This window comes from Anomalospiza imberbis, chromosome 29, assembly GCF_031753505.1.
Source record: "Anomalospiza imberbis isolate Cuckoo-Finch-1a 21T00152 chromosome 29, ASM3175350v1, whole genome shotgun sequence".
NCBI lineage: Eukaryota > Metazoa > Chordata > Aves > Passeriformes > Viduidae > Anomalospiza > Anomalospiza imberbis.
Window position 1 is genome coordinate 2,063,360 of NC_089709.1, and position 138,868 is coordinate 2,202,227.

General features: G+C 55.2%; 1 protein-coding gene and 2 long non-coding RNA genes across 17 annotated transcripts; all 3 read left to right on the plus strand.

The window, feature by feature from the left end:
• The first annotated feature begins 5,406 nt into the window (after positions 1–5,406).
• On the plus strand, positions 5,407–82,926 carry MEF2D (myocyte enhancer factor 2D). Of its 15 annotated transcripts, none has more exons than XM_068175065.1 (13): positions 5,407–5,495; positions 30,506–30,574; positions 47,616–47,919; positions 53,828–54,031; positions 60,763–60,900; positions 64,452–64,662; positions 67,350–67,406; positions 69,148–69,222; positions 70,777–70,967; positions 72,665–72,685; positions 75,827–75,956; positions 80,480–80,705; positions 82,530–82,922. In XM_068175065.1, the coding sequence occupies exons 3-13, from the start codon at positions 47,866–47,868 to the stop codon at positions 82,858–82,860; spliced, it is 1,638 nt and encodes a 545-aa protein (XP_068031166.1). In that variant the 5' UTR covers positions 5,407–5,495; positions 30,506–30,574; positions 47,616–47,865; the 3' UTR covers positions 82,861–82,922. The 15 variants fall into 15 exon arrangements, with proteins under 15 accessions (XP_068031166.1, XP_068031173.1, XP_068031174.1 ...); XM_068175073.1 differs by lacking the exons at positions 5,407–5,495; positions 60,763–60,900 and adding exons at positions 5,753–5,999; positions 61,034–61,168 and having other exon boundaries at positions 82,530–82,926; XM_068175063.1 differs by lacking the exon at positions 5,407–5,495 and adding an exon at positions 5,766–5,999.
• Positions 82,927–108,812: 25,886 nt separating this feature from the next.
• Positions 108,813–123,691, plus strand: LOC137463803 (uncharacterized). Its single transcript, XR_010993976.1, has 3 exons — positions 108,813–109,004; positions 118,307–118,352; positions 123,622–123,691. It is a non-coding gene; the product is annotated as an uncharacterized lncRNA (long non-coding RNA).
• Positions 123,692–123,720: 29 nt separating this feature from the next.
• On the plus strand, positions 123,721–132,450 carry LOC137463550 (uncharacterized). Its single transcript, XR_010993938.1, has 2 exons — positions 123,721–124,444; positions 132,068–132,450. It is a non-coding gene; the product is annotated as an uncharacterized lncRNA (long non-coding RNA).
• Positions 132,451–138,868: the final 6,418 nt, after the last annotated feature.

Genomic DNA, 138,868 nt, shown 5'->3' on the forward strand with positions numbered 1-138,868 from the left:
GTGCCGGCGCTGCTGGAGGCGCTGGGCGGGGGCTGGGGATGCTCCAGGGGAGGAGATTCAGGGCTGCTCCATGGGGAGCTGAAGGGCAGTGTGTTTGCTCTCAGCTTTGCATCAAAACCAGGGTCAGAGCCAGGAATCTCTGTCCCCCAAGAGCCTTGCAGTGCCAGCGCCCATGGCATGCTGCCCAGGCTTCCCGGCCTTGGGTCCAGGATCAGGGCGAATCCCGTTTTAAGGCAAAAGGTTATGGGCGGGAAGGAAGCAATCACAAAGCAAACACCACAGCCTTCTTCCACCGCACACGGCTCTGGCACAATAAATAGAAGGAAAGGGACAAAAATAGCCCCCCGTGTTGCAGCGTGGACTCAGCGAGGAAGCAGGGCTGTGCTCCGGGGTGGCGGGGTGTTCTCCCACCCACTCCGACACCCGCAGTCACGGCCAAGGGGACGTCCTGCAGTCCTGCGGCTGCCAGGCAATATCCTGGAGCAGAAGCGATGAGTGGGCTTCAGGGAAGGTACCTGAGCCCTTGTAAAAGTCACTGCAGCCCGCACCTGAGCCCTTGCAAAACTCGCTGCATCCCACGCCCTGGCAGAGCTCTGGCACTTCCCCTGCGTGCAAACCCTGTTCCCAGCCCCCAGGAGCCAGCTGAGCTGCACCGTAATTCGGGCAGAGGCAAAGCCCAGATGTGAAGGCACAAGGACTGGCTGGGGGCCCGGCAGCCGGGAAAAAAACATGCGAGTCTGGCTCTGGCTTTGGGAGCGGGCTCGGGGAGCTTGCACGGCGAATGCAAGCTGCCTTCCCTGGCCAACAGAGCTCCCGGTCCCCACATTTGGGGTGGGCTTGGAGCACGGCGGGGAGGAGGGGAGGATGCAGGCATGGACCTGGAAACAAAATGTTCACGGTCCCGTGCAAGCCTTGTGACGGGAGAGAAAAAGCCTCATCTTCCCCCAGCCCGCGCTGATTCCCGGTGGGGCGAGCCAGGAAACGCCTCCCGGCGGCACCGGGCCACCGGGCCACCGGGAGCCGGGTCCCGTTCGGGTGGAGGGTTCAGGGGGCGGCCCCTGCCCAGCCGGCCCCGCTGCTGGGGGTGCGCAGCTGGAGCCCTCCCAGGGCCCTGCCGCTTTAACCTGCCTCTCCCACGTGCTGTCTGGTTGTGCTGGAGACGGTGACGCAGGCAGGACGTCAATGGACGCTGTGGGAGAATTTAGACTTGGAGAGGAAGGGGGGGCAGGGAGGAAGGCAGCGTTTGCAGGGGCGGGGGCCGGTGGGGGTGCACGGCCGGGGCAGGAGGGACCCCGCACGCAGCCTGGCAGGGTCGCCCGGGAGCATCGCTGCCGGCTTCGTCCCCGCAACATTGCCCCCCGTCCCCGGCGTGTGGTGTTGGGACCTCGGCCAGCTGCGAGGGCAAATAATCCTCCTCCCTTGCCCAAGCCGGGGTGGGCGGCGGGGCCACGTGAAGGCGACGCTTCCTCCCTGCCCGCTGCCCCCCCCGCATTGTCACCACACGTGTGCCACTCTTGTCCCCGCGGGTCGGGCACGCAGCGACCGTGCCGTGCCGTGCCCTGGGCGAGTCAGCCCAGCGCAGGCGGGAGGTCACGGCTGCTGGAGACCCTGGTGGTCACCGGGGTCGTCCCCGGGCTGGGGAGCTGGGGATGACCCCGTGAGTGCCCCTCGGTGCACGGCTCTGCTCTTCTCCCCGTCCCGAGGTGGGCTGTGCCACTGCCAAGGGCATCACCCCCACCCCGGGCCAGGGTCCAGCCGATGTGGCATGGCAGGACCCCCATCCCCCTCCCTCTTCCAAGAGCTTTCAGCTCTGCATACCAAGGGCACCGGCACTGCCAGGGACAAGCTGGAGCAGCACTTCCACTCCAGTGAGGGATGAGATGAGCCATGAACTGTGATTCCTCCCTGCATCCAACCCGTCTTTAAGAGCTAAACTGGTCTCCCCAAAACTCGCATGGAACTCTGCTCCCACTTGGTTTGGAGGGAGGAACACTGGCAGAGAGACACAAAAAGTCGTGGCAAGGAGGTTGGAGATGCTGCTCTGCAGTACAGGATTCTGCTCTCGGCCTCTTGGCTTTGCCCCCAGCCCTCACCCCCCTCCCTTCCCAGAGCTCTGTGCAGGAGAGGGACAAACTTATTTCCCACTTTAGATTTTTGGGTGCCTTTGTTTTGTTTTTTTTTTTTTTTTAGTAGCCTGAGGGTGTAGGTGGCTGCATATCTTGGAGGACCCAGGAGTCTTGCCTCCTTCCTGCTGGCATAGGGCAAGGGAAAGCAGTTTCCACTGTCAAGAGGCTGCACACCAGCTGTACAAAGCAGCAGCCTGGTGTGGGAAGGGAGTTACTCAGCACTTGGTTCCCAAGAGACAAAAAAAAAAAAAAGAAAAAAAAAAAGAAAAGAAAAAAAAAAAAGGCAGCTCAAACTGACTTTCCAAAATACTTTGAGGTTCATAGTAATGTTCTCGTCTTTGTCTCATAAATATCCTGGGTTGGATCCTTCCCTCGTTTTCATCTTGTAACTCGGAGAGCGGCACCAGAGCGCGGCTGTTGCATGTTATTCTGACTATTTTTATTTTTTATATCTTTGGATACATGATCTCAGTTGATTGGAAAACAAACCCCAGAGAATCCTTGAGGAGAGACTGCAAACAGCTCTTGGTGAGATGACTAATCCCATCTCTATCTAAACCAACAGCGTCCTAAAAATAGCCTTATTTCTAACAATAAATATAATAAAATAACTAACTGACAACAAACAGCCCCAAAAAGCCAAACACACTGAAAAGTCCACTAGAAATACATATTGGGATGGGGGAAGGAGCCAGCAGGAAACTGTGTCACTGAGTCAGAGGGGTGGCCATGCCACCAGTGATGCTCGGTCAGATCTGGCCTCTCTGTCGAGACCATCGTTGCCTCTCGCCCTTGTGCTTTTGCTTTCTTTGCCCCAGATCAGTGTGAGGGAGGTCCACGGGCACCACACCCGGGGGAAGCTGATCCCAGAGTCACCATGCCGACTTCCAGCACCCGCTGAAAGCCCTGGAGTGGGATCCCTTACCCCAGCTCAGGGTGCAGGTCCATCACCCCCAGGGCTGCTCCGTGCCCACCAGCCTCCTGGGGCCCTGAGCTCACCACACACCTTGGATAATTTGGATAATTTGCCACCTACTTTCCACACACCAGGAGCCTCCCACACCCAGCGTGTTGCAAAACAACCCCCTCAGCTGAGTCACCGGCATCGGGGAACTTCTCCCTGCCCTCCTGGCCTGGGATGAGGCTCGGGGCAGAGCCGGCCATGACGAACAGCTGTGATGGGAGCACACCCCAGCCCCATCCCAGGTCACCCCAGGCCTTTGGGGAGGAGATTGGGTGTTTTGGGCTTGTGCAGTGCCCCGTGTTGTGGAGGCCAGTGCACGGGGACCACGTGCTGCTGCATTAATGGCTATGGGCATCATCTGGGTGAAAACACGGCTCTGCCCCCATGCCTGGCAGCTCCCCTGTGCTGGTTTTGTGCCCCAGTGACACTGGGAGCACTCATATTCTCAGTGACCCAACAGGGCTGGGACATCCCTGTCACTGCCCCCTAGCCCCTCTTGAGCTGGGACAGTGGCTTTGTATGGGACAGAGCCATCACTCAGTATTTTTGTGGAGCACTGGAGTTGCACCAGACTCGTGTCACCAGTATGGAAGGTGAGCTGCATTCTGCCAGTCAGGGGAACCCATGAAACATCTCCCGTGGAGCCTCTGACCCCTGGCACCAGTCTTTTTCTGCCAGAAGCAGTCCCACACCAGCCTGATTTTTATTTTTACTGCTTTGTGTGGCACGTGGGAGCCTGCCCAGGCCTGCCATGCCACATGTGTCCCTGGGAAAGGACAGCCTGCTCCGCGCCGACCCCCAGCCCTGCCGTATGGCACTCCTCCAGCATTCCCAGCGGTGGGAGAGCTCATCCAGTGGGATCACCAGCTCCCACCAGTGCAGCCTGGGGTGTAGGTGGGTGGTCTGCATCCCCCCAGCCCCAAGGATCCACAACCAACACTGCTCTGAGGCTGTGGATAAGCAGCACTGGACATGGTGGTGAGACAGGAACAGACCTACTTACCCAACCCCCTAAAAACCAGATTCCTGCCCAAATTCACAGCCCTAAACTGTCCTGGCACAGAGAGGGGAGTCTCTGTTTGACCTGCTGGGTTTCTTGCAGTTAGCACAGAGCGATTTATCCGGGTTGCAGCTACTTGAGGCGGGAGTGGAAAGGAAAATCCACGAGGCCCATCCAGAGGTCTGCGACCTTTAGGAGCTGGGAATGTCGAGGGCTGGGCACAGGGAGTGGAAAAGAAAATCCACGAGGCCCATCCAGAGGTCTGCGACCTTTAGGAGCTGGGAATGTCGAGGGCTGGGCACAGGGAGTGGAAAAGAAAATCCACGAGGCCCATCCAGAGGTCTGCGACCTTTAGGAGCTGGGAATGTCGAGGGCTGGGCACAGGGAGTGGAAAAGAAAATCCACGAGGCCCATCCAGAGGTCTGCGACCTTTAGGAGCTGGGAATGTCGAGGGCTGGGCACAGGGAGTGGAAAAGAAAATCCACGAGGCCCATCCAGAGGTCTGCGACCTTTAGGAGCTGGGAATGTCGAGGGCTGGGCACAGGGAGTGGAAAAGAAAATCCACGAGGCCCATCCAGAGGTCTGCGACCTTTAGGAGCTGGGAATGTCGAGGGCTGGGCACAGGCTCTGGGTGCTGTGGCCCTGCTGCCGGGGAGCACAGGCAGCCCAGTGCCGGTGCCAAGTGCTGGGCCGAGGATGCGGCGCTGTGAGAAGGGCCGGGAGCCCCGGGAGCCCCGGGAGCCCGGTGCAGTGGGGCAGGAGCAGCCCCTGGGCCGTGTCCGGGCACACCGGACAGCCTCGTACCCACGAGGGCTCCGTGCCGCTGCCGGACGCACGACTGGGACCTTCATTCTGCGTCTGACAGCTGTATCCAGCATCCTGGCAGCACAACCGGCACCTTCACGGGCAGCCGATGTCACCTGCGTGGCTTTGGGGACACCTGGACCCCACTGACCCGCTGTCCTGAGCCCGGCCCCCCGTGGAAGCTGCGGCAGAACCCGCCATGCCCCCATCCCCCCGCGGGGCCGGGCCGGACACTCCTGCCCACCCTGGGGAACCGAGTGGGGCCAGCCCAGACCCTGAGGGTGGCACAGGGGAGCTCCCGGCCCAGCACACCCCGCCGCCGGCTACCATTGCCCCTCCCCGGCTCAGCGCACCGTCGCGCCTGCCTCGGCCCCGGCCCCGGCCCCGGCCCGGCCGCGCTAGGCCTCGGTTCCCCCCCGGCTCAGCCCCCCTTGGCCCCGGTCCCACCCCGTCCCCCCCGGCCCCGCTCGCTCCCCCCCGCCGCGGCCATTGGCCGCCCGCGCCGCCGCCGCCGCCCCTGACGCTGGGCCGGGCCCGGCCATGGTCGCTCCCCGCCGGCTCCGCCGCAGCCCCGGCAGCGGCCGGTCCGCGCCCCGCTCAGGTGGGTCCCTCCCGCTCTCGCGCTTCTTCGCCGTCGGGTTTTCTTTTTTCTCTCTTTTTTTTTTTTTTTTTCCCCATCTCTTTCTAATTGTTATTTTTAATTATTTTTGATTTCTTTTAACGTTTCGCGATTCTGGCGCTTACTTCCGAGAACGACACCCCCCCCCCCCCCCCCCCAATCTCCTTCCCCGGGAGGCCTTGGCGGGGCGCGGAGCCCCGCTCCGCCCGGCGGTGTTTGGGGTTGGGGGGAGCGGAGGGACCCTCCCCACCGACCCCCGCGCCGCACGGAGCCGCCCCGAGGCGCGGGGATGGGCGGGGGCGGGAGCAGCGGCGGCGGCGGCGGCGGCGGCGGCGGCGGCAGCGGCACATCCTTCCCCCGCGCCCCCCTTCTCCCTCCTCCCCCCTCGGCTTCAAAACAAACCGTCACCAAAATGGTGCAGAGGTGAAGGAGGGAGCGGGAGGAAGGGGAAGAGGTGGCGGCTCGGCCTGGGCGCTGCGGGGACAGGTGAGGGCGGCGCGGGACGCGGAGGGACGCGGGACACCGGGGGGATGCGGGTGCCGGGTGCGGCACACGGGGATGGTCCCGCGGGGTGCTGCCGGTGGGGTGGGGGCAGCACTGGGGGTGTCCACCCCGCTCCGGGGCAGTGGGCAGTGTCCCCGTGAGACCCCCGTGGTGACAGACCACGAGCCCACCCGCGACACTGCGTCCACCCCGGAATGGGACCCGCTGCGGCCTGGCGGCACGCAGGGAGGAGAAGGGCCCGGTGGATTTCGGGGGTTGGGGGCTGCCCTCCATGGTATGACATAGGGTGATGACATGGGGACTGTGGGGGACCCGCCGGCGAGGCTCCGGGTGCCGATGGGGGCTGCGGTTTGATTGGCAAGAGCAGATTTTGGGAGAGCCGGCGGTAAATCGAGTCCTGGAGCGTCCATGCCTTGGCCGTGCGCCGGCTCCGGAGCCGACAGCTGGGATTGTTTGTCCGGGGGGGCTCAGCGCCTCAGCTCCATCCGGCAGCGGCCGGAGCCCGGTATCGTGGTGGGGCCAAACCGCGTCACCGCGGCCACGGCCTCCCCGGGGTGCCGAGCGCTTCCTTGGCCGGAGGGACCGGCGATGCTGAGCGGGGATGCGGTGACAGGGCGTCCGGCATCTGCGGCTGTTCGGCATCTGTGACGCCCGTTCGACCGCAGCTTATCCCTTCCCTGCAGCTCCCAAGCCCCGTTGGCTTTGTCGTTGGTTTTTATTCTTTTATTTATTTTCCTTTTCTCCCCTCACGCACAAGAGCAGCACACGGTCAGTTGTGCCACACACGCTGGTTCTTACCCCTGCACCCGTGGAGCCCCATGGTACCCCCAGCTCTGCACGGCCACCAGCTGGGCTGTCCCCTCCTCCTAATCCTCCACAAGTGTCAGAGCTGCCACGCGGTTTTGGCTAGTGACTCCTCCTTGCTGTGGCCAGGGGTCTGGGCAGGGACAGGGACACCTGTGCTGCTGCAAATTCCCCCGGCACTTCAGATCAGCGCTTCTGCCTGCCCCCACCCTGGGAAGGCCCGATCCTGTCCCTCCAAAGCCCCTTCTCCTGCAGTGCGTGGCCGTGTATGGATTTTTGGGCTGGCATTGCTTCGCCGAGATGGATGTTCTCAAACCACTGTCCCAGGACAGCCAGCCTGAAATCCTGCTGCTGACGAGGAAGGGGCTGTGCTGGCCTCAGTGAGACGGGGACGCTCATCAGGCCAGGGGTGCAGATTTTGGGTGTAGGTAAGGGTTATTCTTGTTATGTTCTTTCCTTCCCTGAGCTGATTTGGTGCTGGTGGCCCTGATGTGGGAGCGCTGAGCTGCCCCTGTCTCTTTGGAGCTCCAAAGCAAGCTGCTCTCCCTGCCCTCAGGATCACCGCCATGGGCTCCTGAAGGTCACAGACCTGTGGATGGGCCTCATGGATTCTCCTTTCCACTCCCACCACCTTGCCCTTCAGCCCCTGCAGTTGTCGCGGCTTTGCCGAGCTGAGGCATCTGCACTTGTGCCGGCTCCGAGCAGGTGGCCGATGTCCCCGCAGCGGCGGTGGGGGCCACTGCTCGGGTTTCGCTGGTGCCTCTGCCACAGCAGGGATTTAACGTGCTCATGTTGAAGGGGCATTAGCTCCCGTGTCAGGTGGCTCAGGGCTTCCACTCCTGCCCAGGCTCTCCCCCAGCACAAACCAGCTTGGGGGCTCCTCATGCTGAGTGGTCACGTCCCTGTGTGTGCTCAGTCCTGCTGGGGGGCTCTTGGGACCTTGAGAAGTGCTGGCTTTGTCAATAGGTGACCTTGGGCATGTCCCTTTGCTTCCCCATGCTTTGGTGGTGTTCTCGGAACGGGGGAGGTGGTTAATGTGTTTAATTCCCCCCTCCTCACTGGTATGGGGCTCCTGGCTCCTCTTGGGAAGTGCAACTGCAGAGCTGGAAAGGGCTGTTGCTATTTTGTGCTGTCCCCAAGCGGGCAGGGTGGAGGCATGGACGGTGCTGGAGTCACCCGGGGTGGATTTTTCCCAGGCTGCCAAGTGAAACAAGTGGGGTCTGAGTCTCATTTAATGCTGCAGCCCTTTACTGTGACTCTGGCAACATAAAGGAGCCTAAATATGGTCATAAACTGCATCCACTTCAAGGTCCCTTCGTGCTGCCAGGGCAGCCTCACGGCGGCTTTGTGAGAGGGAGAACAAAGCCGAAAGTGTCGGACGAAAAGTATGGGAGCGGGACCCAGCTGCCGCGGTGCCGGCGTGTGCCGGGAGCTGGTGGCGGCAGCTGCCCGGCAGGGAGGTGTCAATGCTGGTGCAGGCCCTGGCTCGCGAAGGAAGGATGGACGTGAGGGTGGGGGGAGATGCTGCTTGGCACATCCCGGAGGAGCAGGAGGGCTTCGGTTAGGTGCGGAGGGCTCAGCTACAAGCTATGCGTCTAACACCCTGGGCGAGTCATTTGAACCTAAAAAAGCGTCTGTGGTGAGGGGCAGAAATTGCTTTTCCCTCTTTTTTTCCAAGCCAGAGTGCTTGCCAGGGTCAGGTTGGCATCGCCTGGAGCGTGCTGGGAGGAACCCGCCATGGGATGCTGCGTGGCATCTCTCCTCTGTGATGGATTGCAGGGACGCGGTCTTTTTGGGAGCGAAGGGGAAAGAGGGAGCAGGCTGTGGGTTGCTGACATTGATTCCGCTCCCCTGGAGCACTGCTGCCCCACTGGGTGCCCCCGGCAGTGGTGGTGAGCTGCCATGTGGAGCTGTGACGGTGTGAGCTGCCCTGGAAGGTGGTGCCTGAGGCTCAGGAAGTGAGCAGGCAGCATCCCATTAAATCCTGTTAATACCCGGGAGTGCACATGGAGGTGACCCAAGCCACGGTGAGCTGCACAGGCGGCGGCGATGGGGCTGCCGTGTCGATGCTGTGCCGGACTTCCCCATCTGCAGCCAGAGCTAAAAATATCCCCCTGCCTCACCCCGCCGCCATCCCATCTGTTTGGAGGGTGAACTCCTCAGGCCAGGGGCTCTTTCTTATTTTTATCGCTATTTTGGCAGTTCCTGGAGGCTGAGCTGTCCCGGGTTCAGAGGTGACTCTATTGTAGATGACAGTCCTGCTCCCGGGAAGGTTTGGCTCTGCTGCTGAGCCCTCCGTGGTGAGCAGAGAGCAAGTGAGGAGGAGGAAGGGGGAGGAGGAGGAAGGCTGGGGAGGGATGGAAATGCGTGGCCGTGTTGGTGCCATGGGGTGAGCCCTGGCTGTGCTTGCCCTCTCCTTGGGCCAGCAGGACTGTGGGGTGCATCACCCCCTCACCTCCCCCCAACACTGGGACTTCCCCACTCGATGTGACTCTCAGGGGTTTGGTTTTGTTTTTTCCTTTCCTTTTTTCCTCTAATTAGTTAAGCTTTAAATAAAAAGCTGAGATTTGTTAATCACTTTGTTTGATCAGAGCTCAGGCAGTGCTGAAGACCTCTAGGTTTTTCCCTCTGCCTGTGTGAGCAGCAGTTTGCTTTTGCTTTCAAGATGGATCTCGCCGTCTGCCTGCCAGCAGCTCTGCCTCCCCGGATCTGTCGGTTTGCATCTTGCACTCCACTTAGCTATGCTTGTGGTTCTTCTTTAATTTTTCCTTTCCCCTCACTCTTGGTGTCTCCCTGCTGTAGCTCCCCACTGCTTGCAAAACAGACAAGAGCCTGCATCCTTTAAAAATCCTAAAAAAAGTGCCCATGTGGAGAGCAGAGGTTTGATAAATACTCCAATTTGGAGTGATTTATTTTGGGGGGGTGGGGTCTAGGTTTGCTTTCTCTTAAATGGGGGCGCAAAAGTTGGGGGACTTGCGCCTCTGAGCTGCATGGGAACAGTTTTTTGGGGAAACTTGGCCCGTTTTTGTGTGGGTCACAACAAGGCTGGAGGGACACAGCAGCTGCTCCATGATTCCCAGGGTGCTTCTTAGCTATGGGTGAGCACCTTCCCCTATATAAAAGCGAACAATGAGGTGCATGCAATGGTGATGGGTCCTTGCTGCCACCATCTGTGTCCCCCGGAGGGCTCTGGTCATGGTGAGATGTCCTGGTTGTGGCTGACTGCTGGAATGCTGGAACAGCTGCTGGGGCCTGTTCCCAGCGCTGGGTACTTCCATGTTGCCCAGTGGGACTTTAAATAGCTCCGTGCTCCAGTCCCCAGCAGAGCAGGCGTGGGTGCTGCTCTTGCGCTGCCACACGCGAAGCCCGAGCAGCCGGAGCGGTGCCGGCCCGGTGTCCCGGTGCACGTGGTGAGGACAAGCTAGAAGGGCAGGATGGTGCCTGTGCTGGGATGTGTCAGGCTCCAGCCACCACCCAGGAGCTGCCGTGGTGTCCCATGCCGGGCTGGACCGTGCCGGGGCTGAGCGGGACGCGTAGGATTTCCCAGATTGCGATCAGCCCTCGGTTTTCCCGGAGGCAGCGCGCGGCCCTGCCCGCGGCTGCGCGTGGAGGGGGTCGGCAGCACCCATGGCCCGACCCTCCTTGCTGTGGGTGACCAGCGCGAGTTGGAATGCAGAGGTGGGCAGCTGAGGCCCTGCCATCTGTGCCGGCTGTGCCCGGTCAGCCCGGTGCTGCTGGCACAATGGCTCAAGGTCAAAGCCGCGCACAGTGGCTTTGGGCTGCTGCTGGCGCAGGGTGGAAGCACTCCCACCTCCTGTCCTGAGTCACTGGTGGTTGGGGTTGGAAAGGGGGTAATTAAATGACCTATTTCTGGGCAGGGAGGAAGAGGAGGAGGAGGAGGAGGAGGAATCGTTTCTCTTTCCAGAGCTTCAGACAGCTTTCTGCAAGCGTCCGGCACAAACCCCAAACCGCTTCCAGGAGGAGGTGCCTGCAGCCCCGTGGCTGGGATGTTTGGGGCACGGGCTGGGAGCTGGGGGCTGTGGGGAAGGGTGACCTCCCACTGCAGCACTGCTGTTGCATCAGCCTTTTTCTCTTTGGAAGGAGGCAGGACAAATCCATGGCTCCTGAATTATTTTTTTTCCTTTTTTTTCCATCTCCAAAAAGTAGTAACGAGATTTGGGAAACGGCACCTGGGGCCAGGTCCTTGACCCAAGCCCACCCCAGGGCTGCCAAGGGATCAATTTAGGATTTCCAGTGGCATTCCTCCTTCTCCTCTCCTTCTGCCATAGGGGGATTATCAGCACCTACGTGTGTGATGGATCCTGCAGCTCATGGCCCCGAGGGTGCTGAGGCTGTGGGCCTGGAGGTACCTGCTCCAGAGGATGTGGTGGAGCTTCAGGTGCAAGGTTTTATTGATGGGTATAATCAGTGGTTATAAATATCCCTGCTTGGAAGTTTTCATCTTCTTTTCTAAATGGAAGTGCCTTTTGGAACAAAGTGACTTTCCTCCATCCTTTTCGAAAGTATCTTTTTTCTCTTGTTATTTTGAAGATGAAATTTTTCTTTTTACTCTTAAATTTTTTCCTTTCCGATTTTTGGAAGACTTCAGGGAAAAATCGCTAGGCGCCATACCCAGGAACACATCCCATGTCGTGCAGGTGGGGAAAATATGTGGGGTCAGATTCATCTGGTTTGGTTTTCCTTAAAAAGGAAATTGAGAATTGGAAATGTTCATGGCATCAGTGAGAATTTTCTATCAAAGCAGACAAAATCTGAGGGGCGGGAGTTTGCTTAAACCTGCTGCATCAAGTGTAAAAAAAAAAATATAAGTTAAATAAATTAATTGGATAAAGAACTTCTGTTCAGTAAAAGACTGGCAACATTTCTGGGTTTCTGTCTGGAATTTTTCAGTTGTAAAACCTGAAATCCTCCCCCACCCCTAGCAGTAACCTTGAGACATGGTGCGGGAGCAGGAGTTTCCACTGGCAGGGAAGAAAAAAATTACAATAAAGAATGTGGACAAATTATTTTGACTGACCAGCCTTTTTTCATTTTGCACGGGCAGTCACCAAGACTGTCCTGCCCCGCAGCTGCTGTGCTCAGTGCTGGGAGCAGGAGATAAACTACTGTGGTGAGAGGCTGGGGCGGGGAATGGCAGGGATCGGGCTCCAGGCGTGGGTGCTCTTGGTCCACAGTGGCATCCACGGGGAAGGACCTTCTGCAAGCTTGGGACTGCCAAGAAAGGAGTGTTTTTCACCCATTTTGGGCATCCAGAGGCAGAGAGTGGCTGTGTGTTTGTGTAACTATAGGTGAGGGCTGAGCTGTCGTGCTTTGTCTAAGTATCGTGATGAATGTCCCTGTGGAGCTGGTACCTGCAGGTTTCTTGCTGGCATCTGAGCTGCCAGCCCTGGGAGGGACAGCCACTTTGTCCGAATGCCAGTGGCTGGGAATGGTGTCCATCCCTGGGGTGCAGTGTCCTGTGGCACCCGTGACACCTCCTCTGGGTGGGGACCCTGCTGCTGCTCGGCTCAGTGTTGGGTGGCAGGTTGGGGTGGCTGAAGACCCCACAGTTTGTTAAAATCTCGGTGTTGCTGCAGCCTGGCTCTGCCACAAGCCCCCTCCTCCTGCTGGGAATTCCTGCAGGGAGCTCTGGCTTCGGCTCTGTTGGACACGGAGCCTGACAAGTGGTGCTTGGACTGGTTCAGAACTTGCTGGAAGAACCATGGGGGAAAGGAAGGGGTTTGTGCGTCACCAAGCGTCTCTGGTGCTGGCACCACTGGGGAGGCCATGGAGGTGAGGAGGTGCCTCTGGGCACAGTTATCACAGACTTGTGGAATGGTATAGGCGGGAAGGGATCTTAAAAATCATCTCATTCCAACCCTTGGGTTTATCCCAGGGGATAAACCACATGTTCCCTGGAGACATGTCTCTGCCCCTAGGAAAACCCTGCTGTAGCAGCAAATTTGTTTCAATAACTGGAACAGGGTTGGGTGAAGGCAGGGCTTACCTGGACGTGGGCTTGGGGCAGTTTTCCATTGAGTATTCTGGTGAGGAGCAGCATTTGGGATCACATGGACAGCGTGTGCATGCCAGCTCTCCTCTGAGAGCATGCACCAGTGTGGGGGCTCTGGGAAGGGCTCAGGGGGTTGGGATGCAGCCAAAGTCAGGCCTTATCTCCAGCCTCATCCCTTGGGTGATGCTTTCCCAGAGAGCTCCATGTGCCGCTGGACGTCTCGCTTTGCATGACTGAGGAGGATTTGACGCCCAATCTCCAGGGTTTTAAGCAAAGGGATCAATCACGTATCCATCCTCAACCTTCCCTGACTCGGCACGGCCGTCCTTCCCACGCGCCGGCAACGAGCCGCCGGGAAAACTAGCACCTCTCGGCTCGCTCGATCAAAAATATCCCCAGTCCTGCATGGATGCCGTGCCAAGATGGGGAGTGGAGCCTGCGCTGCCTCTTAGCAGAAATCTGTCGCCTTGCTCGGCGGTGGGGAGGCTGGGAGGGAGGCTGGGATCTGCGGAGTGCTGAGCCCCAGCGCTTTCGAAAATAGAAGCAGAACAAATGGTTGGAGCAAGATCTGGTGGTGAAGGCAGCCAAGGCCTCTTCCCGCGGCAGCTGGTGGCTGCTTCTTGCTCCTCCATCAATCCTCTCCCCAGAGCTGGCATTTCCTTGCGGGGGGGGAGAGGTGAACATCTGGCTCTTGGAGCAGCCTGGGACACAGCAATGCTTTATTGGGTTCGGTGTGGCGCCCTGAGGTTTTGGTAGAGTTGAGCTTTGAGTGAGCTGTGAGGATGGCAGGGCAGGAGGGGATTCAGTCAGCATGAGATAAGGAGGAGATGGTCGGGTGGCGCCAGTTCCTGAAGGGACTTTGTCCCAGAACAATGGGACAGGTGCTGGCTTGAGCTGCGAGCACGCCGGCACGGCGTGGCAGCAGGTGCTGACCTGGTGTCCGACAGCTGAGCACGGAGCTGCTGTTCCTGCTCCCACGGGACGGGTGGAGGTCCCGCTGGGCTGAGTTCCTGGTGGCTCCCGGGGGCCCCAGGGGTCGTGGGAGCTGCATTGGGGTGCTGCTGGGGAAAGGCCAAGGGCTGGGTACCTCGCCTCCTGCTTCCCCGGGGGCTCCTGAGGGGACAAAGCCGCCTGTCCTCACACCGGCCACTGGCACCCAGGAGAGAAAAATGGTGAGCCCAGCTCTCAACACAGATTGAGAGACTTTGGAAAAGTCCTGGTGGTTGCCCTCAGGTCTTTCAGCTGTAGGACCAGATGTGAGTGTGTGCTTTAGCGAGCAGGATATCACACCTGCCTTTGTGCTGGAGAGACCTGCTCCGACTGGACGAGGTGGAAGAGGGAAGGTTGGGAAGATGCTTTCCTTATGGGAAGATGTTCTTGCCTTGTCCTTTCCAGTGGAGAGGACCAGCCACGGTGAGCTCAGCATCTGCCTGGGTGACCTTCAGCGCCTTTGCTTGGAGAGAGAGGCTGCTTTGCATGTCCTCTGCCCTGCCAGCAGCACTTGCACCGAGCATCGGGGTCTTTTTGTTATGCAAATGAAGCTTTGGTTTTTGCTTCTCAGAGATAAATACCTTTGAGGCTAAATTTGGAGCTTGGGGCGCTGCTGAAAGTGCTCTGATGGCCCAAGGCCTGACAGGTCAGATGCTGAAGGTGGTGGTTCGGGTGTTTGGCTCCACGGAAACAGAGCAGTCACGATATTTTTTCCACCGGGGTTATACAAGATTTTTTGCAGCGAGTATCAAGCGCGTTGAGTCCTGGTGGGGGGTCCTTGGCACCTGCTGCCACCCTGCACCTGGAGGTCCCACTTTTGCAGCGATGTGCTGTGGTTTCATTTAGGCTTTTAGAGCTCAGGAGACCCTTTTGTCCCAGCATCACGCCGCCCCTCGAGGATCCCCACTGAGCTGTGCCCAGGCACCGGGGCTCCAGTGCAGGACTGAGACAGGGATGTCTCAGTGCCCCTGACACTGGGCACTTGGGTTTTGTGCTCAGGATCTCTCTCCCACCCCTCAGAGAGGCTGAGGGGTGCAGGCTGTATGGCCGGAGGGTGTGGTGCCAAGTGCCATGCACCAGACCAGAGCTTTTTCTCACCTCCCCACTTGTGCGTGGTGTGGACCTGGCATCCCCAGGGGCAGCCTGGCTTCCTTTGGGGCCCCGTGAGTCCCTGGCAGCCCGTCTCTCTTGTGATGGGGTCATGGGCCGTTGGTCTGGGTTTTTGGGCAGAGGTGTTTGTGTATGATCTTATTTTTATTTGTGCGTCTTTCGGAAATTTTTCGTCACAGCAGGTGCCGGTTCAGTGCCCGGCAGTGGGGCGGGAAGGGGTGCGAGCGGGGTGGAAACGTGCCTAAAACTGTTTGGCTTCTGCTCGTACAGTTTTGCTATTTCTGTGCCACAGGAGAGCTTGAACTCCCTAGGGTCTGTGGGGGGGCTGAAGCCATCAGGTTCCTGGTTCATCCTTCCTGACCTGTGGGGTCACAGGTCACCTACCAGCCCGAAAACTCACAGACATCAGCCCAGGGGCTCTCTAGGGCTGAACCAAGGTGGTGGGACGTTAAGAACACCCAGAGGTATCTCATGCCCTTGCAAAAACACAGGCAGTGGTGGGTTTTATTCCAACAGGGTCTCCCACATCCTGCTAGCAATGGGATACCTTGGGGACCTGCAGGTGGAAAGGAAAGGTGCTGGGAAACAGAGGTAAAAAGGGGAGGGCAGCTCTTTGAGAGCTGCTTCTTTGTAAAGTTTTGGCATTGTCTGGGTGCTGAGCCGTGGAGGGCTGGGCTAAGGCCACCCCAAAATAGGGTATTCCTGCTCGGGTTCCACAAGGTTTTCTGGAGGATGGGTTTAGGACTTGTCGCTGTGTCCTGGCAGAGTGGCAGCCTGCATCCCCCAAAGCCCTGCGGGGTCTGGAGTACCTAAGCCCAGGGAAGCTGCTGCGCCAACGATGCCCCAGAGTGGATACTCTGGCCAAGGCACAGGAGCAGGTCCCCATTCCAGGGAAGAGAAGGCTCTAGGTAAACCTTTGAGCTCTTTCCAGTGCCTAAAGGGTTCCAAGAGAGCTGGAATTGACTTTGGACAAGGGCCTGGAGTGACAGGATGAGGGGAGAACAGCTTCACACTGACAGAAGGCATGGTTAGGTGGGATATGGGGAAGAAGTTTCTCCCTCTGAGGATGGTAAGGCCCTAGCAGAGGTTGCCTAGGTTGCCCCATTACTGGAAGTTCCAAAGGCCAGGTTGGACAGGGCTTGGAGCGACCTGGTCTAGTGGAAGGTGTTCCTGCCCATGGCAGGGGATGGAACGAGACCATCTTCATGGTCCTTTCCAACCCAAACCATTCCACGATTCCATGATCCCCTGCATCCCTTCAGCTGTGACATGGCCCTGCTCCTCCAGCCTCTGCTGCCCCAGCAAAGGTGCTGCCTTGGTTCTTTCTTTTTTATTTTTTTTTTTCATTCTTTTTGTCCCTAAAAATGCATTACCAGTGCAGCTCATCCATATTTCCACCACCTTCTCCCTCCTGTTCTCGCGCTGAAGTCTATAATGCTGAAATTATAGCATCCCCCTCGTCACCATGGCAACGCTCAGGGATGTATTTAAAAAAAAAAAAAAGACCAGAAGCCCTCCAAGGATTATGACTTCAGTGAGGGATCAGGCTGGAGGGGAATCTGGGTCACGGCTGGAGCAGGCTTTTCTTCCAGCCTGTCTTCAGTAATTCCCCTTCCAGCGCCCGGGGCCGCGTCAGGGCAGGGCAGAGCAGAGCTGCTGGCACCCATGGGTGCCCTCGAGGGGGTCCCGCTGCTCTGGGAGGTGCTGCCTCCCTCTATACGAGACTGCTTATTGCCCATGCACACTCTGGGAAAGAGCATCCTCTGCAAGCTCAGTATGCCCACCCAAAATTGAGGTGTTTTAACCAAGCCTTTTTGATTCCCAAACGTGTGGTGCCTGCAGGAGTGCCAGAGCCTCGCTCCCCCTCCACCCCGCTTTGTGCAGTGCAAGCTTTCTCTCTCATCCCCCAAAATAAACAGGACTTTTAAAATATATTTTTTTACTCCTCTTCTTCTTTTTATTTTTTTTCCTCCCTTTTTCCACACCCCCAGAGCCGCTGTTGCTGGTGGCAGGGAGCCCAGACTCTGTAGGAACTCAGAAATGCTGCGAATCCAAGCCCTGGCTGCCCTCTCAGTTTCGCAATCCTTTGGAAGGGGGGAGAGAGAAGAAATAAAATGGGAGGGGATTTTTTTTTTCTTTATTAGAGATTTATAGACTTTCCCACCAGTAGGGACAAGGAGCTGGAGCCGAGCGGCCAATTTCCTACAGTAAGTTTCCAACACTGCTCCTCTCTGGCCACTGCAAAACCCTCTGCAGCCTCTCCTATGGTGGGTTGGGTTGGTTACATTTTTGGAAAACCATCGGAAATGCCGGCATTTCCAGTGAGTTGGGGGGGTTGGCAGGGTGAGGGGCTGCTGATGTGGGGGGTGGTGGTGCAGCTCAGTGGGCCGGCACCTCCCACGGGCTAGGTGATGCTAAGAGCCAGGAAGAATCAGCTCAGGTGGTGTTTTCTGAGCAATTAAAGCCCTTTTTCTACCTGTTTTTTGGTTGCATGTGAACCCTTTGGCTTGGGCTTCGTGGCGGTGCCTGACAGCCGCTCATGGCTGCTGGTCCCTCCAGCCAGGCTCGGTGCTGCTGGGGCACGTTCCCTGCTGTCCTCATCCCCCTCAGCCATTTGGCCTCTCGAGGTTTGTGGTCCATTTATTTTTAGGTAATTGCAGTGTCCGTGTGCTGGAGAGGCCGGTGGGTACCACGCAGCCGGACAAGGGAGGGGTTTGTTGGCCAGTGTATTTTAAGCAGTTGGTTTCTTACAGGCAAGAGCTTGTGCAGCTCCTTGCACTGGTGTGGAGGGGCCCAGCCAATGCCACGGTGGCTCCTGTCCCCACAGATGCCACTTTACCCGTGCCTGGTGCTGGACATGGGGCAGGGCGTGAGGGTTCGGCTCCTGGCCCTTCTCTGCACCCTCGGGCAGGATCTGACCCTCTGCCAGTGCTCCTGCTGGAGGAAAAAATCCTCCCTTAAGCTGTGCCTGGATGAGATCTGAGTGCTGGCAGCTCTGCTCCCAGTATCCAGTGATTAATGGGATTAAATTGGTGCCCTTAGTGAGGTTTTTTTATTTTACATCTGGTTTTCTCAAGACTTTTTAAGCAGGGGGAGGCCGGTGCCATGTCGCACTGAGATCTGATTAGATAAGGGAGAGCTGCCTGTGAACAAAATTCCTACCGGATAATTATTTATACCTCCATGTGCGTCACTAATAAACATCTGGATCTGCTCCAAACATCTTCATTTGATTTGTTTTGTAGTCTCTCAACAGGGATGTTTCTCAGCTCCCCACCTCCCTCTTGTCGCGTGGCTTTTGAGGACTTGGCTGAAATGAGGGGTGGGTTTGAGCAGTCGCCCCACTGCTCTTGGGACGAGCCCATCCCCCAGCACCAGCCTTGCTTGCCCGTTTCTCCCCGGGCATTCGCACTCTTGGGGCTGGTTTAGCAAATTCCCACTCCTGGGTTCCCGTGATGGGGCGACAGTCACGTTGCCCTTTCTCAGGAGGAGAAAATTTGTGGTGTTGGTGGTTGAAGAAAAAAAATATCAGTGGTCAAAACAAGCCAAAAAGCAACCCCAGATGTGTTGCCTTCTATTTTAAACATCCTCGTTTGATTTGGGGGCGAACCAGACTCCTGACCTTTCGGAGCACGTGGGGCTGGCAGTCACGCCAAGCTCTCCCAGGCCAGGGCTGACTTCTTGCTCTGTGTAGAGCCAAGAAATTACTATTAATAACTTTCCCTGAATGAGAGTTGAGTACCTGCTTCCCTGGGGCTCCTTGGAAGGCTCCGGCTTGGGCGGATAACATCAACAGTCATTATGAACGGGACTGAGAGCATCGGGCACAGCTGGGATGCAGATGGGAAGGGACTGATGTGGGAGGGGAGAGATGAAGGAAGCCTCTGGCTGGCTGTGAAGCGCCTTGGGCAGGGCTTGCAGGCGCCACGAGCCATTTTTTGTGTGTTCCTCCATCCTTTTTACAGCCCTGGCCCCTCTTTGCACGAATGCAATGCGAAAACCATCCCGAGTCGTTGGAGCCAGCGGCGAATGCCAGCTCCATCCATGTTGGCTCTAATCTGTGTCTCACCTCTGCTGGGCTCTCAGGAGAAAAAAAAAAAAATAAATAAAAAAGTTTCAGTGCTGCACCCAGCCTTAATCTCTTTAAACTGTATTTCGCTAATCCTTCATTTGGATCTCATTGTGAGCTTGTTATCCCGTTAGGGCTGAGCCGTGCGTGGCGGCGCCCGCGGAGCTGGGTGGGAAGGGGCTGTGTTGGCCCTGCCGAGGCCGCGTGCTCCACCAGGATGTGCCAGCAGTGCCAGCGAGGTGGGCTCGGCTCTGTGGGGATGGCTGTCTGTGCTCCGTCCTGCTGCTGGGGTGGGGTGGGTGCTGGGGGGTGCTGGCGGTACCGGGCTCTTTGGTGTGAACTGTGGGGAAGTTGTTTCTGTTTGCCTTCCCGTCCGTTCCTTGACGTGCCCATTGGGAGTGTTGGAGCTGGGGAGGGGGGGTGTCGTGTACAAAGTGCTGGTTGTGGTTTGTGCCAAGGCTGGTTCAGTCTTTGCGGCGTTTCTGGGAGCACCTGCAGCACCGGGGCCGGGCACCAAGGGCAGGGTTTTAGCTGGGGTTGTTATCCAGGAAGCTGGCAGGAGGTGATCCCAAGGGTCTCACCAGGAGCAGGGCAAACCTGGTGTGCACCGATCCCCCTTCCTGCTGCCACAGGACCATTAGAAAAGGCCATCAGCTGGACCCATGGGCAGGCAGATTCGTTCCTTTAGTGAGAGGTGCTCTCCTGCTGGCAGGCTGTGCTGGTGCCCTGCTTGGTGCTGCCAGGCCCCGTCCCGGGGGGCACAGCCGTGCCAGCACCTTGCGGCGCCCGGCCTTGGCCCCCTCCCCTCCGCGTAGGGACCTTCTCGGAGTGACTGGCAATGGCAACAGCTCTGCAGCACCCAGAGGGCTGGGATACCTGCAAGCCTCGTTTCTGGAGGTTCTTGAGGAGGAGAGCGGTCCCGCACGAGGCTGCAGCTGGAGAAGTGGGAAGTCCACCCTGCTGGATAATGGAGCTGGGCTGAGCCTTGCCGGCTGCGATGGGCGAGAGCAGGAGATGGTCTGCAGAGCCGGTGCAGAAAGCAAAACAAAACCCACACACCCACACATTCCCACATGCGCAGGCACACACGGCAGCGAGCAGGCAGGGAGGGGATCTGCCGGCAGCCAGAGTCGAGACTCGAGTTAATTTGGTGGAAAATGAAAACCATTGTGGCAAGCGAGAAGGTTCCTGGCTTTTGTCTTTTTCCTTCCTCAAAGAAAACATTAGGTGGGATTTTTACCTTCCCCAGGTTTTGTTTCGTGCAGAAATGTGGCTCTGAAGAGGAGCCTGGTGGTTAAAAGAGTTGCTGCCTGTTTTGTACTTTCCTGCCCGGCCTCCTCCCTGCTGGAAGGTCTCGTGGGCACATGTGTCACCATGTCCTTGTCCACTTCTGCAGTGGGTCGAGGGAGGGAGGTGGCTCCTGTGACATTGCTCAGCAAGTGACAACGAACTTGGCTCTAAGCCTGCACGTGGCTTTGCCCGAGAGCCTTGGCTGGCGTTTAAATTAATGCACCTTTATTTGCCTCCAGACTGGGGAGCATCTCTGCGGGTCGTGCTTTTGGGCAGTGCTGGGGCACAAGGGCACGGTGAGGGGCTTGTGGCATCATTCACCTTCCGGAGATGGGGTCTCTGCAGGGGGAGCCGCTCAGATTCCGGGTCTGGTTCTGGCTGGGGCTGGGGTGGTGCTGTACCTGTGCCGGGGCAATGGGGGTCTCGCTGCCCCCAGGGGGCTTCCCCTCTCCACCAGAGCACTTTGGAATTGTGAAGTATTGTGTGATGAGGTTTATGCTGGCTTTCATCTTTCCATCATCTTTCCTCATCTTTCTAGAAAATGAGGATAGTGAAGTCCAGGAGGGCTGGATCCCTGGGATTTGCTCTCCTTCCCTGGGTTTTGCAGCCCTTTGGGGTGCTCCGGTCAGGGGCTTGGCTGTGGCCATGCTACCCCGCTCCCTGTGGCTGGGAAGGTAGAGCTTTTCCAAATGCCTCTCTCCCCTTTTCCTGTGCCTATAATTAGCCCTGGCTCCCCGCCACCGTATACTGTACGATCCTGGAAAGAGGTCATGGCTTTGCTGAAATTCTTGGGAACAGAGCTGCCTTTGCAGCTGGGAAAGCAGCACAATTTCCAAGCAGATAAGAAATAGGGCAAATGCAACTCTGTTCCCTGCTGTAATTTATGGGCTCTGGGGATGGCATCCAACGGCCTCCTCCCTCCTCTGGCTCTCCACGTGCTTGGGAGAGTCTGGATGGGTGAAGAGGTTCCAACTGGTTCCCAGCTCCGGTGTGCTGTCTGGTGGTGGCGCATGGGGAGGGTCCTGTCCTTTCCTGGACTGCTGGGTCTGGTTTTCCCCTTCTGCTGGATCCTGTTGAGGTCTTGCCCAGGACTGGAGAAGGAAACAAACACATTTTTGGGTGTGTGTGGTCCTTTTCAGTTCTAAAACGTCTCATTTTTATGAACTTCCCCAGAATGGAACTTCCTTTGCAGCAGGAAAAGGATCATCTTCTTGACCTTAAAGGTCTTTTCCAACTGAAATGATTTTGTAATTCTGTGATTACACGATCTCTGGGCAGGTGAGGAACAGGACTTGGCTTTTCTCCCAAGGAGGGCAAAGCCCACAGAAGCAGAAGGGTCTGCAGTGGCTGGGGAGGGTTTTCCCACCACCAAATCCTCCTGTGCAAACTGGTGAAAAACTCAAAGTGAAAAGAGTTTTTTGTAAAGAGAAAACTCCCCTCTTCAGAAAAGAGAGACAGAAATGCAGCAAAATCCCCTGTTCAGAAGTTTCCCAAAGTTTCTCTGCTCCGTACACTCGTTCTGAGAAAAAAACAGGATAAATCCACCCCAAAAGGACAGGATTGGAAAGCAAGGACATGAGTTTCCATTTCAGCTGGGACTCCACACGTGCTGTATCCCCCTGGCAGCATCCTGCTGTTGAGCCGATCGTCCCTTTCCAAAGGCGAGATTAGCTAAAAAAATCATGAGATTAAAAAGCAAAACACTTTCCATTTGTTGGAATTGGCTTCTGGGCCAATGAGCCCCTTCCCTTCCCTTCCCTTCCCTTCCCTTCCCTTCCCTTCCCTTCCCTTCCCTTCCCTTCCCTTCCCTTCCCTTCCCTTCCCTTCCCTTCCCTTCCCTTCCCTTCCCTTCCCTTCCCTTCCCTTCCCTTCCCTTCCCTTCCCTTCCCTTCCCTTCCCTTCCCTTCCCTTCCCTTCCCTTCCCTTCCCTTCCCTTCCCTTCCCTTCCCTTCCCTTCCCTTCCCTTCCCTTCCCTTCCCTTCCCTTCCCTTCCCTTCCCTTCCCTTCCCTTCCCTTCCCTTCCCTTCCCTTCCCTTCCCTTCCCTTCCCTTCCCTTCCCTTCCCTTCCCTTCCCTTCCCTTCCCTTCCCTTCCCTTCCCTTCCCTTCCCTTCCCTTCCCTTCCCTTCCCTTCCCTTCCCTTCCCTTCCCTTCCCTTCCCTCTGAATTTTCCTTTAGTGACTGAAGGGTTTTCAGGGGAAGAAGCACCGAGGATACAGAGGTCCATGGGCTTCTGCTGAGTCTCCTTTGACAGCACCACGAGTTTTTCTGTTGATTCCAAGACTTGATAACCCCCCCTTTCTTTTTTTATTTTTTTTTAATTTTTTATTTTGCATTTGCTGTTGCCACTGTGTTCAAACTGGGAGCAGCATTTGGGATTTGGAAGTTTCCAAGGATCGCTGCCGTGGTTCTGTTAGAGGGAGGTGATGCTAGTACTGGCCACGGAGGTTTTGTTGCCCCACGGGGGACTGTGTTGTTTGGGGAGCACAGGACAGTCTCCTATGGATCCATGCTCTTTGGTTGGCTGATTGACCAAATTACGCAGAAATCTTATTTTTTCTCTGTAGGTGCCTGTGAACCCCCTTCTGCTCCCCCCTCCCCTTGCAATGGTGTACGTGGGGGGTGGTGTAGGAGTTGCTGACGATGGCACCGAATGTGTGCTTCTCTGCACCTCGCTGGGGAGAAATATTTTAATCTTTTTTTTTGTTGTTTTTGGTTTTTTTTTTTTTAATAGTGGATCTGAAGTTTGGGGAGTAGGCACCTTCCCCACAGAGATTTGCCAAGGATGTAAAGAGAGCTGGGGCTTGAACTGGGAGATTTGGGTAACCCCAAGGATGATTTTGCCTCTGGCTCAGGGTTTTTCCCTGCTGGGTGGCAAAGCCTTGCTCCATCAGGATGTGACACCTGCTTTTCTGGATGCAACCCTGCCTTTGCAGCCACTGAAGAGCCGTGCTCAGCCACGGCACTCCGAGTGTGTGTGAGGGGTCAGGGTTTGCACACTGGCTGTGGGGTGAACACCCTTTTTGCCTCCCAAGGCCGAGCAGCCCTGGCTCTGGCTCAGATCGTGTCTGTGCCAGGTGATTTTCCAGCTGCTTGCGGGGGTTTCTCTGGTGGTGCTGCTGTCCGTGGCTGGCACTGCTGGGCTGGGTGCTGGACAGGGGCAGGAGGGGCTGCTGGAGGTGCTGGAGGCCATGGCTGGCTCCACTCTGGACACAGCAGAGGGGCTGTAGCACAACCCAGAATGAAGTGTGAGCCTCCCAGTGCTGGTGTTTGACAGCAGCCCCTCTGCTCCCCACAAGGAGCTCTCTTTAGTGGTTTGCAAGTTGCCCTTACAAACAGGTTTAAAAAAAGCTCTCAGCTTCCAGCAAGGGCTGCAGGGCTGGGCCAGGATGGGGACAGCAGCAAGGGGCAGGTGGAGGTTTGCCTGGTCCCTCTACCTCACATGTGCCCACCTCCTCCTCCTGCCTTTGCAGTGGTGTTGGAAGGGATTTTGGGGGGATCAAAGCCCTCTGCCAGCCCAGCATGTCACCCAGTTGCAGCTGAGAGGTGTCTTAGGACCTGCTCCCACCTGTCAGAGCGGGGAGGTGGATGGGGGGGAAGTTTTGGACACGGGTGATCATGTTTGTTTGGTTCCCATGGGGAGGGGCCAGGCCAAGTGACCGATGGTGCCCCGAGCCGCCTGCCGAGGCTGTGGCAATGAAGAAGGTCCCCATGGTTGGTGGCTCCTGACTCAGGTGATGACAGAGCAAGGCCGTGAGGGGCCTGGGCTTTGCTCTTAGTGATGGCATTGTCCCCCCCACCTGGCTCGGCACACACTGCTCGGCCACACCTCACCCCGTGGCCCTGGAGTTTGGACCTGGCAGAGCCAGAGCTGAGGCTGGGGCTGAGCTGGCCTCGACACCAGCGAGGGTGGAGACACCCAGGCTCTGGGAGGGAGAGGTGCTGTGTCTGCCTGGGGTAGCTCCCATGGGGTCCTTGGAGACCTGCCCACTGCAGGATCCTTCCCAAAGCAGGAGGTGAGAGGAGCTGGTGCCCGCTTGCCCGGGCTCCGTGTGCTTTGCCCGTGCTGGGCATGCACACAGCAGCTCCTGGTGCCTCCCGTGAGCCGCTCACGTGGATCCACAGCAGGGCTGCAAACCTGTGAGCCCTGCCTGTGACGAGGCCATTGCTGCTGGCCAGGTGCATGTACAGGTGTGCTGGGATGAGATTGTGGGTGGGGTCCCTTCCAACATCACCCACCTGCTCCTTGTGCCAAGAGCTGTGCCTCCCAGACCTGCTGCCCTCTGGGGACAGTGGCTCTCGATGTCTGTGTTGAGGAACCACACTCTGTGTTGATTTTCCTCCAGTTCTGATCGTGTAACCCAGGGGTGGCTGCGTTAGTCAGTGGCCACAGGGTGTCCAGGATGAATTGCTGGTGGATGTCAGCATGCGTGCAGGTGGGATTTCCACTCCCCCGTGCCTCGTGTGGGGTTTGTGTGGGTGAGAGGTTTGGATGGCTGGATGCATGGATGGCTGCAGAGCAGTGGCAGAGGATCCACCCCACCATGTGACAGAGGGAGAGTATGGCCTGAGAGGTGGGAATTGGATCTGTGGCCTCTGGGGAGAGGCAGCATCAGACAGGAGAGGTTGTTGGGGCATCAGGAAGGTTTGTGGGGAGTCTGGAGGGCAAAACAGTTCATGGTGCTATCTCTGCTTTGCCTCTGCCTTGGAAATGCCAGCAGGAGCTGGAACTGCAGATCTGGAGCAGCTCTCACTGCTGCTGTGAGATCTCCTGCACCCCTGGAGCAGCACTTTCACATGGGGCTCCAGAGAGTAGGGGAGTGTGAGCAGGGTGAGGGTACCCACAGCCCCTCGTGGCACCTCTAGGATGGGTTTGGGTTCCACATGCACTGTCCCAGGTTGCCATGAAGTTGGATAAAATCAATTCAGGAAAGTGAGGAGTGGCTGCTCCAGTTGGATATGGCAGTGGCCCGTTGTACCCGAACCTGGGCGTGGACCCAGACCTGATACCCAGCACAGAGCCACTTGCTGTCCCCATCAAGGAAGGTGCCAGCACTCTTGGCCCCCAGGGGTGGTGCCAGCAGGTGGCAATGTGGCCTGAAGTATTGTCGCTGTCACCGGGGTGAGGGCCAGCGCTGGGTGCTTGGGGTACGGGGCACCCACATCTTGGTATCCCTGTGCTCTCACAGGAGCCCCCATGATGTTCTTGGGGGTTCTGGGGCTCAGTTTTGGAGTCTTCCTTGTGCTGCTATGTCAGCAGGTTGGGACAAGGAGATGAATGGCTTGCTCAGGGGGAGGAAATTGGGGTTTGGGGGATGCTTGTGTGTCCAGCTCTGTGGTTCACATCCCTTCTCTGTGCCTCAGTTTCCCTGCATTAGGAGGTGCTGCTGGTGCTGGGACTACTCCATGCAGGCAGTCATGCTCCTGCTGACCAGCACTTGCCCAATGGACTGGGATTGCACTGTCCTTCAGCAGTGTCAACCCCTGGACAGGCTCGTGGAGTGGGGACATGCCAGCTGGAGCCTGCCCAGGTGTGGGTACCTGCATTTCTGCTCCCACCAGATGTGCCGAGCACGAGGAGCTGGGTGCAACAGCTGTGCAGAGAGGGCAGGAGCAAGATGGGCGCTGTGAGCCAGAGGAAACCCCTGTCTGCCTCTGCTCTTACGCTTCCCCTGGTCCCCCGGCAGCCTTTGGTCACTGGTGTGGTGGTGCGTGGCTTTGCTCCGAAAGCCGTGCCGGTCCCCAGACCTCCCGCGCCTCCGGCCGCCCCCACGTCCATACAGCTGGAGGTTTCAGTTCTGCATCTCTGCTGCCCAAGGGGAACTCAGCCAGCGAGAGTGAAACTCGGTGGCTCCAACGGTTGCACTTGTGCCACCCCCCCCAACGCCCCCTCATGTCCCCTAGGTCCTTGCAGGGCCGGCAGCCGCTGTTGCAACACTTGCAGCGACAGCTGTGCCACTCGGCTGCTCTGACCTTCCCCGGAGAGTGGCTTCCAGCTCCCCTGCCCAAATCCAGGGGCTGGGTTTGGTGCCATGCTGGGACCCTTGTGAGGCAGCGCCTCTGCAGGGTGACCTGGTGGAGCAGGGTTGTGAGCCCCGACAATTCCTACCCTGCCTTGATCTGGGGTGCCTTCACGCCGTCCTTCGGTGGGGTTTGGAGGAGCTCCGGTGGAGGTGGTCACGCTCTGCATGTTGCCCCAGCACAGCTGGATTGTGCCATTGTTCTTGGTCACTGCTCACCTCTGCACTGGGCAGCCGAGCCTCCCGTGCCACTGGAGGTGGATTTCCTCCCCCTGTCCCCCTTTCCACAGCCCCTGGTGCTGTGCTGCTGGGACTCTGGCACCACTGGATGGTTGGGAGCTGGGGCTCCTCGCTGTGTTTAACTGCCAGCCCATCCTGCCTGATGCTCCAGCTTGGAGTGAGATCTCTCCCAGTTCTTCCCACCTCTTGGTGTCAAGCCAGAGGAAACCCAACTGGAAAAGGCTCAACAGGTCTAATTAAACTTTGGGGATATTCCCAGTGGCTGGTGCAAACTGAAAGCTGGGCCATGGCTGAGATGCTTTAGTTTTGTGGACTGGGGAAATGGAAATAAATTGAGAAAAACCTTTTTTTTCCCTTTTTCTGTTTTTCTTTATCTTTCTTTAAAATTTTGTCTGCTCCTTGCTGTTTTGGGACTCCCTGAGACTGACATGGCACAGCTCTGGGAAATGGGGTCTAGGGTCTCCCTAGTTTGGGGTGGGAGTCCACGAGCACCTGGCAGAGGAGCGGCGGGCTGGTTTGGGAGCCCGAGGTGGGGAAGTTCGGGTTTGGCATCCAAATGTTTGCAGCCCCGAGCCCGTTGCTAGAGGAAACATGAAAAAAGAGGAAGGAGAGATTGCGGTCACGGCTCTTCCCCTCCGCAATCTGCGCCTCCCTCTTGGCCCCTCCAGCCCCAAAGCTGGGTATTCTGCCCATCCATCTCCCCTTGGATTTCCAGCTGTGTGCTTGGAAGATTATTTATTTCGGGGTATTATATGTATATACGATGTAGGCAGGGGTTGTATGTATTTGGGGTTTATATACATGGGAATAAATATGTATTTGGGGGTTTATCTGTACATGTGGGAATATATATATATATATATATATTTGGTGGGGTATATATATGGGAATATGTGTATTTTGAGAGGGTTATGTGTATGGGAATATATATATATTTTGGGGAGTTATATATGTGGGAATATATAAGTGTTTGAGGGTGTAAACAAAGACTGGCTGTGGCACAGGGGCTGCTGAGCATCAGCTGAGCAGATATCCAGGGAAGTCACCAAAAGCCATTCCTGCACATCCTCCCGGATCCTTACGGGCAGGTTGGAGCAGCTCCCTGCTGCCTTTTCATGGCAGGTTGTGCCAGCCTAACTGCATCAGTTAAAAATGGGGATCCCAGGAGGTTCCCCTAGTTCTCCTGCCCTCAGGAATTTTGGTGTGTTACTTGGTGAAGCCAAAGCTTTGGTTTTCAAATAGGAAGAGTGTTAGCACCTGCTCAGTATTTCTGCCCCAAAGCTGGACATAAAGATTGTCTTGTCTTTACCCCTTTTTCTCTCCTTCTTTTTTCACTCAGAAAGGGGAATTCACTTGCCTTTGCCACCTCCATCCCTCCCCTATGTGTTTTTACCCCTCAGCTTATGAAATAGCATTTTGAAAACACGGTACTTTTCCCCCTCCCTGGGCAGCATTTCTCTGCTTGTAACAAGAAGGCTTGGAAGGTACATGTGTGGTGGGGTGAGAGCTGGGAACTGCCCAGGAGCCCTGGGAGTGGCCAGTGGCCTGACCCAGCCCCAGCCCCTCAGCAGGGCCTGCTCTCACTGTGCAGGTCGAATGGTCACCTTTTGAAATCCTCCAGAGTTTCTGGGAGCAGTGCCAGGATACCCGCTTGGTGGGGCAAAGGACGTGCATGGACAGACAAGGGAGCTGGCAATGCCAGTGAGTGGGGGCTTTGCTCCTTTGTACCAGCTCAAAATGTTGCAAAATGGGGACTTGGGGGTTCACTGGGGTTTGCTGGTGCTGGAAGTACCACCAGGTCCAAAGGGCAGCAGCTTCTGCAGCTTGGGCGGGGCGTGAAGCAGCCCTGGAGCTGTCGGGCTGGAGAGCGTCGGGGTCTCAGGACTGTCACCCCACGTGTGCTGTTCATCCCTGTCTCAGGTGACACTGGGCTGCAACCCTGTGATGTCAGAACTGCCTGCAGGCTGAACACCCCAAAACCAATCCTGCTCCCCCTGGAGTTCCCCACCTTGGCCCTACAAGGGGCAGCTCGTCTGCCAGATTGGGTTGGCAAAGGCACTGCTGTTAGTTGTCACCATCTGGGGATTGTGGCCTGGCCAAGGGCTGTGTGGGGTCAGCTGTTGTCCAGAAGTCATCGTCCTGGTGGTCTGCTGGGCTGTGGGAGCCAGGGATGTGGCTGCTGCCGACCACCGGCCACGGGCAGTTCTGTCAGTGCAGGAGTCTGTGAGTGGTGACTGTGTGGCTGTCCCGGCTGTCCCGTGGCACCATGGGCATCCTGGACATCCCTGGTGTGTCTAGCGGCACCTCCCACTGAGAGGAAACAACTCTGTACAGACATCTGAGGACTTGCCTGGCCACATGTCCCCCATTGCATCCGGGTGGGCTGTAGAGCTGACCCCAAGCCCCCCCAAAGCAAAGCCAGCCTGGGCACAGACCTCGGCCACATCCTCCACTCAGCCTAGCCTGTGGTCCCCGGTCCTCACGTGGCTCTACCACCAGCCCTGCAAGGCACGGCAGGGCTGAGACCAGTGAGAGCTGCTCGGACACCGAGGGGAGGCTCAGGAACCCTCTGAGAGACCCTTGGCCACTTCCCTCGTCCTGGCTGGGAGCATGGCACTTGCAAGGTGGTGCTTCTTCTGTGGCTGTCCCTGTCCCCAGATGGTCAGTCAGTCTGCAGGACACTGTTTTATTCAGGGAAATAAAGGAGTGGTCCTGGGGGGGGTTGGTCTGGGTTTAATTGGGTGCGAGAGTGGCAGTAGCTGGAGCCCCCCATCCTTGTCCCCACCGCTCCCACGTTGTGGAAGAGAGACTCGTCTGTCTGTCCTGGTGAGGGGATCCCTGTGGCTGCTCCATTTGCAGGACTCCAGCCCAAGTGCTGTGAGGTTTGAGGCTGGAAAGCCGCTTGCACCTCGGCTGTTTAGGGGTGTCCCCTCCTCTTGGCTCCCGCGGAGCGAGAGGAAGGTGCAGCCCCGGACGGAGCCACGCGCTCCTCGCTCCAGCTTTGTTCAGGGTGAATTTTGTAATGTCAGGAAATGAGCTGGCTGTGGGAGGGGAGGCAGCCGGGGGAGGAAGGCTGGTTTTGTGGTTGGAGCGGAGGATGAGGACGCCGGAAAGCTGAGCACAATTCCTCGCTCTGTTGCAGGTGCTGGGGGTGAGGCTGCAGCTTGGGAGCTGGTGGGTGCTGGCCTCTGTGCCTCAGTTTCCCTTTTGTTCAGCACCGTTCCCCTCACAGGGAACGTTCCCCGTGAGGGAACTGCCTCACAGGAGTGTGCTGTGGCGATGGGCTCTGCACAAGTGCCGGATGGTTGTGACCACCAGTAGATGACTGGTGCCCCATGGGTCTCCTCCCATCTCCCAGTGGTGAGTGGGATGAGTTTAGGAGCTGTGTTTCCTTCTGGGCCATGGCAGATTCTCCTCGGGCCAAGCACACATGCTGCATGCATTCCCTGGGACAGTGTCTGAGCAAGCGGGTCAGTGCTTTTTCTTGTGGGATGTGCATGAGAATCTTCCCAGAAAACACAAAATTCACCTAAACTTCGAGCAACTCTCTGCTGGCCACGCTGTCGGCTTGGGCCACATCCCTCGTTAATGTTAACTTTTGGTTTATGATTTGTTTCATTCCTGAACTCTTCTTAATTTCTTTCCCTCCGGTCTCACCGAGATGCTTTGCACATTGCATAGTCCCAGGGCTCCTGGTTCCCTGGATCCCTGCAGGTGCCTGGCCAGGTCTCACCCAGCCTGCATGGCCCTTGCAGCACTGCTAAGGATCAGGGCAGTGCAGGAGGGGACCCTGCAGCCCCTGTCCCATCAGCCAGGTGTGCAGGGGATACTGGGCTCCCCTCGCTCTTCTCCCCATCTGGCTGCGCTTGGATGGGACATGTGGGGAGTCCTGTCCTTGCCTCTGTCCCCGCCTCTGTCCCCTCAGACTGACAACTGCTTGCTTTGTCTTTGCAGTTGGGTTGAGGAGCGGTGGCTGCAGCTCATCCCTGGCAGGAGCAGAAGATGCAGGAGGCTGCGTAGCAGGTATGGGGGAAATCCCAAACTCTGGGTTCCCTTTGGGTTTGCTTGGCCGTGTGTGTCTCCCCTGCTGCAGGCTGGCAGCAAGCAGAGGGTCCCACAGAGGATGCAGCTGCATGCAGCTCAAGGATCTCAGGCTCCCACAGTGGTGCTGACCAGACCCTGCAGCCCTGCTCCAGTGAGGTCTGGTGCAGGAAGGGCACAGGGAACACCCTGCTGCACTGTGCACCCCTCGCCTGCTCTGCACACGGGGGTCCTGGTGTGTGGGGTGGGGCAGCAGAGCCCCCAGAGCAGGGCAGGGAGGTGGTGCCCAGCAGTGGGTGCCGCTGCTGTTCTCCAGTGCCCATCTTCCCCTTCACTTCCCCATCTGGCAGAGCTCTGATGGCTCCCAGCCGTAGCCACAGCACTGATTTGGGGCTCTTTGGGTGTTTTGCAACACAGCCCTGTGTATCAGTGCAAAGGAGGGTTTTCCTGCCCTGTTTTGTCCCGATGTGGGCAAGACTTGTGGCCAAACCTGCTGTTATTTTGTCCCTTGCATTCCTCTGAAATAAGTTGCTGCTGGGAAAGGGCCTCATGTCCAGGTTTTCTACCTTTTCAACCTTCTTGGCCTGTTTATTGCTCTTCCAGTAAATGTTTGTGTCTCCTGTGTCTGCAGTGAGGTTGTGGTACAGACACCACTGTGGGCTGGTTTATGAGGGCTCTATGGTTTCATGAAATGCATCTTCTGTACCTGAGAGTGAAATCAATAAAAGGAAAGATTTTTAAAAATAATATGCCCCTAGCTCCTGAACGGAGGGGGCTCTGTCACAACTGCTTAGTGAGCAGTTTTATGGGGTTGTGATGACTTTTAGTGCTGGAGAGGGGGCAGGTAATTTATTTGGAGGCCTGGTGATGGGAGATGGGGGCAGCATCACTGTGTCCTCTGCAAGGTCAACACCGAGAGCTTCATCTGCTGATAGAAATCGAGAGCAACTCCCCAGGCTGGGTCAGGGGGAGTGTGGCAGAAGGGCCCTGCTGTGTCTCAGTGGTGCTTGGTGTGTGCCAGCGATGGGCCATGGTGTGCCCAGGGGCCAGCAGGGTTTGAGGGCTTGGCCGGGTCTGTCCCGCTGTGGCTGAGCTGAGTGCTCCAGGAGAGTTTTGGGGGGCTGGTGTGGCACCAGCTCTGATCCACTCCTCTGGGCACAAACGAGTACTAGCTATGGGGCACGTGTTTCGGTGTGGCCAGTGATTACTTGGGAGTGTTGGGGCGGTGGGTCTGTCTGCTGTGGGGTGTGCCTGGAGGGCAGGACCCTCCCTGGCTCCCAAACACCGCGGTCCCGATGGACCGTGCACATTCCGCGCCGCAGCCTGGATGCTGCTGGGCGGTGGCAGGATCTCTCGGTCACTGCGTTCTCCCCCACATCACTGCTTGCTGCTGGAGACGCGGTGCCCAACTCCGCCAGCTCCGTCCTGACCGGTGACAACAGCTCCTTGTTTTCTAGTTTCACACAAATTCTTGCGTTTTGGGTTGGCGGTGTCCTCCCGCAAAGCCCTCGTGCTACCACTGGTTCCAGCAGAGAGTTTGAGCGAGGAGGAGCAGTTTAGTGATTTCTGCACAACTGCTTGCTCCAAGGAGCAGCTCAGCAAGTGGTGCGCTCGGGGAGGAGGATTTGGAAAAGCATCTCTGGGGACTGCTTTAAGACTTGTCCCCTTCGCTGTGCGAGTGGCAGGAGCTGAGCAATTAGAGGAGCAATATCGACCCAGCCTAGGAAGCGTGTGACGGCCGGCACCGGGCGATTTAATCCCAGTGAAGCCACGTCCTCGCGTCCTGGACGTGCAGCATCGCTGCCTGCGATCAATAGGCATTTTGTCTGAGGCCAACCCCATCTGAGGCGAACCAGGCAAACCTTCTTCTGTGACAGAAGACTCTTCTAGGGCCTGTGACCTTAACTGAATCGACTCTTTCGTGTCCTGAAGACGGTCGCATCGTCTTGCAGCCACGCTCGGTAAATCACGTGTCCATCCCTGCATGCAGGGATGTGCCACCCTGCTCCTCTCCCAGTGAGATTTTGCATCCTGAGGCTGCTTTCCAGCTGCTTGGGAAGAGCCCTTGGGTCACCAGGTCTGTTCCTCTGCTGAGGCCTTGCCTGTCTTCTCTTGAAGGTTCATTGGCAGGTGGAGTTTGCAACTTCCAGGCTCCCACTGTCCTTGAGGTGTGAGTGTGCCACCTCACCTGGCACCTGGCTCTTTGCGTCTGGCAAGATCCTCCCAATCTCCAGGGAGACCTTGTAAAATCCAGCCAGCGGGCGCGCAGAAACCAAACCTCCACTCTTGACCCTTTTGGATACGGAATACTGAATTTGGTAAAGCAGTGGGTTCCTGCTGTGTTTGCTGCAGCTGAAATGTGGCTGAGCTGTTGGAGGTCACCTTTCCAGTCCCCGTGGAGCCGGGTGGCCTTCTCTGGTCATGGCACTGCCCTGCGCTTTGGGTTCTGAGCTCATCCGCTATTTTGCCACTGGCGGCGGGGGGTGGGGGGGAACCGCGTCTTCAAAGCCCTTTTCCCTTGGGGAAAAGCCAGCTCGGTCAGAAACGTCCGCGCAGAAATGTCATCTGACCCAGCAGCTGGCTCACGCCTCCCCGGGGGTCCTGCGGCGTCCGCTCCCCACGGGCCGGCCCCGGCTTTGGGCTGCCGAAGGAAGCGAGCCCGGCCGCTGCTTTTGGCAGGCTCCGGCCGCTCCCTTCCCCCCGCAGGCTTCACCACCCCCTCCTGCCTCCTCCGCATCTGCCTCTGCCCTTCAGCCGGGGTGCCGGGGCTCGGGGCCGGCCGGTGGCCTGGGCGGCGGCGGCGCTCGGGGATGGCGGCTCCGTCCTGCGCTTCCTCCCGGCCGCCAGCGCGCAGCAGCCGTGGAGAAGGACGCAGCCACCCCGGCTCCTGTAAGTACCTCTCACTCTTTCCACTGGAGAGTTAAAATTAGCAACTTCTTTTTTTAAGGCAGGCGTCGCTTTAAACCTCGCCAGCCCAACTGGGTTTCCTTTTATTACCCCCCCCCCCCCCCTCCCCCGGCTCCTTTTCTCTTGATTTTTTTTTTTTTGGTAATTATTGTGTTGTTATTGTTCAACGTGTGCATGCACTTTTCTCCCTTTTTATTTCTTTATTTCTTTTTTATTTCCCCCCCCCCCTTCTTTTCGTTCTTTCCTATTTTAAACACGGGTGACGCTGCAGTGTCGGTGCGGAGTTTGGAGCCAAATAAACAGCTCGGCACTCCCCCACCCCGATCGCCTTACAGAGCCCGGGGCCGGAGCCCAGTGCCGAATTTAGACCCTTATCTATTGTCAGCCTCCACGCTCGGCGCTGCTCTGCCAGGGGGGGTTGCCCCGGACCCCCTTGTTGCTCCTGACACAGATCCTCGCTGTGAGTTGTTGCTTTTCCCTCTCCTTTGTGTTCGTGGTGAAGCACAGAAGTGCCCTTAAGTCAGGACCCGTTGCTTTTTTTCTTTTTTTTTTTTTTCTTTTTCTTGTTTTTTTTTTTCCCTAGGGCTGGGTCAGGAAGGAGGGGGGGGGGGTTCTGAATGATGTGGGGCTCCCATGCTGGAGAGGCAGGGAAACTGAGGCACACAGTGGGGCACGGCTCCCTGTTGGGGAGTGGGTGAGCTGGGATTTCCTCTTTTAGGAATCAAAACAAACATAGACCAGGAAGGAAGAGGCAGCAGGAACGGGCTCAGATGCAGGATCAGTGCGTGTCCGGGCGATAAATCCCTTTGGGAAGCTCGTGCCCACGGTGCCCTGTGGCAGGGTTGATTCGGGGGGCCTGAGGTGCGGGTGGAGGGTGCCACTGCCGGCCCGGTGCCACTGCCGGCCCGGTGCCGCGGCCGGAGCTCCGCTGCGCCAGGACGGGATGGGGCCAGCAGCTGGAAGTGGACGTCCCAGGCCGGATCTGCGAAAGCAAACAGGAAGGCGAATGGGGAGCAGCCGCTGTGTTTACTCAGAGGTTATTTATTGTGGCTCCTCAGAGGTTGCTACTGGGGACTTTTAACACCTTCCTGCTTGGTGCTGGATCCTTTTGGCCTGGGTTGGATGCCCGGCAGGAGCTTGCGGCCACATCGGAGGTGAGCCAGGTACCAGGCACTGGGTGTCAGGCCATGTGTCACACTGGGGCTCTCTGTCCAGTTCCTTCTCCTCCCTTGACTGTTTCCTAAATGTTTGTTTTGCTCTAGAGCCCAGCCTGGCCGGGGGGGATGTGGTGGGCATGTATATGGTGGGGCTGGGACCAGTGCTGAGCTTGGCACGTCCTAGAAAAAATCTTGTTCCATTTGATTTTTTCAGGGGTTTTATGCTGTTGCTGGTTTGGGGTAACAGTTAATAATGCTGATAATCTTTCATGTCTGTGAAAATGAAGGTGCAGAGCCTGTAGGAAGGGGACCTTTCAGAAGTGATTTTAGTGTTTCCCTCCCAAGAGGGAGGGAGGGAGGGAGAAATGTTTCCCTTCCCAGGCATGTGCTGCTCCAGCTCTGATGCTCACGGATCGGGCTGGAGGATAAACTTTGAGTGTGCTTTGGGTTAAACCCTGTCCTTTATGCATTGCTGAGGGGGGGTGAGGTGGGTTCTCCCCTGTGCTTGGCTTGGAGGGACGTGTCACATGGTGGTCTCCTTTGTTGTGGGAACACTACAGGGTCCCAAGGTTTCTGCTTTTGGAACTGAGTGGCTGCCCTCAGTACAGCCCTAGGCAACAACAGCTGCAGAGCCCTTTCCTTCTCCTCCTTTTGGGCAAACAATCCATTTGGGCAACTCTTCATTGGTCCGTTTTTACATCCGCACTCTTCAGCAAAAATCGTGATCGAAATATTTTCATTTCTTTCTACAAACTCATGCCTTACTTTTTTTCTCATCCCACCTTTGCATGGGGAGTATTAACAAAAAACTGGTATTTGATTTCTTTCCCCAATATTTTCCCTTTTCCAAGAGGAATTGTGACTGGTGTTTATCCGTGACATTCCTGAACTCACAATGGCTCTTACCTGCCCTCGGGGTCCATCTCCTCTGTGCTGCAGGAGCATCCCAGTGGCTTTTCTGCCATCCCTCTGGTAATGTGGCTGGGAGCCATGACAAGCCCTTGGCCTGGGCTATGGCCCTGTGCCAGTGATTCTCCAGCACGGGAATTTGGAGTGTGCCAGAGCCAGGATGTGATAGTGCTTCTGGAAAGTGCCAAATGTTGGCATTTCCCATTGCTCTCCTGAGCGTCACCTCCATGCTTTGCTGGGATGTCCTTGTGGGCAACATCCTCATCCCCAGGGCTGGCCAAAATCATCGTCCCTCTGGCATGTGGCTTTAGGTGCAGCCACAGAGAAGGGCTCAGCTGGTTGGGGACCTTCCCCCACCACCTAAATCCCCCTTGCTGAAACACAGAGTTTGGCCTGAAAAAATCCCCTTTGAAGACAGGATGCTGTTCCTGGAGGATGTGTGCCGGGATGGGCTCTGGACGAATCTGTCTCAGAGGGAGCCATCATCCAGGTCTGTCAGGGGCTGCCACGGGGTCAGCAGGCGTCATGGCCTCACTGCAGTGGCCCAGGCGGTGCCGGGGAGCAGGAGGACAGGATTTGTGTGCCTGGGACAAGGAATGTGTGTCCTGTGAGTGAGCAGCAACAGCTGAGAACCAGCTGTCCTGGTGGATTTGAGCTGTCTGATGAGCTGGGGCCGGATTCTCACCCCTCTGGCTCATTGGCATGTGGCTCAGGATGCATGTGGGTACAAGCTGTGGCTGAGCTGGGGAGCGGGGTCAGGTCCCAGACGATGGCAAAGCCTTTGTGGCACAGGGGGGCGTCCCCTGGTCCCAGCAGCCCTGAGTCATGCTGGGGATGAGGGACTTGGAGCTGGTTTGTGTCTCTCTGCCAGCCTGGCTTTGGCTGCAGCAGCTCTGGGCAGCCTGGGATGCTCCAGTGGTGCCCTGCTTGGGCTCTGGATAGCGGAGTGCTGGTGGTGGCTGATGTTATTGATGTGCTGGGTTGCAGACACTGTGTTTTCAAGGCAGCACAGGGGAAGAGGAAGTTAAACCCGTCTTTGCCATGTGGCATCTTGTCCCAGTTCCTCCTGTTTGCTTAGAGTGAGTTGGGTTGGGGTTCAGTGGCAGGCAGACCATGGTCTGTGCCTCCTGGTGGGCTTTGGTGGCTCTTCCTCAACTGTAGATCCTGGGGCCAAGGGGCAGGTTCTCATGCCCAGTGCCTTGATCTCTGCTTTTGGTGCTTTTACAGCCCCAATGTTAGGTTTGCCTTTGTTTCCTTTATTAAATGAAATAATGGTGTCTGGTGGTGAGCTTCCAGCTGTAGTATGGCAGTGTGCTCCGAGCATGAGCCTGTGGCTATGGACCAAAGTGGGTTTTGGGGAATGTGTAAAGATGGGTGGGCTTGTCCACCTCTGAGAAAGGCAGATGGCCAGGATGACAATTTTTGTGGCTTTGTTTCCAGCTGGAAGTGCCACGGGCAGGTTGGAGCTGTGATGGTGGAGTGTGAGCACTGGGATGGAGGCAGGAGCGTGGTCCTGCCTGGTCCTGCTGGTGTTAGCCAGATTTTTTCCATCTGTGTCTCCAAGGGACTCTTCTAGTGAGCTCTGCTATGGCATCACCCTCACAGTAATTAGCACTGCCATATCAGTGACAAATTAAGATCTTTTGCTTCTTGTCCTTTGACTGCTCAAGTGCAGCTGGTGACCACCATCGCCTTCCCAGCAGCGGGGGGCTCCTGACCTCACCAGCTCCTCTGCACCCCAGATGAGTGCTGGACCCTGCAGCTCCTGGGGAGCCTTCTGCTTCCTTCCCAGGAGCTCAAGACTTGTAAATCCTGATGGAGAGTGTGGCACGGGATGATGCAGGAGCAACATCTGCCTCTACATTGCCTGACTTGGACCCAGCAGAAGTGATGGTTGCCTTGGGCATGGATGCAGTCAGCAGTCAGTTTATGCAAATCAAATCCGCAGCCTTGTGACTTTGGGCACCATGGCTGTTACTCACCAGTGCTTGGGGGTGCAAAACCAACAAAGAAATGATTGTGGGAGGTGGGTTTGAAAGATCTTGGTGGCCCTTGGGAAAGGGCTGAGCCTTTGGGAGTGGCTGCTGAGGTCGTGCTCTGGGAGGGAGGATTGTGCTCAGGGGCTGAGTTCTGGGGTGCCACTGGGGATCTCCGGCCTCTAGGCAGCCCTGGCTCCCAGGCTGAGCCCACACTGGGCTTTGGAGGCTGGAGGGTCTGCAAAGCTGCTCTGGGGTGTCCCTTCCTGAGTGGGGATGGGGCACAAAGTTGCTGAACATGTGTCTGGGCTGGGGGTGGAGATGTGCTGGAGATGAGGCTGGGAGAGCTGGGGCTGTTGGGATGGCTCCAGGGAGACCTTAGAGCCCCTTCTAGTGCCTAAAGGGGCTTCAAGAGAGCTGGAGAGCGGCTTTGGACCTGGATGGGGAGGGACAAGGGCCTGGAACGACAGGACAAGGGGGAATGGCTTCCCACTGCCAGCAGGTACGTTTAGATGGGATATTGAGTGGAAATTCTTCCCTGTGAGGGTGCTGAGCCCTGGCACAGGCTGCCCAGAGAAGTTATGGCTGCCCCATCCCTGGAAGTGTCCAAGGCCAGGTTGGATGGAGCAACCTGGGACAGAGGTTGGAATGAGTTTAAAGTTTCCTTCCAATCCAAACCATTCTAGGATTTCATGATTTGTGCCACAGGGCACTTGGGCGAAGAGCAGTAGGATACTACTCTTGAAAGATCTTGGTGGCCCAATACCCCCAATATGAGGAGTACCCAGTATGAGAACATACCCCAGTCCCCATCCCACTGACACAGGAGGGAAGAGCAGAGTTTCCCCTGGGACAGTTTCACTCTCAGCCATGTCCTGTGGGGCTGTTGTGGGTTTTCATTGCTCTCACAGATGGCCTGGAGCAGCACTTGTGTCTGATGGAATTTCCCCTGGGTAAAACCCACCAGGAGAAGAGAGAGTTGTCCCCTCTGCTACTGGAGGAAATCCCGTCCCCTCCATGGAGAGCCCCTAAATTCCCAGCAGGGAGGGCTTTGCCCTGGTGCTGCTGAGCTGTCCCTGGGAGCCCTGTTGGGTCCCAGTGCTGAGATCCTGCCCCCTGTGCTGGAGCTGAAGGCAGTGATTGTCCCCTTGGGCGTGTTGTGTTTTGGGGCACACAAGCCATCAATGTCCTTGGCGAGCACGGTGGCGATGGTGCAGGGCTGCACCTTCAGGATGGGGGTGCCTAGGAGAGTGGAGGCAATGTTGGGGTGCTGCTGTACGGTTCATTGAGAGAGAAAAGCCCTCAGAGTGAAACATTGGCCGTTGGGCACTGAGGCTTCTCCCGGGCTCAGATCCCCCCACCCCAGAGCAGGAGGCAGCTCCGTGGGGAGCAGGACTGGATGGCCCCAAAAACTGCAGCCATATCCACCCCCTTCATGCCTCCCCTTTCCTCCCTGTGGCCTCAGCACCAGCAAAAGTCCCCAGTGTGGGGCTGGTTTGGGGTGGAGAGCTGCTCCTGCTCCCCAGCAGTGCGGGGTCGGCTGTGACAGCCTCCTGATTTGCCGAGTGCAGGATCCGACCCCGAATTCAGCTCCCTCTCCTTCTCGCTCCTTTTTTTAATGAGTCAACCTCTCATCTGTCATATTAAACCTCCTCATTACCAGGTATCTAAATTTTGCTCTGACAATAGTGACAGGGGAAGCTGAGATCTCATTGCCACGGCGCGGGGCTCCGGGGAGCTGGCAGGTGGTTATTTCATGCCCTGCAGGGAGCCGTGGGGGTGGGCAACGGAGCTGGATAATGGGCTCTTGCTTCCCATCATTTAGAAAACCCTACTTAGTGCAGAGGGAAAAATTACCCCCAGTCTCTGACTCTGGAGCTGGTGATAGATAGAGAACATGGGGGAAGGGGAGCAGCTTTGGGGGTCTGGCTGCTCCTCCCTGGGCATGGAGGGTGGATTGGGATGAGAGTGGTTGGGGATGGAGGGTAAATGGGGATGAAGGGTGGGTGGGGATGAAAGGTGGAAGGAGATGAGGGTAGCTGGGGCTGGAGGATGGATGGGGGTGGATGGAGATGGTGCAGGGCTGCCCTGTGCAAGCAGTTGGTACCACTGGGGAAGGGGATGCTGTGTGCACACTGGGGAGCCCCTGGGGCATGCAGGGTTCCCAGCCTGGATATGCACATCTGAGGAAGCTGCTGAGTCACCTGGGAGACCACAAGCAGTTTCAGGGTGGTGGATGACCTCTGCACCAAGGTCACTGCTCGAGGTCATGAGGCTTAATCTGGCAGCTACATCAGCCTTTGGTTGCTGTTCTCAGGGTGCTCTGAAGGTCACTTTAGCAGGGGACTGTCCAAGCCCTCCCATTGAAACCCTGCCTCGTCCCTGCTGGTCCCTCCCTGTAGCATCTCCAGGAGAGAGGACCAGCTGCCTCTCGTGGTGTGAGGGGCTGCAAGTCCCTGCTTGTCCTGGTCCCACAGGCTTTTCCTTCCTGAAACTCTATCCTTACCTTGGGTGAAGGTTCTCTGGTTGGCTTCTGGACAGCACCAAGCAGGGCTGTGGTTTTGCCAGTGGCTGCCTGGAGCTCCTGCCCAGCCTCCTTTCCCTGTGTCCCCTCAGCCTCTGCTGCCTTTGGCCGTGCTGGCAGTGCAGAGAAGGTCACTGGCTGTACCTGCTGTCACCCTGCCTCTGCAGAACACGTCCCCAGTCTGGGATGTGCTGGATGTTCAGTGGTGCCGGATGTGCTGGCATCCCTGGCTGCATGTGGTGTGGGATGAAACTGTGATCTGGGGACCAGGGTTCCTGTTTTGGGTGCTGCCTCCAGTTCTTGTGCTGATGTTGGGACTGTCATCCTTTCTTGAGGGTGTTGTCTGACTCCACACTGGCACACAAAATGCGGGGGAAGAGAAGATTAACCCCAGTTTAATAATTTCCCCTAAATTCTTTCTTTCACCCACCCTTGCTAAGCAAACACCAGTTCTCCAGCGTTGTGTCAGGGCTGTGCTTTCCCTCAGCCTCTGCCGGGCTTGGCACGATGAGAGGTTTTGTTACAGCTCAGCAGAGCTGGTTGCACGGTTGGCATCTGCTTTTCTTCAGAGTGCCTGAATCTGGGTCAGGAATATATGTGTCTCTTTCAAATTCCTTGGGGGCCTGACTTGAATCCAGCCTCACTCCTGCTCCCCTGAGCTACCTGCAGCTGGCGGGATTGATTCCCTCCTGCAGGCAGGAGGAACTGAGGGCTGGTTTGGCTGCCCATCCCGGGGAAACCGGGGCCCTGACATGGGTGTCAGGTGTGCAGGAGGGATGGCAGCTCAGATCTGGGTTGGCAGCTGCCTGGCGAGTGGGATTTGGCCCCGGGCAGGGTCAGGCAGCTGCGTTTCTGAGCAGGAGGTTTGCTCTGGAGCCATGTTTCGGCCGCCTTCCTCTCCCCTCCCCCTGCCTGCATCTGGAGGTTCGACACAGGAACCCAGATAGCATCATCCTGAAACCAGAATAGAAGCTTTGGAGGAGACTCGAGCATGTTTGTGTGGTTTTTATCTCGGTTTGGAGATAAAGAGGTGCTAAACAATGCTAAGCTGGCGAGTTGGAGTCCCTCATGGTGCCGTGCAGTGGGGCTGGGGACTGCCCTTGCTGCCCGCTGTCCTGCCAGGGATGTCCCCTGGGTGCTGCATCCCTCCTGGGTGCCACGTTCCCCTGCCAGCACTGCCCCCCACGCCACAGCAAAGCAGGGCTGGTAGCCAGCACCATGCCAGTGGCTTTGCCAGAGAGGAAGAGCAACGTTAACATGAATACTGGCTGTGTGTTTTAGGGAAGGGGGCTTTGCAAAAGAGAAGGAAGTCAGTCCTGCTGATCCAGAAACCACACAGAAGGAAACTAAAAGTCCTTGGTGTCAGCATGGAGGATATGTTAAAAAAACAACAATTAACTCACAAAAGGCAGCAAGAAAGGAAACAGGAAGGCAAGAACTGCAGTTAGACAGGCGGGTTCAAGAGGTGACTTGAGCTAAATCCATGTCCTTAAGGGATGGGATCCAGCCCTGCTCATGGGCGGGGAAGCGACTCGTTCTTTGTCCGTGCAGGACTTGGTATCCTCAAGGTGAGGCTCGGGGACCTCGGCTGCAGTTGCTCTTTATTTGCAGTTGCTTTTGTAGCTGTTTGCAGCAGGTGCAGGGTCACAGCTGGGCTGGGGGCTGCTGGGGCAGAGTGGCCACCTCACCTCTCCACGCAGCTGCTTCTCGTGGTAAAAGCTGCAGCTTTGTGGCAGGAGCGATGCAACAGAGCGAGGGGCTGCTCTTGCCACCTCCAAGGCATCTCTGCCACCTCGAGAGCATCATTGCTTCCTCCCTCCCTTGGCCTGTTCCCACCCAGCAGGGGCAGTGAAGGGCTCGGCGTGGTGGGTGTAACGTAAATTGCAGGGGCTGGTTTGCAGCACAGCAGCATTTCCTCACCAGGGCTCTCCTGTCCTGAGTGGACAGACAGGATGAGTTGTTGGTGGACAAGGAGACGGACGTGACCCAGCTCTCAGTGCTGGCAGCCTGGAGAGCCAGTGCTGTGCCCAGCTGATCCCATGGCATGGGCAGCATGTGAGGGGCCAGGACTGTGCCCCTCTGCCCCACTCTGGTGAGACACCCCTGAGGTGATGCCTCCAGCTCTGGGCTTCCCAGAGTAGGAAGAATACAAGTCTCCTGAAGTGAGTCCAGAGGAGACCATGGAGATGCTCTGAGGGCTGGATCCCCTCTGCTTTGGAGACGGGCTGGGAGAGCTGGGGCTGTTCTGCCTGTAGGGGAGTCTGGGGAGACCTTGGAGCTCCTTCCAGTGCGTAAAGGGGCTCCAGAAGAGCTGGAGAGGGACTTTGGACAAGGACCTGGAGTGATGGAGCAAGGCTTCCCACTGCCAGAGGGCAGGGTTGGATGAGGTACCGGGCAGAAATGTTTCCCTGTGAGTGAGTGAGAGAGAGGAGGGATGAGATGAGCTTTAAGAATCTGTCCAGTCCAGACCATTCTACAGTTCTGTAACACCTTGTACCCCACATGCCCGCTGCTTGTGTGCTGAAGCTCCCTTGCAATGACCTTTTTCTCACAGAGAAGCTGCAAGGCTGGGACATATTATTGCTGTCATTTCTGTATGTAGATAAACCTGACACCCTGCAAAGTGTGTTGGGGCTTGGGTGCATGAATTCAGTCATGTCAAGAGCCCTGTTCCTTGGGGGTGGATAGTGACAGGGAATTCCCTCCCTTTATTCCCAGCCAGGCCCTTGACTTGATGGAGCCTGTTAAGGAAAAGCACGTCTTGGGGACGTGCACATTCTGTAAATCTGGGCTAAAAGATGGGTTGGTCCCACAGCGAGAGCTTTGGGTGCCTGTGGGGAGCAGTTGCTGGGTTGGGCTGTGGTCTGCCATGCCTGTCACCTGCATTTCTCCCTTCAAATTGGGACTTTCTGTGCCTCCATTAGATGAGCCGTATCTTCGCAGGGCAACATTTTTCTTCTTTTCCCAACCTCCAGGTGTCCTTTGAAGCTCCTTTTGCAGGTTTCCTTGCAGCCAAGGATGTCCCCATTGCACCGGACCTGTTTTGGGGGTGGAGATCAGGAAAACGTCCCTTGAACTGGTGCCTTTTGAAACCCATCCCAATTTTGCCCTCGCTCGTGTCACTGGCTCTGCTGTGTGTTCCTGCACAGGCACGAGTGGACTGGGGAGCACGGTGCCACATGCTGGGAAAAGCAAAGAGCTCCAAAGGAAAATACATTTTTGGAAAGGATGCATTTATTTGCCTTTATTTATCTTCCTAAAGCTTTCAGATTAATCTTTTTGATCTTCCCTCTGCAGCTGCGTGGCCAAGGTTTGGTTTCTTTCAGCTGACATTGTGCTGAGAGCCCACGGCGTTGCAAGGGGGGTGTTAAGGAAGGGCAGCTGAATTCCTTTGCTCTGGAGAGGGGCTGTGTGTCGAGCTAACTTTAGTAAGGAGCGACTAAAAAGGGATGCAATAAAAGTATATTAAAAATAGCAAATGGCTGTAGAAAGTGGATGTGAGACTCCCAGTGTCCCTGCTTGTGCCGAGAGAAACGTGGGGCTGTTCAGTAGGAATGGAAAAGTGACAAGTTATGGAGCAGAGCAGAGCACCCCGCTGCTTGTGCAAAGCAAAGGTGAAACCACTTAGAAGTAGGTGAAAGAGATCAGAAGTTTGTACAGTAGATAAAAAAAATCCAGAAATAAAGACTTGAAAGAGATAACAGCTCCTCTGTGTCCTCAGCTCTCAGAGCTGGGGATTCAGCCCCCCAGATTCTTTGTTTTGTAAAAACATCTCCCAGCTGAGATTCCTCTGCGCTTTTTCTTTCTTCCCCCATTTGCAAAATGCTAACTCTGCTCTCTCGCCTGTCTCTCCAATTTGGAGCAATTTACTGGGAGCCGGGGATGAATTACTCAGCACAGAGTTAACCAGCACCTGCTCGGAGTTAATTGGCATGTGTGCTAATTGCCGTGATAGTCACACTTGTGCGAGCGGAGCGCGGGAGGGGGAAGCGGGCGCTGGCGGCTGCCTCCATCCCAGCGCTCCTCGCTGCCTCCCCGGGCGATGCTGAACTCCCTGATCCTGCTTGAGATTCCTGGGAGTGGAAGAGGGTCAGGGTGGTTTTTTTTCAGTGCTCCCCCAGCAGGTTTGCAGGTCCCTTTCCATGCCCTTGGACCCTCCTTGTCAGGGTGTAGTAGCTGGGATGCTTGGCGGTTTCCTTGGAAAGCGAGGCTCAGGAGAAAGAAAGAAGCTGCTGTCTGAGAAGGAGGAGGTGATGATTTAATGAGTGGGGTTATTGTATATAAAATCATTTGAGACCCTGAAAGTTAGAAGTTATTTAGGAGCTCAGCTCCTTGTAGCAGTCCTGTGCTCTGGGTGCTTGGCTGTGCACGGTTCAGGTGCTTAAATTCCACCTGAGCACGGAGGAGGGTCCTGGGTGATCTTGGAGGCTGGGCAATCAGGGAGCCAAAGCAATTTGGTGGTGAAGGAGAGGGAGCTCCAGGGGCAGAGGGGATCCTCCTGGCTTGGGGCTGAGCCACAGCAGCAGTGCCAGCCGGAGGGACGGGAGAGATGAGGGCGGCTCTCCAGGTTTCTTGCTCTTCCAGCTGCTGTTCAGAAACTCGAGCCAGTGGTCGGACTTTGTGAAACAGCCACCTGGGCAGGAAACGTGAAAATACCTGGGTTTAAAAATACGGTGGGGAAAAAACCCAACCTAAAAACAAATAAACTCACCCCAAAACCCCAATTCCATGAAGAAAAAAGGGAGGGGGTTGAAATCCCCTGTCAGGTGCATTTGGAGGGCAGCAAACATGCTGTGCTCTTCTCCATCCCTCCTCTTCACCCCATGCAAGGGCTGCCCTCCCCATGGAGTGTTTTCCTTCTCATGCAGGGTAGAGGGGTCAAGGGCATCACATGGCAGCTCCTTTTCTCCCCATGATGACGAGCAAAAACCTGTTAAGTCACCTTTTTCCTGTGGAAAACTTTATCCAGCAGCACGAGCAAACCCTGAGGCTTGAGACCGTGGTCCCCATCCAACCGAGGTGCTGAGGATGCAGAGTTGGGATTCAGAGCAGCAGGAGGAGGAACCTGGTTTGGTGGTTGAAAAAAGGGGATTTGGTTTGAAACACTTGGGGTGTATTTGTGGCCTGGGGAGAGGAACGTGGTTTGAATCCCACTGCTCCCATGCAAGAAACACCAGCTCGTGTGGAGCTGAGGGCAGGGATGAGCAGCACTGGGGTTTTTTCCTCATCCCTACAAACATCCCATCCCTTGGAGCACTGTGCAGCTTTTGGCTGCCATAGCATCCTGTGAACAAGTCCCGCAACGAAATCGTGTTAAAATATGTTTCCTTTCATTCAGTTTAAATTTACTGCCCGTTGTTCTCCAGTGTTTATTGTTGCTTCTGGAGAGTTCCTCTCTGGTTTGGACAGTAAATCCGCTGTCTTTCAGTGGGTTTCTCTGTCCAAGAGCTGCAGCACACGGAAAGAATTAGCATCTTGCCCTGTGTCTGGTTGAGGAGCTGTTGCTACTTTGTGCTGCTGCTGGTGGTTTTGAAGATGCTGAAGGTGAATATTTTTCAGCCAGTTTAGAGAAGTGGCAACTCTGAAGGGAAAAGCTGCAAAGCAAACCCGACTGAAAGTTCCTCCTCTTCCAGAGTTTCTTTGTGTGTGCAAAATCCTCGCTTTGGTTCCGAGCCTTTGGGCTGTGGGTTCTCTCCTGGGTGGGCTCACAGTGAGAGAAATACTGAGAGGACACTCCAGGTGGATGAAATAAAAATCCTCATTTTCCTTTTGGCTCTTCGTGTATCACCGACCTTCGAGGGATACTCACACGGTGCAAGCTGGAGCAGTGATGCTCTGAAGCTGCTGATGCTGTGCAACTGCTGATGCCCCAGAACTGATAATGCTCTGAAACTGGTGATGCTCTGGGACCTGTCTTTTTGGAGCTTCTCACAGTGGGATGGGGGGGCAGCAGCCAGAGGATATGCCTCTGGCACTGGCTCAGTGTTCCCCATGGTAACAGTGCTCCTCACAGCTGGATGGTTGCTCCTCTTAGCTGCTGGGAAGGAAACATGCACCTATTTTGGTAAATAATGTCTCAGGAATGAAATGCCATCCCTGTATGATCTGTCCTTGCAAAGAATTTTACTGGTGGTATTTATGTGTAAAAAACCCAGGTTTTGCTGCCCTTTGTCTCTCTGGTCTTCTTCCTGGCCTCTCCGTACCTCATCCTCCCTGGAGGGCAAATTGTGGATGGGGAAAAGATGCCCCATTCTCCTCGGGGCTCCTTCAACTTGCACTGAAACCACAGAACATGATGCACGATGAATAACTTTACCCCCAGAAAAAGCAGAGAAAAATATTTAAGTGACTCACATGACTCAGTGAACCCCAAAAAGGAGTGTGGGAGTGAGACCATTTAGGGCTTGTTTGTTGGAACATGGTCTGATGAGGAGGTGAAGGATGGGACCATGGTCTTAAGCAGGGTCTGGGGGTGCTCTGGGGTGGGAGAGGAGCAGGAGGAGCTTGGTCAGGTTGGCTGTGGCTGCTGCTTTGGTATAGGGATATAGGTTTGGGAGAAAAAGCTTTTGGGTTTTTTTAATGCTTTTTTGTGACAAGACCGAGGGCTGGGGACTGCCAAGTTGAGGCAGATAGGAAGCTATTTTGGGACTGTTTTTTTCTTTTGCCTGGGTCTTGGCACAGGGCACCTTGCCTTAAATGCAGTGTTATCACTGCTGTTACCCAGCTGCTCACAGAGAGAGCAGGGAGAAAGACATAGCTGTGGAAAATGAACCGGCTGAAGTTCCCTCTGTGTCCCCTCGCTGCAGTGCAGCACATGCTGGGAAACAGCGTGAGATGGGCTGGGGGGCTGTGCCAGGAGGTGCCCTGGAACATCTGGATGCAGCTTCTGGTGCTGAGGGATGCAGATTGTCGTGGGGAGGCTGCGAGAAGGAGCAGCACTTGTCCCTTAGGGGAGAGTTTTGGGCACACGATAACCCCTAGATCTGCAGAAGCGCGCGGTGTCCAGCTGTGGCTGAGCCCAGTGGAAGGCCAGGCTGTCTCAGCTGCCTTCAGAGTCCTCCTTCCCCATAAGAATTAGGTTTCTGTGCCTGGTTATAAGGTTTCTTTCAAGTAATCAAATAAAGACATTTTAAAATTCCAAACTGGAGATTAGTGCAGAAACTGGAGACGGATTTAAATTGCCCGAGCTAATCACCAGCCACTCGACTGCTTATGACTTTATTAAGAGAAAAAAAAAAAAAGTCTGGAGTGTCACAGAGGAATAGTGATTCACGAGCTCGCTGCTGCCTTCTCCTCCTCCTCGCCCAGCGTGGCAGTGCCCGGCCCACACGTGTCCTGTGGCACGGGTGTCCCTGGCCTCCATCCTTGGGCTTCTTTGAGACCAGTTTGGATAAACCCCTCTGCGGCTCTCCTGGCCCCAGAGCTGGGTGGGAGAAGGAACCAGAGCCCACCCTGGCCTCGGGGGTGGGATCTGGCTGGTGGTCAGAGGATGCTGGGTCCTGGATGGGGTTTGGGAACAGAGTCTCACTCCTGTCTCTCTCTCTGTGCAGGTTTCTGAGCAGCTGCTGACATCTCAGCCCCACTGGATCTGGCCGTGCATGACGGTACCATGAACTGAGCACGGAGCCACGCAAAACTCTTTTTTTTTTTTTTTTTTTTTTTTGCCTTTTTTTTGGCTTTGTTTTCCGTCCGAGAAAAAAGCCCCGCCACGCTCTTTAATGAAAGCATTTTAAAGCGGGGTTACTTCTCCCCTCCCCTGAGCCGAAGTCGTCCCGGGTGCGGTGAGGATTTCCGGAGAAGATGGGGAGAAAAAAGATCCAGATCCAGCGGATCACGGACGAGCGCAACCGGCAGGTCAGTGCTGTCTCACCCTTCTTCCCTTGGGGGTTTTACGTGTCATGCTTCAAAATGACCCATTTCCATCCCATTTTGGGCCACCAGTGCCGTGTTTTTCCCAATCCATAAAATGAGCAGAAGTTTAGACCGGCTCCAGGCGGATCCAGGACCAGGCAAACGTTGTGCTGCCCCCATCCAGGCGTTGCTCCTCGCCTTGGAGCTCCTTGAGCTCTTTCCATCTAAGTGCTTTTCCAGAAGAAAGTATCTTCTCCACTCAGTTAGTTCCCCCCTTTTTTTATTTTTTATTTTTGTCTTGCAGAAAATATATTTCAGTTGACGTTTTCCATGTGGTTTTTCCAATAAAAAACAGCCACAACAAGTATCCATTTTGCTGAACGCAAACAACTCAAATTATTCCTTTTTTTTTTTTCCTCAATTGTAGGCTTAAATGACTCCAGGGCTTTTTTCCTTGGGCTCTCTTGAAGCCAAGCCCAAGACATGCATGTGCATGTGTGTCGGAATGCGTTCATGTATCTCAGAGGAAAAACAAAAACCAACGGATTTTTCCCAAATTTCCATGTTCCTTAAACTGGAGTGGTGGAGCAGCAGCACTTTGCCAGCCCAGGTTTGCTCTGGGATGGCTCTGTCGATGTATTTCCCATTACCACAAGACTTCCAGGCAGGTCCCTTTGCTTTCTGTGCTCCTGGAGTTTGGCTCAGCAGATCCAAGTCTCTGCCTTTAGTCCAGCCACTACTGCACCCCAGCATGACCTGCCACACTTCTTTCCTGCCACTTTCTCTCCAGAAAAACGGATAAAAAACAGTAAAAAAGCACGTGGATATATTCCTAATCCTTAAAGAGAGTCAAAGAACAGAACTGGATGAACCACTTTATGCTCCACAGCAAAACAATAAGAAATTGCAGATTTTCCTCATTATAGCTTCACTTGGTGGTGGGGGCTGGGAATTAAATAGTTTCTGCTGATGTCCCAGTTGCTCCTGGGGCTGTTTATATCCATCATGAGGAGGAAGCAGGGCCGTAGGGGTTATTGAAGGCTCTGGAGTGTATTTTATGGGGCAGTGGTGCAGGGGGGAGTGAGGGATCTGCGGTGACTGGAGCCTTGCTGGAAATTCAGACAGATGGAAAATAATGGGTAATGCTGGAGGGGGATGGCTGGATAGGCCTTCAGGAAAGGAAAGAGGCACTTCTCTGCAGAGGCAGCAGCTGAGTGATGGCACTGTTTCTGAGGGATGAGCTGCTCTTCAGCCCTGGCTGGAGATAAAGACCCTTGCTGAGGTCTCACAGCGTTGGGTGGGATTTGGCAGCAGGAGTTGCTTTGCATGGCTGGGTGTCATGGATTTAGTGCATCTCTGATGTCAGCTGTCCCCAAAACCCAGTTCCCTGGGCTGGGGGACGCTGGTTTTTCCCGGCTGGGCTGGTTCTTCCCAAACCCAGCACGGGAGCATCGCTCTCCAACCCAGTGCAGCACATCTTGCTTTGCTTCCAGGAAACCAGCCCGATCAAATCGGGTGTCAGCAAAGCAGCAGCTGTTTAATTGGTCACCAGCACAGCTTTGCAATCAGTTTTCAGTGCTCCCTTTCTTTGGGAATAAAGGACATACCAGGAAGATGGGACATTTCATGAAAAAGGACTGCTCACGGTGGTGGGATCTGCTCTATGCACTGTGACAGGAGCTGTAAAGAGGGTGAGAACCCTCTTGCTCCACTCTCCTGGTCCATGCTGTAGCTGTGCAATGCCAGCATCCAAGCATCCACTCCCCAGAGTCAGAAGTGTCCCATATTGTTTTATCTCATAGAATCGTGGAATTATTTGGGTTGGAAGGGATCTTAAAAGTCCATCTCGTCTCCCCCACCCCCGGCATGGGCAGGGACACCTTCCACTGTCCCAGGTTACTCCCAGCCCTGTCCAACCTGGCCTTGGACACTGCCAGGGATGGGGCAGCCACAGCTTCTCTGGGCAACTTGTGCCAGGGCCTCAGCACCCTCACAGGAAAAATTTCCTTCTAATATCCCATCTAAATCTCCCCCTTTTCAGTTTGAAACTGTGCCCCTTGTGCCATCGCTATCTGCCCATGTAAAAAATCCCTCTCTCTGTTTGATGAGCCTCTTTAAGTGCTGGAAGGCTGCAGTGAGGTCTCCCCAGAGCCACCTCTGGCTTCTCTCTCTCCTTCCCTCCCTCTCCTGCTGTTGCTGTGGGTCAAGTGATGAGGAGCTGATGCGTGCCTGCCTGCTGTGGCTGCAGGCTGTCGGCTAAACTGGCTTAAACCCAGCCTGGGAGCATCCTCAGCCCACCCCTGCCCCCACAGCAGCCCTCTCCCTGCTCCAGCTGGGGGCAGGGGGCACGGTCAGCTCTCCTGAGCTGCTGGAATGTGAGGCTGGCTGTGCAGGGCACCATCCTTGGCATGCCTGGGTGGCTCCTTGGCGTGCCCAGGTGGCTCCTTGGCGTGCCCAGGTGGCTCTGATGGCAGCTGTGCCTGCCAGGAGAGGAGTGGGAGCAGTGCAGGCATGCGCTGGAGAATGAGGGATTCACCAGTGGTGGTGCAAGGAGGTGGAGGCAGAGCTGCTTTCGACACCTGCGTTTCCACTCGTGCTGCCAAGTTCATCCCCAGCAGGGGCTTGGGGCTGCTGAGGCTCAACAGGGGCTCTTCCAGAGCCTTTGGTGCGAGGTGAAGCTCTTCCCCTGCATCTCACACTGAGCCTGCAGCATCATCTGACCCTGCTCGTGTCCCAGGTTTAGCCTTCCATGGGGACATGAACCACGAGCCCACATGAGGCTCCAGCAGGATGTGGAGCTGCTGGAGTGGGTCCAGAGGAGGCCACGGAGATGCTCTGAGGGCTGGAGCACCTCTGCTTGGGAGTCAGGCTGGCAGAGCTGGGGGTGTTCAGCCTGGAGAAGGCTCCATGGACCTCTAAAGGGGCTCCAGGACCTGGGCAAGGACCTGGACAAGGACCTGGAGTGACGGGACAAAGGGGGAATGGTTTGAAACTGAAAAGAGGGAGATTCAGATTGCATATTAGGAGAAAATTCTTCCCTGTGAGGGTGGGGAGGCCCTGGCACAGGGTGCCCAGAGCAGCTGTGGCTGCCCCATCCCTGGCAGTGTCCAAGGCCAGGTTGGACAGGGCTTGGAGCAACCTGGGATAGTGGAAGGTGTCTCTGCCCATGGCAGGGGGTGGGACACGATCTTTTAGATCCCTTCCAACCCAAACCAGTGTGTGATTCTGTGAATTACAGCAGCAGCCAAAACCAGGGGAGGAGAACAAGTAAGAGTCACTAATGTCATTAGAGGAATTACTGGAGAGGATTTGCCACAACAGATCAGGCCATCAGTCCTTCAGGGCCAGGCTGCTGACTCTGGCAACTGCCAATATGCTTTACATCAGGGGAAAGGCAAAAAATCCCCTGCTAGTGTGGGGCAGTAATTCCTTCCTGACCCCTTTGGTGATCGGCTTATGCCCTGAAGCATGAGATTTGATTACCTTCTTAGACTTACAAGGTTAATTCTTCTAGATGAGGCTCATGCCCAGCGTCAGGGAAGGTTTGAGGTTTCTGTCCCAGGTCATGAGTGGATGCACAAAGCCCTGTTAGGTGATGCTTTTGAGTGATGTGGTGGCTAAATGGCAAATCCTTGCTTTTCTCTGCAAGGTGCAGGCATGCCAATAGAGAGGGATGCTCTTGGGCCCTGTCTGCAGAAGGAATATCCCCTCATCTCTAGAGGGATAACTCGGTGTTTCGCGTTCTGCTGAGCTCTGCCCAGGTTGCTGGTTGATCTGGGGAACATGACCCCACACTCTTCACTACTCAAGAGCAGAACCCAAACCATGCTTGTCCCTGGCCTTCAAGGCCAAGAGCTGCCCCACAGTTTGGACCCCACATCTCGGCCTCACCCCCTTTCCTCCAGTCTTGGTGGCTGAGCCCGTCGTGGTGCCTGGCAAGGTGTGTTTTGGCCAAGTGTCCCCGGCACTGGTGGCTGCAGGAACAACCCTGGGCTGCTTGTTTAGGCGGAGACACCGTGTGTCTTCCTCCCAAGGGCCAGTCAGAGCCTGGAGGCCACCCTGGCAGGGACAGCGAGACAGGTCCTGCTGGGGAAGGGGGCAGAGAGGCAGGTTTTGGTTTTAGAGCCTCTCCTGCCACGGCTGCAGGAGCAGAACTGCAGCTGGGTCCCACCTGGAGTCAGTGCGGCCGCGGCTGGGCTGTGGCACTGCCTGGGCTTGGGAGCTGCCCACCAGCAGAGGTTTTGGGTGGCTGAGAAGTCCAGAATGCTGCTGGGGAGGGGGAGTTGTTGGTGACACGGGGGCTGGCCCTCAAGTGATTGAATCTGCAGCAGAGCGCGCCGGGGCCGGGGCGGCGCTGGCAATGTGAGCGGCCAAAGCGGGCGCACGTGGCGGCCACAGCAGCACAGGGCACCAGCCCTGCACTTTCCAGGGGATGAGGCGATTAGAGCTGAATCTCATTACTGCTTAATTATCTCTGGGAGATGGCGGGGAGGGGCAGCAGCTCCCCTCGCCAAGTGTGCCCAGAGCTGCCCCTGCTCTGCCCTCCCGCCACGCGCGGGGACGCGGTTTTGTCTCGAGGGGCGCAGGACCCTGAGGGTGCATTCTGGGTGCTGCTGCTAGCTCCATGTTGAGCTCTTCAGACCGTGGCTGTGATGCCACTGACAGGCTGAGCAAAGGCAGCAGCCTCATTGACTCTCCTCGCTCCGCTCTGCGAATTAAAGCTGTCCGTTGCAAAATTGATGCTGTGGTGGAGGCCCAAAGTGGAGTTGAGCCTTCCCATGTGGACAGGGAGCAGGTCTTGGCACCCAAGGGCATCTCAGCTCATCTCCAGCCCTTCCCCTGGAGGCTGCTCTGCCTCCAGAGCAATGCTTAGCACAAAGCCGTGACCTCCTGCCTCTTGTTTTCCTTTTCTGCTTTTTATTTGCTGAGAGGGCACTGGCCAAGCGTCGCGCCTTCCCCGTCAGTGTGCCGCGTCTTCTGGGGGTGGGGGACCCTCAGCAGCTGTCTGCACTGCAGCCGGGACAGGGAGCCCCAAACCAGCTCCCTCTCCAGCAGCTGGGTCCTGTTAGCAGCGCGGTGGTGAGAGCTGAGCGTGGGCTGGGAATCGCAGCCCGACGTCTGCCCGGCAGCTGGAGCTGGTGTTGGAGCCAGCACCCAGCCCCAGTCCTGGCCCCAGCCCCCAGCCAGCTCTCCAGGATCAGTCCTGCAGGAGCTGCCTCGTCAGCTCTGGTTACAGCTCAAGGCAGGGTGGGTCGGGGAGGCAGGGGATCCCATTTGGGCAGGCAAGGAAGAAAAACACCCCAGGGAGGTTACACAAAGGGACAGCAAGATGAGAGCGGCAGCTGGGCAGGCCCCTGGCACAGAGGGGTTTGTGGTGCCCTTGGGGAAGCATAGCCTAGTGGGATAAGTGGGGGCTGGTGAGCAGGAGAGTGGGTCAGGGGTGGGATGGGCACCCCTGGGTGGTTTTGGGATGCTGAGCCCCAGCTCTGTGGTCTCCAGGGTTGGGTACTCGCAGTGCAGCTGCAGCAAGCGAGGACAAGATCTCCATCGCTTGAATATTCCACTTAAAAACCCGCAGCCCCCGGACAGATGGCAGCTCTGCTGGGGATTTTGCTGAAATTTATTTTCTCTTGATTTGGCAATATGTGATTTCCAACGCTGATAATCATCTTTGTGAAGTGTCTGCCTTTGGAGGATCCCAAAATAGGCAGCAATATGAACCGTTTGGAAGAGGGAGGCGAGAGAGGAGAGCGTGGGGTTGGGTCCAGTTGGGGAAACTGAGACAGAATATTCCTTCTGCACTCCCCTTCCTTTTGCTCTTCCTCCAGTGGTCGTTCCATTTTCCTCTGGGAGCTGTTGGGTCTGTGGCAGCAGGGACGCAGCTTCTCACCGTGGCTGTCCTTGCTTTCAGGTGACCTTCACCAAGCGCAAGTTCGGCTTGATGAAGAAAGCCTACGAGCTGAGTGTCCTGTGCGACTGCGAGATCGCCCTCATCATCTTCAACCACTCCAACAAGCTGTTCCAGTATGCCAGCACCGACATGGACAAGGTGCTGCTCAAGTACACCGAGTACAACGAGCCCCACGAGAGCCGGACCAACGCGGACATCATCGAGGTGAGGCTCCCCAGCTTTGCCACCGTGGTAGAGCCAGGGCTGAGTCTCTGGGAATTAGGGTGCAGGAGGTTGTTGCACGGTGGGGATGGAGCAAGCAGATCTCCCACACTCAGTGCCGGGTGGATTTTGCGTGGTTTTGGTTCGGCCTACAGAAATACTCTGCTCTGGGTACTAGAGTTGAAGCTGTCTCCAGTTGTGTGTTGACCTACTGCTTTGAGACTTGAGGTGCAGGTTTGCTCTGTGGGACCCAGGCAAGCCACGAGGTGGATTTGGAGGCAGCTCCTGGGGCTGCTGCTGGAGTGCCTGGTGCAGCTGGTGGCATTGTTCTGAAGTGCCTGGTACAGTGGTCACATTGCCCCCACCTGATATTCCGACGGGCACAGTGGGGTTGTGGGAGGGCTCCAGTGGCCAAATTGCAGGGGAATTCAGGTGAGATGGAGCAGGTGGGATGGTCCAGTGCCTGCTCAAAGCATGGCCAAGCTCATGGGTTGGTGGGTTTGCTCCAGGCTTGTCTGGCTGTGTTTTGTGGGTTTCCAGGGATGGCCCAACCACGCTCAGTCTGACCCATCCCCAGCACTGGCACCGTGCCCAAACTGTGCTCACTTCAAGGCTGCTCTCCTCCAGCCTGCTGGCATTGCAGGAGATGCTCAGCTGCCTTGTGCTGATGGTGCCCCCACACTGACCCTCTCCACAGCTTTGTCCTTGTCCCTGGTGCTGGCAGAGCACTGCTGGGCCGGAGCATGGGGCACATTTGGCTCGCAGGACGGTGCCAGCAGTGCCTTGGTCATTGGTCACATCCTCTCAGCAGTGGCTGTGCAGATGGAGCTGCAGGATCCTCAGCATGGGGGCAGCTGCCATTAAACCTGGGCAGACAGGCAAATGAAGGGCTTGGCTTTGTAATTAGTGGCGTTATGGGCATCAGTTAATGCCCTCAGAGCCACTGGTGGCAGAGAGGAGCAGCACGGCCTGCACTGCTGGAGGAATTGAGCTTCTGCTTCTGCCTTTGAATTCCTTTGGTGCCCCTTGGCCAGTCTGCCCAGGCTTTGATTTCATGAAGGAGAAGGAAAAAAACCCAGCCTGCCTCTGCCCCCCCCAAAATCTTGCTTTCTTTTTCTTTTTTATGCTCTGTAAAATGTGTCTTTTTGAGAGATTTGGACTTGAGGATTTCACCCCATGGCTGAGCCAAGCATCTCGCAGCATCTGCCTTCCTTTGCTGGGGTTTGGAGACTCTTCTGCCACAGCACAGTTTTGCAGGGGCCTTGAAAATAGTTCCAAAATGTCTTTTTTGGCCAGTTTGAGCCAGGTCATGCCCCTTTGCTGTGCAGATGCCGGCGGTTCCCTGCCGCAGCCTCTCCGGGATGCTCAGCCTGCGCTCGCAGCATCGAACAGATTTGTCTTGGCCTAAAAATACCATAAACATTTTGGGCAGCGTTCTCTGTTCCCTTATGGTCCAAGATGCAAACACTCCCAAGCCGACAAGTTACACACAGTCCTTGGCACCCAAAGAAACACTGTGTTTGCACCACATGAAAAGCTGGATCTGCATCCAAAGCCAAGGAGAGGAACATCGGGAGCGGAAGGATATTGGTGGATGGCAAGAAAAAGAGCCCAAACACGCCGGGCTCGGCATGGCTTGCTGGCAGAGCTGTCGTGGAGCAAAACCTGCTGGGGTGCAGGCAGGTTTGGAGGCTGCTCAAGCATCCCTCCTCATCCTTGTCTTGTCTGGGAGCAGGGTTGTGGCTGCTCTGAGATTTTTACTGTTTCCTGAATCCGTGCCCCCAGGAGACCTTTCCTGCTCTTGGTGCTGATTTCTGTTTCCCCTCGCCCAGGTCAGGTTCCAACAGCTCAACTGTGTCCCCACTGCACACAAATCCAATTTATCTCCTGTTTCTTGGTGGCTCCCAGTTGAACTTGACTCACAAAAAGTATCTTCTCATTCTGGAAGCTTCCCTACATTGAGCATTTGGAGACTGTGAAAACCCAGGCTGGGAATTTGCCACCAAATGTGATTTTAAGTGGATTTCAAGGGGCTGCTGCATCAACCCACCTTCCCTATGATTGTCTGCCTGCCTTTTCTGCTGAGGGATTTGGCCCTGAGTGGCTCTGGCAGCATCTCAGGAAGGATGAGGAGCAGCCAGGACCTGGAGGAATTGAGGCAGAAGCCTCTTGATTTTGTTTTTCTGGTGGAAGGGGGAGCAAGCAGCAGCTCTGGAGGGCTAAGCCAAGCACTGCCAGGCTGGGGGCTCCTGGGGCCAACAGCACTGGTACCACAGCTCAAGGCAGGATGAGTTGCTCTGTCCAAATGACATTTTAAAATGACAGTAAACATGAGATCTCCTGGTTTTTGGTCCTGGAGAGGTGGATCTGAGGGTGGGACTGGGGGCACCCCATCCCTTGCTGCACAGGAATGTCCTTGAGGGGTTTATCCCCTGGATATTTAGTGAGAGGCAGAGCTGCTCCATGCTGAGCATACACAGCCCTAGCTCAGGAGGGCTTCCACACCCCAGCTGCCTTTTGGGGACCATTCCCTGTGGGGACCCCCCTGTGTTTCAGCTGTGCCAGGGCTCAGCAGTGGCTGCCAGGAGTGGGATTCAGCCACACAACCCCCGCAGCTTCTCCGTGCCCGGCAAAGTCCTGGTTATTGCAGGCTTTTAAGTCTGAGAAAATCTCTCTAATGCAGAGAGGGGGGTTTCCTTAATCAGGCGGGGGCCAGCTGAGCCCCCAGACAGGCACGCTGGGTGCCACGTGCCCGCCCGGCCTGGGATCACGCCGGCTTTGGTCCGCGCTGTCGCTTCTCGTTTCCTCCCAGCCTGGCTGACGTGCCAGCTCCTGATAAGGGACTTGGACAGAGCAGAGCTCGCCGGGCACCAGGATGCTCCACAGCCAGTTAAAGGCACACAGCCCTTTCTGCCCTTTCCTGAATGTCCTGGAGGGGCTGATTTTCCCCTAATTCGCCTTCCTGGGGTTGTCATTCCCCAGGATGTGTTCAATCAGACGTTCTGCAGGATGCTGGGGAGGTGGCAACATGCAGAGGCAGCTGCCAGTGTCAATGTCTTCATCCTCGTTCTCATCCTTATCCTCGTCCAGACTTCCCCAAAGCCCAGAGTGGTTGAGTCTCCCTCCTCTAAGGGAAGTCAACCGCATCCTGGTTGAGCATCGTTTCCTCTCACATGTTCTGCATTTCCTGCTGCTCTCTTACCCTCTTCGGGTTGGAAATCTGCTCCCCTGTGAGCTGCAATCATGGCAGTCAGAATATTGCCTGGAAAAGCAGGATGTGCCGTGGGTCCTGATAGAATGGGGGGGACCTGAGCGTGGCAGGGGATGACTGAAGTGGGCTTTGCTATGGGAAGTTCTCACCCTGGTTTTCTCTGAACATTTTCTGCTGTAAAGGAATTGCTTTTAAACCTCTTCCATATGAAAAATTGTTGTGTTCTGCTGGCTGCAGCCCAGTGACAGAAAGGTTTCCTGAAAACCTCTTTGCATCTTCTGTTTTATCCCTGGCAAAAAGAAAGAGGAGAAATGAGAAGGAAAGTTCTTTTCTAAAAGACCTTGCAGAGATCCCAAAAACAGGAATCTTTGGGTTTGATTCCCGCTCCAGCAGAATTGTTTTCCTTTTACATCATCTTGACAAAAAGCTAAAAATGTGGGATGCACTTTTTTTTTTTTTTTTTTGGTAAAAAAAAAAAAAAAAAACCCGAAAGAACCAGCAGCCAACGCCCGTATGGCTGGAAGTGGCATTTTGTTGTCCCAGAGCTCTCGTTGAGCAGCAGATTGCTGCAAGCCACGCCGCCTTGGCTCGTGTCCTGCTGCGGCTCCGGCCCGGTCACTCCCCGCCGCCGGTGCTTCCCGTCCCACTGTGCTGCAGATCAGCCCTGCCAGCTCTGGAGCTTGTCCCCATCCCCTTCCCTGCAGCTGCTCAGTGTCACAGGTCACAGTCCCAGCCCCAAGGTCACAATCCCAGTTCAGGCTCGCTGTCCCAGCTCACGGGTTACAGTCCCAGCTCACGCTGCTGCCTGTAGGAAGGATTTTTTTCCCTTCTGGGGCTGCTGGTGGGTGTCCTGCAGGAGCAGGGATGGCGACACCACAGCTGCCCCTCACAGCTCAGCTGCTGAGGACGCACCCTGCAAGGAACTGTGGGTCTCACAGACAATGAAGTTATGACTGATTTTACAAAGTTGGTGGCTGGGGAGAGCAAAGAGACCAAGGCAAAGCTGGGGCACCAAGTGTGTTAGGCCCAGAGAGAAAGACCTGGGCAAAGATGAAGGGGTGATGCTGCGAGCTGTTTCGGGGTATGGGTGAGCAGAGCCACATCCACCCCGTTCCACTGCTTTCCTTGACAGACTTGTTGAGGGAACAGCCCCCAGGATGATTTTGTTTGGACTTAGAAATGGCAAAATGCTGAGGCTGGTGGTGGCAGCCCCTTGCTCGTCCCTGTGCTTGGTTCAGGTTTCAAATACGGGCAAAGCTTAGGGGCACTGGGAGCTGCTTAAAAACCTCCCTGGTGGCAGCGTTGCTGCAGGTTTTAGAAAGGATGTTGTTTCTTGCCTGAAACCTCCTGAAAAATGCCATTGTGAGGTTCCCTCCTTTGAGGGTCCTGGGGGATGGCAGTGGCTTGTCCATCCCCGCAGCTTCTGAACCTGCCAACAGCTGTTGCTGGAGGAGAGGAGTTTTCAGGGATGTGAGGGATTACCTTCCTGATCCCCAGGCAGGGAAGGGAGGGCAGAGATGAGAGGTCCAGCTCCTGTCCCTGCAAGGGGAATCGTGTTGAGGTGGGCACAGCCCCGTGTTAGACACCAGAGAGTCTCTCCAGTGCCTGAAGGAAACCCGGCTTCATTGCTTCACTGCTCATGGAACAACTTTTTCCATTTTGCCTCCGAGAGAGAAAAAGGAAAAATCTTTTTTTTTTTTTTTTTTTTTTAGAGAGAAGCTCAACTTTCCGTCTTTTGGCTGCGTCGGCGAAACAAAAGGTTTTGGGGAAAAAAAATCCACAAAAAGCAGTTTCAAAAAAAAAAAAAAAAAGGCAAAGCTGTTCCTTCCCCACCAGCAGCACCTCTTCCTCTTTTAGGCCATTCTGAGAACAAACAAGGACATGTACAAAAACAGAAAAATAAGAGGGAAAAGTCCTCGGGAAACTGCAGAAAAAGGCCTGGGAATCTCCCGTTCACGGCAGTGATTGATTCCCAGTGCCTTGCTCTACAGACACTCAACGCAGGAATCAGGGATACCAGGAATTACTAAGTACTATTAGGTCTAATATTAATATTAGGTATAAGAATTATTTGTTATTATTATTGGATAATTAGCTAATAATTATTAGGTATCAGGAATTACTGGCGACACCCAAACAGGGCATCAGATGCCACCATGGTCAGGAGTGTGTCGGGTCCTTCTGTATGTGAACGAGGACATTTCCCCTCTGCACCTAAACCCAGTAACCAGGGTGAAAGTGGTGCCTGGGAAGGCCCAGGAAGGAGTAGTTTCAATGGAAAATATTTTGAAAAGCTTCATCTGGATGGAGAACAGGCTGGGGGTGGGTGTGGTGCCCTTTGTTTGGCCGTGGCTACCTGGCAAAAGGATCCATCGAGCCCAGCCTGTGGTGCTGAGCAAATCCTGCCAGCAGTGTTCCCAACCCTTCTGGAGACATCCTGGGTTTTATTCGCTCCAGCAGCATTTCCCCCAGAGGCTCTGTGTTTCCTGGAGCTCGCAGGTAGTTGAAGAGCCACTCCCAAATACACTTTGGCCTCAGAACGGAGATGTTTGTTGCTGTTTAGGAAGGCAGAGAATTGTCAAGACTTTTTTTTTTTTTTCCCTGCTGAATTTGGCATGAAAAGGGATCAAGACTTCCAGGAAATTCTGTATCTTTGACTCCTGAAAAAAAAAAAAAAGAAAAAAAAGAGCTGGCAAGTGCTGGTTCTGTCATGACGCCTAATTGCTTTCGGTATGTTGAAAATAGAGGGATTCAAAGTGGATCTCAGTGCACTGCTGAATATGAGAGAGGGACTTTGGGGTGTCACTGTGCCCTGTGGTCACCGGGCTGCTCCTCTTGAGGAGTGGTTGTCTCACCTCATTACCTCGATGTGGCAGTGCCCGGCACCTTTCCTGTTTGAGCCCAGTCTTGGTGTGGGGTTCGCTGCCCAGTGTTGTCACCATCACCCCCTGTGTCACCCCCAGCAGGGCTTGCAGCAGCCGCTGTGCCACCTTTCCTGTCGTGTGATGCTCTTCCTATGGCACCTTTGCGTTTGGCAAATGCCGCTTGGCTGGTTTTGTCAGGAAATTCTGACAAATTGGACAATTTGCCTATAATTTTGGGGTTTATTTTCCTATTTGGCTGTTTGTAAGCAGGTTTTCCCTGTTTTTTGCAGGACAGCAAAGAGCATGAAGGTTTTTTTCCCCTTCGTGATGTTGTGGCACCTGAAAGTGATGAAGATGCCTGAGTTCATGCAGGGCCAAATTCAGTCCTGGTGTAAACAGAACCTTTGAAAACAAGGAAGTTTCTCTCTGTTGCTCCCCATGCTGTAATTCCTAAATTAGAGACACCCTGGCACCAAAACCCAGGGGCTGTATCCTGACTTTTTAACCCCATTGAGGCCAGCGACGTCTTGGGGCGATGCCGTTGATTTGTGCAGGGGCAAGTCCTGGTCCGTGCAGGCCGGGGGATGTTCTTGGGGGGGACCTGCCCGTGTTCCCCACCTCCACTCCCCCATCTCAGACTGTTCCGGTTGTGTTTGCAGACGTTAAGAAAGAAAGGTTTTAACGGCTGTGACAGTCCAGAGCCCGACGGCGACGACTCCATAGACCAGAGCCCCTTGATGGAGGATAAATACCGCAAAGGCAGCGAGGATCTGGATATCCTGTTCAAGCGATACGGTGTAAGTACCTGCCCGTGGCTGGAAAACCTTCATTATATGTTCTTTTCTGTTTTGTTTCTCTTCTGTTCGACTTCCCCTCAACCTCGTCCCCCGCTCCCTCCCCGACGCCCCCGTGTCCCCCCACACGTAACAGGCGCTGAACAAGAAGCACAGGGAGTGCGAGAGCCCGGAAGGGGATGAAGTGTTTGCGCTGACCCCGCAGACGGAAGAGAAATATAAAAAGATTGATGAGGAGTTTGATAAAATGATGCAGAGTTACCGGCTCGCAGTGAGTAGCTGGTGGCCTGCAGCCCCCTGGTCCCCTCCCCGGTGCCTCCAGGTGATGGGGGGGTGGATTTTGCATGGCTTTGCTTTGGAGCCTGCTATGCCTTGGGAGCCGATGCCAACAGCCCCTGCAGCCCTGAATGCACCTGGCTCTTGAGCGCCCTTCCTGTTGCCCATCCTTGGAGAAGTCATTCCTACTAGCTCTGGCATTCCTGACCCTCCTTGGCTCTGGCCAGGCAGTGCAGGATGGTATTGCTTGTCTCCTCTCCTCTACTGCAGGTACTGGATTAAGGATTCCTTTTTCACCCTCTTTTCCTCAAAAAAACGAGATTTTTGTCTGGGTTAAGATCCCAGTGTTCATGTGAGCTGGTGGCGGGTGCCGACCTCTCACATCCTTGCAAAGCTCAGCTTGGTTTGGGCTATTCCACATTAATTCCCCCCAAATCCACCGAGCCCTCAGGGCAGCTGGTGGCTGTGGCAGAAATCCAGGGAGGCTTTAGCCTGTGATCCCGGAGCTGTCACTGGCACTGGGGTGGCATCAGGACAGTGCTGAAAGGGATTTGTGTCAGGAGACGGGAGGAGGAGGGGGACACGTTTCAAATTAGTTGTTAGTTCAAGGGAGCAGAGACTATTGATGCAGGCAAGGGCTCTTCGGGGGATTAGCCCCGAGTTGCTGCAGCGGTAATTAATGCTGCGGGAGCAGGGGGGAAGCGCCTGTCCAGGGCTGGATGCAGCACAGCAAGAATGACACACACAGCCCCACCCAAAATAATCTGCCCTGCTGTGCTTTGCAAGCCCCCACAATTTAAAATTCTGGCTTTTGTCGAGAACTGGGCCTTGTGAAATCCCCAGGTTTTGTTTTGCTGACTCAGCGCTGTGTTGCTCCACGAGGATCCCAAAATCTGCATTTTGATCCCCTAGATCTCGGGGTGGAGGGGGTGGGGAGGCTGCCCTGAGACCTGGGAGGGCTGAGGAGGTGGAGGAAAGTGAGGTGCAGGTGGTGATGATCTCTTGCAGCTCTACTGTGACAACGAGCTCAGCCCCATGAGAGGGGCTCAGGGCAGGATTAGCTCTCTCAGGACGTGGATCTACCTCAGCCTCCCTGGTTTCACTAGGGGGGTGCAGATTCCCACCCTACCACGGTGTGTGGGGTGGGAGTAGAGCCCCAGCAGGACGTGCACTCCCCCCAGCACCTGGCACAAGCCCTGCCACTGGTGGAAAACAGGCTGAAAAGCCACCTGAGCTTTGTCCTTAGTGCAGAACACCCTCGTGAGCAGGGGCTGCTCAGCATCAGAATGTGTCTGCTGCGAAGGGAGGGCCCTGAGTAGGCCCCCATCATCCAGACATGCCAATCCAAAGGGACAATCTGTGCCCAGAAGTCCTTTCAGCAGGTGACATTCAAGTGCCGGGTGGCTCCTCATCAGGGCACAGCATCTGGCTCCCCCACTAAACCTCCCTGGCAGCAAGGGGCCCAGCAGTGCAGGTGGAGCGTGTGTGGTTGAAGAAGACGCTTTTCCATTTTAACGCTGGGTTGGTTTTGTGTGTGACCAGAACTAACCCAGCGGGGTGGCCGGGGCAGCTTAACGACAGCCGCGTCTGCTAACGAAGGGCCTCGCTGGGGCTGCTGCCTCTGGTGTTTGCCCTCCCCTCTAACAAGAGCAGAAATCGTGGATTTTGGCTGATGTGTGCATCTTCTCCCCCAGACTTTGGACCGATGTGCGAACCGCCATTGTGCCCTCTCTGGGGCTGGGTGTCCTGGGTGTGCCGGGGCAGTGTCAGCCTGCTGCGTGTCTGCAGGTGCAGGGGGTGCAGCTGGATTAAGGCAAACCTCGGCTCCTGGGCTGGCGCATCCAGCTCACAGCTCTACCACGGCGTTGCTCATGCCATGGTGTGGAGGAGCTTTAGCTCTTCCTCTCCCTCCCTGGGAACGCTGCGCGCACACGGGCGCGTTGGCAGTGATTTATTACGCAACGCTGCTCCGGTGTTCGTGCGACGCCCAAGAAACCTTCCTCCTCCTCCTCCTCCTCCTCTGATTCTGCTGCCGTGCAGGATGAGCTCCCGGGCTGAGCAGAGGGAGGGCTCCGTGTTCCAGCTCTCCCTGCTGGTGTAGGAGTTGCTGAGCCCGTCCCTGTGAGCGGCAGCCCCAGGAGCGGTGCCGCAGCGCAGGCTCAGAGCCGCTGTCCTCGTGGCTTGGCTGCGGCCGCGGGATATCTCTGAAGGACAGGATGCCCTTGGGAGGCAGGTGGGGAGAGTTCCTGGCAGTGAGGCGTGGGTGAGCACTGTCCTACTCCTTCCTGCCATCCCCCTCTCTCACCTCAGGGGCAGGACCTGTACAGGAGCAGATTTTTGGAGGAGAGGGGGCTGCAAGGCGGCGGGGACATGCACCAGCTGCAGTGGGGGGACCTTGGCTCCCTCTTCCCTCGCTGGTGCAGCCTGTGGGGTTCCACCTCTGGCCTCATGATGGTCCCATTCAGTGCTGGGCTACTCTCCTTCTCCATCCCGAAGCAAATTAAAGTGGGACTTAAGCAAAGCCCGTGCTAAAGCCTCTAAGCAGGTGCCAGCTCCTGTTAACGAAGAGCAAATCAGTGACATAAGAGAAACGGCTGGGATAATCACAGCGGGTCTGGCTCCCACGGGACGCTGGTAGGTGAAGCTGGTCCTCAACCTGCAGCCAAGGATAGGGCTTTAGTGATGCTCCCGCATCCCTGGGATCAGCTCGTCCTTCCCAGCAGCTGCCAGAGGAGACAGGATGGATCCCAGAGTCACCCAGGGGCTCTGTGGAGCAAAATGATTCTTTCCCAGGTGCTCGGCCACCAGCAGCAGTGCCAGCCCAGAATGGGGATCCACTGCTGGATTCCTGCTGGCTGAGGAGCGGCCTCATAGAATCCTGCCTGGGGTGAAGGGCAGTGCCAAGCTTGGCTGCTATCGGTGCTGGTGGGGGCAGACCACCAGGCTGGTGCCCACCTTCATGCTCTGGGCTGCTCCCAGCCTCTCCTTCATGCCTGCCCTGAAAACACAGGGAGTAAATAAATACAGCCTGAAAAAGAGGCCACAAGAGTTGTTTGCAGAGCTCGGGTGTGTCCGAGAGGATGGCCCGTTGCTCTTCCTGATGTTCCCTGGTGGGGAACTGGGCTCTGGTGCATCCCCTGCAGGGTGCAAGTGTGGGTTTGAGCGCAGCACTGCAGGTCAGCAGTGGAGTTTTGAGGAGCCTGACTGTCTCCCCTTGGTCAGCAGCTGTGCTGTGCTGCAGGAACTCGGCTCCCCTTTACCCCCTGCTCTCTGTTCAGTCCACAGTGCCCGCTCCGAACTTCGCCATGCCCGTGACAGTGCCGGTGACCAACCAGAACACGCTGCAGTTCAGCAACCCGGGCAGCTCGCTGGTGACCCAGTCCCTCGTGACCTCCTCGCTGACAGACCCCCGGCTCCTGTCGCCGCAGCAGCCGGCGTTGCAGAGGAACACGGTGTCCCCAGGGCTGCCACAGCGGCCAGCCAGTGCAGGTGAGCCACACTGCACCCCTTGCACCCTCCCCTCATCCTTCCTGCCTGGCCAGGCTTGCGGCACCGAGCATGGGGCATCCCTGAGGGAGGGGACAGCCCTGCTGCTTCCGTCCCCTGTCCAGGAGGAGTCCACATTCCAGCGGCTGTGGGTGGCAGAAGCATCCTGGAAGGGACGCTGCCCCTCTGTGTGCTCCTGCCCTCTTGCCAGCCATTGATGCCCTGTTTGTGCCTTGGCCCCAAACCTAGGGCAACCTCCGCATCCTACCCAGGTCTCTTTGAGAGCTGGATCCCTGCAGATCTGTTTCGGGTTGGGCAGTGCAAGATGAGTCACCTGGCGCCGTTCCCGGGCTTGGGGGTGGCTGCTGGCATCCTACTCGCCGGTGGCACTCCGGTGACATGGGTCTGGCTGCCTAAAAAGGGCTGTTCTCAGTCGGGCCATGCTGGTTGCAGTTGGCTGTGGGCGATTACTCATGTGGCTCTGCTGACAGATCTGAGGAGCAGTCATTTCCAGCAGGGACCGGCGATGGGTGGCACAGGACAGGGTGGGGGAGAGGAGTTGTCACCCACGTCCCCTGCAGTGACAGGGGGGGACAGGGATGACGTGTGACCACAGCCCGGCTCTCCCATAGTATGATCATAAATAATATTTCTGCTATTTTGGATGGCACAGATGGTCTGTAAAAGCCACCCGGGCTGCAAATGGCAGAGCTGGTGCCAGTCACCACCCGGACGTCTGGGTCCTCAGCTGTGGCCCCTGAGGCTTTGAGAGCTCCAGGGAGCTTTGCAAAGGGGATGGATTTGGAGAGATTGCTCCAGATTTGGAGAGATTTGGATGGATTTGGGAGGTGCTTCCAGAAGCAGGTGGTGTGGTGGGTCAGGGTGAGCAGGAGGAATGGCCTGGCTGGGATGCAGCAGGAACCGTGGTTCAGAGACAGCTTGCTTGCTCACTGCTCTCGCCATGGTCTCCAAAGTGCCTCAAAGTACTCAGGTATCAGGATGAGGCCCCAGACCTGCAGGACAGGGGTCATTCTGCTCTAGACTGGTCCCAGGGAGCAGCATTTCACTGCAGGCAGGATGGCAGAGCCTTCCTCGGGCACAGGCAGCCGTCGCTGCAGCTGCAGGGATCTCCTGCCCTCTCGTAGGCCCCTCAGCTGCGAGCAGAAGAGGCTTCCTGGTAAAGCAGACCCCTCTGGGGGCTCGCCGTTTCCAGCTCACTCCCTGCTCGTTTGAGGGGGATCATTTTGCGGTTGTGAGCGCAGAGGTGTTCCAAGTCCAGCCATCTGTGTCTCATTCACTCGCTGCCTGGGACACGGAAGAAATCCTGTTTATAGGAGCCAGGGCCTTGCATGTTAGAAAAACTCCTTTTTTTTTCCCCTAATTTTTTTTAGCATTGCACCAGAGCCGGTTGTGTTGTTTCCAAAGCAAACGCGCAGCGAGCGCTGGGTGGGTACCTTGACAGCGCCTGGTGCTGCTGGCTCGGGGATGGTGTGGGAGAAGGGCAGCCAAGGGGGATGTACGGGGCTGGGGGTGGGGTTGGCATCACTCACCCAAGGAGGTGGGCCCTCTTTGGCAGCATAGGCACCAGTGCCTAGGGTGCAGGTGGGGTCCCACAGCAGGGCACAGCCACAAAACCCTGGTGGAGTCCCTTCTCTGGGACTTTGGAGGCACAGGGACCTCTGGCTTTGCATCCCCATCCCTTGACGTGGGGGCGCTGCAGTGTCACGTTTGTCACATCTAGTGAGTCATTTCACCCTTTCTCAGGCCATACAGTTTTTTGGGACCAATCCTGCTCCCATATGGGGAGCAACTGTGCTTCCCTGCACGGCAGCAGCTCAGCCCTCCCACCCTCCTCCAGCTTTCAGGGGCTCACTGCAAGCCCAAAGCTGAGAGCCACGGGCTGGATAAAGATTTGTGTCTCAGGTTTCCCCATCTGGGCTGAGAAGGGCTGGGCAGTGGTTAGAGGTGGGGTTTGGCACCGAAAGCCCCTTGTTGGCCAGCCCAGGGCTCCGGGTTGACTGCGGTCGCAGCTCCGGAGCCTCCGCGCCGGCTGTTGGCTGCAATCGCCGCCCGCGGCGTGGTCAGGCAGCCCCGGCTGGGGAATAGGTGGCTTTCAGAAATAACTTCATAACAAGGCAGAAGAAAGATCAAGTCTTCTTCCAGGCGAGGCAAAACGTTCTGGTTTTTGGGAATAAAAAGGTCTAGTTTTTCCCAGCCTGGTGGGGAGTGTCAGCGCTTTGCTGCAAGTGTGGGGACCATGGGAGTCGGGACCGCTGTGGCATCCTGGCAGTGTGGGATGGTTTCCACTCGGTGTGCGCATTACAGGGGGGATTTTGTTTCCCGTCATGCTGCCGGGGCTCTCTCTCCCCCGGCAGCACCAGCTCTGTGTCCCCCAAAGGGGGGCTTGGAATAAAATAGCTGCAGTGTTTTCCAAGCTGCCTCCTTTGGAACAGGCTCCTGTGCACCTGGCTCCTTCCCAAAGGAAACGGATCTGCCTGGATAACGTTTCCCAACCTGATCACCAGGAATGCTGCTCATTTTGCCCAGTACTTTCTCCCCAGGAAGACAGTCCTGCTTTTTTTCCTCTGCCTTCTTCCACTGTGCCCCCTGCCTTCCTGCCCCCCAAAAAGCAGGGACGTTCACCCAGTTCCTGCATTGATGGTGATCCCGTCTCTCCTCTTGCTTTCCAGGGGCGATGCTTGGGGGAGACCTGAACAACACGAACGGAGCCTGCCCCAGCCCCGTGGGTGAGTAAGGAGCCTTTCAGCCCCTGGCTCCATGTGACACTCCTGCCCTCGGTTTCCCCACACGTCCCATGGGATTTTGCTTTGCTGTTGGGCCCTGCTGGTCCATAGGGAAGCGCTGGAGAAGATTTTGGGAGGGGCTGGCATGTGGAGCTCCAGGCCAGTGCCTTTGTTGGGGGAGCTGGTTTCAGTGGAGACCCCAGTGACCAAGGAGTCTCCATCTACCCAGGATTCCAGGAAGAGCTGGAGAGCAGGGAGGTGACCCCCAAAGACCAGGATTTGGGTGGCTCTGGGTTTAGCTCCTGGTGCTGCAGCCAATTCTCCGCCACCCTCGGGTGATCCATTAACACCCAGTTCCTCCTCGTGCTTGGACCCTATAAAGGAACTTTACTGCAAGGAAAAAAAGCTCATTAAGAGCCTTTTCCACTGTGAGAGCCTCAGTGCTAATGAGGCTCAGGCCTCATGGCTCAGCTCCTCAGCTGTAAAATGCACTAACAATATCTCCATCCCCACGTCTGCCTCTGCCATCTGCAGGCTGAGGATGTTGGGCCACTGCTGGTGTAGGCACAGCCCAAAAGCCAGCAACAGCCCTGGGTACTGCTGGGAAGCAGCTGCTGCTATCGGCACTGGGCTTGGCAGTGGTCCCAGGCTTGGCAGGGTAGATGCCATCCGTCCCAGAGCAAAGGCAGCCTTGCTCCTGAGCCTGACTCCTCACCCCTTCTGGGCCTTTTTGCAGTAGGTGTCCAGCCGACGGCACAGGGGAGGAGTGTGGAATTCCACATTGCCCCAGTAAAAACCAAACTGGAGCCAGCTCCCACAGGTTTTTGGGTGGGGTTGGTCCAGTTGTGGTTCTGCAGCACCGTGGCCACCCGACCCCATCCCCTGCACCGTGGCTACTTCCAGGAATAGCCATTTCCCTGTGCCGGGCAGCGCCGTGCCAGCGCCGGAGGGATTTCTTGGCAGAGCAAAACCTGCCAGGGTGGTTTGTGGAGCAGCCTGGGCTTCTCACAGCACCCAGCACGGAGCTTTGCTGATCCTTGAGGGCAGAAGGAAGGGGCCATCGTGCCACAGCCCCCAGGCAGCTCCGCGGCCCCCGTTGTTCCCCCGCGGCCGCCCCCATGTCAGCTGTCGGGAGCAGCCATGGCCATGGCGGGTGCAGAGCTTGGCAGGGCCCCTGAATGTCAGCATTGACGTCACCGAAGCATTCCCTGCGTTCCTGCTGCCACTGCAGGAAATGGGTGTGAGGAGCAGGGACGGCCCGGCTGTGGCCAGCCCCGGACCCCTGCTGCCCCCAGACCCCCGCCCTCCCTGGGGCTCCCCTCGTGGCTATGGGGAGGGGACTGTGGCTCTGGCACTGCGCTTGCAGTTTTCAAATACCTGGTACGTCTCTTCCTCCTCCTCCTCCTCCTCCTCCTCCTCCCTTGCAGTCTCTGCAGCACTGAGTGATCACCTGCTGCCTCTGAGTCATCAGCTGCGGGTGCCTCTGGCCGGATCCTGCAGTGATGTCGCTGTATCCCTGCATCCTGCCCACGCTGCGTGGCGTGTGCCACCCTCAGCATGCAGCACCCCGTCCACCCCGCCTGGCCCGTGGGGGGATGCTGAGCCCTGACTGTCCCTGCTCGAATTCACACTAGGGTGGTGCAAAGGCAGGACACAGTGCTCCTCTTTCAGACTCTTTCTGTGGTGGGGGCCCTTGGTTGGGAAGTCCTGGTGGGAGTGTAGCCCTTCTCTCTCTGGCTCACAGGGCTGGCCGGATCCATGCTGGGTGGACATGGCAATGACAGCAGCAATGACAGCCCAAGGCCACCCATCTTTGGGGGTGAGTGGCAGCACTGGAACCCAAACCAGCTCCTCTCCAGCACAGGGAGCCACCCCAACCCACACCCCAGGTGATACAGAGATAACATGGGGTGCTTCAAGCAGGGAGTCGCCATGAGAGCCCCGTGTGCATCCATGCCGGTGGTGCCTTGGGAAAGAGAATATCAAAGGGTTTAACATTTCTTTTGGCTTTTCCATGGCCACCAGCACTGCAGGTTGCCCAAGTCACCTGAGGAATTTCTGCACCTTCTTTGTTAATAAATCTAAAGTCCCTGTGAGCAGGATTCCAGCAGTTCACGGTGCACAGAGGTGCCAGGGCCTGATGCACCAGGCACATGCCTTATGCACGGCTGCTCACGGTGATTTGGGACTGGGAGGACACCTCAGTGGGGACAGGAAGGCCTGTCCTCTCCCTCCATCAGGGACACGGATGCCACAGTTGCCAGCCTGCAGCAGCCCGGCCACCACGGGTGTCCCTGACGGCAGCTCCCAGGCACCCACCGGGGCAGCACCTCCCGTCCCCGGTGCCATCTGTGGGACCAGAGCTGCGGCTCCCGGGCGGCGTCGCCCACCCCCTGTGCCTGGTCCAGCCCGTGCCCGCTGTGCCCGGCCCGGGACAGCTCCAGGAGGGCAGGGTTGGCGCTCAGCCCCCACGCGCTGCGGCTGCGGCGTCACTGCCACCAGCTGAAATGCAGATGCAGCGCAATGGTAGATGTGATTAATAATGCAATCAGCGACCTATTTTTCCCGGTCTAACGTGCAATGAATATGAGGGCTGAATCCTGGTGATTGCTGAACGCCTTTCTATCTTTGGGGCCTATTCATGAAAAAAAAAACAGCCCTCATCAGAACAGTAATCTGATCCAATTTATTCCTTTCCTGATGTTCATCAAATCTTTTCCTTTTAATTTTTTTTCTTCCTTTCCTTTCTTCTTTTTTTTTTCCCTCTCTTTGCACATAAAATCCTTAAGTGGGGCAGCAGGAGGAGGAGAAGGAGGGAACCTTAGATCTTCAAAGGGGCAGTGGGAGCAGTGAACTGAGTCTTCACTCTGCCACAGCCCCTTTTCACTGCCCCAGTAGGATAAAGAGACCTTAAAAGTGGATGTGCCAGTAATTACCCATCTTGGCAGGGCTGTGGTGCCCAGCCAGAGCAGGGAACGAGCCTGGCTGCAGATGAGGCTCTGAGATTTACTGGGTGTTACTGCAGGAACAAGGGGGAGTCCCTGCAGGTTGAGGAGCTGCCCTAAGCACTGTGGGCTCGGGGCTACTGCCTGTCCTGGCTTCACCCCGCAGGATGAGCCTGCCGGGCTGCAGGAGGGTTTTGGGGAGCCTGGGGGGATGCAGTGCTGCTCTCCCACGAGGAGGAGCACTCATGGAGCCCCACTGCGACACACTCACCGTGCATACGATTACCACGGCTGTGCATTCACCATTGCAGTGCGTTCATCACCACGCATTCGCCATCACCACGCGTGCACCGCCGCGCGCCGCCGCCGCGCATCCAGCCGTCGCCATGCCTTCACCTCCTCCCTCTCTGTCACCCGTGTTCCTGCAGGAAATGGCTACGTGAGTGCCCGAGCCTCTCCGGGTCTCCTTCCCGTGTCCAATGGCAGCAGCCTGGGCAAGATCATCCCGGCCAAGTCGCCGCCGCCGCCCTCGCACGGCACGCAGCTGGCCGCCAACAGCCGCAAGCCGGACCTGCGCGTGATCACCTCGCAGAGCGGCAAGGGGCTCATGCACCACCTGGTGAGTGCCCCCAGGGCTGCGGGGACACCAGCTGGGCTGTGGGCTGGGAGGGGGAACCGTGCCAGCAGACAGGCCGCAGGGGAGTTTGGTGCTGTAGTGGTGGGAGCTGGCTGGGGCCATCCTGGAGGGGAGGTCTGAGGAGGAAGGCTTGGGTTCCTGCCTGCACCATCCTGGGTGGTGCAAACCCTGCAGCAGGCACCTCTCTGACCTGTTTGTGCCCCATGGCTGGTGCAAACCCTGCAGCAGGCACCTCTCTGACCTGTTTGTGCCCCATGGCTGGTTCAAACCCTGCAGCAGGCACCACTCTGACCTGTCTGTGCCCCATGGCTGGTGCAAACCCTGTGTCAGGCACCTCTCTGACCTGTTTGTGCCCCATGGCAGGTGCAAACCCTGTACCAGGCACCTCTCTGACCTGTTTGTGCCCCATGGCTGGTGCAAACCCTGCAGCAGGCACCACTCTGACCTGTCTGTGCCCCATGGCTGGTGCAAACCCTGCAGCAGGCACCACTCTGACCTGTCTGTGCCCCATGGCTGGTGCAAACCCTGCAGCAGGCACCACTCTGACCTGTTTGTGCGCCATGGCTGGTGCAAACTCAATGGCAGGCACCACTCTGACCTGTTTGTGCCCCATGGATGGTGCAAACTCAGTGTCAGGCACCTCTCTGACCTGTTTGTGCCCCATGGCTGGTGCAAACTCAGTGGCAGGCACCACTCTGACCTGTCTGTGCCCCATGGATGGTTCAAACCCTGCAGCAGGCACCACTCTGACCTGTCTGTGCCCCATGGATGGTGCAAACTCTGTACCAGGCACCACTCTGACATGTCTGTGCCCCATGGATGGTTCAAACCCTGCAGCAGGCACCACTCTGACCTGTCTGTGCCCCATGGCTGGTGCAAACCCTGTACCAGGCACCTCTCTGACCTGTTTGTGCCCCATGGCAGGTGCAAACCCTGTACCAGGCACCTCTCTGACCTGTTTGTGCCCCATGGCTGGTTCAAACCCTGCAGCAGGCACCTCTCTGACCTGTCTGTGCCCCATGGCTGGTGCAAACCCTGCAGCAGGCACCACTCTGACCTGTCTGTGCCCCATGGCTGGTGCAAACCCTGCAGCAGGCACCACTCTGACCTGTTTGTGCCCCATGGCTGGTGCAAACCCTGCAGCAGGCACCACTCTGACCTGTTTGTGCACCATGGCTGGTGCAAACTCAATGGCAGGCACCACTCTGACCTGTTTGTGCCCCATGGATTGTTCAAACTCTGTGTCAGGCACCACTCTGACCTGTCTGTGCCCCATGGCTGGTGCAAACCCTGCAGCAGGCACCACTCTGACCTGTCTGTGCCCCATGGATGGTGCAAACCCTGTACCAGGCACCTCTCTGACCTGTTTGTGCCCCATGGCTGGTGCAAACCCTGCAGCAGGCACCACTCTGACCTGTCTGTGCCCCATGGCTGGTGCAAACTCAGTGTCAGGCACCTCTCTGACCTGTCTGTGCCCCATGGATGGTTCAAACCCTGCGGCAGGCACCACTCTGACCTGTCTGTGCCCCATGGATGGTTCAAACCCTGCAGCAGGCACCACTCTGACCTGTCTGTGCCCCATGGAGGCGCGGGTGTGGTGCCAGCGGGCGCAGTCGTGGTGGGTTGGGTGCTTGAGTTAACGGTGCCTCTCGGTTCTCTCCCTGTACTCCCACGGACAGACCGAGGACCACTTGGCTCTGGTGAGTTCCCGTCTGAGCGTGCATGGCGGTGTGGTGGGACACGGGCTGCTCGTCCCCTCGGTCCTGCCCTGGCTTGGCGAGGCATGGGGCACACAGAGGGGGTGGACACTGGCTCCCTGTGTTGGGCATTGCGGCGGGATGTGGGCACCAGCGTTACATCCAATCCTGCTGCAGAAAATAAATCCCCAGGAAAACACGCTTTTAGGAAAACCGAGTTCCCTGTGGAAAAGAAGGAGCTGGCGTGAGCTGCAAAGTGCCTGTTTCTCTACCAAGGCCAAAATTGCCGTGTCGGTCCCCCTGGGGAGGTCAGCCAGGGTCCCTTTGGGGACTGTGGAGCTGAGCTGGGCACTGCCACTGCCCTGGACCTGCCCATGGGGCTTTGCTGGAGCCACCACAGCTACAGCACAGGAAGACCTGGCCCACTGCCAGCACATGAGAGACAGGGAGTAAATCAGGCTCTTCCCATATTAAAGATATTATTTAAAGCCTGTGTAAATCCACTGGCTGGCTAGTACACTCCCTAAACCTCCCGTGTGCATGGGGCAGTTTTCTGTGTTATTTTTATGGCTTTTTTTCCTCTCCCTGCCAGCAAAGTGAATGCCACCTTGTTTGTGGCAAGGATTCACTCTGCTCTGCTGCTATTCTGGTGCAGGCAGATGGGCGACAGGTCAGCTCAGCAAGGGAAGGGCAGGAGCTGCTGCAGGATGCAGGTCACGCAGCCAGGGAAAAGCTCTCCAAAAACACAGGAGAAAGCCAGTCCCTCTGGCAGCCTGCACCGAGACACTCCTGGCCAGGGCAAAGATGGGCCAGAGCTTTGGCAGACGTCAATTCTGCTGCTCTTTGTGTCCCCATACCGTTCTTGCTTAGTGTCCCCCTTCCAGCATCTATGTGCCTCAGTTTCCCCATGTGTGGTGGGAGACCAGTCACTCCCTACCTCCCCATCTGCTCGTTCCTGATCCCTCTGCCCAGGGCATTCCCTGGCTACACACTGAAGCAGCATTAGGTGAAAATCCACTGGGGTGGCATTAGCAGTTTTAATTGTTGGTCTGAATTAACCTGGTGGGTTTTTGCCTGAAGTGAAAAACGTCCTCGCCCCAACCAAGGTGGCAGCAGTGAGGTGGAGGGTGATGAAATGTGGGCAGGGTGGGACAGGGACCTTGGCACTGCTGGATCAGGAAGGGGATTGCAGAGTGTTGTCCCTGCAGATCCCTCCTGCCTGGTGCAGATGCCCCCCTGCTCCGCTAACCTTCTCCCCAGATTTGCTCCCTCCATATTGCTCAACCTACACACCAGATCCTCTCTCCAAATGGCAGCTCCCACCTCTTTCCAGGCAGCTGTGAGATGAGTCAGAATCCCTCTGCTGCGTCCCCACTGCCCGCAGCCCCAGCCCCGCCGCCCTCGGCGCTGCTCCTGCAGCTCTGAGCATGCTCTCCTCCCTCAGAGGGTTCAGAGAGGTGTCCCCCCATTTCTCTCCACGCTCCTAACACTCCAGGAGCAGCAGGGTCCATTCACTGGATCCCTTCCCTGGGAGCATGCTGCATGGTGTGTTACCAGCTGGAATGGCAGCTGGGAGCCTTGTCTGTGGGCACGATGTGAGTGGCACGATGTGGGGGGCAGCTTGCACACCTCCTCCCTGCATGGATTGTGGTGAAAATCGGGGTGCTTTCCCCAGCACAGCTGGGGCTGACATCCCCACACTCCCCTTGTGGTGTCAAGGAGGTTCCTGGGGCTGGCACACCCTGCCCAGCTGGCGTCCCACCAGCCCAGCCCTGTGGCACAGCCACACTCGTCCCTGTGCCCTCCCAGGAAAGCCACAGAGCCCTGGAGAGAGGGGCAGAAGGGATGGGGCTGTGGGGGCTGCATCCCACTGGGCTGGCTCGGGGTCTCGTGCAGGCAGGACAGGGACAACAGGGCTGTGCCTTCTGTGAACACATTCCTTGCCGTGTCCTTAACCCACAGCAGTGGGCACGGCCAAGGGTGGCTGCCAGCAGGATGCGTGCCAGGAAAGCCCGCTCCTGCATCCCCCCCAGCTTTAGCAATTAGAGCCCTGGTAATCTCCTTCTCCAGGCCACAGGAGGGACCTGGGGCTGGGCACTGTGTGGGCGCAGGGTGAGCAAATCCTGCACAGCCAGGTGCTGTTACCCTCTGCAGGTGGCCAGGGCAGGGTTTTAGCCTCCAGCCTTGTCCCAGGAGAGTCTCGCTGGCTGTGGAGAAGCGTTGCAGCGTCTGTGCCCAGCCCTGCAAGGCCCTGGGAGCCCTCAGTTCCACGGGAAGGCTGCTCTCTGTGCCCCAGCCAGCCTTGTGCCAGGCGTGATTTAAGCTGGGCACTGCCCCAGTCTTCACAGGGTGACGTGTGCTGGGGTGCTTCGGATTAGAGTCAAGCCTCTTGAGTCTGATTTAAATCAGATCAGCAGAGACAGCCCAGATTATCTGCCTTGTAAACAGGGCTGAATCTGACCTATAGATCTGCCCACATAACTGCCTGGAAAACCATGGGGGGAGGTTGGTGTGCACCGGTCCAAGGGCAGAATTTTTCCCCAGTGGACCTGCTAATACCTGAGTCACCAAAACCTTGTGAGGACACTGAGCCAGCAGGCTGCTGAGCACTGGACGTCGAGTTTAGGGATTCCAGAGTCCCTTTAAAATCCTGAGGCCAATGCTTAGCATCCTCAGCTTCCCTTGAGGCACGGGCTTGTTCTTGGCCGCCAGAGCTGCATGGAGGAGATGCAGGTTCTGTGCTGCCTCGGCTGGTCTTGGTTTGCTTTGGTGTCTTTGTCACTCTTTGGAAGCTCAGCAAGCCTCACACAGTGAGGAATCGTCCGAGGCCTCCCGCTGCTGTTCCCCCTCCATGCACACAGGGGCATGGCTGGTGCTGGTGGGTGAAGCCCAGCCCTGGGCAGGAAGGAGGCTCAAGGCCATGACCTGCAGATGAATGTCACAAAGTCCAGAGTGTCACTAGCTGGTGTGGTTTGTACTTTGCTTTTTTGTAGTGTGGAATGGCCAGAGGATCAATCCTGCTTGTCCCACGGTCTCCATGCTCAGCCCCAGTACATGCCCAGGGGGTCTGGGGGGGCCACCACCCACAGAAACGACTGAGTCCAACCATCTGGGCTTTAACTCCCTCCCTGTTTGCTCCCACAGCAAAACACGCAGCGGTTGGGTGTCTCTCAAGCAACTCACTCTCTGACCACACCAGTTGTGTCCGTGGCGACTCCGAGTTTGCTGACACAGGGGCTGCCCTTCTCAGCCATGCCCACAGCATACAACACAGGTAAGACATGGCCAGGGCAGGGCTCTGACACAGGACATGGCCAGGGAAGGGCTGTGACACAGGACATGGCCAGGGCAGGGCTGTGACACAGGACATGGCCAGGGCAGAGCTGTGACACAGGAGATGGCCAGGGCAGGGCTGTGACACAGGACATGGCCAGGGCAGAGCTGTGACACAGGAGATGGCCAGGGCAGGGCTGTGACACAGGTAGGACATGGCCAGGGCAGAGCTGTGACACAGGACATGGCCAGGGCAGAGCTGTGACACAGGTAGGACATGGCCAGGGCAGGGCTGTGACACAGGTAGGACATGGCCAGGGCAGAGCTGTGACACAGGTAGGACATGGCCAGGGCAGGGCTGTGACACAGGTAGGACATGGCCAGGGCAGAGCTGTGACACAGGTAGGACATGGCCAGGACAAGGTTTTGACAAGGTAGGACATGGCCAGGACATGGCTCTAACAGAGGACATGGCCAGGGCAGGGCTGTGACAGGTAGGACATGGCCAGGGCAGGGCTGTGACACAGGACATGGCCAGGGCAGGGCTGTGACACAGGACATGGCCAGGACTGGGCTCTCAGCTGGGTCCGATGACTCCAGAGGGAAATGCGCTGCTGCAGGCACGTGCCTGGTGCTCCCTGAGCAGCTGCAGTGCTGCTCGTGGAACTCTCCACTGCAGGACGTGGTTGAGTGCAAAGGTTTCACTGGACTAAAATCAGGGGGGACCTCATTATGTGAGTGGTGAGAGCTCATTGTCATAGCCAGAAGGGCCGTGAGGGCTGGTGTAGCCCATTGCACTGTGCAAGTGGATGCTAATTACAGCTACACCCATCCCCGGGCTCTCAGAGCTCAGGGGGTGTTGTAATAATGACAACAAGCCTAGGCCCCTCAAAAAGTTGGGGAAGAATGCAAACCAACCTGCTCATAGACACATCTGATTTGGGCTGGTGGATTGAAATCAGCCTGAGGCAACAGTGACAGTGCACTTGCCCGAGCAGAAGGGTTGTTCATCTGCCACCTGTCAGACCTCCACCAAGACTTTGAGGACTTGCTGGCTGCCTTTGTAACTTGTTCTGGCTCAGAGAAAAGTTTGCAAAAATGTAAAAAAGCTGCTTGTCTGGAAGAACCCAGAGCTGGCATGTTGGATACTCCCTCTCCTAATTAGTAGGTGTAGTCCCATAGATGCCGGTTGTGCGTGATGAGGCTCCTCTCCCTGCGTGACCATGCGGTTTACCAGCCAGGCTGGGCACAGCCAGAGTCCCCAAAATAGGTTTTAATTGAGCCCTTCGCCGCTGCTCAGAGCGGAGGGGCCTGAATTTCAGCTCTCTGCAGTTATTTTTTCTCCCAGCTGACCGTGGGTAGAGCCGTGTTCCTGCCCAGGTGCTGAGGTGATTGCTGTGGGGGTGAGCGTCAGGGGCACCACTGTAGGGTGCAAACTCTGAACGTGGCACTTCTACCCGAGCTGCCCTGTTAATCGGATAGGAATTGTCTTGATTTGTGAAGGGTCTGGAGCACAAGGAGCTGAGGTGGCTCAGCCTGGAGAAAAGGAGGCTTGGGGGGACTTTGTCACGCTCCCCAACTCCCTGACAGGAGGGGACAGCCAGGTGGGAGTTGGGCTCTGCTCCCGGGTAACAAAAGTGCAGGACAAGAAGAAACGGCCCCAGGTTGTGCCAGGGGAGGTTTAGGTGGGATATTAGGGGAAATTTCGATGTGGAAAAGGTGTTCAGGCTTTGGAACAGACTGCCTGGGGCAGTGGTGGCGTCACCATGCCTGGAGGGGCTTAACAGACATGTGCCTGTGACACTTGGGGACATGGGTTAGTGGTGGCCTTGGCAGTGCTGGGGGAACAGTTGGATGCTGTTGGAGAGCCTTTCCAGCCTCAGTAATTCAATGATTCTGTGGTGCTGCAGAGGTGATCACTGCGTAGGTGGTGGAGGGGTGCAGATGCCCTGAGCAAACTCCCAGCCTGGAGCACTGCCACTTGTTCTTCTCAGGACTCACCTGTTAGTTGGGTGGGCATCGCCTGGATTTCAGGCTGGTGCAGTTGTGCTGAGCTGCCCTCTGGCCAGAGTTATGTGCCCTTTGCTGTGCTGGGCTGTCAAACCTGCCCATTCCCAGCTCTGTGATCCGGGGTGGCTCCAGCTCAAGCCCTGCTGGGGGCTGCAGGGGCAGCCACTGTCACCAGAGAGTGTCAGGAGCTCCCAAACCAGAACAGCCGGTGCAGGGGGTGGAGGATGGTGTGGAGCAGGGAACCCGGTGCCAGGATATTGGGTGGGGTGTGCCGGAGATTTGGCAGCAGTTCAGCACCAGCACAGCCACCTCTGTGTGTGCTGCCGGGGTGGGGACAGCCGAAACCACAAGACACCCAAAATTAGAGCTAGAAGGGGGGAGGAGAGGGTGTGAGGAGGGTTTGCTGGGTGTCTGTGTCAGGCTGACATGGCTGGCCAAGGTTTGACCATCTCCTGAAGGAGCAGCACTTTCCTCCCTGGCTTTCTCCGCCAGCATTCACAACCCTTTGTAAAATCCCCACCTGGCATGAGGTGCCCCGCTGGGATTTTCAATGGGTTCTGCATGGGAGAGGCATTGCCCTGCAAGAGTGGGGCAGGAGGGTCCCGGGGTGCGGGGTGCCCTGGATGGGGTGGGAGCAGTCTGGGGAGGAGGGGGTCCCGGGGTGCGGGGTGCCCTGGATGGGGTGGGAGCAGTCTGGGGAGGAGGGGGTCCCGGGGTGCGGGGTGCCCTGGATGGGGTGGGAGCAGTCTGAGGAGGAGGGGGTCCCGGGGCTTGGGGTGCCCTGGATGGGGTGGGAGCAGTCTGGGGAGGAGGGGGTCCCGGGGTGCGGGGTGCCCTGGATGGGGTGGGAGCAGTCTGGGGAGGAGGGGGTCCCAGGGCTTGGGGTGCCCTGGATGGGGTGGGAGCAGTCTGGGGAGGAGGGGGTCCCTGGATGGGGGGGTCACGGTGACAGCTCCGTGTCCCCATGGCGGGCAGGGAGCGCCCCCTGCTGCCACCCGCGACACGGCGTGAGTGGGGTGTGCCAGCCGTGGGTGGGGCTGTGCCAGGTACACCCCAGGCACAGGTGAGGGTACCCCAGGTACACGTGGGGATGCCCCAGGTACAGGTGGGGATGCCCCAGGTACACGTGGGGATGCCCCAGGTGCAGGTGGGGATGCCCCAGGCACAGGTGGGGATGCGCCAGGTGCAGGTGGGGATGCCCCAGGCACAGGTGAGGGTGCCACAGGTACACGTGGGGATGCCCCAGGTACAGGTGAGGATGCCCCAGGTACACATGGGGATGCGCCAGGTGCAGGTGGGGATGCCCCAGGCACACGTGGGGATGCCCCAGGTACACGTGGGGATGCCCCAGGTGCAGGTGGGGATGCCCCAGGCACAGGTGAGGGTGCCCCAGGTACACATGGGGATGCGCCAGGTGCAGGTGAGGGTGCCCCAGGTACAGGTGAGGATGCCCCAGGCACAGGTGGGGATGCCCCAGGCACAGGTGAGGGTGCCCCAGGTACAGCTGGGGATGCCCCAGGCACAGGTGAGGATGGCACAGGTGAGGGTGCCCCAGGTACACATGGGGATGCCCCAGGCACAGGTGGGGATGCCCCAGGTACAGGTGAGGGTGCCCCAGGCACAGGTGGGGATGCCCCAGGCACAGGTGGGGATGCCCCAGGCACAGGTGGGGATGCCCCAGGTACAGGTGAGGGTGCCCCAGGCACACGTGGGGATGCCCCAGGTGCAGGTGGGGATGGCACAGGTGAGGGTGCCCCAGGCACAGGTGAGGGTGCCCCAGGCACAGGTGGGGATGCCCCAGGCACACGTGGGGATGCCCCAGGCACAGGTGGGTGTCAGCTGCCAGGGTTTGCTGCTCCAGGAGGGGAGGAAGTGTGTCTGGCACCGTACATTTGGCTGGAGGGGGCTCTGGGGGTCTCATATGCCCATGGACGTTCCTGGGGGGAGCCAGACATGGCTGCATCATGGGGCTGCCCTGGCCACTGCTGTGCCTGGGGGGCAGGGGCACTGCTGGGTGTTGTGGAGGGTGGAGGTCCTGCCAGCAGCTCATGCCCTGAGGGTGGAAGACAGCTGGATAAAAGGAGGAAATTGTTTACACTGAGGATGGTGAGGTGCTGGCACAAGTTGCCCAGAGGAGCTGTGCCTGCCCCCTTCCTGGAAGTGTCCAGGGCCAAATTGAACAGGGCTTGGAACGACCTGGGATAGTGGAAAGTGTCCCTACATGTTGGACTAGATGGCCTTTAAATGGCCCTGCACTGATGTAGTGTTTGGTCATAGGCTGGACTGGATCTCAGAGGTCTTTTCCAACCTAATTGATTCTGTGACTCCAAAAAAGCCATCCACGCACACGACCTGTGTCCTCTGGCCAGCATCCCCGTGCCACTTGCAGCACGAGCTGACATCCCATACACTGTGTGTTTGTGTCTCTTGTGTGTGTCCATCCTCTCCCAGTGCTCGGGGCACTGTGGGGGCAGGTTTGCCATGGAAGTGACTGCAGGGCTCCTTCCCTTCCAGATTATCAGCTGACGAGCGCTGAGCTGTCCTCGCTGCCGGCGTTCAGCTCACCTGGAGGGCTGTCCCTTGGCAACATCTCTGCCTGGCAGCAGCAGCAGCAGCAGCAACAGCAGCAGCAGCAGCAGCAGCAGCAACAACAGCAGCAGCAGCAGCAGCAACAGCAGCAGCAGCAGCAGCAGCAGCCGCAGCAGCAGCACCTGGTCCCGGTGTCACTAGGAAACTTAATGTGAGTGCCACAAGAGGGAAACGGGGAATTCCTCTGGGGTGCCACACCTGCAGAGCCTCAGCTGTGACTGCTCCCTGGCTTCTCCAGACTCCCAGAGCCAGGCCTGGTGGGTCCATGCTCCTGGGGGCAGGAGCTGCGTGCCTGCGCACAGCTGGCTTGTGAGCTTTGGGGAGTCCTGTCCCTGTCACTGTAAGGGTGACCCAGAGTCCCTGGCTGAGATCAGGGTACTTGGGGATGCTCTGAGAGCCTCACTGCTGCCTGTCCACAGTGGCATTGATCCCTGCACTCACCTGGGGGGAGCTGAGAAGGGGCCAGAGGCAGTGTTAGATGGGATGGACGTTGCAGGATAAGGTGCCTGGAATTGTGCCCTGCTGGTATGGAAGAAGGTGGCTTTTAGTATTGCAGAGAGATTGCTTTTCTCCAGGGCAGAATATACAAGCACTTGCATCTTAGAGCAGGATTTTTGATCTGCTTTTGCTCTGGAATAAAGCACCCACACACAGAATTACAGTCAACATAAAGATTTAAGCCACTTGCCCATGATCCCATTGAGACCATGGGACAAAGAGAGGCAGGAATTGAGGAGGGGAGATCAATGACTGCCCCAGCCACTGAGTCAAAGACACTGACATTTCCACCATGAAGGGATGGATGGAGGGATGGATGGATGGATGGATGGATGGATGGATGGATGGAGGGATGGATGGATGGATGGATGGAGGGATGGATGGATGGATGGATGGATGGAGGGATGGATGGATGGATGGATGGATGGATGGATGGATGATGGATGGATGGATGGATGGAGGGATGGATGGATGGAGGGATGGATGGAGGGATGGATGGATGGATGGATGGATGGAGGGATGGAGGGATGGATGGATGGATGGATGGATTGGATGGATGGATGGATGGATGGATGGATGGATGGATGATGGATGGATGGATGGATGGATGGAGGGATGGATGGATGGAGGGATGGATGGAGGGATGGATGGATGGATGGATGGATGGATGGATGGAGGGATGGATGGAGGGATGGATGGATGGATGGAGGGATGGATGGATGGATGGATGGATGGATGGAGGGATGGATGGAGGGATGGATGGATGGATGGATGGATGGATGGATGGATGGATGGATGGAGACATGCATGGTGAGATGAAGGGGGGATGAATAGAGGACTGGAAGGATAGATGGACAGATGAAGGGGTGGGATAGGTGGATGGGTGGAGGAATGGATGGAGGGGTGGATGGATGGACCAGGTTTTTGTGTAGGAGTTTTCCAGGCAGGACAGGCAGCAGCTTCCTCAGTAGCTGCCTGGATCTCCTGCCCCAGTGGGGCCGTAGGATGTGTGGAAAGCCTGGACAAAATTTTGTGTTGCAGAGGATGAGGTTCCCAGTTTTGAGCAAAACCACCTGGCTCAGCTGTGTGCTGGGTCTGTGCAGCCCACAGGGATGCAGGGGCAGAGCTGTAGGGACACCCATGCCTTTGGGCCACTGCTGAGGGACAGTGGGTGGGATTGGGGCTGGAGCATGGGGTGCTGGGGGAGGAGGGATGTCTGATCCCAGCTCTGTGGTGATGCGTCCTGGTGACTGCACGTGATTCTCAAGTCATAATTCTGCTTATGAATCCAGATTAATAATCTAATCCAGGTTTATAATCATGGGTTCATTCAGCTGTAGTGTGTGAAAGAGATAATAATGAGAGATTTCCCATTATCTCCTCCTCCATCTTTTTCTCCCCCTTCCTCCCCTTCTGCTCTCCTCCATCTCCTCCTCCTCCTCTCCCAACCTCTTCCCCGCGCCTTCCGGATGCCCAGACAAGGGAGTCACTTGTCCCACACCACCACTTTGACTGTCAACACCAACCCCAACATCAGCATCAAGTCAGAGCCCGTCTCGCCCAACCGGGAGAGGAACACTGCCACCCCGCTCAGCACCTTCCCCCACCAGCCCCGCCATGAGCCCACCGGCCGCTCGCCCGTCGACAGCCTCAGCAGCAACACCAGCTCCTACGAAGGCAGCAGTGAGCGGGACGATCCCGCCCGCCCCGATTTTGGCTCCTCCCTGGGCCTCCTGCGACCCACCAGCGAGCCCGAGGGGGAGAGCCCCTCCGTAAAGCGCATGCGGTTGGATACCTGGGTCACATAACGGGTCCCCACCATCCCTGGGAGCTCCAGGAGGGGCTGGGAGGGGCGGGAGGGGGCAAAACGGGTGATGGGGATGGGCCTGGGGTGGGGTGGGGGGGAAATTATCATAAACTGCCTGAGAAATAGCTTTAGGATTTTGTAGGCATTCGTTCTAGCGCAGCAGGCGACGCATGCAGTACATACGGCGCTCCTCGGCCGGGGGTGTGGGAATGGGGGGCTGGAGTGGAATATCCATGTCCTCACCAAAACCAGCAGCCCCTAGGGATGCTCCCCTGCAGGCAGGCGGGCCACACTGGCCAGCAAGACTCCCTGGGATGTGGGACTGTAGCCCTAAGGCAGAGCGCCTGCGGCAGGATGGGCTCCGGGGGGAGACGGGGCACAGAGCACCCCGAAATGCACCTTCCTGGCCATTCCCGTGGGTCCCTGTGCAGGGAGGGGCAGTGCAGACATGACCCAGCTCTCTGGAAGCTTGAAGGGCTTTGGTAGGCACAGGATTTCCTCCAGAAGGGTTTTCCTCCAGCAGTTTTCCTAAAGCAGCTGGGAAGGGAGGCAGAGGGCGGCTCAGAGAGCCCAGCTTCGATACAAAACAGGATGCAGCCACATCCACAGCCTGCTTGAGGCTCCTGGATCCTGGGAAGCTGCATCGGGAGTAAGAAGCAGATTTTTAAAGCTTAATCCCGTTTGCATGACAAGTGGATCTTCCTACCAGAGCAGGGAACTCCACTGTTCCTGACCAGGCTCGTGGGAACACTGGAGTTCCTATTTCCCAGGAAGGCCTCACCTCCACCTGGGCACAGCAGTCTGTGGAGAGGGGATGTTAGTGCTGGTTTTGAGGCAAGTTGTGGATTTTAGCAAACAACGTCCATAAAAGCGTTTTAGAAATGTGTTCCCATTGCACATGGGCCAAAGCTTTAGATCAGGGGAATGGGAAGAAATGATTTTTTAACTGAAAGATGCAACTGAAGTAATGATCCTAATGAGATTTTGCCTGAAGGTTTCTAGGCCTCAAAAGGCAACAGTGAGCTGTGCAGAAAATCTCCCTGAGCCTTGAGCAGTGATTCAGTGGAAGGAAAAAGGAAAAACCGAGGAATTTCCTCATGTTGCCACTTGCTCTGGCAGTTTCCCAGGGATGGGTGTCGGCGCCCTGATCCCAAAACGCATCAGCCTGCTCATGGTTGAGGGTTTGGAGGAGAAGGGGCCGTTCCTGGCTGGCACAGCCGTTAGGGATGGGCTTTCTCCCTGCAGGTGCTCATGCTGGTCCCCCGCCCCCCTCCCAGCCTGCTGCTCCATCACCCTGTGCAGGGCCACCCCAGCCCCACTCACCCCTGGGCTCGCAGTCCCAAACTGGCACAAAACCTGCCCGGATGCCACCTTTGCCAGCTGGAGCTTGGCCAGCCTTGGGGGGCTGTGGAGGAGCTGGGAGCTGCCTGGGGTTTGACCCTGAGACAGAGCAAAGGGAGAGGAGCTGAGTCAGGGTGGGGTTTATCCCCCTCCTGGATCCTTCTGCTGGGTGTCAGCAGCCAGCTCAGCCTTGGAATGAGGCAGATGGCATAAAAACATCCCAGGATGAGGGCAGACCAGAAGCGAATTCATGGGGTTTTACAGACTTCCCAACCGAGCATTTATCACAAAGTTTCTAATTGGAAAAAAGAGACAAAAAAAAAGCTGATGATTATTGTGAAATGAATAGGGCGGCCTAAAGGGAGTGGTTGGAGGAGGAGAGGAAATCCTTCAGAAGTTGGGTGAAAATTAGGAGCTGGTTGTGTGTGGAGACCTGGTGGAGGGGTCAGGGTGGTGGATGCTCAGCAGTGCCGGCGTTCTGGGTACCCTCACCAACATCCCTGCTCGTGGATCAAGGCATGGAGAGACGTGCCAGATCAAATCCCCCCCCTCCACACCTCGAAAGACCAAATTTCTGCCACAAAGGCTTTTCCAAACGACCGTTTTATTCTTTTCCCAACGATAAATTTGGAATTCCCTCTCCTGTTCCCGTGCTCTGGGAAGGCCTTGGCTAGGCAAGAGGAGGCAAGGACTCCTGGCAGGTTTTGTGCAGTTAAACCCCCCCGTGTCCCCTCCCCGAGCCAAACCCAGCGGGTACCAGGGACGCGCTCGGGTCTCCCCTCCGGAATGCTGGCGGCAGAAGCGGATCTCCCTCCCTCCATCCCTGCCAGTCCTTCTGGAAGCAGGAGAGATGCTGCGGACCGTGGTCTTCCTCGCCCACGCTGACGCCCCGAGCCGGCCATGCCGGATGTACCGGACGCGCACCTGAGCTCTTTGCACGGCCTTGCTTTGGAAATTAGGCGGGATAATGACGTCTCATCGCTCTCGTTTTTGTATTTTATTTTTTTTTTTTTTTTTTTCCTTCACAAAAAATAAACTCAACCCAACGAACCGGGCTCTGCCCCGCCGGGAGCAGCGTGGCAGGAGGGCCCAGCAGAGCAGCTTGCTCCAGAGACCCCGGCGAGGAGGCGGCAGCGGAGACCCCCCCCCGGCACTCGACGCCGTCGGTGCGGAGCAACTGTCGGGGGGGTGGAAAAAAAAAAACCAAAAAAAAAAAAAACAACCCAATTTTTGCTCATTAACTTCATGCCCTGACTCCCAAGTTCACACTTCTGCCTGGAAGCTGAGAGCCTGGAACACACAAAAGGCAAGAGACAGACGCTGGGTTCCGCAGACGCGGGTTCAGATCTGCCCGGCGGGGAAGGCGCCGGACTCGACGATCCCTGGGCTGGTGCCACGGGCAAGTACGGCTCGTGGGGAGGCGGGGATGCCCCGGGGCACACACGGCCTTGGCTTCACGTCGCAGTCAAAGGGGTTTGGGGGCTGTTTGTCGGGGTCTTTATTTTGTTGGGGGCTTGGGGTTATTTTATTATTATATTCTATTTTTTTTTTTTTTTTGTCCGGGTCATTATCTTTTATTTCCCCCCCCAGACTGTAGTATCTGGTAAACTCCTCCTAATTTTCAAAAGACAACGAGAAGAATGACAATCTAAGAAACCAACACCCTCCTTTGTGCTTCTATAAATATGTTTCTGATCTAATTTTATTTCTCGTGCTCATCTGTACTGTTGACAGTTACAATTGTGTATAATTTTTTTTTTTTAATTTGGAATTTTTGCGTTGTATAGGGTTTAGTTTTAAAATATATATATATTTTCCATTTTTTAAAAAGGGGTGTTGCAAAAAAAAATTGCACGATTTAAATGACAATAGTTAAAATGCTGCAGTTTTTAGAGATGTGGAAGCAAAATGGAGCTTATTTATTCTCAAAGGCTATAAAGGTGTAAAATGCATGAAGAAAAAAAAAACATTTACAAAAAAAAAAAAAGACAAAAAAAGTGTAACCTGAACAAAGTGTAGCGTTAAAGATTTTAAAGGATGACAACAACAAGAAAAAAAGAAAAAAAACCAACAAAAAAACAGCTAATATATTGTGTTTGGGCTAGTTTGCTTTTGTTTTTAATTGTTCCTTTTTTGGAGAATGAAATACATTTGTGTATATTTTCATATAAGAAGTATGCACTGAGATGTTTCCAAACTGATATATTCCTTTCTAAACGTGTGGTTACTTACCAAAGTCTGTTTCTGATCTTTACCTTCTGAACTCTCTGTGGATCCTCCAGCCCTCACCTGAGCACAGGTAAGCCGGGGTGGGGGCAGCGGCACGGCCCCCTCCCCGCGGGGTGCCAGGGGGGTGCCAGGGGCTGAGCCGGGGGTGGGGAGGGGGGCTGGCACCTGTGGGGGCTGTGACCCCCGGCCCGGGAAGGCTGGTCTTTCCCAGGGCTTGTTTTTTGGGGTGCCTGTGCCGGTGTGGGGCTGGCTGGGGTGAGCTGGTGCCAGGAGCAGCGTTGTGGGGGCAGGGGCAGAGCGGGGGGTTCATGCCCTGGGGGGCACGGGGCGGGCGAGGCTCTGCTCTGGTGTGCTGGGATGGCCGAGGCTTGGTGCAGAGAGGAGGAGGATGGAAGGGAGGGAGGAAGAAGAAGGTCGCAGGGTGTGGCTCAGGTGACGCTGCTGCTGGCAGCTGTAGGAGCAAGGGTGGGGTGGGAAGTCACCTGCCCACCCCTGGAGGAGATCTGGGGATGGAGCAGGAGCCTAAGTGGTGGATAGAACCTAAAATACTGGGAAGGGCACTAAAAGGGGCCTAAAATACTGCCTGGGTGCAGTGAGGATGGTGATGGATCAATGGGCATGGTCCTGCCCGCTCTGGAGGCAGTGGAGGTGGTCAGCTAGGACTGAGTGGTCAGCTAGGATTGAATGGTCATCTGGGGTCAGATGGTCAGCTGGGACTGGGTGGTCAGCTAGGATTGAATGGTCAGCTGGGATTGGGTGGTCAGCTGGAGTCTGTTGGTCAGCTAGGACTGAGTGGTCAGGTAGGACTGAGTGGTCATCTGGGGTCAGATGGTCAGCTGGGATTGGGTGGTCAGCTAGGATTGACTGGTCTTCTGGGGTCAGATGGTCAACTAGGACTGAGTGGTCAACTAGGACTGAGTGGTCAGCTGGGATTGGGTGGTCTGCTGGGGTCAGATGGTCAGCTAGGACTGAGTGGTCAGCTAGGATTGACTGGTCAGCTGGGGTCAGATGGTCAGCTGGGATAGGGTGGTCAACTGGGACTGAGTGGTCAGCTGGGACTGGGTGGTCAACTGGGACTGAGTGGTCAGCTAGGGCTGAGTGGTCAGCTGGGATTGACTGGTCATCTGGGGTCAGATGGTCAGCTGGGATAGGGTGGTCAACTGGGACTGAGTGGTCAGCTGGGACTGGGTGGTCTGCTGGGGTCAGATGGTCAGCTAGGACTGAGTGGTCAGCTGGGGTCAGATGGTCAGCTAGGACTGAGTGGTCAACTAGGGCTGAGTGGTCAGCTAGGACTGAGTGGTCAGCTGGGACTGACCGGTCAGCTGGGACTGGGTGGTCAGCTGGGACTGGGTGGTCTTCTGGGGTCAGATGGTCAGCTAGGGCTGAGTGGTCAGCTAGGACTGACCGGTCAGCTGGGACTGGGTGGTCAGCTGGGACTGAGTGGTCAGCTAGGACTGACCGGTCAGCTGGGACTGGGTGGTCAGCTGGGACTGACCGGTCAGCTGGGGTCAGGTGGTCAGCATGGGCACAGGGTGGCTCCCTGCCCAAGGGGTTGTTCTGGGGGTGGCAGCGAGCCTGGCTGTGCAGGATGTCTGCATGAGGGGCTTGGTGCTGGGGCCAGGCTGGCAGTGGCTTGTGGTGGTGTGAGGGGCAGCCCAGCCCCCACGGGGGCTGTGGTTGTGCCAGGGAGACTCTCGGGGTCCCCTGGGGAAGGGCGTTGGTGCTGGGGGTGTGTTTGAGGCCGCTGCCAGCGTTAGGGTCTGAGGGCAATGGAAATGTTAAATCCAGAGCTGGTGGCAATGGGCCACGTGTGGGCCTGGGGGGAAAGCAGGGCAAAGAGAAAGAACGTTTCCTTTTCCTTCCTCCTTTTTCACTTCCCTCTTCCTCTCCAGAATGATTTCAGCAAACCAAGGAAAAAGTAAATTTACAAAAACCCCACCTTTTCCTTAAAAATTTCACCTCCTACACTTTTTTCTCCCCTTGTGTTGCTTGGTTGGGGGATGCCCCCCATCACTTTGGGTGCGAATTGGGATGTTTGTCACCAGCTCTGGGGACAAGGCTGTGAACTGCTGCTGCCAGCCCAGAGCTTGGCTGGGGGTGAGGGGCACTTGCTGCTCTGGGGGTCCCCTCTACCCTCCTAGGGAGAGCATCCATCAGGTGGGGAAGGAGCATCTTCCCAGCCACTCCTTAGCTCTGCCATCTTGGGTGCCACATCCTGCCATCTCTCCAGCCGGGGACACAATTTGGGGATGTTTGGGGGGTTTTCGCCACCCAAAGTGGTGAAAATTCATCCCCATCCACCTCTCCCTGGGCTGTGGGAGAGTGTCTAACAGCAGGCTTCAGCTGAAGCTTTGCTCTGTTTTCCCTTTCCCATGTTCATCCTTTTATTCCACCTTCCCCTCTCACTTCCCTTTTCTCTTTTGTTTTTTTTTTTTTCTCTTTTCTTTTCCACAAAAAAAACCCAACCAGACCTATAAACCAAGTATTATGTTTTCACTACCTCCATCCATCACCCTTCCTTGTCCAACGCAGGAAGCCACACTCGGGATGTAAGAGGGCCTTTCCCCCTTTATTTTTCCCTTTCCCCTGGCAATTTCCTCTCCCTTCTGTCCCTCTGCTCCTCCTCTCTCTGGTCTCTCACCTGTAGTATTTTACCTGGCTACTGTAACTGTAAATAGCGAGTTTCAATCTGTTAGCAATGGTAACAGTACAGAAAACTGGTTTTGGGTTTTTTTTTGTTTTTGGTTTTTTTTTTTTTTTGGTTGTATTGATATGAAATGAGATTATATTTTTGTCAGAGTATATTGTAATAATACTGACTTTGGACATGGCCGAGTTGTACAGCGATTTCTTGTTTAACCCTCTTGGCTCTTCCCGTGCACCCCCTCCCCGGGCCTCCCTGCTCCCCAAATTTCCATGTCCCAGACCCGGACCCTGCCAGATCCTGGACAGCAGCAGCCACTTGGCTCCGTCCCAGGGCTGCTTTTCCACAGGGTTCCCAACACGCCGGCGTGTCCCCCGTGGGTCCGGGGAGGCCAGCAACACCCGGGGGTGTCTTTAGTGAGCCTTGGAAATGGGGAAGTCCCAGGTGGGCAGGGATGCTCTGGATCTCTGCTGCGCTCCGGGCAGGAGTCAGGGAGCTTGGAGCAGTGAGCAGGGTCGTTGCAGCTCCCCTCTTCTCCCTAGCCAGAGGAAACCCCAGTTACTTCCCAGTTTCTTCCTCCCGAGCTCCGTTCTCTGGAGCGATGCCTGTTTGGAATGTGCTTTGCTTAAGCCAGAAGAGGGTGGTGTGGCTCAGCCTGCGCCAAGACCGTCTCCAAACAGGCTGGGAAGGTTTTCGGGGAACTGAGGCATTGACAATATCCCTCAGGCTGGGAAGGTTTTCGGGGAACTGAGGCACTGACAGTATCCCCAGCCCGCTCGTCCCTGGGTGGGGATGGGCGGCTGTGTCTCCCCCCAGCCCCCCGCATCCACCCCGGGCCACGGGGAACCCCAGCATTGTGCTGGGGGACAGAGAGGGATTTTCTTCCCTTCAGATGGCTTTTCAGAGCGAGGTTTTCGTGCTGCTGCCACTGAGACTGGCCCAGCTCCTCATTCTCCAGGCATAAACCCACCACAGAGCCGTAGCAACATCCCCAAACGCTCTCCTGAGACCGTGCTGGGATGTCCCCGTGGGCTCCTGGCATCTCCAAGGCCGAGGGCTGAAGCAGCCCCACCTCGGGCCATGACTCCCCTCCTCCCCACGGCTCTTTCCAAGCATTTGCAGGCAAATCTAATGCTGGAGAAGTGGGGATCATCGTGGCCCAGCTGCTGCTCCCTCCTCCTGTCCCCCAAGGCCTCTGGGTCGGGTCCTCCTCGTCCCCCATCCCCTTTGCTCCCCTGGCTCCTCGTAGCTCAGTTAAGCAGGTAGGTGTTAGCAAACTCTGGGGTGTCTGCAAAAACTTTTGTAAAATAGAATAGACCCTTCAAATGATGCACTAAAAGGAAAAAAAAAAAGAAAAAAATCATAAACGCCCCCTGTCAGCTTCTCTGTGTGATGGTTCGTTGGATGTCCCCGCTCAGCCCGTCTGTACCGGCACAGGCAGCTCTGCATCCTCCCCCCAGGGTGCTGCACAGGTAGAAACAAAACAGGACGTGCACTTCCCCCGAGGAGTTTTATTTATTGTTTTGAGAAGCAATTTAAAAGGGAAAAAAAAAAAAAAAAAGAGAAACTGTATCTATAATATATATATATATATATATATTTTTAACCTCTTTTTTTTTTTTCCTGATGCTCCTCCACCCGTGTGTGTGGGTGTGTGTGTGTGTGCGAGTCAAGGGATTCGGCAGCTCGGGGCAGCCTGGGGCAGCCGCCCTCGTCCCGCGGCCGGAGCACAGGGACCAGGGCATCCCCTCCCCGTGCCCAGCTCTCCGCGCCATGCAGCAGCGGGAGGGGAGGGAGGGTTAATGTCGAGAGCTTGCAATGTTTTAACCGGGATTTTGCCTAATTCCATCTTTCTCTGAAGTGTTTGCACCCTCGGGGTCTGGCCTGACTGAGAACCTCCCGCGCCCTGGGGATGTCACCCCCACTCCCTGTCCCCATTCCCTCCCTACCTTGCTCCCTTGACAATCAGTGGCTCCTTCCCAGGGACTGCAGCACGTGGTTGAGACGTCTATTTCGTTTTTTCAATATTCCTTTTTTTGTGCTGTATGGTGATGCGTTATTGTATATTCCACAATAAGACAAAAAAAAAAAATATATAAAAAAATGATGATAATAATAATAATTACCATGAGAAATTCTTATGAGTTTTGTTTGGAAACTCTTTCACTATATTTGTTGTAAAGAGGTTTACTATTAAAAAGAAAAAAAAAAAATACACGTTTCTGATAATTTTCCACGCCTCTGGCTCTTTCTTTCCTGCTCTCTGCGTGGCAGGGTGCAGCAGGGTGTCACTCTGGGCTCCAGCTCCTGCTGAGGTGGGGATGTCACCTGCTCTCGGTGGCTGCAGGTGACGCTGCTGTCCCCACTCCCACGTGGGCAGGAGTGGGACACACCTGGAGCAGCTGCAGGGATGCAGGAGCAGGGGGGACCCCGCTGTCCTGCTCAGGGCTTCCCTCTCTCCAGTCCCTGTCCCGTGTCTGGGAAGGGTCCAAGGACCAGGACAGCCCTGGCTCGGTGGAGAGGCTGTCCCAAGGCAGAGTGGTGGCTGTCCTGGGGTGCTCTTGGCTCCTCTGGGGTGCTCTTAGATGACCTGGGATGCTCTTGGATGACCTCTGATGCTCTTGGCTCCCCTGGGATGCTCTTAGATGACCTGGGATGCTCTTGGCTCCCCTGGGATGCTCTTGGCTCCTCTGGGATGCTCTTGGATGAGCTTTGATGTTCTTGGCTCCCCGGGATACTCTTAGATGACCTGGGATGCTCTTGGCTCCCCCGGGATACTCTTAGATGACCTCTGATGCTCTTGGATGACCTCTGATGCTCTTGGCTCCCCTGGGATGCTCTTAGATGACCTAGGATGCTCTTGGATGACCTCTGATGCTCTTGGATGACCTCTGATGCTCTTGGCTCCTCTGGGATGCTCTTGGATGAGCTTTGATGTTCTTGGCTCCCCTGGGATACTCTTAGATGACCTGGGATGCTCTTGGCTCCCCTGGGATGCTCTTGGCTCCCCTGGGGTGCTTTTGGCTCCTCTGGGGTGCTCTTAGATGACCTCTGATGCTCTTGGATGACCTCTGATGCTCTTGGCTCCCCTGGGATGCTCTTAGATGACCTCTGATGCTCTTGAATGACCTCTGATGCTCTTGGCTCCCCTGGGATAGTCTTGGCTCCCTTGGGATGCTCTTGGATGAGCTTTGATGTTCTTGGCTCCCCTGGGATGCTCTTGGGTGACCTTTAATGCTCTTGGCTCCCCTGGGATGCTCTTGGGTGACCTTTGATGCTCTTGGGTGACCTTTGATGTTCTTGGCTCCCCTGGGATAGTCTTGGGTGACCTTTGATGCTCTTGGCTCCCCTGGGATGCTCTTGGCTCCCCTGGGATGCTCTTGGGTGACCTTTGATGCTCTTGGCTCCCCTGGGATAGTCTTGGCTCCCCTGGGATGCTCTTGGATGACCTTTGATGCTCTTGGGTGACCTTTGATGCTCTTGGCTCCCTTGGGATGCTCTTGGGTGACCTTTGATGCTCTTGGGTGACCTTTGATGCTCTTGGCTCCCTTGGGATGCTCCTGGAGGAGATGGTGATTCCCACCCCCCCAGTTTCTGGTTTCAGCCCCTTGTGCTGGGATGGACACCCCACAACACCCCATGTGAGGCTCCCACAGGCCCTTGCAGCCTCCCTACAGGTCGGGCACTGCTGTTCTGACCCAAAGCTTTTCCTGGAGGGGTTGGACCATCCCCTGATGCCCAGTGAGAACCACGGGGGCTGAGCTTTAGACCAGCTGCAGGTGGATTTCTGTGGGGCTTCCAGTGGGGATGTCAAGTGATCCGAGGACGTGGCTTTGGGGTGGGGTTCCCGTTGCACAGCCTGGCTGGGTACCCCTGGATTCAGGATATACCTGGGAATGCTGCGAGGTTGTGTCCTGCAGGAAGGGCAGCAGGGACCTCCTGGGACCCTCACCCCAAGTCCTGGATTCAGTTTTGGGCCCCTCGTGACAAGAAAGGCACCGAGGGGCTGGAGAGTGTCCAGAGGAGGAAACAGAGCTGGGGAAGGGGCTGGAGCACCAGGAGTGCCGAAAGAGCTGGGAAGGCTCAGCCTGGAGAAAAGGAGGCTCAGGGGGGGACCCTGTGGCTCTGCACAACTCCTGACAGGAGGGGCCAGCCTGGTGGGGGGTGGGCTCTGCTCCCAGGGAACAAGGGACAGGACTAGAGGAAATGGCCTCAAGTTGCACCAGGGCAGTTTTAGGTGGGATGTCAGGAAAATTCCATCATGGAAAGGGCAGTGGGGCACTGGCACACACTTCCCAGTGCTGTGGTAGTGTCGCCGCTCCTGAAGGGATTTAACAGACGCTTGGATGTGGCACTTGGGGACTTGCTTTAGCGGTGGCCTCGGCAGTGCTGGGAGAACAGTTGGCCTCCATGACCTCCGAGGCCACTTCCAGCCTTAAAAATTCCACGGTTCTAGGACGGCAGCTAAGCCAGGCCGGGGGGTTACTGGCAGCAAGAATCACCTCACCACTGCAAAAGCGGTGCAGGGCAGGGGGCGATGCCCTTCCCCCGGCCCCGGCCCGATCCTTTCTCTCCTTTACCGCCCCCAAATCCGGCTTTCTCGGCTTTCTCCCGGTGCCCGGTCGGGTTCGGGGCCGCGCTGGGAGGGGGGGGTGGGGGGGGCGCGTTTCGGCGCAGCGGCCGCCAGGTGGCGGCAGAGCGCAGCGCGCCGCGGGGCTGATTGACAGCTGTCAATCACCGCGGCGCTGATTGACAGCTGTCAATCACCGCGGCGATGGGGGTGCGAGGCTTTTGGGCCATGCCGGGGCTGCAGCGTGGGGCGGTTCGGCTCCCCCTGGCGTGTTTCCATTGCTCATTGCCTCACGGGCCGCGTGGCCGGGGAGCTCCTCGGGTGGGAATGAATTCCTCGGGGATGAGTGGAGCCCCAGAGCTGCGCCGGGTGGGAGCTGAGAGCGTGCACTGGCAGCCCGGAAAGGCAGAGCTGCGCCGGGCACAGCCACAGCAATGTGGGCAGCAGGCGAGGGAGGGCATTCTGCCCCTCTGCTGCGCTCTGCTGGGAGCCTTCCCTGCAGAGCTGCCTCCAGCTCTGGGAGGACAAGGAGCTGCTGGAGTGAGTCCAGGGGAGGCCACGGAGATGGTTTGAGGGCTCTGGAGCCCCTCTGCGCTGGAGACAGGCTGGGAGAGCTGGGGGTGTTCAGCTCTCTCTGCAGGGAGACCTCAGAGCCCCTTCCACTGCCTAAAGAGGCTCTGGACTTTGGACAAGGGGGACAGGAGGCACAGGACAAGGGGGAATGGCTCCCACTGTCAGAGGGCAGGGTTAGATGGGATATTGGGAAGGAATTCTTGACTGTGAGGATGGTGAGGCCCTGGCACAGGGTGCCCACAGAAGCTGTGGCTGCCCCATCCCTGGAAGTGTTCAAGGCCAGGCTGGATGGGGCTTGGAGCAACCTGGGATCATGGAAGGTGCCCTGCCCATGGCAAGGGGTGGGACCAGGTGAGTTTTATGCTCCCTCACAACCCAAACCATCCCCTGATTCTTCACTGCCCGAGACAATGACAGCAGCCTGCAAGATTTCCAACCTGTGTGAGTGAGGCAAGGACCTGGATCACACCTGCCTTCCCTTCTGAGGCTGGGTTTGGAGAAACCACCACGCCCTGAGATTGGCTTCCCAGTCCTGGGAAAAGGTAATTTGAAAAGTGGGATCGAAGCCATCCAACTCTGAGGGGCTTCTCCTTGCAGGGCTTTGTATCGACGGGTTCTGCTGGCTGAATTCTGCCAGCCAGCCCCAAAGTACCCCACAAAACCTTTTTGCTGAAAATGCTATTTGATGCAATCTGCTTTTTGCAAGGAGCAGGCTGGGAGCTGCGGGAGCCAGGCCCCTTGGACAAAGCTCTCGCTCTTCCCTGGCCAACTGGAGCTGGGAATGGCAACCCTGAGGGTTTATCAAAAGGCACTTTTGGGAATGGTGGCTGATTCTGTTTGTCTCACGCTCCCTTTGTGCCAGAGGTGCTCTCTGGCTGCGCTGGGAAGTGGCTCTGCTCGCCAGGGATGTGACAGCCAGGGGAAAAGGGAGGGAAAAAAGAGAAAATCCTTTGCCCTGCTCACTCAGCTGGCAGCCTGGGAAGGAGCTGGAGTTTTTCTCGCCTGTATTTCCAAGTCTCAGTAACAGAGGAGGGTGGAAGCTGAAGTTTGCTTCCTCTCTATGTATGGGGTGACTCTTGGTTAGAGCCTCTTCCAGCTTCAGGTCTAATCACTCCCTGCAGCCACAAACTGTTCTCTGTGCAGTCCAAGAACAGGAGAAGAGTAGAAAAAGAGTAGTAAAAGAATAGTGAAAGAGCAGTAAAACAATAAAGCCCAATTTATATTTTTTAATTTTTGAGATGTGGTCTCAGCTCTGGAGAAGGAACCTGGAGTGAGTAGTTTGAGGGAATAGAGGTCATTTCAGTCTCTTTTTGACTGCATTTGGTGTAAGGAGGCTGCCTGGGAGAGCACCTTTGCAGAGCACAAAGTTTCCATCTGCGGAATCACTGGTGTGTGCACTCGCACCCTGAGATGCTCCAAAAGCTCCCAGCTGCTGCAGAGTGTTTATTTTACACCCACCCTACTCACACTTTGAAGTAGATTTAAGCAACAACAACAAAATTATAGGCCCGGTATAAATCTTTAATCAGAACATGTTTCCCCCTCCGAGCCTGCACTGCTGTGCACAATCAGAACGCAAATCAAAAGAAAGCAGAGTAAATTATTCATTGGGAGTCTATTCCTGCTTTCCCTGCATGGGAGGCTCGGAGGCAGAGCTGGGGTGTGTGCCTGTCTCAGGACAGCTGATTTTCACCCCAGTAAGCTGAGCTGTGGCCACAGAGCCACGGGATGAGCAACCCCCAGCTCCTGCTTTCCCTCTGCCCAGTCCATGGGGGTTGAGCCATGGGGTGACCCGGGGCTGGGAGCTCCACTGCTGCATCCTCCAGCCCTTCCTGCAGGGCTGTTCCTCCCACCCAACAACACTCGTGTGGCTACACCTCCCCTCCCAGCAAGAAGTGCCTGCAGGGATTTCGGGAAATGAGTCCCCTGAGCCAACCCGATCTCAGTTCTCCCCACCCCTCCCTCATCCCACTGCACCCACCTGCCCGGGCTATTTAGGGAATGCCCAGCAGACACGGAACCACCCCTGCCCACCGAGCTGCTGTGCACAGGACACACAGGTGTTGGGACGGTCTGAACATTCAGGCAGAGTTAGCAAAGCTGTTTGGAGAATGGGCTTTTGGATGTGGCATCATCATCATCATCATTATTATTATTGATTTATATTTTTTAATTATCACTATTATTATTATAAACCTCACAGTATTTATCCAAGGAATGCCCAGGCCCATCACTGCTGTGTGTCTGACACAGTGCATTGTTCTTGGCTGTTAGTGGAATCAAACCCCTTTTTCTTGAGTTTTTTTTTTTTTTTTTTAATTTTATTTCAGAGTCACGCTCCATGGCACAAACTGTAAAAATACATTTTAAAATGTCCAAAACAGACAGGTCGGGACCTTGCTGCTAACAATTCTCCACCTCATCCTTGAAATCTAAAGTAGTGAAGGATTTTGCAGAAAATAATGGATCATTTTCCCATTTACCCATGATTCAAGGATTAATAACTAATCCCATCAAAGGACATCTGCTTAGATTGTTCCTTGTCAGTGAAAGTAAATAGAGCCTTTTAGTCTTTAGACCTAAACTCCTCTGAGGTTATTATGCAGAGGAACCTCCTACAAGCGGTCGCTTTCTCTGCCACTCCTGCTGTGACTAACCCTGGAGGGAGAAAGCAAACTTTGCAAGTCCCTGGACATAAAGGTTATTTGCTAGAATGGAGGAGACTTTTATGAGAGGCCGGGTAAGCTGAGACCCTCACCCTCCCCTAAGGCTCGGCTCGGGCAGGGGGCTGCACCCCCCGAGCCCTTTGAGCCGCTTTGTGCTGCCTCTCTGGCACATTCTGGGGCGGGAGCGTCGGGGCTTTGCTCTCCCTAAAGCTTCTCCCCTGTTTATGTGATGCTTCGGCTCAGCTCTTCTGGGGTGAAATGGGAAAATGAGGAACTGGCTCCAAAATCCCCAGGGTTGGCAGGAAAAGTGTGGGAGGGGGGAATGGGGCTGGGGCTCTACGGGGCCGGCAGAGGAACGGGGACCTTGGGGGGAGTGGGGAGGGGGTGACACAGGGCTTGAGGGAAGAAGACCTTGGAAACAATGAGCTACTTGTCAAACAATGGCCTGGCAGAGCATGATTTGGGTTTTCATCAGTGGGGCTCCCAAAGCTGCTTTTTGAGGGGATGGAGACATCCCCAAAGGGGTTCTGGCCAGGAGCGGCGAAGCCAAAATGTGAGAAAATTGCCCCAGACGAGAGGAGCCCTGTCTCTTCTTCTGCCCAGCAGCTGCTCTCTGTAAATCTTGACGACTGGCACTGCCCAGGGCAGAAAGGCCCCCAGAGGGGAGATCCCTCGGGGTCACCTGGGGAGAGCCTGGTGCAAGGCCCAGCAGATCCCAGGTTCCCGTTCTCTCCTTCTGCCGGCGTGGAAATAACCACTGGTGCCCGTGCCAGGCCGTTGGAGGGATGCACGTTCTAAGCATTTCAGAACATCTAAAATTAGACTTTGTCTTTTTTCCCCCTACCAGAACACGGCTGAGTGTCTCATCCACCAACACCAGCTGTGGATTTTTTTTTTTTTTGCTCTCGCTTTGGAAAAAGCTTCCTCAGAGATACAGACAAAAAAGAAATGCTGCTCCACCCTCTCCCTGGCACACACAAAATATGAGAGTAATTACAAACTGGGGCTCTGGGCCTCAAACCCAGACCCTGCTCTGGGCTATTGAGGGAAATCTTTCAAAACCCAAATGGAAAGCAGCCCCATCAGCCTTTTGCCATGTAGGGAAGCTGGTCCTGCTGTGCTCAGCCCTCCCAGCCCTCTGGACCTGCAGCCCTGATGCTGCTGTAATCCAGACTCGGCTCCGAGCTCTGGCGAAGGGAACAATTGCAGGCAGAGCCAGTGGGAGTTCAAAAGGAGCAATACTGAATTAAACGATAGCAATTTCCCTTATTTTGTGCCGCTTAAAGGTGCACGCTGGGAATGTTTAAATATCCTTGTTATCCCCTTCAATACCTAGGGAACATTTTTTTAACGAGCTGGGCTGTAATCAGGCCGTGTTCGTGCCAGGCATCCCTTACAACAGCCATTCTCCAAAAGAGCTGTCCAGATCGAAGGCCTTGGAGGCAGAAGAAAAGGCACCTGCTGGAAGGAGGACGCCAGGCAGCTGAGCCGGGGTAGGTGCTGGGGGGACACTTCACCCAATTTTACCAAGACAAAACAGAGCTCCCTGCCAGTACGGAAAGAAGGAATTTTGGTATTCAGTTTAGGTTTGGGGTTTGTGGGTTTTTTCCTGGTTTGGGTTTTTTTTTTTTTTTTTTCACGTTGGTTTGGAGGTGAGCAGCAGCTGAGGATAACATCACATCTGAGGCCGAGATGATCTGAGCTAAGAGAATTTGCTTGTTTTCAGGCTTCAGCCCCTTTTTCCCCTGAAGCTGCTGGGTTACCTGGGTGCCTTTGACGGCATCGAGCTCCTGTTCAGCCTTTGGGGTGAACCATTAAAATATCCTGAGTTACTAAACCCTCCACCTGAGGTAGGAAGCACTTGCTGGGCAGAGCCAGGAGGAAGCCACGAGCCTTTCCAGCCCTGAGGCAAGAAGAATTTGTCTGGCTGTGGGGTCAAGGATGGAGCAAAGCGCTCCCATAGCCAGGACAGAGGCTGTGGGTGCCCAGCCTGGGTGCTGCAGGAGCCCAGGACAGAGGCTGAGGATGGGCAGGAGTTGCCTGAACAGGGCTGGCACAGCCTGGGGATGGCTTTGGAGCTTCTCTGCCGCTGTCCTTCAGCGTGCACCCACTCGCTTCAAAATGCAGCTTTTGTTGGCATTTCCTTTGTCTGGAGGACGCTGAGGCGGTGGCACCGCGTGGCCCAGGCAGCAGCAAAAGTGCCCAGCGAAGGCAGAAAAATGCCATCCATGGAGTGGAGGTTGGCACCAAGACAAAGACATTTATTTAGAGACCACCCAGCTCCAGACCCTTTCCCCTTGCCCCGAACCTACCAGCCACTCATCTGCTCAGGCAGCTGTACCCTGGATTTTGGGGTGACTGGGAGTGCTGGGAGGATCCCAAACAAAATCCTGTGTTTCAAAGTCCCAGGGCAGCAGCCAAACACACATTTAGGGCCTGTCGTGTGGACATTGTCTCCAAAAAATAACCCACAGCTCGTCTGTGGGGACATCTCAGTGCAAATTCTTCAAAAGCCAAAAATCCTCTTTGACCCAAACGTGGCACTTCTTACAGCGCTCATGCATCTCCCACATCTCTGAGCTGACGGGCACAAAAGAAGGGAATTTCCTTAAAAAACCCCAGCAGGGAAGCTGCAGGCAGCTCCCCTCTGGAGCCCTGCAGGCTCCCCACACCCTGCTCGGCCTCGGGGGTGCTCCCAGTGCCCAGCACCTCCAGTGAGGACAGGGAGCACCCACTGCTTCTACCCAAGTGGGGAAGGGCTGCAGGCAGGGCAATTTTTTGGGCATTTTGCCCCTCTGCCTGCACGAGGGCACGGAGAGCATCTCCCTGCAGGTTCTCTTCGTGCCGGGAGCTGCTGGCGGGGATGGAGCTGGTGTGTGTGTGCAGCTGGATGGAAATCCCACTGAGCTCCTGCACCTTCCGTGGGACACACAGGGCGAGGTGCCCACAGGTAGGGCACAAACCAGGAGGCTGCACCTGGATCGGGCACGCCCAGGTTTAGGCACAGCCCAGCGGCTTCTGACCAGTTTTGGGGGTGCTGCTGCTGAATTGGAGCCCCCATTCCCCCTCTGATGTGCGTGGCCTCTCCCCGAGTCCCACCTTGGCACATCCGCGGCTGGGGCAGGGCTGGGGAGGGGCAGAGCCGCACCCGGTGCCCGCAAAGATCCCCCGGGCTAAAGCGGCCGGGGGGCGTTCCTCCCCTCTCCCCCGTGCTCTGCAAACCCGACCCTTCTGCGGGGGGAATCACGGGTTTGTTTGGGTTTCCTAGAGGGTTTTTTTTTCAATTTTTAATGGGTGCGGGGGCTGCGCGGCTCCGTGCGGGGCAAGGGGGGCGGCGGCGGGGGTCCCGCGGGTCCCTCCCCCGAGACCCCCGCCGCCGAAATTCCCGGCTTTCCGAGGTGAAAATCCTCCTGGATCATCTGGGAATGACCGCCCCCGCCGTCGCAGCCCGGGATTTGCCTTCCAGCAGGAACTCTCTTCAAAAATAAGTTTAAAACGCCCGTTTTGCGGCATTAACGCTCCTTGTCGTGCCCCGTGGCAGCGCCTGGCACGGGAAAAATAAACGTGAAATGAGATGGGCACGAAGCTCCTGAGCAGGAGGCTGCCTGCCTTCCGCTGGAGGAGCCAGCATTGCCGAGAGAATTCCGAAAAAAATGGGATAAATTTCTCTACCGCTTCGCTCCAACCCCTCCTCCTTAAAGTTCACTATCAGAGAAAATAAAGAGGCGCTTTGAGAGCCAAAAAATGACCGTCTCTCCCAGCGGAAGGCAAAGGTTCCCACTTTCTTTAATTGCTACTTTGGGATAAGAAGGGGAAAAAAATAATAATCCACTTTTTTTTTTTTCTTTCTTTTTTTTTTTTTTTTCTTTTTTTAGCGTAATCTGGTGGCCGAAGCCGCCGTCCTCGCTGGAGGATGGGGAAGCGATGCCAGAGGGTCTCGGGTCTGTAGTGAGGATTTCTGCAGGGAAAACGGCTCACCTCGTTGGGTGTCGGTAGCTGCGAATTTGCCAAGAGAGGGGGAACAGAAAGGGAATTTTCAAATTTTTAAATTTCCTTTCTATACAGCGTTGTCCACGTTTCCAAACTCACGGGAGGTTTGCAGGAACGTCGGCTGAAATCCCGAATAATAATAATAATAATAATAATAATAATAATAATAAAGCCCAGGACGGACAGAAATGGTCGGGGTAACACACGGCTCCTCCGCCCGCGGCCGCGCAGGATGTCCGTCGGTTCTGGCCATTCGCAGTAAACAAATGGATTTTTAAAAATAGAATATTAATGGTAATAATTTTTTAAAAATAATTTTAAAATCCTGTTGAGTCGGGAATTAAAGAGGAATGGGGTAGAGGAATGCAGAGAGCAGCGACCCGGACGGGGCTGGGAAAAGCGGCTGAGCTGCCGAGGTGGAAAGGAAACTGCAGAAAAAGACTTTTCCCAAATATTAAAAAAAAAAAAAATTAAAATTCATCTTCAAAACTGGAAAGAAAGAAGGGAAGAGACACCCGCAATTCCCGCTGTTTCCAGGGCTGTGGCTCTCAATAACGCGGCTCCGGCGCCCGGCTCCGTGCCCCGGGGCTGGGCTGCTGCCACCCCCACCGCCCCCATCCCCCGCGGAGCCCTCGCGGAGGTTTTGTTCACTTGGGGTGTTTCTATCAGTATTTTTATCCCTTAAACTAAACCACAAAATAGGGAATTGTTTCCTGATTTTGAGTTCATTCGCGTTATTTGGGCGTTTGAACGGCGGGCAAAAGGGAGAAAATGTTATTTATAAGGGGGAAAAATTAAAATAATGCTGAGTAGGGAAGAAAATCGGAGCCCAGCTTAGAACGGGCGTTATTTTTTAATACGCCGTGATTACAGTTTGTGGAAGGAGGGAAACAAAGTCAATTCCCAAATCGAGGGGGAAGCCCAGCGCCGGGGGAAACTTTGTGAGATGCCACCGGCGAAAACGCTCCGCTGCCCGCCGCGAGCAGCACCGCGGGAAAAACCGCTCCTTGCGCTCCTCCTGCCGTGACCCCCCAGCTTTAATCAACACTCAGGAAATGCCAGGGAGACTTTGCCCCTAATCTCTGCTTATTAAGCAAAAAAAGCCCTGCGATGCTTATAAAATCGCAGGTAACAAGGCAACTCGGGACCGAGCGCGTGTGCCGGGGATCTCCGCTGTATGGTGGGAGGTTTGATATTAATAAAACGCAAGGAGTCAGCAGTTGCCTTTAAAACACTCCCTCGGGCCGGGGCTGGAGCGGTCCGACCCCGGCTCCGGCCCTCCGCGTGTCCCCGAATTACCGGGACATTCCCGGTGCGTGCTGAGGGCACCGCGCCGTTTTCGGGAGCGGGTCCTGGGCGGGCGGAGGAACCCCTCCCTCCACCCGGGCCGGGCCGTGCTGCTCGCCGGCCGTTTATGGCAAAAGGGAGAAAAAATTTATTTGAATTAAGGAGCAAATTCGGAGCAGGCGCACGGGCCCCAGCCGCACGTGTCTGCGCCCCCTGAGCACTTTGTGCCCCCGCGGCTCGGCTGCTTTCCTTCAAAACCACCCTAATACCCTCAAATGACCTTTTTTCCCCCCGTTGTCCCCGTTCCCCCGCACGCCTCACCCCGGTTCCCACCCCCAAAGGCTGCTGCGGTTCTCTCTCCCCGCGCCTCCGTGGCTGCGGAGAGAGAGGTTGCCATATTTGCATATATGGTAATGAGCTCCTAATTGCCAGGCTTGCTGCGCTTGGGTGATCGATTTCGAGCAATCCAGAGGTTAAGGAAGCTTGGAAATAGCGCGGCTCTCAGCTCCCCCCTACCCCCGGAGCCCCCCCGGCAGCCCCCCCCGCGCGATGGAGCTGGCCCCGCATTTGCATCCCAACTTTTTTTAACTCTCACACGTACACTTTACGTATCGGCTACGTGGAGGCTCCTCGGCCGCTCCTATATATCCTTACGCCGGGCACGGCCCCCGCTCCTCCGGCGGCGGCTCCGGGCTCGGGGCCACCGCCGAGACCCGCGGGCGGCGGGGCCGGGGCGAGCCGGGCAGGTGAGGGCAGGGCAGAGCGGGCAGGCACGATGGGCAGGTGAGCGAGGCCAGGCTGGGCAGGCAGGGAGGGCAGGCGGGCAGAGCCGTGCGACAGGTTGGCAGGAAGGCAGGGCAGTGAAGGGAGGGCAGCGGTCCGGGCTGGCGAGCAGCGAGGGAGGCTAGGCACGCAGGACCCACCGGCCACCGGGCGCATCCCCGGCCGCCCCCAGGTGGGTGAAGAAGTCGGGGTAACCCGGGAGAAAGAAGGGAGGCCCGGGTTGCTCCCCCGGCCGACCATCGCTCACCCACCCCCGCCCCGCGCTGGCGGCCGGGCCGGGGCGCGGAGCCCCCGCGGAGCCCCCCGCAGCCTCCTGCGCCGCGCGGGGCCGGCCCCGCACAGCCGGACAAACAATGTGAGACTTGGCGGAACAAAAGCGGCGGGGCTTGGGTTGCTGAACACGTCTGAGGCCAGACGAGCCGCGCGATTTATTGGACTCGGTGAGAAAACCATAATAAAAAAAAAAAAAAAAAAAAAAAAAGTAAGGGGGGGACGGGGGTGGAGGGGGGAGAGGACTCTGAAAGCGTCTTTATTATGGGCTGGGGGCCGCAGCGCTGCGGGGCCGGGGGAAAGATGCCCCGGGAGCGGCTCCAGCTCCTGCCCGGGGCCGGGGGTGCGGGTCCCACCGGGGCCGGCTGCGGGGTCGGGGTTTCTCCCAAAGCCCCGGGGGCAGGGGGAGCTTCCTTCCCTTTTCCCTTTCCTCCCGTCCCGCGGCATTCCGGCATCCGATAAGAAAGTTTGGGGAGGGCCGAGCGCGTCCACCCCACGCCCCCGTGCTTTTCTCTCGGCCCGCGGGTGACCCAGAGCCGCTTTGGGTGAGGGATTTATTCCTTTCACCTTGTGCCGGCTCGAGAATCCAGATTTGGGGTGCGGAGGTCTCCCTGCAGTCCCCCACTATGCCTCGGGCAGGGGATGGGAGCGGCCTGGCCATTCCAGGGTCTCGTTCCCTCTCCACGCGTGCCCTCCCCGCCAACCCACGGGGCTTTGTGCTCTGCTCCAGGGGATGCTCGCGGAGCCTCCCGTGGGGGGAAGGCGGAGGCACCCCCAAATCCTCGCTCCTGCAAGCGCCTTTCCCGCGGGGGTGGCCGGGGGTGCTCCGGGGGTCGGGCCGAGCCGCGGGGCGTGGGCGGCGGGGACACGGACACCCGGGTGACCGGAAGCAAAAGTCTCTCCATCACCGGGCAGGATTTTTGGAGGGGTGGGAGGCGCAGAGGTGGACCCCAAATTTGGAATAAGCAAACGCCAGCGAATGAAAGGCGCGTGGAAATAGATCCAGAGCAAAGGTTCGGCGCATCCTCCTCCACCGCCCGCGGCAGGACGCGGCCGGGTGCGGAGCGAAGGGGGAGCGATTCCTCCCCACCTCGCCAACTTCTCCCCGTGCGGCATTTCTTAAATTTCTCCCCCCAGCACAACAAGGTGGGAGCCGCTCCGTTAATACCCCTAAACCCCGAGAATTCCTGCCGTGGAGTGGCCCCGCTGAGGCTCCCCTTCATCAGGCCGTGCAGGACACTCAAATTAAATGGGTTTAAGGGTTTTTTTTAAGAAGTTATTGAAGCCAAACGTGATGACCCGGCCGAAATCCGCCTCTCGGTTGCAGCGGGCCCGGGTGTTCCAATCCTGCCGCCGATGGAAAATGCCGCAAGGGTTTTTTTGGGGGGGGCTTTTTTTGGTTTGCTTTTTTTTTTTTTTTTTTTTTTTTGGTTGTTTTTTTGGTTTTTTTTTCCTGCCAAGGAAGCTTTAATCTTAATTTTTAATTTTAACTTTAATTTTAACTTATATATTAGTTCTTATTGTCCTTTTTTTTTTTGGTTGTTGCTGTTTTGTTTTGGTCTTGAAAAGCCTCATCCCTGCAGTCTGTTCTTGATTCTTTCCTGAGCGAGGGGAAGAAGCTGTGCTCAAATAGTGCGTGGGTAAAAATCAACCTGGGCTTATTTTGGGTTATTTTTCGGGTCGTACGTGGACTCCCGGCTCTGCAAAAAAAACCCACATGGTACCCACTGGGTCAGGTCCTGCCCAGCTCGCTCCGTTTTTAGCCCCCAGAAATTAAGTTTTTATATATGCACTGGTGTGCGTGGAAGTTTTAAGGCTGGAAATCCTCAAATCTGCCGTTCAAAGGGAGATCCCGCGATCGAGGCGGCGGCTCCTTCTGCTTCCTTGCAGTTTGGATTTTTTTTTTTTTCCCCCAGAAAGCGAAGCACGGAGCAGGTTTTTATTTGTTAAGGCACTCAAAACACACCCGAGCATTTTCTGCAAATCGCTCGTGCCCTTCCCTAAATCCTCCCAGATCGGGCTGGTTCTAACGCGATGTTAAATAAAATTAGAAATAAAAATGCACTGTCATCGGGATAATCCCAGGGTGAATCCAAATTTGAAAGCGAAATCCCTGTCTTTGCAGCCTTTTTCAGGATAAATCGCAAAATTCGCCGTGTTTCTTCTTTGAGCAGGTTAAAAAAAAAAATATATATATATATATAATTTCTGGAGGGGACTGAAATAGCAATTAGGAATAAAAAAATGTACGTGAATTTAATAAAGAGGAGAATCAGAAGAGGGGCAGGCGTGCGGTTGCGTCCCTAAAATCCCATTTCAGTGGCGGTGGGGAATGGTAAAAGCGGCCCCGCCGGGACCCCACGGAGATGCTCCACGGACACGGGGGCTGCGTGGGCAGCTCGGGCGCTGCTGCCTCTTGCTTTAACCGACTCCTCTCGGCCTTCTCTTGCAGGAGAGCCCCGGCTCCGGCTCCGGCCCCGCTCTGCGCACAGAGGAGAAGCCGCTGGCGCGGGGAGCGCGGCCCAGGTGGGTGATGGGGAAGCACGGAGGGAGAAATCCCGGGCAGCGCCCACCGTGGGGTGCGAGCGGCCCCGGGAGGGGTCGGGGCGGGCCCCTGCCCTGAAAGAAGTTGGAGGCTGTCGTTTGGAAGGGGGTGCGGGTGGGAGGACCCCTGGGTGCCTCCAATGGGTGCTGCAGCCCCTCCCTTCCCCCATGAGCACCCACAGAGTCTACCCAAAATCTGCGTTTTCCCCCCAGCCAAGCCTGGAAGTGGACGAAGGGAAAGGGGAAAGGTGCAACACGGCACCCCTCAAACCCTTTTGTGCAGGGGGGGCTCGCAGAGAACCGCGCAGGAGGCCACGGGGAGGGGCTGTCGGCGGAACGGCGACAGTCCTGAGGAGCAGAGCCCCAGGGCTATTTTGGGGCTATTTCCACATGCCCCTTTCCCCACTCCAGTTCTAGGCCTGATGGAGGCCAGACCAGTGGGTTCCTCTTTTCCCAGTGGGGGCAGCTGGGAGAGGGGACCCTGGCAGGTTGGACTTGCTGCACTGGTGGTGGCAGCGGGAGAATCCAGCTCCAGAAAGAGACAAAAGCCATGAGTAACTTCCCAGCCCAAACTCACAGACCCAAAAGCAGCTGGCTTTCCACTAGGAAAAAAATAATTCCAAGGTAAAGAAACCTTTAAGAGAAAATGAAAAAAAAAAAAAAACCAAAAAAAACCCAAACAATCCTCTGTTCTTGTTCAAGGAAAAATCATGGTGGTTTTTATTTTTATTTTTTTAATGGGATCTGTATTATAGCAGGAAAATCAAAGGGTAATTAATGGTGGGGTTAAAACTACCGAAGTAAAGCAGCGTTTGATTCCATCCGGGATCTGCACAGCGCGGCCAGGCCCTGGCACCGGCCCTGGGGGATGTTCCCCTTCCCCGAGAAGGGGAAGCCAGGGAGGCTGAGCCTGGGGGCACAGAGCTGGAGAGATCGCTGGTGGGAGGGTGGTCCCGGCTGCTGGAGGAGACACTTGGTGCTGGCCAGGGCTGGTGGCCATGAGCGGTGGCCGGTGGCGCTGGGGGCGGTGGCGATGGCCACGGTAAATGAGGAGCGCTGTGCTGAGCCGGGTGAAGTCCAGGCGATGAGGGTGGCGATGAAGGTGATGATGATGATGATGATGATGATGAGGAGGAGGGTGAGGGTGATGTTGGCGATGGTGGCGATTGAGGGTGATGGTGGAGGCGCTGATGGCGGTGCCACAGGGCGGGAGAGACCAGCGCGGCGGAGGCGGTGGCGGCGATGGGGCAGGCGGGGGTGACGGACGGCGGCGGCGGAGCCGGGGGGCGATGGCGGGGACGGGGGGGGTGCCCGGTGGGGGTGCCCGGTGGGGGTGCCCGGTGGGGGTGCCCGGTGGGGGTGCCCGGTGGGGGTGCCGGGCGGCGGCGGCGGCGCGCGTGTGCGCGCGGCCCCTCCCCAGCCCATTGATGAACCGCGAGCGCTGCAGAGGGGTGGGAACGGCCCGGGTGACGTCAGGCGGGCCCGGGCCAATGAGCGGCGGCGGCGAGGGCCGGGAGTGTGAAAGCATGAATGAAAAGTGCCGCGCGCCGCTCCCCCCGGCGCAGAGGCTGCGGGCAGCGGCTGCGGGCAGCAGGTACGAGCCCAGCCGAGCCGAGCCGAGCCCAGCCGAGCCCAGCCGAGCCCAGCCGGGCCGAGCCGAGCCCAGCCGAGCCCAGCCGGGCCGAGCCGAGCCGCCGCGAGGGCCCCGGCCCCGGCCCCCCGCGCTGCCGGCGCTCCGCTGCGCGGGAGAGGCGGCGGAGGAGCCGCGGTGTCTCGGCGGAGCGAGGGCTCCGCGCCTCCCCGCAGCGCCAAGGGTGAAAGAGGGATGCAGGTGAAAGAGGGATGGAGCGGAGCAGGGCGCTCGGCGAGGGGAGGGACGCGGGGGTGGAGGCGGGCGGGAGGGATGCGGGGTGCCACGGGGAAGGAGAGGGATGCGGGTTGCTTCCCTGAGGAATGGAGGGATGCGGGCTGCCCTGGAGCGGAGGAACGGCGGGGGGGGATGTACGTTCCTCCCCAGAGGAAGGAAAGGGTGGAGGGACGCAGGTCACTCTGGAGAAGGAGAATGAGGGCTCCCCCACACCCCCGGAGAAAGGAAGGATGGAGGGAAGCAGAGCCCCCGAAGCAAGGACGGAGGGATGCGTGTTCCCCGCGAAAGAAGAAAGGACGGAGGGATACGGGGAGAGGAAAGCGGGGGATGCGGTTCCCTCCCGGGGGAAAGCTGCGCTCTGCCCCTGAACGAACGCAGGGATACGGGTCCCGGTCCCTGCCCGAGATGCGCGGTCCTTGCTCAGGGCCGGGGTCCTGAGCCGCGAGCAGGAGTCGCTCCCTTCCTTCTTTCCTCCCTTCCATCCCTTTCATCATTTCCTCTGTGTTTTCTGTGTTTATTCATCGCTATTCCCCCAGATCTTGGCTGAATCCAAAGCATCACAAGTTACTATTTATATTAACCGGCAGGTTTTTCTCGCAGTCATTTTGTTTAGAGAGCGTTAAACGCAGTTGTGGGTGGGGAAATGTCCTTTTGGTCTTTTATGCATATTTTAAGTTGTGGGCGCAAATTATATTTGCTTTGATTATTACCAGTTTGAATGCATTAATTTGATAGTTATTAAAAATAATGTGGGCTTAATTCTCGGCACCTGCAGAATATCATTTGGTTTGCAAATGAAACAAATTGAAACTCGGCAGAAAATAGGCAGCCCTTGCGTGGTTATCCTGTAATTCTGCTCCAAATTGTGTTTCCTAGGGGCCTGATCCTGCCTGTCCCAGCGATGCTCAGGACTCTGTGCCCTGGGCTGGTTGGGCTGCAGGAACAGGGCCAGGGCTGTAGCAATGTGGAGATGTTATGGATCTGGCTGCTAATATTTGCATCTCTTTTTATTCGTTTTCCTCCCTCGTTCCTTCCTTAAAAGCCACGTGCCCCCGAGCCCCTGGAGAAGAGGAGGTTGGCTTTTTCCTGCTGATGCTGTAGACTCCAGGGGTTGGTTGTTATCTTTGGTTATCTAGCTGTATGAGTGGTGTCGATTCTTCATAAAGCTAGATAACCGAAAGTAAAAATAACCCCATTACACGCCTGAGGAGGATGTGGAGAAGAAAGGAAATTCATCAAAAGGAAGAGGAGGAAAAGAAAAATATTTAAAAAAAAACCAAAAAAAAAAAAAAAAAAAAAAAAAAGAAGAGAAAGGAAATGAGAGGCGGAAAAAATGGGGGAAAAGAAAGACAACTTTCAGAGACTGGAAATAAAACCCGAGGTAGGATTTTTTTTCTTTTTTTTTTTTTTTTTTTTTTTAAGAACCTATTTGCCTCCCGTGATTTTAAGAGTTTACTGATTCTGGGCATGTGAAGAAACCGTCTGTGTTGAGAAAGACAAAGATGTTGCCGCTCTCTCCTCGGCCGTTAACTGTAATTGAATTAACAAAGTAAAACTTCCAATCAGATTATGAATTAGTTAAGTCCAGGACCCAGACTACAGATCAAGGATGAACTTTCATTGCATAACCAGTCGTAGAGCATCAGAGAATCCATAAATCAATACAGATTACTGTGTTGGATTATCTGTTTAATAAAGCAGCAACAGAGCAATGTTTATTAATGGTTGTTTTGCAAATACGAGTGCTGGATTCTTTTTCCTTTTTTCTACCTTCCCTCCCCCCTCTTCCCTATCTGTTATACAGATACATAAATTTTCCTCCCTGACAGCTATAACTTGATATCAGTATTAGAAAGAAGGATATGGTGATTTGTAAAATGGTTTCTTGCAGTTTTCTTTGTTTTTCTTCCCTTGTGTCTCTATCCAAATGCTTTCTTTCTTCTTTTAACCCTTTGTTTACGAAGGTTTCTTTGAATGGACGCAAGATTCTAATTTGGGGATTTACGAGGGAGATTTTATATATATATATCTATATATATATATATATATAAATATTTATATATTTATAAAACTTGTGTGTGGAACCACATGAGACTAATTGGGGAACTTGATTTTGCTTAATTTATCTTCTCTGCAAATTGATGTTGGTTCGTATCCCTCTTTAATGGATTATGCGTCAACCTCTTCCTTATGGAAACAGGGATTTTTTTAAGCTGCTCTACCGTAGATGGAAATTTTGAGTCAAAGAGGTGAACTGGGTGCTTCCCACTTGCTTTTAATAATCAGACTGGGTGCCTGAGATGCCACCTACAAAACACAGCAACCTATTTGGAAAAGTGTCTTGATCTTGCTTAGAAGAACACAATGATCTCATGGTGGATTAAGATAAAATAATATCAGAATGATGATTCCAAGGAGGGAAAAAAAATCCCAAACCAAAAAAGACTTTATAATAATAAAGAGCTAATGTGGGTGATGGCACCTGAACTAATTTTGGAAAGGAGCAATTATAGCTTTGTGACTTTATGAAAACCCTCTTGTGAGAGATGTAGAAATGAGCTGACTTTTGACCTGTGCTGGACCCGCTCGTTCCGCTCATGCGCTCACTGGGATCTTTAAAAACCCAAAAGGGCAGAAGGAACTGTCCCTGGCACTTCGTTCAGGGAAGGGCTGTAGTGTGTGGCGTGAAAGATTTATCCTGCTTGAAATTAATAAACAAGATATTATTCCCGCTCACGCATGCCCCTGTAATTGAGAATAATTTAGTACGTGTGTTAACTGGGAGTTCTGTAGCGATCTGCTTGGGGAAAGCTTAGGGAGAACCTCCTTTCCTTCTTCTCTTGAGGTGCTGCCATTGTCCCTGGTGCTGTTCCTGCAGCCCTTGTTGACAGTGGCAGGGATGTAGGGAAGTTTTTACTGGCTCTTCTTAGATTCCCTGCTCTCTGTTGCCATCCTGCTTCTCCTCCCTGGGGCGAGTGAAGTGCTGTTCTCCTGGCCAGGCGGTTTGTCCCCAGTCAGAGAGGGACATTGCAGAGGACAGGGCAACAGGGAACCAGCTCCAGGAGCTTTGCTCCATGGACAGGGAGAGCACCCTCCAAGGCAGGAGAGACATCCTCCATGGATGCTCACACCCTGCGCGTCTCAGGGTGAAGTTGGGCACCCTTGGCTTTGGTGACAAAGCGGTGACAAAGCTCTCCGCACGGAGCTCTCCTCATTCATCCTTCCCAGGCAGACCGAGCCAGGAGAACTCCTGCTGGTCCAGCTGGCTGGTTGCCACTCCAGCCAGGCTGGTGGTGGATGTGTCTGTGGGCCGATGTCGGCGCCGAGCGGTGGCCCAAGGTCCGGGTGTGAAGGGGCGCGGTGGCTCCACGGCGGACGAGGGACTCTTATTCTGGGTGAGCACAGGGAAGCTGCCATGTGCCATCCACGATTGGCCCGTGGCTTGCTTCAAGGAGGGAGAAAATGCCTTTTCTCCAATCAGGGGCTGGGAGCGGTGCTATGTGAGCATCTTTTGGTGTTCCTGGGTGACCAATCCTGGGCTGTGCGGCGCTGCCATAGGCTGGTTTTGATGGTGTCACTTCTTGGCTGTAACAAAGGCATGAGCAGGAGTCGGGGGGTGCAAACTGGGACAAGGATGAAACTCCTCCAAGAATTTAGCAAACCATGTGTGGAGGGCCTGGAGCCAGGGGCAGGAGGTGCCTGTGCTGGTTGGTGATGGAGAGGGTGGGTTTAAAGCCCACCAGGCCCAAGCTGGCTCTCGGGAGCTTTTGCACCTCATTCCGAGCTGCAAAAAGCTCCCTTTGAAATGTTTGTGACCCCCACTGCCATTCAGGGATGTGGTGACACTGTGGGGCTAAAGCTCCTCCATGTTCATCACCCGTCCCTTTGTGCTCCCAGTCTCGGAGGGAAATGGGAACCAGTTCCAGCCCCCTCATTGTCCCTCAGCCCTTGTTGGATGGGTCCCTGGGGCTTCCTGGTGCCACAAGCTTTGCTGCGGTCTCTGGGTGCTGTCGGAGCGTGTCACTCTTCGGCCGGGTAGAATTTCTTTTTAATCTGAGTTTTTGGTGTGGGGGATAACCATGTCCAGTGGCAGGAGTATCTGTGCAACTGTGAGCTGGGCTCTCTCCAAGGGCTTTGGAATAATCTTGCAAATAGCTGATTTTTAATTTTTTTTTCTCCTTTTCTCCCTGATTTACTCCTGGAGTGCACTAGCAGTAAGCCCTGTGTGTTTGCGTGACATTGATCCAAATTGCAGTTTACATGTGGCCGTTTAAGCTTGCTTGGACACTATGATTTGACTGGTTAACACTCAGCACTGTCTACTCTGCTCTCCCTTCTGGCCACATAACTGCTGGAGACATTAATAGGAGACACACTCGTTCAGGAGCGAGGTATCAGCTCTCCACATCGTTCTCTTGCTTAGCAAGAGTTTAGAATCAGGGGGGAAAAAAAAGGGAGAAAATGCAATACTAATTTTTCCGTGATTCAGTGAGCTGTTGAGGAGAATGAGCCTATACAAATATAATTGTTGGAAATTAATAATTTCACTCAGTGGATCCCCTTTAGCTTCTGTCATTAATGCTTATGTTGGCAGTGCAGAGATGCAGCAGAGCAGTTTGTTGCTGAGGCCAAAGCCTTTTTGCACCGTTCTCATCGTACGAGCGATGCGGGTCGGGGGACAGGCAAAAGGGCAGAAATACTTGTGCTAGTTGGTACTGCCAGTGGAGATGAACTTTTACTTTGTGATGGATAAAATATGTGTATTTTTTACATTTCGTATTTGAAAATTCTCAGCCTGGAATGATGAAAAGTAGCTAAAAAATGTTTTTTTAAAAAAATCATGATTTTATAGTGTTCAAGGAAAACAGACATCTCCCCATGGAGGAAATTTTTTGCAAGCCTTTTACAGTTTTAAACTGAAAACAAAAGGAGGCCCTGATGGCTCCAGCCCTTTGAGGTCTCCCTAGTACATGAAGTGTCCCTTGTCCTCCCAGCACAGTCCCAGGCACCCTGGCTTGGGCAGGTGTGGAATAGCACTGCAGTGCCACCACAAAGAAATCACACCGATACGACAGAAATTTGCATGTATCTATTTAGTTTCGAAATGCACAGATATAATTCCTTCCCACAAGCAGTCGCAGCTGGATTTGGAGGGAGAGGGGATGGTTTTTAGAAATGGTCTCACAGCAGGGCTGGCAGCCAGCGGTGACTTGTTCCCAGCACCAATCCTCAAAGCTCTGCTCTTTTTGGGGTGCCGCATGGCCCAGCTGGCCGAGCTGGGTTTGGGGGGCATCTCTGTGCCAAGGAAAGGGTGAGGGCTCCTGCCACGGGCACTTACAGGGTCAGAAATGCTGATCGAAGCCTCCAGCTGCCGGTCCGGGGCTGAGAGGGGAGCACATCTTTGTGCTGAGAACAGAGTCTTTCCTCTTCAAACAATCAGGGCTTCAAACCCCTGAGCGTTTTCAAGGGAGCGATTTTTATGTCGGGATTATGATAAACCGGCTGAGTGGGCGCGCTAAGCCGCCATAGGAATCAGATCAGGCCCCGCTTTAATTTCAGCAAGTGGCGGTGTGTGGGAACGGAGGCTGGGGTGATGCTCGGAATTAACCGTCTGGGCTCTGGGCCGCGGTGCCCCCGTCTCGGAGCACAGCCTGCAGGAGGGTGGGCAGGATCGTGTTGTCCTTGTCCCCACCGTGCCTTTGCCGACCGGGTCTGGCCGCTGATGCACGCCACTTGGCAAGGTGCTCTGCAGCGCCCTGGGATGGTTTTGGGGTGGCCGGTGCCGATCTCTGTATGGCAGGAAAGGGGATTTCTTGAATTACGCCAGGGTGCGGACGTGCTGCTGGATGCCCAGCAAACGGGGGTGGCTCTCCCGCACCCTGCCCGGGGGAAGCGGGTGACAGTGCCCCGAGGGGGGTACAGCTAGAAGGAAAATGATGAGCTCTGTGGTCCTCGGGCTGCTGGGAGGAGACGGGCGCCAGCGGGCAGGTCGCTCAGATGCAGCCGGTGTGATTGGATGTGAAAGCGGAGCCGCGGCTCTCGCCGCCCGCGCTGGCAGCTCCGCTCTCCCATCGCCGCGGCGGCGGGAGGTTTTGCTGGCCCTGGCTTGTGCTGCCAGCATGCCGGGGGCGCCTAAATATAGTCCTGTGGCCGCATTCCGGATCGCCCGGCGCGATTTTCAGGGACAGATATAGAAAGGGACGTGTGCGTGTGAGTCCCGACACCTCTCGCTGGCCAGAAGGCTGGGGAAGGGTGGAGGCGGCGGGCAGGAGATGCTGCGGGCAAGGCAGTGATGGCCCTGGCTGGTTTTGCAGGAAAAGAGACGGGAAACTTTGTTTTAGGGCCCCGTGCCAGCTGCGGAGAGGGATGCCCCGAATCCTGGGATTAAGGCTGCGGGTGTCCGTGTGTCTGCAAGGCTGATGGGGAGGTCTTGGACCGACACTCTGCTGAATCTGGTTATCAGTGGATCACAGGCTCTTGCTCACTGTATAACTCCAGGATTTATCCTGCTACAGCTGAGGGCAGACTCGGACCTGGCATCTGTAACTGTACAGCTAAAGCTGTGTAATCCTCACCCAGCATCGACGGCCATGGCTTCAGTTTCGACTTTGACAGCCCAGGCTAGGTATAAAAATAATTGTAATTCCACTTCCAGGGGTTTGAATATTGCTGGAGCAGGGACAAAAGGAGTAGTGCCAGGATGCTGGTGCAGGAGGAGGGAGCATCCATGTTGGGTGCATCTGCTGGCTTTAACTGTTTGGTCTCGTGTGATGCATTTTTACAGGCAAGCAGAGGACATGAGGTGGAGCTTGATCTGGGATAGGGAGAAAATGCAGTTCTCAGAAGGGGGAAAAAGTGCTGATTAATAAGTGTCAGGAATGAAAAAGACTGGATACTCATCGGTGGTGGACTGGCCTGGTTTCGAGCCCTGGCTCCAGGGGCTGTTGGCTCATCTTGTGGCCTTGCATTGTTTAGGTCAAGGCAGGTAAATCATGTTTAATTTGACCTTCAGCAGGCTCCTGCCTGCTGGAAGCTCATCTTTTATTGGAAAACAAAACAAAACAAAACAAAACAAAACAAAAAAACCAATCCAAACAAAAAAATCAACAACAACAAAAAACCAAAACAACCAACCAAACAAAAAAACACCAAAAAAAAAAAAAATCCCAACAGAAAACCAACCAAACCGCAAAAGCTTTTCTGGATCGGTGTGTGAGCTCTGGGAAAGGGAAAAGGGTCCTTCAGATCATCTTCACGCTTTTGGAGGCACAGAATGCTCTTTGGGAAAGAGGAAGGGATGTCCCTAAGGAATCTGCTTTGTTTCATCTACCTTTCCCCCTCTGTCTTTTAGTAAATTTCTGCTTGGTTGAGAGAAATTATTTTGGTTGAGTGAAATATCCTGCTTTTGCAGTATTTCATAGGAGTGGATTGTTTTAGGGATTCCCGGCTGAACCAGGCAGGAATGTGTCTGAGCTGAACAACCTTCCTCTGGCATCAGCAGGCACCAGCTGCTTGGGAGGGAAGTGCTTGAAACCCTACAATTATGGGATAATGTATTCCAAGAGAGTTTCTTGGCTTTCCGTTCCTGGGCTGGAGAGTTTATATTCCCTCCCTGATCCTTGTAAAATGTTGCTGAACTTGGATGTTCTTGTCACCTGCTCCTCGATGGTGCTGGGAGCGGGGACAGTCCCGCAGCAGCAATTGGCAGGGGCTTGGCTCTGGGCAGGAGGGGAAAAAGCCAAATTTTCTGGCATTTGCCAATGTGACTCTGCTTGTGGCAGAGGAATCTTATCCTTGAAAAGATCTGGAGGACCACAGCCACGCATAGAGTCAATGGAAAAGCGATGGGGAATTAACAATATGACCTGGATTGTTCAAGGGAATCAGGCACGGAATTCACTCAGGAACTTTGGTTAATCCTGCAGGGCACTGCCAGTATCCAGAGGAGTTTTCTTCCTGCTGGGGCCTGGCCAGAAGGTGCAGAAATTGACCCCTCTGGCTGGGGGGAGGTTTAAGGGTTCGGGACTGGAGAGGGACCATGGAGGACAGGTGGCCCTGGGCCACTGCCCCACTCCACAATTTTGCAGACAAACTCCAGTCCTTGAAGATTTTTCTCTCTTGTTTTCCTTTGTTTTGCCTTCGAAAAACCCCGCTAACAAACACACACACATATCTTTCTTCTTCTTTTTCATGAAAAAAGGCCTTTCCAACATTAAACCCACCCATGTGCAGGAGCAGGCTGGCTGTTTCTGGAGGTAGAGCTTTCCCACGGACATGGGCATCCTCTGGACGCTCTTTGCTGTAGAAAATCCCTGATTTTTGGAGGTGAGGGAGCCGGAGGAAGCCTGTCCGGCCCCTCTGCCCAGCTCGGTTGAGGCTCTGACAGGATCGGGACAAGCTGGCAGAGATTCCAGAGTGAAAGCAAGCTGCCTCCCTCCTCTGGTGCGAGGGATGGCCACGGAGCAGGTTGCCATGGAGAACCGGGATTATTCTGCGCGTGTGTGTACAGGCTGGGGGGGAATATCGTAATTTTTTTTTTTTTTTTTAAACATTTCTGATGGAGTGTGATGCCGTCAGCGGCCGCGCTCACCCGACCTTGGGAGCTGCAACCTCCAACCCCAGCCCCATCCCCTCCTCCCCTCCTGCTGCAGCCCCAGCCCCTCCATCGGACTCTTATCTCCAATAATCCCCCCGTAAGAGGGCTTTCTGCTTGTTATGACACCCAGTGAAAGCGTGGGAGAAAGATCCTTTCTTCGCCCTTGTCCTCCACAGCCAGCCACTAGCCTGAATGGGAGGCTTTTTTGTGTCTCTGTGTGCCTGACTAATTGAGCTGAAGGACTTGCGTCTGGAAGGGCTTGAAAGGGACTTTTGTTGCCACTGCGGAGTTTGTGGAAGGCGAATGAGCCCTGCTTTCTTAGGGAACGCGGGTCCTGGGCAAATTTGACTCTCGAGTGCTCACGCCTCCCAGTTCTTTGGGAAAATAAGGAAAAAAAAAAAAAAAAAAGTGGTGGGATTGGATTTTTTTTGTGTTGTGTGGGGTTTTTTTGGGGTGATTTTTTTTTTAGCACTACTGGCAGCCCCAAGCGTTGGAGAATTGAGTAAAAAAACCCCCCCCCCCAAAAAAAAAAAACCACCAACAAACCACCCTGGCCCGGGGAAGGTTGGTGAGCTGGCTGTGAAAAAAAAGGGCTTGGTGAGATGAGTTAAAACAGGCTAAAAATAACAGTATCAGAAGCCCTCCAAAAATAACAGTATCGAGAGCCTGTGCCTCCTGCAGCTTTTAGGGCATCATAATCCAAAGCCAAATCTTCTCTACGATTCCATGGGAAATTCCTTTGTGGTCCAAGGATGCTTTCCCATCCCATTGCACCCTGAGAGGAGATGAGCACCAGCACAGGACAGTTTAAGTGGCTGCTGTAAAATTTCTCTTTTCCTCTCGGCCTTAACAGGAGTGCCGAAAAGTTGGGTTTCTCCCTTAAAGTGCTTTAATTGGTGTCAGGTGATCCCCAGGCGGCTCCCGGCAGCACCAGTAGCGGTGTGGGCGTGCAGGAAGGAATCTTCCTTCTACCTGTGACAGCTCCAACCTCACATTTTCCTTAAAGCACCCAATATCCTGCTTGGTAGGAAAATCAAGAGGTTTTGTCATAGCAATTTGAGAATTTAAAGGCTCTTTTCCATCGGGAAGTTTGGTTTGGGGCAACTGGTTTGGGTCATCCCTGTTGGTATCTTCTGCTGCACTTTTGTTCCCACCACGAGAATGTGGCTTTTCCATGCGTCCAGGATATTTTCTTGCTGTCTTTGCTAATTTTTTATGATACTGAATTCATTCAAAGACCTTCTCCAGCTTGTCTTTTCCCCATGGTGTGGCTATGCAAAACCTACTAAGTGTCTCTCCTGGAAAACACCCTCTGGCAAGGAGGGAACATGGGGTTTGAGGGGAAAACAGAGCTTTTGAGGCAGAAAATGTCTTGGCATCTGGCAAAGATGGCTTTTAATGTGGCTGGTGGGAGAAATGGGGAAGAACGTAGGGGGTCACTTTGTTCCTGTTGCCTATTTCCCATGGGATTTCCCTTGCATCTCATTGAGAAGCCACTTGAAATGATTGTCCAAAATATATTTTCAACAAATGTATTTCCACTGTAATTTCTCAACACCTCCTCCCCCATCTTCTTCCTTCATCCCAGAGATCTTGCAGGTCCTTCCACACAAGAAATTACTGTGGAAGCTGCCAGGGTCCATTCCATCCCCTGTGTGGCTGAACCCTCACAGGCAAGGGATTAAAATTTATTGAAAGTTGTGTTTTTAAGGAGGTGATGTAGAGGCTGCAAATGCCCACGCCACCTCTTTTCCCACTCTGCACCCAAAGGCTGCAGCTGGGTGTCTTCAGGAGTTTCCCAGGGCCAAAGGGGATGGGGGAAAACCAGAATAAATGGGTTTGAAACAGATGTAGACATGAGTGGTGAAATTTGATAGAGAGGGGAGGTGAAGGCAAAGAGAGCTGAATGAACAGGAGGCCTTCTAAATAATAATAATAAAAAAAATCTCAAAAATTTAAAAAGCACTTTTGGAGATGAAGCCAAACCCTTTTTTCACACAACTCCACTTGGAGTTTTTAAATCCAGCAATTTCTGCACTGCTTCTGCCAACACTTGCTAAACTCAACCTTGGTTTTGTGTCCTGCAGCCCGAGGCCTGTCCTGCCGCAGCTCCGGGGATGCCCACGACACCAGGTATTTGTTCATGCATCCTGCTCCTTACTGTGCCAGGAAATGACAATTTCTGGGTGTTTGGCTGAGGAGGCTGAGGAGTTTGTCCTGTCAGCCCCATGCCAGGACAATGCAGCTGTGTATTGTTTGTGATGAGCAGCTCCCAGCCAGGCCTGGGCATTGCTGCACTCCCCAGCATCCTCCAGCCCTTTTATATATATATATATATTTTTTTTTTTTTTTTTTGTGTGTGTGTGTGTGTTTGTTTATTAGGTTTTTTTTTTTTTTTTTTTTTTTTTAATGTATGCTTCCTAATAACCAATTTAAAAAGAGAAAAATCACCAAATTCCAGTTTTGGAATTATGTGCGAACTTGGAAATTGGGGCTTGGAGTCAAAACAAGATGAGGGGAGCAGAGCAAGGCTCCTGCTCCAATGGGCTGGAGGCCAGAAGATGTAAATAAACCCAAATTACTGGTGCCTTCTTTTTTTTATATTTTTTTCCTTTTCTCTTTTTTCGCTTTTTCTTTTTTCTCTTTTTTTTTTCTTTTTCTCTTTCTCTCCCTCTCTCTCTTTTTTCTCTTTTTCTTTTTTCTCTTTCTTTTTTTTTCCTTTCTCTTTCTCTTTCTCTTTCTCTTTCTCTTTCTCTTTCTCTTTCTCTTTCTCTTTCTCTTCCCTTTCTCTTTCTCTTTCTCTTTTTCTTTTAGTAGAGAAAGGGGTTTGCCAAAGTGCAGACCTCAAGTATATTTTACCCTCTGCAGAGGCCTTATTATGCTGGAACTAGCTTAATTAAATAAAAAGGGTTTATTTTTTTATAACTGACCAGTAGTTCTGGGCTTGTGCATTTCAGAGCACCGCAAAGTGACTCTAAACCAACAATTTTTGTGGTATCTCAAACCAAACCCCTAAAATTTGGGAAATTCTTGTCCTTGCACAGATTATTGCTGCTGCACTTAACACCTTACAGCTCAAATAACAAGAGAATTTGAGCAGATTGGGAAAAAAGATCAAATGTAAAAGGAGGTATAGAAAATAACAGAAATTCAGGAGGGTTTGGAACAGAGAAAGAATAATTCTCAGGCAAAACACAACAATAATCCTAAATTGCTTTATTATTGTGAGTCACTACAATGTTGCTATAAAATATTTAGAATTCTGCCATGCACCTATTTCCCTGTAATATTCATAATTCCTGCAATCCCAGCCTTCAGTGAGCACGAGGTCACTACCTGGAATTTCCTTGTTTCAGTTCCCAGCACTGGGGCCTTCTCATCTTTGGGGCAGGGATGAGGATTCAGGATTTTTCCAAAGGTCTGGAGGAGTGGGGCTCTGATGCCACACACGTTTTGAACGGACTCTGGATATGCCAGGATGCCAGGCAGGTCACAGGGATGTGGATTGGGATCCCAGTGCCACCACTGCCACCCTCTGCTCCTCCCTCCTTCTATCCCTGGAGGACCACGGGCTCACCCAGCACTGGGAGAAATTGGAAATTGTAATTTAAATTTTTTCCTCAATGAAAACACTGGGAAAAAAAAAAAAGAAAAGAAAAAAGAAGAAGAATGGAATCTTGGTGCGTTTTGTGACTTTGTTCCCAGCAGAAGAGCCAAGGCCAGCCCAGTGAGCTGGTTCGAGTGAGCAGCCAAACCCTTGTGGCTGCCAGGACCCTTCACTGCTGCACCACCGGAGGGTTTCACCTTCTGCCAAGAGGGGCCTGCTCCTCTTCTTTCCCTTCCCTTCCTTTTATTTTCTGTCCTTTCCTTTATTTTCTTACCTAATAGTTATTTAATTATAATTTTTGATTTAATTTTTTAATTTTCCTTTTTCTTTATTTTCCTTTTTATTTTCCTTTATAGTGTTCCATTTTCTTTTCATCTCATTTTCCCTTTTTTTGTTGTCCTTGTTGTTGTTTTCCTATTTTTTTTTCCTTTGTTTTCTTTTCCCATTTTAATTTCCATCTTTTCCCCCAATTTCGCGCTTAAGCCTGCTTTGTCTTGTCTCCTGCCGGAACGTTTAACGAAGGGGCAGCCGCTCCCACGCCAGTAGGGTTTTTATTGTTGTTGTTGGTATTTTCCTGATGCTTTGTTCCACCCTCCCCACCTCGGTGCCCATCGAGGGGTGCGGGTCGGGGTGCCCGCGATGGTTGGGGAAGCACAAAGCCCCAAGGAAGACACGAGGGCTCTTGTTATCCGGGGCCGCGCAGGAAAGAGTTAACCCATTAGAAATTCCGAGCCCTTCTTCCGATAGTTAAACCTGATTTGCATGCATTTGCATAATGAATGTCATTTGCATTCTTGGAGGTTGGCTACTTCTGTGGGAAAAGTCAAAGCGGGATTGCGGGGAGGGTGAAGGGGGGTCGGTGAAGAAAGAAGGGAAGATTTTTTTTCCCCGCACCCCCGTGCATCCCTGCCCCTCGCCATCCTCACCCAAACGCTCTTTTCCTTCCCCTCTTTCCCCCCATCTTTCCCCCCTCGAGGCCTTCCTGCCTTCTCCCTTCCGCAGGACGCACAAAGCCAGCCATCGCCCGGCTAGGCCGTGCCGAGACCAGGCGCATCCTCTCCCGCTTGCCCCCCTTCCCCTCCTTTAATTTCTGCCTCTAATTCCATCTTGGCTCCCGTCCCCGGCGCCCTCGCGAGCGGGGGGCTGCGGCCCCGGCCCTCCCCTCCCCGTGGGTGCATGCGTGCTGAGGGGAAGGCAAGGTGGGAGCCACCATTTTAGGCAGCTGCAGTGTAAAATGGCCGATTCCCCTTGGCCGGGCCCAGCCACGCGGGCGGGAGCGTTCCGGCGGCTTCCATCGCGTTCCGGCGGCTTCCGTGGGCTGGGACGGAGCCGCTCGCGGCGCTTCGGGTGCCGCGGCCTCGACACGGGGCCTTCGGCCTCGAGGGGCTCATCCCGGCCCTGCCGGGATTTGGGATTTCCTTTTCCCGCCCTCGCCGGGACGTCGCGGCCACGAAACCCCCCAGCCAACCCACACCCCAAAATCAGCCACTTTTCACCTCATCTCCAGGTTTTGCACCACCAAAGGCAGCTCTATCATCTTTTTTTTTACCGTATTTTTTTAAAAAATTATTGTTCAAAGTACCCTCCGTGCCTCCTGTGGGGCTTGAGGCTCGGCTGCAGAATTTTTTCCTAGATGCACTAGATGACGTTCCATTCTTTGTGTACTGTGATAACATTAGCGAAACAGCTGTTTAATTATTTTTTTTTTTTACCCCTCCTCCTTCTTTTGGACTAGAAAAATTCAATAGCCTCATTTTTTCTGTTGCTGAAACCATTTCATGGCTGTTTAATAAAGGGGGGAAGAAGCAATGCGAAACAAGAGTGACTTCATCCCCTCCCGTGCGCGATGGGCTGAGGCATGAGAGGCTTCGCCTGGTCCAAGTGATCTGTGGGCAAAAAGTTATTGTGCTCAGGTTAATCTGAGGGAGGGGGAAAAAAATCTCTTCACACAACTGGTGGGGTGGGAAGTGATTAATTTTACTGCAGCACCTGAAATATATTGGGGTGTTTTATCTGGAGACCCATTGCAAGAGGTTTGTGGTTTAGGTGAAAATCTTGGTGTTCCATGAGGCCGCGTTTGTTGTTCTTTTTAATTTCTCCCCATCCCTCTGTTGCCATGAGACCTGGAAACTTAAAAGCCTAAATATGCTAAGTGAGTTTAACCCTAGTGTGACGGGAATTTTGAAAGCAGATTAAAACCAACTCTAAATTTATCCCTAGAAGAAAAACAAATCACATTTTTTGCTTGCGGGCTGATGCCAGAGGCCCAGACACACCTGGCTGGGGGCAGCCCCGTGGGGAACGTGGCTGACCTTGGCTCTAGCCTGGTCCCTGGCGGGGTCTGGGAGGTGGGAAGGGGCTGGAGAAGGGGTGGCTGTCACCACTGGAGCCCTTTAGCTGGAGCTGGGAAGGGCGTGCGGCCACGCGCTCCACTCTGCCTGCCAAACGTGCTCAGTCAGGAATGGGAAATACTTCCCTAAAACTGGCAAAAATGCACTAAGGCTCTTAGCTCTGGGGCTAAGCTGCAGCTACTTAGTCCACTTCTCACTGCTTTTATTTATAAACTTCAGGCTGTGCTGGGGGATTTTTTTTTCCCTTCTTTTTTCTGGTTCTTTCCCTGGGATGGGGCACAGGAATGTGTCGGAAGCGGAGCTGGAAGGTGAGGATGGGTCTGGACTCTGCTGCTCTGCTCCCACCAGTGCCACTCACTGGCTTGGCACCACTGAATTTTCATAGGATCAGATTGTCTCTGATTTCTGTGGTGTTAGAGATGATTTAGGGGACTAATGGCCAGCAGAACAAGCTCTTTCTCTGCCCCTTCCTCAGTTAAGCCAGGTCAGTTCTGCACTGGGTATCTAAATCCATGAGTAGTCTGTGAGTAGCCACAGCTGGAGACAGAGAAATCTTAAATTTGCAAACCAAAACCACTACACAGAGTTTATACACATGGAAAGTACATCAAGTGGATATCAATGCATTATTAAAATATAGAAGAATTCTGTAAGGATACTCCAAAGCATCCAAATGGTCAGGGCTGCTCACTTTTGGTATTTTCAAGCAGCGGTGAGCAGTGCTGGAGCTTTGCCACTTGGTTCCTGCTGCATTGAGGGTGGCAGTCACACTGTGCATCCCGAGAGGCTCCTCCTTTGATCCAGGACTCTTCCCTCCATGAGGCTCCGGCTGGGGATGGCTCTCACACCAAAGTGCTCAGGACAGCCAGGATTTTAGGACCAGGACAGCCCCCCCAGCCTCAGGGGGATTTGGGCTTGGGTTTGGCTTTGGGTCTTGGTGGAGCAGTCACTGTCCTGGGCAGGGAGGGAGACCTGGAGAACTCAGCTCCCCAGAAGACAAAGAAAGAATAAAGAAGGTGGTTTTTGACTTAGATTTAGAGGTTTTGGTCCTGCTTGTAGCTTTTGAGTGCTTGGAGTTGGTTTTGCTACACAACTGCAGTTAGATGCTGGCTGGCACCGCAGCTGGCAGGGACAGGGAATGGGACAATGAGAAATTTCACATTTCATGTAATTTCAAATTTCATTTCATTTCAAACAGCCATTTCAAGTTGCCCCACAGAAGACCCTAGCTCCTCTTGCTCCCTACAAGGCTAAGACTCCACAGAGGCATCTCAAGTTAGGAAACCAGCCCAGTTTCAAAGATGCTGAGAGTTTTCCAGACAAATTCTCTCTTCCTCATTCCCCTTTCGTGTCAGGAGTGTGGCTGTAATCTCCCTATCCTGTTGTAATCCAGACAGAGAACAGGGGTCTGACAATTAACATCCTCTTTTCTCTTTCTTGCCAGGCTGGACGTGGGTTCACTCTACCTGCTGCTCGTTTTCTGGCTGATGAATTGTAGGTCTCTGGCCCTGAGAGTTCACTGGGAATATCCTGGTAAGGGAATTTTTTTAAATTTTGGATTTTTTTGAAAGAGTTTCCCTAAACTTACACTGGGTCTGGCACCAGCAGGCTGCCAGGATGGGCTGAGTGTCTCCATGGCAAGTGTGTGGGGACTGGTGAGAGCTCATGGTCACCACGTTGGGGGGGAAAAAGAGGAGCCAAAATTTCTGTGGTCACCAGTACCTTCCTTGCTGACCACTTGGCCCAAAGTCTCAAACATCTGGATTTTTTTCTGTGTTTAACATCTTTTTCTGTGGGTTTGTTAACTCGTAATGCCCAAGCCCTGGGAGAGGTGTCTGTCTCATCCACAGGAACAAACAAAAATAGGGGAGGGAGGGTTACCTGTTAAATGGAAAGGAGATAATAAAGGTGTTTCTGCTGTGTTTGGTTTTAGCTCAGATTGGCTCATCATTATGTGAATCAGGAGTGGGGGTTATATGGAAAACCCCACCCTCCAAAAGCCATGAGCAGCTGCCAGCAGGACCCTCAGCAGAAGCCCCTCACCACGGCTGATCCCACCTCATCTTCCTCCTCCTCTCCCTGCCCTACCCTGGCCTGGAGCATGATGTGGATCCTGATTTACACCAGCGCCTGTCCAGGCTGACCAGGGCTGCTGACCAGGGCTGCTGACCAGCACCAGGGGACACAGCAGCAGCACGGGCACAGACAGGGTGCAGAGGACACCAGGACATGCCCATCCTGCCCACTGCACTGTGGGCCACTCGCTGGTGAGCCCGGGGATGTGGTACCGCTGTGGTGGGTCACACTGGGGCGTGGGGAAGCTGTGTCCCTCAAGGGATGGGGATGGATGGCAGGTAGAGCCCACACCTGTGGGCAGCTGGCCCGAGGAGGAGGCGATGGGCAGGGGAGAGGTGCTGGGAAGGGACAGTGCGTTTATTATCGAGGCGCAGCTGAAGCGGGTGCTTTGCCAGTGGTCAAGTCTGAATCACAAACTCTGCATTGTTTCCGAGTGTGTTCAGCACATTTCCCTTCTCCCCCTCCCTTTCCCTTTCCTCTCCTCTCGCCCTTGCACAAAGCTGTCATTGTGCCGGGGACTTGGTGATGGCAGCGTTGTTATTTGGTCAGAAAAAAATAAAAAAGAAAAAAAAAAAAGAAGGAAAAAAAAAAATAGAAAAGAAAGAAGTGGGGAGGGGGGACCCAACAAGGTGAAGAGGTTTAAATCAGCTTAGCCCAAATGCCAATTAAAAACCAAAGAGGATTAGGCTTGTGATCAGCAGAATAGACAGTCATTGTACCCGGGAGGAGGTTCCCCCTCCCCAGGCCCGACGTGGCGGTGCCGCAGGTTTGGCTGGGATCGGCACCGCTCTGCTCCCTCGGCAGAACGGAGCAGGGCAGGGGCTGGGCACGCACCAAAGCTCTCGGCAGGGCAGAGACAGGTTCCCGGTGCAAAGAACTTTTCTCACATTTTGAAAAGTCCCGCCTTGAGTTCAGCAGAGCAAGGAGAGGTTTCAGCCTCTCTGCCAAGGGGGGTCTGCCTGAAATTGGCTCTTGGGCTGGAGCATCCTTTGGCCAGGGGCTGGTGCAGGGTCCCTGGGGTGAGGTCCTGTCTGGGGGTCTGAGCAGACACTGTCCCCATCTTGCCAGACTCCCACGTGCATCTCAGGTGCTTGTGCTGGCTGAGAGCTCTGCAGCTGTAGGACCCTTGGTCAAACCTTTGCTCCCAAGCAGCTGGTGCATCACCCTCGGCCCCAGGCTGTGGTGACAAAGTGCCGGGACCATCACACGAGTTCTACTCCAGTGGACATGCAGAGAAGACTAGTTCTCTGTTCCATGGCTTACAGATGTGATGTCAGTGCTTTCTGCCTGGTTTAGTCCTCTGCACTGCCCACTAACTTGCTGCTTCCATGGTTTGAAGTGTAAGGTAGCCAGAAGCTGTGGTCCTTGTAGCCCCCTCACCTGTGAGAGGCACCCAGGCTGGGTGAGGTGTGTCTGGGTGACTGCTTGGACTCAGAGTCATGTGGCTCACCCAGTTCTCTCCCAGTATGCTGGTAAACTGGTAAAACTCCAGGAACAGGAAGATGCTCTGCACCATCACAGTAACCGGGATCAGTCTGGCTGTGGCCATTTCATTCCTGACTCTACTGACAGTAGGGCAGTGAAGGAAAATCCCCTGCAGCCAGAACGGCTACACTGGCGTGAAAAGGGTGTTGCCAGAGCAGGAGTGTCCTGATGCCACACTGGGTACTTAAAATGTGTCCTCACTTAAGTAGAAAATGTAATTCTAGACTAACTTTGAGGTTTTGTAAAGGAAAGTTACCAAGTGTAGATGGGCTAAGCAGAGAGAGGTTTAAGAGACATCAGCAACAAGCTCAGGTGGAGCTTGAGCCCCTCCATGTCTGAGTGGGAGTGAGCAGCCTGAGACTCTCCTCTTTTACCCTGGCAGGTGGGGGTGCAAAAAGACCCCCTGCAGTCCTGTGCTGCCTCTTCTCAGTGTCTCTGCAAGGTGGATCCTTTCTGCTAGTGAGGGCCATCTCCTGGCTGAGGTGGCCTTGAAGCTTGGTGGATCCCAGTGTCCTGCTTGGCACGGCATGGCTGTGGTGCAGCCTGGTCCGGCTCCAGCCATCTCCTGGAAAACGCTGAGCTGAGACCTTGCTGCTGCTGCCTCTAAGATGTAAAATGCTCCCAGCCTTGAGACAGGGAGAATCAAAAGGGAGTAGAAGGGCCTTTTCCATCGAGAGCAGAAGGAGGAGAAACCCTCCTGCTTCTGGACCAGGAGCTGCTTCTCCCGGATCCTGGGCACGGCCAGCGCTGGCTGAAGGACCAGAGTCGTGGTGCAACAGGCAGAGGCCTGCGAGGCAGAAAGCAGAAAAGCTGTGGAGCAAAGGAAATGTGCTTTGAGGGGACAGGGAGAGGGTGAAGGGGATGCGGTGGGCTGGGAGGTGCAATGCCTCCACCTCCCCTTCGGCAAGCCCTCGTGCTGTCCCCATGCCCGGGGATGCCCAGCGGCGTGCAGCGAGCGCCCGGGCTGTGGGAGCGGGGGAAGAGGGCAGGATCCGCTGCTTTTTGTTGCTGCCGTGTAATTTATGATATGAGAGAGAGCCATTGTCTGGACCCATCCTGTATTTTTCCGAGGGCTTTGCCTCTCTTCCCAGACCCCCGCTGTGCTCCTGCTACTGTACGGTTGCTATGGGGCTGCTCCCCGTGCCGCGGCTATGCGGGGCAGTGCCGGGGAGGGCTGCCCGCCGCGGCCGGACCCATCTGGAGCCCCGAGCCCGCTGCCGCAGCCCAGCCGCCCGGCGGCCCCGCTGACGTGCCGAGGGCCTGGGAATGGGGCTTTCGGCCCATCCAAGTTCACGGCCACCGGAGGCATTCAGCTGCCGGAGGGGCGGGGGGGGCGGTGGGCAGCGGGATCTGGGGCGTTTGGCTCCATTCTCCCTTCCCTTTCAGCGCCGGCAATGTCCTCGGTGCATACAGATCCCCCGTCCCTTTCTCCTCCTGACAAGTGCGCACATAAATAAATTACCCCACCGGGCGAGTGTGGAACAATCTGTCCCCTAAATTCTATTCATCGCCAGACAGGACTCATTATTCCCCCGATTAAAGCCGCTGGAGTAGCTTGCAAGGGTTACAGTTACTCTGTCAAACTGTAAATAAGACACTAAAAATAAAGGGCGCTGGTGAGAGAAGGGGGAAAGGGAAGCCAGACTAATGCCTGCTGCTAGGGAAACCGAATGAATCCCTAATGACGCCTGTGTACAAACTGCAAATAATGAAGGAAAAGTGACAAACAGACCTCAGCCAGGCTGTGGCGAGGTCTTCGCTCTGTGATGGCAGTGGGGACCAGCTCACCGCTTCCTCCAGGGACAGCCAGCAGGAGAGCTGGACCCCCTTGCACACTTCTCTGAGTAGAGCATTTAAGCCTTGTCCTTCTCTTGCAGGAAGGTTTAGCTCTTGTGGGTGTGTTTATTTTTCAGTCACAGAACCCACCTGTGCCTGAGCCCACGTTTTGAGGTTGTAGAGAAAAAAGTCCATTGCCTGTGGTCTCAGAGCAGCAGCCCCCAAAGTTTAGTTTGTGCTCTGCTGTTAGAAGAGCTTGGAGCTGTGACCTAGGACAGGGCTTGGACCAGGGGGGTTAAATCCATCCTTCTGCCCAGAGCCCTGAGGGGTGCAGCCCGGGCTCCTTCCCACCGGCAGCAGGTCATCACTGTCATGGCTGAGATGGAGATGCAGGGCTGAGTCCCAGGTCTGAGCAGCCTGTGTCTGCTCCTCCCTGCTGCCTGTGCCATGATAGATCACAGGGGAGGCTGTGTCCAGCCCTAGAAAGCCTCTTTGGATAAAATACAGCTCCTTCCTGGCAGGTCTCTTGCCAGCCAGCAAAGACAGGAATATTTGCCTTGCAGCAGATCCTTTTTCTCCTTTGATATCTTAGAGCTGAAGAAATGAGGCAAAAAAAAAAAAAAAAAATCAGCTATAGGCTTGTTGTGGGTGTTTCTCAGTTCCAGAGGGACTGAAATGTGAGAGTTTTATTTCAGGTCCTGTTTGAACTATTCCCACCACCCGCAGTGGGTGAAATACTGGAGTTCTCTGTGTCGCTTGGGGAAATATTTTGATTCACGCCCCCAAGCATGTAAAAGACAGAGAAAAGACAGCTCTGAGCTGTGCCCCTCCGGGTGGATTCTTGCTCTCCAAAGGAGAGCTCCCAGCAGGGAAGGTCCTGCTAGGGCCATGCAGTCCTTGGGACCCAGAGCAGACCAGGCTGTGACCAGGCTGGCCACTGAGCCCTGATCCCCCAGCTCTGTGTGGATGCCTCAGTGCACTCCCATCCTCCTACAGAGCCCAGCAGTGCTGGGGCCTCTCTGGAGCCTGATCTCCACCAAGGAAGGGCACAGCCAAGAGCAGGGGGAGCAGCAGGTGCTGATGATCCCTGCCCTGTGGGTGCTGTTCAGCACGGCACCCACCTGTTCTCCCAGCAGCAGCAGAATTGCAAGGGGCCTCATGCAGGCAGAGGGCTTTTTAGAGACAAGTTATGCTTCTACAAGGCTCAGACATCTTAAAAGGGATTTTTCAGACCAGCCAAGCTAGTCTGGAGCCCAGTTGCATTTCCCAGTCAGGTCAAACCAAGGCTTAGCAGATTTCTTTCCCTTCTGTCTTAGGGGAAACAAACCCTTTTCACCCACAATTCCTGTCTGTGAGGCCTCATGACTCCAAAGCAGCATTCCTGGGACATTCCTGATGCCATGGTATGTGCAGAATTTCAAACAGAGGCTCATGGCTCCACACCTCCATGTGCTTTCCCTGCTGGACTCAATGATTTGGAAGAAGCTCCAGGATGGAGCAGGAGATTCATTATTGCCATTGGTAATAATCGGTATTGCCATTGCCAATGGTGGTGTCTGTGCAGCTCCTACAGCCCCAGGTGGGTGTGTGCAGGTGCTGATGAAGGAAGAGCTGTGCTCCCGTCCCTCCCCTGCAACACTTACCATCTTAGCTGGAAAAAGAGCAATTTGGAAAATGTCTCATAACCAGCCAGACCTGAGCAAGTCAAACCCATACCTGGGTTTTCCTGGTGCTCCTCAGCCACGGAAATTGGGCAGCTCTTCACCATATCTGCTCCCTGGAGTTTACCTTTTGAAGAGTTTTGGGCTTAGGGAACCTCATGGTATCCTGGGAGAGAGCTTTGGGGTTTTGCTCCCTTATCAGGAAAGTCTTTGCTTGCAGACTCAGGCGCTGGGAGCAGCATCGGGGCCAGGGATGCAATTGGGAATACTCAGATCTGCTTGAGACCACACCAGGGATGGCAAAAAGGAACTTACTTGCCTTTTGCTGCCTGAACCTCTTGGGTCACGTTTTCCAAGGTTTCTGTCAACCTGTAAAAATAGGATTATCACGAGTTTTTAATGGAATCTGTGATTCCCCTCCATGTGAATCACCCAGTGCCAGAAACTCAAGCTTTACCATGGTGTTTGAGGAGACTGGCGGTTGTTGGCCTTTGGGCAAACCCATCCAACCAGATTTGTCCTGGGACTCCTCCATTTTAGATATCTTCATAGCACTTCTGAGAAGATCTCGTGCCTCCTTTCATTTCTTCAAGACACCTGACTGTGCTTTCTCACCCATCCATGGATGTCATCTGGATGTGTCCATGAACCAGAAGCTGGCAGCTCGCTCTTGGACCTTCAGAGCTGGCTCAGCAAGGTCCGAAGGGCCGTGTTTCAGTCACAGCCCTGTCAGTCCCCTTTCCTTTTCAAGGATTAGGATGAGGCAAATACCTTCAGTCTGGTTTAATCTTCAGTACCTGATTCTGCAGGAGTCTGCCGGCACACGCGTAGCGCACTCACATCTCAGTAATAGCCAGGTAACTCGCAGGGCTAAATCACTCCGGGTTTTTTTTCATTACAACCTCCTTTTAAAGCACATTTAAATGCTTCCCCGCAGGCTCATGTGAGGGCTGTTAAGGGCTTCATTTGAATAAATAAGGGCATAGGTAGAGGAGGAACATCACCACATCCCCCTGGAAACCCAGCACCAGCCATGGCAGCAGTGGGCTGGTGGCGAAGGGCCTCGATGTTATATATTCCATAAAGTAGAGTAATTAAGTATTACTAGTTTTGATGACTTCAAACAGAGTGACTCCAGGAAATAAGCCCCTTCTTTATAATTAGTGGGATTTCCTCTGCATCAAACGGAGAGATTGATTCTTTAATCTGCTCACATGCTTTTGATTTGGTCTTTCAGCTGCTTGTACCAACTGCTTCTACTCCCTGCTCTTGCCGATAAAACCTTGCAAAGGAGATTTTAGGAAGGCATGACCTGAGTTGAGGTCCAGGATTTTCTTTGTATGTGGCTGTTTTGTGAATTCCTAATTTGCCAGAGATGATGATCATGATGATAACAATAATAAAAAAATAACACAAATAATGGCTTTTAAACACCCACCTATGTTTAGGTCAAATAATTGTGGTTTGGGGTTTTGTTTATTGTCTTCTCAGCACACCTCTTAGCTCTGGCTCATACTTTTTAACACCTGAAAAGGTAATTTTGGCTTCCTGTCTGCAGGTGAGCTGACCCAGGTCGGGTTCACTGCATAATGTTGCTCTTGTAAGAGCACACACGTAACACCAGGTCTGCTGGCATTCCAAGGGCTCCACTGAAGTTAGGGCTGGAGCTGTGCAGAAGGTCTTTGGAATGTTTCAGGTGTTGGACCTGATTTTGTACTAAACACAGGAACTTGGGAAGCTCTGTCTGAAATGAAACTGATTGTGGCTGCCCCATCCCTGGAAGTGTCCAAGGCCAGGTTGGACACAGCAGAGGGTAGAATGAGATGAGCTTTAAGGTCCCTTCCAATCCAAACCATTCCACAATTCTATGAAAATCCTTGCAAATGTTGCTGTTTTCCAGATGAAGAGTTGAGGAGGGAGTGGGAACTTGGCCCCTGCAAGTGCAAGAAGCTGCTGGTGAGCAACCATCTCCTTGTGGGCATCTCCATGGGGTCAGTGGCACCACATCAGTCATGTTGGAAACGTGGGCTGGGGTCTGTGCTGGTTCCAGGCGTGGCCTAAACCTCCCATGTGCTCCTCCCACCTCCAAAGCAGCTCAGACCTTGAATCATCTCAGCAAACAGCCCCCGGCTGGGTTTTCTTCCAGCATGTGAGGTTCTTCTGAGACTGCTGAGGAGATAAAAAAAGGGGGGAAAAGGGACTATGCTGCTTTCCATCCACCTTTTGATGCTGTTGGAAATGTGCAGGGTGAGCAAGAGAGGCTTGTGGGCCTCATGTGCATCCCAGAGGATGAAAATGAGAGGATGAAAATGAGAGGACAAAGTTTTGGCAGCTGTAGGGCAGGGACTGGCACAGCTCTTGGTGTGTCACCCACAAACAAGGTGGGAAGGGCAAACGGGGCCTTGGCCACCCCTGGCCGGTGGCTCCAGCCTGCAGGGAGGACTGTGGGGAGGGGATGGATTCTCCTGGGCTCACCTGGAGCCGGAGCAGAAGCAGGAATGCTGCGAGCAGTGGTTGGTATGCCCTGCACAAGCCTCTCGCGTCTGGAGCGGTGTCGAACACAGATCGTATAATTAGGGACCCAGTGAATACGTAACTGTACATTATGCAAATAGTGATCAAAATCACTGTTTTCAGCAGAAATGCCTGAAGATCAAGACAGAAGCTTCATGCAACCTTAATTTAATCTGGTCCTGCAGGAGTGGGGAGGTCTGATGGATGACCCAACCTTGTGCCTGCCCGTGTTTAGCAAGGCTGGGGTGGGAGGTGGGGGGAGGAGTGCTGGAGCATGCTAAGCAAGGGGGAAATGGCACTGAAATCATGTTAGCAAACAGGGAAAAAGGGCAGAATGGGCTGATGTTTACAGTAATTTTATTTTTCTTTTAATTTCAGGTGAAGAATATAAGTCTGGAAGAATAGGAAAAAAATTTAAAAAAAAGAAGAAAAGAAAGAAAAAGAGTCTCCAACCCCAGGAAATCTGTGTTAATTGCTTATGAATGTCTCTGTCTAAAAAATTATCGAATTGATGTTGTCGTGCTTTTTTTTGACAGCCTGTCTGTTACATTTTTTTAAAATATTCATGCACTGAAATCTAATTACTAGGCAAATTTAATGATAATGAAATGAAGGCACTTTAGCAGAAAGCATAGGGCCTTGTTAATGTTTTCTCAGCCTCTGTCTTGTTCATATTTTTAAAATTATTTTTTTTACAACTGTCTTTCTTGCATATGAAAAAAAAAAAAGATTGCTGAAAATAAAACTCAGATTGCCAGTAATGTTTGTGGTGGTTCTGTTTGCAATGATGGGGAATTTGCAAGGTGATTAAAGGTGTTTTGCAAAAATCAAATGAGCCTAACCTAATCAGATAAGGCAGATGAAATATTATTATTAGAGGGGTAACATTAAGAGCATGCCTGGAGGCATTAGCAAAGATGGAGCGTCTCGTGCACTGTGCAGGACCAACAACAGCCTTGCCATCCTCTGGGCCCCTGCAGCCACTTTGCAGGGCACAGGACTTGTCTGTGCTCTCCCTAAGCCAGGCCTGGATGGTTGGAGGATGGATGAGATGATTGGAGGATGGATGTGGTGGTTGGAGGATGGGTGTGGTGGTCGGAGGATGGTTGTGATCGTTGGAGGATGGATGTGATGGTTGCAGGACACATGTGTTCATTGGAGGATGGATATGATCATTGGAGGATGCCCATGATGGCTGGAGGATGCCCACGATGGTTGGAGGATGGTTGTGATGGTTGGAGAATGGATGTGGTGGTTGGAGGATGGTTGTGATGGTTGGAGGATGGTTGTGATGGTTGGAGGATGGATGAGATGGTTGGAGGATGCACACAATGGTTGGAGGATGGTTGTGATGGCTGGAGGATGGTTGTGGTGGTTGGAGGATGGGTGTGGTGGTTGGAGGATGGATGTGATGGTTGCAGGACACATGTGTTCATTGGAGGATGGATATGATCGTTGGAGGATGCCCATGATGGCTGGAGGATGCCCACGATGGTTGGAGGATGGTTGTGATGGTTGGAGGATGGTTGTGATGGTTGGAGGATGGATGAGATGGTTGGAGGACACATGTGTTCATTGGAGGATGGATATGATCGTTGGAGGATGCCCATGATGGCTGGAGGATGCCCACGGTGGTTGGAGGATGGTTGTGATGGTTGGAGGATGGTTGTGATGGTTGGAGGATGGATGAGATGATTGGAGAGTGGTTGTGATGGTTGGAGGTTGGATGTGATGGTTGGAGGATGGATGTGATGGTTGGAGGATGGTTGTGATGGTTGGAGGATGCACACAATGGTTGGAGGATGCCTATGATGGTTGGAGGATGGACACGATGGTTGGAGGATGGTTGTGATGGTTGGAGGATGGATGTGATGGTTGCAGGACACATGTGATCACTGGAGGATGGATGTGATCATTGGAGGATGCACACAACGGTTGGAGAATGCCCATGATAATTGGAGGATGGTTATGATGGTTGGAGAATGGATGTGATGGGTGCAGGATGCCCATGATGGTTGCAGGATGGTTGTGATGATTGGAGGATAGATGTGATGGTTGCAGGATGGTTGTGATGATTGGAGGATGGATGTGATGGTTGGAGGTTGGATGTGATGGTTGCAGGATGGATGTGATGGTTGGAGGATGGTTGTGATGATTGGAGGATGGATGTGATGGTTGGAGGATGGATGTGATGGTTGGAGGTTGGATGTGATGGTTGGAGGTTGGATGTGATGTTTGCAGGATGGATGTGATGGTTGGAGGATGGTTGTGATGATTGGAGGATGGATGTGATGGTTGCAGGATGGTTGTGATTGATAGGGAATGCAGGTGATGGATGGAATGTGCACGTGAGGGTTGGAACGTGTGTGTAATGGCTGGAGAACACTCGTGGTGACTGGAGAACATGTAATGGATGGAGCATGAACGTAACCAAGCACGCACATGGTGGATGGAGCACACACCTGATGGCTGGAGGACACATGGAACAGGTGGAACACATGTGATGGTTGCAGCACGCACACAATGGACCTTGCATGTGATGGTCAGTCCACCTGCTCCAGGCACCCAGCACCCCTCTGGGTGGTCACTGAGCAGAGTCCCAGCAGCTGGGTGGCAGAAAAACACCGTGATCCCACCTGTGGGCCTGAGGAGATACCACCTGGAACACAGGAGCCATCAGGACAGGGGCCAGCTTGATTGCTAGGAAGGCATGGTGGGTCTCTGGCCTTGCTGCAGGCTGTGGTGGGTGTCCATGTTATGGTGGATATCCATACCTTGGTGGATGTCCATGCTGTGGTGAGTGTCCATGTTATGGTGGGTGTCCATGCCGTGGTGGATGCCAATGTTATGATGGGTGTCCATGCCATGGTGGATGTCCAGGCCATGGTGGATGTCCATGCTGTGGTGGGTGTCCATGCCGTGGTGGGTGTCCATGCCATTGTGGATGTCCATGCCATGGTGGATGTCCATGCCATGGTGGGTGTCCAGGCCATGGTGGATGTCCATGCTATGGTGGGTGTCCATGCCGTGGTGGGTGTCCATGCCATGGTGGATGTCCATGCTGTGGTGAGTGTCCATGCCGTGGTGGGTGTCCATGCTGTGGTGAGTGTCCATGCCGTGGTGGGTGTCCATGCTGTGTTGGGTGTCCATGTTGTGTTGGGTGTCCATGCTGTGTTGGGTGTCCATGTTGTGGTGGGTGTCCATGCTGTGGTGGGTGTCCATGCTGTGGTGGGTGTCCATGTTGTGGTGGGTGTCCAGGCCATGGTGGATGTCCATGCCATGGTGGATGTCCATGCCATGGTAAATGTCCATGCCATGGTGGGTGTCCAGGCCATGGTGGGTGTCCATGCCATGGTAAATGTCCATGCTGTGGTGGGTGTCCAGGTCATGGTGGGTGTCCATGCCGTGGTGGGTGTCCAGGCCATGGTGGATGTCCATGCCATGATGGGTGTCCATGCTGTGGTGGGTGTCCATGCTGTGGTGGGTGTCCAGGCCATGGTGGAGGTCCATGCCATGGTGGGTGTCCATGCCATGGTAAATGTCCATGCCATGATGGGTGTCCATGCCATGGTGGATGTCCATGCCATGATGGGTGTCCATGCTGTGGTGGGTGTCCAGGTCATGGTGGGTGTCCATGCCATGGTGGGTGTCCATGCCGTGGTAAATGTCCATGCCATGGTGGGTGTCCATGCCATGGTGGGTGTCCATGCCGTGGTGGGTGTCCAGGCCATGGTGGATGTCCATGCCGTGGTGGATGTCCATGCCGTGGTGGATGTCCATGCTGTGGTGGGTGTCCATGCCGTGGTGGATGTCCATGCTGTGGTGGGTGTCCATGCTGTGGTGAGTGTCCATGCCGTGGTGGGTGTCCATGCTGTGTTGGGTGTCCATGCTGTGTTGGGTGTCCATGTTGTGGTGTGTGTCCATGCTGTGGTGGGTGTCCATGCTGTGGTGGGTGTCCATGTTGTGGTGGGTGTCCAGGCCATGGTGGATGTCCATGCCATGATGGGTGTCCATGCTGTGGTGGGTGTCCATGCTGTGGTGGGTGTCCAGGCCATGGTGGATGTCTATGCCATGGTGGGTGTCCATGCCATGGTAAATGTCCATGCCATGGTGGGTGTCCAGGCCATGGTGGGTGTCCATGCCATGGTAAATGTCCATGCTGTGGTGGGTGTCCAGGTCATGGTGGGTGTCCATGCCGTGGTGGGTGTCCATGCCGTGGTAAATGTCCATGCCATGGTGGGTGTCCATGCCATGGTGGGTGTCCATGCCGTGGTGGGTGTCCATGCCATGGTGGATGTCCATGCCGTGGTGGATGTCCATGCCATGGTGGATGTCCATGCCGTGGTGGATGTCCATGCTGTGGTGGGTGTCCATGCCGTGGTGGGTGTCCATGCCGTGGTGGGTGTCCATGCTGTGGTGAGTGTCCATGCCGTGGTGGGTGTCCATGCTGTGTTGGGTGTCCATGCTGTGTTGGGTGTCCATGTTGTGGTGTGTGTCCATGCTGTGGTGGGTGTCCATGCTGTGGTGGGTGTCCATGTTGTGGTGGGTGTCCAGGCCATGGTGGATGTCCAGGCCATGGTGGATGTCCATGCCATGGTAAATGTCCATGCCATGGTGGGTGTCCAGGCCATGGTGGGTGTCCATGCCATGGTAAATGTCCATGCTGTGGTGGGTGTCCAGGTCATGGTGGGTGTCCATGCTGTGGTGGGTGTCCATGCCATGGTGGGTGTCCATGCTGTGGTGGGTGTCCATGCCATGATGGGTGTCCATGCCATAGTGGGTGTCCATGCCGTGGTGGGTGTCCATGCTGTGGTGGGTGTCCAGGCCATGATGGATGTCCATGCTGTGGTGGGTGTCCATGCCATGATGGGTGTCCATGCCATAGTGGGTGTCCATGCTATGGTGGGTGTCCATGCCGTGGTGGGTGTCCATGCCATGGTGGGTGTCCATGCTGTGGTGAGTGTCCATGCCGTGGTGGGTGTCCATGCTGTGTTGGGTGTCCATGTTGTGTTGGGTGTCCATGCTGTGTTGGGTGTCCATGTTGTGGTGGGTGTCCATGCTGTGGTGGGTGTCCATGCTGTGGTGGGTGTCCATGTTGTGGTGGGTGTCCAGGCCATGGTGGATGTCCATGCCGTGGTGGGTGTCCATGCCATGGTAAATGTCCATGCCATGGTGGGTGTCCAGGCCATGATGGGTGTCCATGCCATGGTAAATGTCCATGCTGTGGTGGGTGTCCAGGTCATGGTGGGTGTCCATGCCGTGGTGGGTGTCCATGCCGTGGTAAATGTCCATGCCATGGTGGGTGTCCATGCCATGGTGGGTGTCCATGCCATGGTGGGTGTCCATGCCATAGTGGGTGTCCATGCCGTGGTGGGTGTCCATGCTGTGGTGGGTGTCCAGGCCATGGTGGGTGTCCATGCCGTGGTGGGTGTCCATGCCGTGGTAAATGTCCATGCCGTGGTGGGTGTCCATGCCATGGTGGGTGTCCATGCCATGGTGGATGTCCATGCCATGGTGGGTGTCCATGCCATGGTGGGTGTCCATGCTGCAGCCTGTCCTGCACTGCAGCTCTGCCCCCTGTATTTCTATGACCTAAAAGCTCTGGCTGGGGTTGAGGATGGTGTCAAAGGTTTTACTGGGGGTGCTTGTAACCCCAATCATTTCTGTAGGATTTCCACTTCTGGAAGACAATCAGGAAATTTCTTTTGCTGTGCTTGGAGTGGCCATCGCCTAGAGAAGGTGATGTGGGTGGGAAGGAATGTGCCAGCTGGGCTTGTTGGCTGCCCTTTGGTGGGTGGCTGGAGGCCAAGCTCACACCTTTGGGTTCGTGCCCCCCAGGCCTCCCCGGCACAAAGTGAGGAGTCTCTGTGGTCTCTGTTCCTGTAGGAATGAAGCGTGTGGGAATTCACAAGTTTGCAGACCTGGCTGTGAACGTGGCTAAACAGAACTGGTTTTTCCTCCCCAGAAATGCTGCTCTGCATCCTGGGCTCACCAGCGGCAGCTCAGTGGCAGGTCTTAAGGGAGCACCAGCACAGAGCAGGATGTATTTTGGACCTCTTTCGATTCTCAAACTCCCTGCTCCCTCAGCAAGGGCAAGGGTTCCAGCTCAGCCCTCCTGCACTGCAGCCCAGATATCTCCAATGTGGCAAATCTCTTGGAAGTAGCTCCCGGACCATGTTAATCCCCTTAATCCTTCCTGCAGCCCTTCCCTGCTGGTGCTCAGGCACTGAAAGGCTTCCTGACACATCTCTAAACTGCTGCAGCTGGCTGAAGAGGGATCCCAGCTCCCCAGAGTCAAGGGACCAGCACTGCCTCCCTTTGTGCCTCTGGTTTCCACACCTTCTGCTGCAAGGACTTGGGCACTTGTAGGCCTGAGCGGAGGACAGGGAGAACTTCCTGACTGCTCCCAAACCTGCCACACAGATTTGGGATCTGGATCTCCAGGCTTGCAGCAAGGAATTCTCCCTCTGCACTCAAGCCCTTTGCAAAAGATTTGGCAGTGCTTCCACCTGCCCTGAGGAGATGGCAGGAGGAGCTCAGTGACATGGGAAGGGGTTGCAGACTCTGCTGTAGGGATCTCCAGCCCCAGGACCCCACAAGTGCTTTTGCATGCCTTTTCTGTGCTTCTCCACCTAGTGTCTCCTAAAGTGCTTCATGTGGTTTTTCTCTGGCCTTCAGCTCATCTCGTGGGGGAGAAGAGCAATCCCTGAGTTCGCTACATGGAATCATGGAACGTTGTGTGTTGGAAGGTGCCTTTAAACCCATCTCAATTCTTCCACTATCCCAAGCTGCTCCAAGCCCCATCCAACCGAGCCTTGGACACTTCCAGAGGTGGGGCAGTCTTCTCTGGGCAACCTGTGCCAGGGCGTCACCACCATCATTGTAAAACCCTCCTTCTTTATATCAAATATAAAGTTTTTCTGGCATGTGGGAGGCTGTTTCATGATCAGCTGTCCTGAAAAAAAGCCCCGTTCTGAGTGGACTCAGGAGTGCTCCCAGGCTTTTACACACACACACACACATACACACATAGAGCTCCTGAGCTGTATTTATCCTCCAAAGTGACAGTTTTCTATTAGAGAGCTGCAGCCCAGCACGATGATTATAATTGTCACTAATTTCTTTCTTTAGCAATCAGGTTTGTACCTTGACACTGTGGCATAAAATGAAGCAGATTCC

Excerpts from the sequence above, each read along its gene's own strand:
- MEF2D (XM_068175065.1), top strand. The coding sequence starts at position 47,866 with ATGGGGAGAAAAAAGATCCAGATCCAGCGGATCACGGACGAGCGCAAC. Across the intron at positions 72,686-75,826 it reads CCGAGGACCACTTGGCTCTG|CAAAACACGCAGCGGTTGGG; the intron begins GTGAGTTCCCGT and ends TTGCTCCCACAG. Across the intron at positions 80,706-82,529 it reads GTGTCACTAGGAAACTTAAT|ACAAGGGAGTCACTTGTCCC; the intron begins GTGAGTGCCACA and ends CCGGATGCCCAG.